This window comes from Dreissena polymorpha, chromosome 11 (assembly GCF_020536995.1).
Source record: "Dreissena polymorpha isolate Duluth1 chromosome 11, UMN_Dpol_1.0, whole genome shotgun sequence".
Taxonomy (NCBI): Eukaryota; Metazoa; Mollusca; class Bivalvia; order Myida; family Dreissenidae; genus Dreissena; species Dreissena polymorpha.
The window spans coordinates 46,967,616-47,089,511 of NC_068365.1; the positions used below are offsets into that span (position 1 = coordinate 46,967,616).

Here is a 121,896-nt window from a genome sequence, read left to right on the forward strand (position 1 = left end):
TCACAGTTGTGTAGTGTATATGCCAACCGGAATGTATATTTATATTGCCGTTTTACAGTTTTGGTTACAAATGTTTAAGTCACTTTAAAATGCATTCACACAGTACTCTCGCTATGGTCACACGTAACTGTTGTTGTTTTTTTTACTTAAGAGTGTACACATACACATCATAACACGCGATAATGAAACATCAGGATGAGAAACGAATACTGCACTGGTTGCAGTGAAACATAAATATTGAACATTACAACATATATAATTTACACAAAACAACGATTTCATCAACAATATTAACAAAGTAATGCAAGCATTATAAAACATTCATAAATTAAACCATTTTTCAGAAGATAATAATGAAATAGTAACATTTAATAAATACATGAACGCTTAAAATAATATGTTAGTGAAAAATCTGTAACGCAGTGCGTCCCATAAAAATGCATTTAAATTGGACACCCGTTATATGTTCAAGGCATAAAATGAAAGCGAGGCTTACTATACCCTGTTCAATGGCCGTGAACAACTACAAAACATTATAATTAAATTCTATATGAAATGCAGAACAAGTGTTTACAGCAAGAATTGCAAATAATGTTGTCAAGTTGAATATACATACACGGCGAATCATGCTACACGCAAACTTAATGTAAAACATTGATTATGTTATGGTCTCTAGTCTAATGACACCACATAAATTACTACGAAAGGTAATAACATGTTCTCCTGATTAATTATTGTCTGAATGATTTATGATAGGTTTTCATGCTTACTTGTAAGAAAATTAATTTATGGAATTAAAATGGATTTTTCCACTCACGCCCACACACTGTCACTCATGGGGGCTAATAAACTGACATGACGTATTTCATTCGATCTAAATACAACTCAAATGATCAACACCGAAAAATAAGATAGTATTATAAACGGAAAGGTTAAAATATTTTCACAACCGCCTACAATAAGTAAAGTAAGATACCGAAATACAGTATCGTGTTTTAAAGGGTTTTGTTTAAATCGTAACAACAACTCTTTCGTTCAACTACTTCACGTGTTGAGAAGCCTGGGTTATTTCCTTGGTGGGACGAGTTTAAGTTTGATTTGTGGACGAGCTTTTGGACGCAGCGAATGTGTTTTTGAAGAGCAAGCCGGCAACACGTTTGTTTATCACGAATGAGAACATAATCAAAACGCCTTGACTGGCGTTGAAAATTATGAAAAGAAATCCAAACAACTCTACGTCGGTTAGCTCATAAACGATCCCAAATATCCATGTCATGCCAGTGATTGTTGACAGTTTGATGAATATTGTTATATTATTTCTCTCGCGAGATTTTGTATCGTTCAATTGAGGGAGACGCATAAGTTTTACGATAACGGAAATGAACATGACCAAATTAATTACCATCACTACAGAAATAGGAATTGCAACAAAGAACAGGTTCATCCGCGGATTGGTGAGGTAACAAGGACGACCACCATAGCCAAATGTGTTATTTGTTATCATTGATACTATTACATGAGAAGCAGACAGAACTATCGCCAAAATCTCCGCGACAGCCACGTATCTTACGTATGTACTGTATGGAATTGGTGCATTCTTGCTATGGTTAGTCAAACTGGAGAACGTTCGCATTATATGAAACGTGCATATGAACATCCAACAGAATCCGGACAGCAAACTAAAATGAAGTAAAAACCCGAGTGTTTTACAGAGCCATTCAACATCAACAGTAACAAAATTATTAGCAAACAGCAGCGAACTGGAAATCAGTAACCATGTAGACAATGACATAATATTTAGGCCCGGAAGTGTTCGTAGATTTGGTAGTATTATATAAACGATAAGCGTGGCTATCAGCGATAATATGGATATGGATAAGCATATCAAGGAGATATAGCCAAATACCGCACTGGTTTTTGAAGGATTGGATGACACTTTGGTCAAATATTTCGAGCGTTTTTCCATGTACTCTTCCCAGCAAACTGATATATCACCACTTAACATGCGAATATACGACTCAAAAGTAAGAATAGCTTTACCAATGGTGAATTTAATATCATAGAGTATTGTTTCATCTGAAACCGATAAATGCTCAGAAACTACGTCTGGAGTGATTGTTACACGGGAACAAAATGGCGAAGGTGTCATAATTATTGTGCTAGAACAATCATGTGCAATTGTGGGATTAATGGGTAATATAGCATTTCCACTTGATGCATCATTAATAGAGAAATCGAACGCTTCTGTAAGTATGAGGCTGTGCAGTCTATTGTTAATCTCCATTAATGTCGATGTTGACAACTCTTTATTAATGCTAACTGCGAACCAGCGCGGATCAAAATAACTAAATTCCATTTGATAATGTCCAATGAACTGCTTTTTAAATACACTACCAATATTCTGCATTAGTTCGGTAAAATTTAAGACGTTTCCAACATAGAAATACATATCTAACAGAAACGCTTCAATGTGTTCATCAAATTTGCCACCTCTTAGAATATCTCCTACGGAATGCATTACTGGTAATTTCAACTTAATGAATGACCTGCTTCCGCAGAGTCCGATTCTATGATTTAACAAGCGCGCCTGTGCATGAATCAAGTTCGGAAAAAGCTTTTCAGCGAACAAAGTAATTTCATTTGACATCAGCCTCGTTGTTTTAATTGGAACCATTTGAAATTGTAAATTTAGTGTATGGACATTCTCCCGGTGGGAGGTCGTGTCGTTCATAACACATCGACTGTTATCCCTCTCTGACAAAACAAACCCTTTTGCACACGAGAGTTGGCGACACATTTTCTGAAAATATAAATTGATATTCATTAAATAGTTAGTACACATGAATGAATATTTATGAAAGCGTATAGGAAATTGAATTAATACCGCTAAAAATCAATCTATATATATATATATATATATATATATATATATATATATATATATATATATATAATAAATATAAACCCACGTTAAGCCTTATTACATTTTTGGGCAAGCTAATCCTACTCTGCCATGAGTCATAATAGTACATAAGACAAATACTTACAAAAATATGTGATTTTATTCTGATATTTTCCCATGTACTCGCAATGTTTACATGTCTGCTTGTTTTGCCGTTTAAATTGCCTTTATTACATTTTCTTCACGTTTTAAAAAAATGTATCCATTATAAAGGCCAGGGTTGCTAAAAACGGAACTTCATATTTCCATGTTTAATCATCTGATTCGGTAAATCGTAGTAGTTCTGAAGAGTGATTGTATTTGCGTTTACGTTAGTTGTTGTTGGGTTGAATAATGGATGGTGATAGCATGTCCTTGATTATAAGGTATTAATCGAGTATTTGTTAAATTGATTGGACAGATTAAATACACGAACCAACTTCCGCTCTGCAGATCTAGCCTTGAAACTGTACAGACGTTTTGAAAGCGTATGCAACGACCGTTTCAACATCTTAACTTTAACTGTTTGCAACCATCCAATGCTTAACTGTTTGCTTCGTAGAATTAAGATAACTTAAAGACAGAATAAGCTAATGTACAAAGCTATCAAATTAATTACCATAAATTGATCGTAAACGGATTTTGAAGAGCATCTAGCGTCGCCATCTGACGGAGCTTCATTGTTGTCTGAATAAGTTTCGCCGTTTGACGAAGTTTCACTATAGTCACCATTAGATTCGTCGTTTGACGGAGTTTCACTATAGTCTTTAGTCATTTCTTCTTTCGCCATGAAGAATAGCAGAGCGGTATAAGGTACAGGCTTTGATATCACCATCGAATCTGACCAATAACAGGTGTCATCTATTTCAGCCTTTTCATAACCATTGCACATAAAACAATGCACGTTTTTGTATTTTATGTTTGTATTGTATTTTCCGTTATACACAGACTCGTACGATAGACATGCTTCTTCGACGTAAGGGTCATAGTCTCGCCAATTGCCAGTCATGTTGCATTTGTCGATCCGTAATACGCACGACACAGGGTCTACATTATATTCTTTTGGAAATTCGAAGATGACATTACAGTCTGGATCTGACTCAACAAACCTAGATATGTCTTTTGGGTTATTAAATACAAAATCAGGCAATGGATTCAAACATGCAATCATGGTTCTCCAGAGAATAAAAGCGTGTGCCGCTCCGTGGCAAACTGCGCAGTGTCCGTTTTTATATGTTACAGTATAGTTAAAATATGAACCAGGCAGAATCTTCGAGTGCAAAGAGGATCTTGGCAGAAACATCTCAAAGCTGTCATTGAAGTCAAAGTCACGATAATCCCTCTCGCACTTCATTCGAGTTCCATTGACGTCTTGATATTCGTAAGGACATCGAGAAATCATGATATATGAAGATTCTGCATTAGACGATCGCCAGCGAAAATCACGGAACTGTGGATATACGCACCTTTCATGTTTTCTGCGAGCCAACTCGTCTTCGGATAGTCGGGCATTTAAGCGGTCAGGACAGCAAGCATTTCCGCACGAGTCGCTACAAAAACATTCTTCACAACATGATTTTGTAGCAAGACTGTATTGAGGCAAATCCATATGATTCGCCTCAAAGTAACACGTTTCTGTGTACGGACAAAGACTCCGATATTCCTCCACCAACGCACTAATGAAAGAGTCGTTTTCACCAGGATAAGTCCCGTTTAAAACTATTGAATGCACACATATAACTAATTGTAGAAAAATCAAGAAATGTCTGCGCATGGACATCATGATATCAGCGATTTTATCTTTCAGCTGGCGATTCCATTAAAAATGTAAAAGAAAACAAACAAATCCTTGTAGTTTAATAATTATATAAATAATTCCTACGTTAAAAGAGCACACGTTACATTATTCCATATGTTATCGCCATTAATGCAACATTAGGTAATAAACAATTCTCTGTTTCAAGATAATGCGCATATGGAATATCCAAATTGCAATATGTGTGTTTATATAGAAACATTACGGGAAGTTCTCGAAAATGGAATGTAGAACGTCCAATCGGTTCAGAGATTGCTTATAAGGGCGGTGTTAAAGGTGGGGTTATTTGACGACATTTCTTGATTATGATTGGTCCACAGTACGGGATTATGTGTTGTTGAAATAACCAGCAACTGTCAATATGCTTAATGCGACCTTCTATAATCACATTTTATAAAATTGCTGTCAATACATGAACATGAATCAAATTATATGAAAATAAATAAAATGCGCATTTAATATAAGAGGAAAGTTTGTATTCAAATAGGGTTTGAGGTATAATTTTTTAAATGCTTGTTGATACCAATACATTCATAATAATAAGCATGTTTTTGTTCAGTCCAGGTTAATCTCACAGACAAAGCGTGAGGTTCACTCATATATTGAGCAAATAGCTTATGATGTCGGTCGTCATCGTTACTTTGAAATTTTGCTACTACTTATCCCCGATTAGCCTGTGCGGACTGCAAAGGCTAATATGGGACGACAATTTTCGCTTTTAAGCATTAAGCCCTGTTTTCCGAGAGCGCAGCTCATGTTTGTTAACAATGTTAAGTCATTCATTTTAACGAGAAGCCGACTAGTTTCCTGATGTCCATACAAATGTAGTTGACATACATATAAGTAAATTGCAATAGTATTTGTGTGAAATTATTGTATAATTAAAAATCTAATATTTCCATTGGGGGTATTGGGTAAATGTAATGATTCAAATCCCATGGTACCACTCACTAACACGAAACTCATTTATAAGCGCATTATAATGCATATTTATGAATCCATTATGAATGAAAGGATTTTGTTTAAGTGCAGTTATCTTAATTTTATAAAGTCATCGAACAAAGACCAGAATAATTATTTTTTATAGCAGTGTTCTCAAACGTTTTAACTGGGAGGGAACGAGTGTTATCTAAAATGAATTTAGAATCATATGACTCTAAATAAGAGTAAAGGATGGACAATTATTAAAAATCATCCAATTTATTCTGTATCGACGATCATGCCCAGACATGATAGACAAGCTATATCGCAAAACATATATATATATATATAAAGCAGGTGTTCATTTTGTATTGTTATTTAACAACTATCGTTCACTGAAATCGATAAGATCAAAGACTTATGACTAATATCTGAACAATTCTTATCCACATATGTTCTTAATACATTAAAGGTTTTGGAACAGTATCATACATTTTGTTTTCATATTTCATGGTATTCTGCATCCAAGTTCTCAGACATTCACAATTCCAGCACTCGATATATGTTCCCATTTTACTTATAACTATTCAAATAACAAAATGCACTCTTATGAGCCTAAATATTGATAACGCAAGAATGTTTTGGTTTATTTGATATATACCTGTCTTAAATTTTAGTTAATGATGGCAAATGAGGTGTGACAATAGTGCACAGAAAATATCATCACATGAGTGTTTATATCTCCCCTTAGAAAATAGGGAAAACGACTAATCAATAGTCGTAATTCATTAAAAACATTATCTCTCAAAACAAATACTGACAGTAGAAAAATACAAAATGTGAGCATTCCAATTGTTTCCGATGAACCCTTGATCGGAAAATATTTTAGTTTTACCGCACAAAAGTTCCAGTTTCATTTCTAATGTTACACACGTGTATATATGCAAAAAAAAGGAGGATTTAGATGTTGCATAAATTTATTTAACACATTGTACTTATTGGCGTCGCACTGAAGTGCGGCGACTAGTAGTAATACGTTTTTTTCGCTTATGGGAGGAGAAGTTATTAAACGGATCAATGTATATATTTTTGTTGTCAGAATATCTTGCATAATGATGATTTTTTGGTAAATTAGTGTAAATAAGTACTGCATTTGTGCCTATAACATTTAATTTAACATTTATTGCCAATAATACAAAGCTAACTCTTTTAATTAATAACTGATCACAGGGACTTGGTAATAATAAAAGATCACAGGGACTGGGCAAATAAACGAACCGGTGAAACTTTCTGGTTTTGTATAAAAAAAAAACATAATCAAAATATATTTATTTTGTGTTTTTTCGAACAATAGCGCAGACTTTTGCTGTTCGAGTTTTGGTTAAAGGTACTGTCCAACAGATAAAAACGTCGTTCGACGCGAATCGATATTTTGGGAAGCTACGAGGATTGCTTATATAGCTAAAAAAAATACATCCGCATTTAACGTGAGCGTGGATGGTCGAGTGGTTAAGTCGCGAGACATTTTACTCCAAGCTTCCATGACTCTAGGGGTCAGAGGTTCGAGCTTTGTGGAGGTTAACGTTTTTTCTTCTTTTTTTTTTAAATTGTATTCTTATTTTTTACTGGAGATTTTTAGTTCAAATGTTTAAATTTATCAATATAAAGCATTTAAAGCAGTTTATGACAAGCTTTAATACATGCCAAAATCTGTTGGACGGCCTTTTAATGCGTATTTTCTTCAATTTTACAAGACGACAGCGATTACACGGTTTATTGCTTTATTGATAACCGTTACACTACAGTCACTTATTAATATCTTAGTTAGAAGATGATTTTTCAAGCGGTTCCGTAGTGTAGTGGTTACACGCTCGCTTCACATTTGAGAGGCCCAAGGTTCGAGCCCCAGTAGAATCAAATTATTTTATTAGTGTTCTATGTTAACTATTTGTTTTGATGTAGACACTTTAAAATCCATTTTACTACAATTGGTCATTTTTATTAAAATTAATGGATGCCGCGTGGTGACAACGTTAATTAAAATGTCTTACATCACTTTAATATCTTATAAAAATACACGTGTTTTTATATTAACAAATAAATGCAAACAGCATATCTGTTATCCATGTATTTTTATGGTTGTCTATCATAGGCCCTTAGTACTATCCCTACCACATATAGAGCGCGAAGCGCGATACGTATTATTGATTGTTACAATGAGTTGCGATAAAGGAAGCAGCCGCTTATCAAGGAGGAGCTGTGTCCCAGCAACCCGTTTCCCTAGAGTCAAGCACACCTCGGAGTTTTTTTTTAAAGAACCACATATAGAGCGCGAAGCGCGACACGTATTACTATCCAGGTGGTATGGACCCTTTAGAATTATCCGAACATTACGTATCTTCCTTAGAATTTGAGAAATTTTGAAATCCTTGTTCAAAGTCCAAATTTTTTATCCGATTCTTCCCAAACTTGCACAGGCTTTTTTTATCAATGAAGACCCTACCCAAACCCTATATGAGTAATATCGGACCATAAGTCCAGAATTATGTCTCTTTGAATTTAAAAATAAAAGTGAAAAACTGCTTGGTTAGGTGATTAAATATGTCAACATTTTTCATCAGATTCTTTCCAAACTTACAGTGTCTTCATATCAATGAGCATTTTTAACTCATTTAAAATGAGAAACATCGGGACAATAAGTCCAGAATATTTTTGTATTAAATTTGAAAAATATAAAGAATTTCCACTTGTTTAAAAGATTTCACAACTTTCGTCTGAATCTTTCGAAACTTGTTAAGTGTTTTTATAACAGTATTACTCGAACCCTATTGAAAATGATGAATATCGGAGCAATAAATCTATTATGATCTTTTACTGAATTTGAAAGTATTGTGAAATGCAGCTTCTTTAGGCAATTTACAGTTTTCATTCAAATTTTTTTTCTCAAACTTTTACAGTGTTTCAATCAGTACTCAACCCCTATCGTAAAAGAGCAACGTAAGAATAAGTTCAGAATCATCTCCCCTTGAAGTTGAGAAAAATATGAACATATGCTTACAAGATGAAGCAGATTTTTAAAACCTACACAGTTCTGTTCCATTAATGAAAACTGCACACGGATGCCAGTAAAAAAGTAAACGAATGTAAATGAAATGAACTATGAAATATTTGGGGGTTACAACACGCAATCATAGATAATGGTTATTTGGGGGTTATAACAAATCATAGATAATGGTTATTTGGGGGTATAACACAAAATCATAGATAATGGTTATACCATTATCTTTTTCTATTTTGTTAAAAATAATCGGAAAATAAATTAATATTTACAGTAAGAAAAAAATCGTTCCATGTAACTTCATTGAGTGCCTTTTACACTGAAATTCCCGACGCCCTTTGATGCTTTGCATCAATACTTATCTTGTGTAAAACTGCAGTAAATAATTTGTAAACGGATTCAACCGGGCCAAAAATAGTTCACCGTATTGATATACATGTAATTTATCAATCCAAATCAATCAATCAATCTCGAGACTGCTGAAATGCACTTCAACAACACAAAAGATGGTAAACTTAAACTTCATTTTGCAATTGCAAGTAAGAAATTTGAAACAGTGCGTGTGTTTTTTGTCGAAATCATGTTATGTTCAAATTGTGCAAACAGGCAATTAAACAGAAGATGAAATTTAAGAAACACGTGGTATTTATAAGTTATTTTAACTCTATGATGTAAACGTACCGTGGCTCACAAAATGTTTCAATTTTTACCTAATTTAATTTTTGAAAAGTCACCTCTCCCAAAATTGGAACATTAATAGACCCCTAATATTAACTCATCATCAATGTGTATGAACTTAAAAAATGAACAATATGATATCCTCATATTACTTGTATAATGAATGTATTGTACTATTTGAAAATTGCATTGCTTTAAACCTTTTTTACAAACACGTAATATAGAGAGCGTAATTAATCACATGCAATTTATTGGTGTCCAGGTAAAACAACCATTACTGGTTTCGCAATTTCATCAGCTTACATTTATTTACTGACCATTTAGTGTGGAATGACATCATTCAGTATTGATTTCAATTATTTATAAACAAGTTTAAGTACACACAAGGTTTTGTATTTTTTTTAAGCAAGCTTTAAATAAGACATGACATTGGTTCTTACGACATACCATTTTTTATGGAACAACTCAAGTTTGAAAGATTTACAAAGGTTCTCTTACCGAAAATTTTATTTAATAACATTTTGTACGAATAAAGTAATCGTGTTCACACTGCTTACTCACTTATATTAAATGTATTTTATATAATTTCCTGGTAACATAAAATTCAGTATATTTTGATTTAATCTTTTACAACAGCCTTCATTACTAAGTGTGAAAAAAATCCTTAATAATTATTCAGTTTATACTAGTACTTAAAGACACATTTCAAGCAATTTCAGTGACAAAGATTTTATAATCCTCATTTAGTGCAAACTGCTCGAGGGAACTCTTAAATGTGACATAATCCGATAACAGTTATAAATTGCACCATTACCAATTTGTGTTACCACTACAATCAGACATGTCAGCAAACTCAGTGCAAATGGGCTCCTGAATGACAAGCTCATGTGTCTGTGAAGGTCGTTCTAAATGCACGAGTGCCACTAATACCTGTCTCATGCGCGGTTTTGCAAGCATTTCATTCGAGCACTTGGAAATCAACATCAGTTAAAGGTGCAAACTCTGATTACCAAACTCATCCCTGTGGTGGAAAGGGAATAATACGGCCACCGAGAACACCTGGCGTTATTCATGTTCGTCAAGTCTCGCCCAATTTAATCCTGCGTACAGGCTAATAAGGGACGATGCTTTCGCCTGCACTGAGTTTTCTTTAAAAAGATACTAAAATTCTATAAATGCGGAACGTGTCCTCCCTGCTTAACCTGTGCGGAGTCACATGCTACATGCTAATCAGGGCGAACACTTCATGCACGTGCACCTGGTTTTCCCAGAGACCTGCTCATATGGTGTCTTTTCTGTGATAAGAAGGCTCTGAGTTCAATAAAGGAGTTAACTAACAGCTAGTGTAACCAGCAGAAAATATATTAAAGGGATCTTTTCAAGTTTTGGTAAATTCGCAAAATTGAAAAAAGTTGTTTTAGATTCGCAAGTTTTCGTTTTAGTTGTGATATTTGTGAGGAAACAGAAATACTGAACATTTACCATGGTCTAATATAGCCATTATATGCATTTTTTGACGATTTAAAAACCTGAAAATTATGAAGCGTTGCAACGCGAAACGATTGAATAATTTGGAGAGTTCTGTTGTTGTCGTTTAATTTTGTGAAACTACAAAGATTGCTTATATAAACTATAAAATACAATTAGTTTTTACTTCAGGACTCCGAGGGTCACTGGTTTGAGCCCTGCTGCGGGCTACTTTTTTTTTCTTTTTTAAATTTTATTCTTGATGTTTTACTGGATATTTTTTTATCCAATGTTTACATTTATAATATAAAGCATTCAAAGACAAACTTCAAAACATGGCAAAATCTGTGAAAAGGCCCCTTTAAATTTTCAGCCAAATAATTATTTGAAAAGAATGTTCATTTAACACTTCCAAACGTTTGACGTATATGTTTGGTTAATCCCCTGAAAGCATTTTTGCTTTTTTCAAACTTTTTACAAATAAACAAAATATTTTTTCAAGCCAAGAATGGCCCTTAACTAAAATCAAAGTCTTCAATATGTTAACTAAACAAGTTTGTGTGTAATTTTTTTATGTGCATATTTACAAGAAGAAAACATAAGTGTATTATTTACAAAAGAAAACATAAATTAATGAGTCGTGTTCTGAGAAAACTGGGCATTATGCAGTCCGCACAAGCTAATCAGGGACGACACTTTCCGCTTTTATGTCACTTTTCGTTTAAATAAAGTCTCTTCTTGGCAAACATGTAATTAAGGTGAAAAGTGTCGTCCTTGATTAGCCGGTTCGGACTGCACAGGCTAATCTGGGACTACACTTTACACACATGCTTTATGCCCAGTTTTCTCAGAACGCGACTCAAATGTGTCTATGGACGGACATATAGACGTTCTTTGAAATTCCACTATACCCCTATTTACTTTTTAGTGTGACAACCAAAATCTCTCAAGATCACTATAAGGTATATCAGCTGTTGAAGTTTATGTTGAATCAGCCAAACAGTAAAAGAGGTGTTTGGCATAAACTAATTTAAATAGGACTAATTTTAAACATTCTAGAGTACAAAACTTGCACAAAAACATAAGTCTGAAAACGTGTTTCTGAAGAATTCACTTCTTATATTCATTAACTAATAGGTAATTATGATATTCCTGCTATAAAAGTTTGACCTTTATCATTCCATGAGTGAAAGAGGAGTTGAGTAAACAAAATTTGGGACGTACATCGCATACACACATACATTTTGACGGACGAACAAGTGCAATACTAAATGCCTCCCACTTTGTGCGGTTATAATAATAACACGGCCATACCATTTCCCACAATGATGCTTACCCACACGTTGGGTGATAAGAAACACTTAAACTGCATGACAAAAACAACACACCAGCCAAAAACTACACAGGGGAAAATTCATCTATGCTTGTAAAATACATTAAGACCCAATCACGTTTGCTTTCAGTCCAAACGTCAAATAAACACATATCTAGCTTTTACTCACTCTCTATCTAACAATATTATCTGCGCCAAACATAATTAAATGTGTTTCACTAATGGGAAAACTGTGAGCATTTAATACATTAAGTGCGAATCCATATGAATCCTCCATGGACGCAATATTTTTATGTGAAGTAATCAAACACATACAGGTAAAAGCCTGCAATATGTACTCTTGATATTATGTGATAAAACGTCCATTTGTTTGGTCTAAATCAATCATTGATACCAGTGTTCGCATTTATGCTACTAAAGTATAAAATTACACAATCAAATGTCTTTGGACACAACATGTATTGAAATTAATTGTGTCCAATGGAAATAGCAAAAGATTATTTTAAAACAATGTTAATTGAACACTTCAAACAACATTGAATTATATCTTTGGTAAATCCACTTAAAGCATTTATTAAAATTTGCTTACATTTTGGACACTCACTTTCCAGGCTTAACAGTAACAAGATGGTTTTCGTTTATTTCGTATCGCTAAATAATAAATATGGATTGAAAGTGAGCGGCATTAAAAAAATAATTCAAGTTATAAAGGGTATAAACGGTGAAAAATACATGCACATGCAAGGACGTCACCATCTTGACTATCACGTGAATATACCCTCTTACGTTGTTTAAAAACTATGTGTTTTTGTACGCATAATTATGTTTTGTAACAAATGACAAGCTGCAAGTAAAAATATCGCTTAGACTGTTAATAGTGAAGCGTTATCATTACCAGAATAATTAACTATTTATATTGCTCTAATTAAATTTCAATTCAGTTGTGCATATACGATAATACGTCATCATCATCATGATCATCATCATCATCAGCAGCAGCAGCATCATCATCGTCAGTCATCATCATCACATCAATTATAATTAATAAGACCCTTATTGTTATCATCATATTTCTATTAACAATTGAAAACTCTTAATTAATGGAATATTGTTTTTGTAATAAAATATATGCACGAGTATCTGTTCATTTCCTGTTTATTTTTGTCCACGTCAATATACGATTGTTTTGTGGAGAAATAGAAAGAAAATGTAGCCAATTCGTGAAATCAAACTTTGAAAAAGCCTTTTCAGGCGAAATATAGCAGGAAAGAGTAAATACCACATAGTGTTAGAAAACCTTTTGCAGTCCACTCTCGTTATCTCGACATCGGATATCTCGATATTCTCGATATGTCGAAGTAAGTTCAATGTCCCAACATGTTTCCTACTTTATCTATATAAATAAACATCTCGATTTTCGTCATGTCGAATAATTCGATATCTCGATATAAAATTTTGTCCCGAGTCCCGAGTTTACATGTATTTACTGTGGTTTATCTCGAAGTGCGAATAACTGATCAAGTGTCGGCAAAAAGTGAGAAATTTTTTTCTTTAATACTTCACCGTCCCGCTTCGTCCGGCTGCTCCCGATACTGTGCGGTAGGAAATTGATCAGTTAATTGCATCAATTATCACACGTGTGTAGTGTCGTTAGCCCTTAACACTTGAGTAAAGCCTGTCACTTTAACTGTCACTTTAACATCAATTAACATGCAATTAATACACAGTCTGTATCTAGATCTGGGGATGTTGGGTAATAAAGATAATAAAGACAAGACTCAAAATTGCTTTTCATTTTCATTTGATACTGTACTAATACTCGATTAAACTTTGCATTTCAAACTACAAAATGTACATGTACAGTTCAGTATTCCGGAACGTGATTAACGCATGTTCAGATGGAAAACCCTCGTCTTGATTGGACGTCAATTACATCATAACTTTAAATAGCAACATTACCGGATGTTTACTCGACAGTTTTGAAAAATTATAACCGCATGTGTTCATGCAATTCTATAATACCTAAAACGTCATTTTAAGCATTTAAATAGCAAAATTAATCTTGCCTCGTAGAAACGCGTATATATCAGGTAGAGAGTATTATGCCACACGGTGACGGCTTTAGTTAGACCACTTAGCAGGTATTTAGATGTTAAAAACAAGGTTAATGTTCGTCGCATTTTTCTTTCAAAACGTCTAATCGGATATCTCGAACTCTCGTTATCTCGATATTTGTTCTTGTTCCCGCTGACTTCGAGATAACGAGAGTGGACTGTACTTTTATTTATATTATTCTTATCGCCGTTTAAAAAAATGGTCTTTATCTGGTCTGTGTAGAAAACAGTATATTATTTGGGTTTAATAGTTGTATAACTAAGTTTACACAGTTAAATATTTGTATAACTAACAGTTAACAATTAACAGTTTACACAGTCATTTTTTATTCTCTCATAATTTCTTATAAGTTGAGCCAAATGTGATTGATAAACACACATAATATTTTAACACTTTTAATTGTTAGGGCGACACAGACCACAACTTGTGTTATTTATAAGTTGAAAGATATTTGTCCTTTATATAGCTGTTGTGCTGATTCACCAGTCATTTCTTAAATATTAGCGAAATGTTCAAATATCGTGCTTTTGTTACCAAACAATTGATGCGTACATATTAATAAAAAATAGTGGCATTTAAAATTATGTGTATATGTGATCTACAAAAAGACATATATATTACAATAACGCGTTTCCGTGTTTGTATGAATATTATTACATTTAGAATATTGTGTCGCAATTTCTCAAAAATATTAAAGGGACTGTCAACCACGAAGAAAAGAAAATTTGTAAAATACCGTATTTTTTACAATTATTAGTTTATATTGATTAAAATATCACGACTGGTATATTACATTACTTGAAAAACGTCGTTTAGTTTTCCTATTTTCAGTATATTTGGTAATAAATTTTACTGGGTATGTCTACCAGGTAACTACCAGTCAAGTATAAATAAGACAGTAGATTGATCATCATCGACACGTGGTGAACACAGAAATGCAAATTGTGCATGTTTAGCGAATTGTATATATTTTTATAAAAATGATCAATCTTCTTGCGGTATTTATAGTGTGTAAATCGTTATGTCACCTATTTTTGCGATGTACTTTCGATATCACGTCGCAAAATTTTATTACCGAATATACTGATAATGTGAACATTTTTCAAGTAATGTCATATACCAGTCGTGATATTTTAATCAATATAAACTAACACTTGTAAAAACATACGGTATTTAAGAACTTTTCTTTTTTCCTCATTCGTGGTTAACGGTCCCTTAAAAAGCATTTTAAGTAATGAAATCCGTTGCGTGTAGTTGTAGTTGTCCGGACGTTCCATGCACCCGAAAGCAACAACACTGAACCATATCGAATTACAGAGGCGTATCCAAATGTTTTTCAGATGGAGGGGGGCTCAACTGAGGAGGTTGCGGGAGGGGTGTCCCCGGCCGTTGTCGATTATTTCTAAATGGCACCTTGAAATGATGCGATTTCCTGCTATCTAATCAGCATTTTGCATGATAAAAGTGCATGTTAAACAAACAAAAACTCGAGTTTAGACATCGAGTGTGACAGACACACAGACAGACAGACACACAGGGGTGAATCAAATGTCTCTCATATCACTAAAGTGGTGGGAGAAATAATCTTTATGACCAGAATTTTTTTAACAGTGTTAGATGGGTTGACCTTCTATTTAACCTTGTCGGATATCTAAGTTACAAGGTCACCCTGTTGGATGGGTGGATATTTATCAAACTTGGTTGTAATCATTTTATGTATACGTTGTTGAGTCTTGTGGTTAAAAAACTGTCAAATAAGTCATTGGTTAACCTTTTTACAAATGATATAAATAACATTTTAAGCAACACTCTTTATTTCAAGTTCTATCAAATGTTAGATCATTTTGTAACAAAAACAATACAAGAAAATCTATACACAGGTATGTTCTTACAACTATTCAACTAATGTTATGATCTTTGTACTTTCTCAGAAATGATCACTTAGATAATTCATATATCTCTTAGTACTGTAAGCACCAAGGGGTGTCTCTAGGTCGAGCGGGTCCTTGGTCGGGATGTTTTCATTAAACATGAAGAGCTTTAACGTTTCGTTGATTTTATTGCGTGAATGTCATTTCAATAATTAATAAATGTCGTAAAACTTATCTATGTTGCAAAGCAGTCGCGTATATGATGTTGTTCAAAGTTGTCAATTGGGCCAGTTGCATTGGTTGACTATACTTTTAAATACGTGTTGAAATTCAAATAAGCATACAAGAATATTATTGCTACTAAACAGATGAATTACCATTGACATTTCTGGTTGAGTTCGACATGTTGAAAGAGCGAAGAGTTTGGTACGTATTAATAATAATAAGAAATGAAACCTGTTGCTGGCAAACTAACTGACCCCGATTGACTGGTTTGAGCGCCTAATATAGGCATCAGAATGCTGGAACTAAATGCTGCAAGCATCAGGATGCTGGAACTGAATGCTGCATTGCTGGCAGCCAATCAGATTCCAGAATGCAAAGTGAGATGTTGGAAGTACCAAGGCGGTACTTCGGTTAAACTATTACAAGAACAATAATATTGTTAACAATACTGAATCACTAATTAACATATGCCGCAATATAAATCAGCGTTTCTCATAGATAACAAAAACGTTAAAATAACTACACAAAACATTTCCCAGATGTAAAGACTTTTAAAGGTTTGAGGTGTCTAAAGCTCTCCAGCATTTGTAAACAACTTGTAAAATAGTGCTGCATAGGTGTGATTTTAATGGACTTAAAAATGATTCGATTGACATGTTATGCTTAATTATTATAAGAATTCCAATATCGAGACACACATTACAAATATCATTATTTCAGCTATGACATATGCAAATGTCAATGTAAACAATATTTTCCTACGTCAGAGATAAAAAATGCAAATGGCGGTCAGATTCAAAATCTTAAGCGCAAGCCTAAGATGCTGGAACAATAAAATTCCCCTATTAAACAATGGATGGCTTCATTAAATATAAGCTGGATCCACATGAAATACCTCAACGAAATGGATAAGTAGAGGAAAGCTATGCTTAATATACTGTAAGTACTATTCAAGTATGACAAAAGCTATTGTATTATAATTCGGACATTACTAAGTTCGGACAGGTCCACCCATGCTATTACAGTAATATCACTGGTTTCAATCTACAACTCAGACATGATGTCAGTAAGATTCATCCGGCTAGAATTCTTCCGAGCAAACTCACTACAACATTGCAAATGTTAATGTCCATGTCCCTATAAAGTATTCAAAGATAATTAATGACTTCAAAGTTTTCAATAAATTGTCTGTTCATGATATAAATAGTACAATTTGAACACAATCATTTTTTTTTGGAAAGTACCTGATAGCAGCAACAGACTCATTTTCAGTTGGATCATTAGTTTTTTTAGCTAACCTGTCACAAAGTGACATGGTGAGCTTATGTGACCGTGTGATGTCCGGCTTACGTTGTGCGTGCGTGCGTGTGTCCGTCAACAGTTTGTTTGTGTAGACAGTAGAGGTCACAGTTTTCATCGAATCTTTATGAAATTTGGTCAGAATGTTTATCTTGATAAAATCTGGATTTGGATTGTATTTGGGTCATCTGGGGTCAAAAACTAGGTCACTAGATCAAATAATAGAAAAACCTTGTGTAGACAATATAGGTCACAGTTTTCATCGAATCTTTATGAAATTTTGTCAGAATGTTTATCTTGTTGAAATCTGTGTTGGCATTGACTTGTATTTGGATCATCTGGGATCATAAACTAGGTCACTAGGTCAAATTATAGAAAAACCCTGTGAAGACAGTAACGGTCAAAGTTTTCATCCAATCTTTATGAAATTTAGTCAGAATGTTAATCTTGATGAAATCTGGATTGGGATTGTATTTGGGTCATCTGGGGTCAAAAAATAGGTCACTAGGTCAGCGTTTTAAAAAACTTTTGTAGACAGTAGAGGGCACAGTTTTCATCCAATCTTTATGAAATCTGGGTTGAGATTTTATTTGGGTCATCTGGGGTCAAAAATTAGATCACTAGGTCAAATCATAGAAAAACCTTGTGTAGACAATAGAAGTCATCGTTTTCATCTGATTTTAATGAAATATGGTCAGTATGTTTATCTTTATAATATCTGATTTTGGTTCGTATATGGTCATTTGGGGTCAAAAATTAGGTCACTGGGCAAATTCTAGTAAAACCTTGTGTAGATGAAAGAGGTCACAGTTTTCATCCCGTCTTAATTAAATTTTGTCAGAATGTATTAATTAATGCAATCTGGCTTGGGATTGTCTATGGGTCTTATAGAATGTAAGTTGATGTAGCAAGGTTAGTAAGTTGAGCAATTCAGGGCCATCATGGTCCTCTTGTTGTTTCTTGTTCCAAATGGATTCAAGTGTTACCTGTTGGCGTTTCATTTTGAAAAATGATTTAGTTTCATACTAGCAAAGTAATTGATTTTTGAGTCTCTTTTATTTCAATAACTATGGATGAACATCAAAGCAGTTATCCCAATTTGTAAAAAAACAACAACAACAATTTAATTGCCATTTATTATGTGTGCTGTTGAATTTTACTGGCAATAACCTGTTACTCAAAAAGGTTATCGCTCTAAAGAGCTAATACCAATTAAATTGAACAAAGAAAAATAAATGACTGTCCATTGCATTCGTCTAATTTCTTTAATTGCTACAAATTGAAATATTGTTTTTCACAAGTCCCATTCGGCAGCCATTTGTAGACATTTACCTATAGCTAAATGTATCGATGAATTTCATTAGTTGAATGTATCTCCTTCAACCAATCACATAGTGCAGTTTATCACTTACAGTCAATGAAGCGTGCAGTTTAGCTGGCGAAGATAAGATCGTCTGTACACATGCCTGGGGGCTAAATGACACAAATCGACAGCTGGTTATGGCTTAATTGGGGGCATATGACAGGAAATACACACTTTAAGGGGCTCATTTAAAAAAAACGTATCTAGTTAATTAGTACGTTTGTAATGCAAAAAACTAATGTTAACAAACGCTTTAAATGAAACTTAACAAAAAATAAACAAAACAAGACTATTGCCAAGCAATATAGTCCCCTACCGGCTTCACCATTGTCAGAAATTCCACCGTTGTCAGAATTGTTGTTGTTGCCAAAGCAACCAGAATTTTTGACGTAGAAACAAAATGAAATTACGTGCATAATGTCCATATTGCCATCCATCCATGTTTTAAGTTTCATGAAAAAATATTTAGAACTTTAAAAATTATCGCAGGATCCAGAAAACCACCATTTTCAGCAGTATTTCTAGTCTATTTGTTGCCATAGCAACCAGAATTTTTGACGTAAGAACAAAATTAAATGACGTGCATAATGTCCATATTGTCATCTATCCATGTTTCAAATTTCATGAAAAAAGGACTTTTAAAGTTATCGCAGGATCCAGAAAAGTGTGACTGACTGACAGACTGACTGACAGACGGAGCGCAAACCATAAGTCCCCTCCGATGAAACCGGTAGGGGACAATAAAACGATATTGAATGTCAAATTTGACGTTGAGCGCGAAGTGTTCAAGCTCCGATCCGTAACAACAATTGACGAGTTGCCATGTCATGCGCGTTATGTAAAAATGACGTCACCACCAAAATAGGGGGCGGAATACCCGATCGGTTTTCGGAAAAGAAGATCATAGATTTTTAGTATCATAATAATATTTGCTATTGCTTTTTATGAATCCAGTCGTCTTAGAATATACATATTTATAAAATAGCATGTTTCGTTATAAAATCTGCATTTGACCTTTAATTATCTTATCACACATGTGTGACGTACACGGTCAGTATGCCTGGAAACCGTTCATAAAAGCCAAAATAGGCTACCGAAAGTTTGCGTTAATAACACAGTCTGTCTTCAATTTTATAATGAAAAGTATCGTGGTTATATGTTCCTTTCACAAGACGCCATAAGATTGTTAAAGACCGCGTCATGTGAAAATTGGTCTTATGCCATATGCGGCCAGCTTAGCTCGAGCCAAGCCTGCGAATACGCGTGCCGTTATGGTTGACAGTAATGTTTATAAATCTCCTCACGTGATATACATCAAGGTATGTTGCATGTACATGTAACAATCAACAAGAAAGTGTCATAATGTGGTAAACCATGTTTTGTCTGGTACTAGATTTTTCAGGAGCCCGTCTTACTTAATATCGTCCGACACTTGACACTTACGATACAAGCTTTGAAGGTTAGGTGTTTTTATGTAACAAAAGCCATGAGTATATTTCGGTTATTGTATTTATGTCAATGGTAACTGTAACATTAAAATGGAGTCGGAAATAAAGTTTCTGTTCAGATAGTTGATATTATGGGACCACGTAGTCCAAGTTCGTAAGGTTTAATAGTAGTGTTACTTATTGCTCGAGACCGGTTATTCTCAATATATAATCATAAGAACTCACACAATTTCATATAAAAAAACTATCGAAATCGACTTTGTTCATGCAATGAATTTATTGCCGTAAACAAAAATGTGAAAATGTGATTTCTTGAGTACAATACCATACATTAATGCTAACAAAATCAACGCTTTCTTATACAGCAGGTAAAGATGCGCAAGAACCTCTCAAGAAAACTGGGCTGCTGGCTTGACATATCCGTCCGTCGCTCATCGGTTAGTAGTCCGCAATTTTACTGAATAACTGTATCGGGCGCAGTGAAGTCTTGATGACGCACCGCTGCATTTCGGTTGATATCATTATCATTGATTAAGCTTTCAAATGACACATCGACACGGCCTATCGGGCAACAGTACCAAAGTCATCCCTGATACCTTGGGAAACAGTTTTGACTGTTCACCGCGCATCCATGAAATAAGTGTATACTGTTTAACTGTAAAATGACGTCATTTTTTCGATGAAATGACGTCATTATTCCAGCGGGCAACAGTATACACTTAATTCATGGATGCGCGGTGAACAGTCAAAACTGTTTCCCAAGGTATCAGGGATGACTTTGGTACTGTTGCCCGAGGCCGATAGGCCGAGGTCAACAGCTCCAAATGTCAGCCCTGATACCGAGGAACGACAGTTTTGACTGTTCACCAAGCATCCACGAAATAAGTGTTTTATTACCTGATACAATTTCCAACATAGAAATAACAGCAAACTAAATTTTTATTTACACACAACAGTAATCGATAAAATAAATAATGTTGACTGTTTAACTGTAAAATGACGTCATTTTTTTCGACGAAATGACGTCATTATTACAGCAGACAACAGTTCAAACTGTTGACCGGTCAACAGTTCGATATTCACCAGTTACAGTTCAAAACATTGCAAATGTTTTTTTCTGCGAGCAAATAGCAAAAAATAATTAATTAGCATTTATATAAGACATCAGGTAATAATTCAAACTGTTGACCGGTCTACAGTTCGATATTCACCGGTAACAGTTTAAAACATTGCAAATTTCTTTTTCGACGAGGAAATAGCAAAAAATAATTTATTATCTTTTATATAAGACATCAGGTAATAATCTAAACTGTGACCTCTCTTAACATGCTGACGGCACGCCGCGTGTTTGGCATTGGTTGGTCCACATACCATATTGGGCAAAGAAATAGAGCTGAAACTTCTATCTGCCGTGGGAAACCTTTGCCGAGACAGACATCTGTAATTGAGAAGGGTCACTTCTATGAATTCCCTCTGAAATGTATAATCATGTTCTACACTTGGAAACACTTCTAACGCATCACTTTTCAATCTTGAATATCTCAGTTACGAGTAAAGATATTGATTTAAAATTTTACAACCGATCATTTGACTACGTTCTATGCAAGCTCACGATAAAATCATTCATCCGTGACGATTGGACGCTTTAGCACGTGTGGTAGGTGTGGATCTATATTTTTGCATGTGAAAATGTTGAAACGCGATTTAATTCTAGTTTTATTTCAATTTAATTATTTAAGGTGGGTTCTTACATAAGGAAAACATATAATTAATTTACGAAACAATATAGCTCGTATGAATATTCAGGAGCGCAATCGCGCACTTTACATTTTACAGGCTACTTTTCCCACTTGCTTAATCGCCCGATCGTCACGGATGAATTATTTTATTGTTAGCTTGCACACACTGTAGTCAAATGATCACATGTGCAATTTTAAATAAAAATATTCACTCATTACTGAGATATGTAAGTTTTAAAAGTGTTGCGTTAGAAAAATCACCAAGTGTAGTAAAAGGCGATATACATTTTATTCCAATTTCATTTCAGTTTCATAATTCTAGGTAAGTTTTTACACAAGAACAACATAACATTAATTTAAGAAAAACATTATGGCTCGTATGAATATTCACGTGCGAAATTGCTCAATCGGCATGTTGCGAGCCGGTCAGTTATTAAGACGTGTAAGTTTATGCGTTTTATTTTCACATTGTTATTATTTAACGTTGTACGAGTCTGCGAATTTGACTTTTGAAGTGACGTTTTTAATTTGTTAAATTTTACATTTTGTTGGTTTTCAATTTCAAATAAATTTTCAGGTGTTATCAGGTATGTGTTAAATTATTCCTGGTCCAAATTTCAACACAATCCGATCAAAAATAAGGGAGCTATATTGATATGATTAAGTGATGCGTAAGAAGTGTCCCCAAGTGTACATCCACACATACGTCTGATGATGATGATGATAAGGCACTAAGTGACGCGCTGCACCAAATGTCGCAGCTAAATTTAGACGCCATGTGATCAATAGCGGTGGTGAAATCATCCCATATAGCGGCGCTCTTGCTACTGCTGTATAACTGAAAGGAATTCTTGCCTTTAAGCGGACTGTAGATTGTAACAATCATGCTGGCATTTTTGTACGTGACACCGAGCAGAACTACCGGAGTGAGAGAACACCGGATTGTAGTCGATATCCGGTCCGCGGGGGTGATGCCGGCGACGACTACGAACCTCTCACCAATCCCGATACTGAACAGACCATTGGCTTTCATTGTGCCGCATTGAGGGGCCGCAAATATGCATTCACATTTACCTAATAACGCAAACCTTTACTTATATCGGAATTGAACATCTGCATAAGCAGAAAAAAACGGTTTTTTAAAACGGCATTTTCAAAATCAGGACGGTCAATTGTTATCAATGATTGACCCATTAACTTTTCTATCAATAGCCACGCACTTGTAAAAAGTATGTCAGTTTTAATGCTGAACAAATGTTCTATAAATATGTGTTATTATTTTTACCTTAAATATATTAACAAACTTTCGGATAATAAAATGTATTTCAATAATTGTTTACGCTTAATAATAAACAATATTTCATTGTAATAATTTGTATTCGGACAAAATATTTCCAGATATGTTTAGCTTCAGTATTTTTTTTCAAAACTTGGTTTTATATCTGGACTTCATTTTCTTTATGTTATCAAGTAGACTATAGCGAGAATGTGACTGTAGTCAAACGTTTGTTGTAACGTTGTTTATAAATATTTGTGCTTGTATTTGCATCCATTTGGCAAATAGGATTCGATATGCTAGCATTTTGTTACGCTTCACTCATTATTTACACGATCAAACAATCGCTGTATTTCTTCAGTGTGTTGCACTCGATTGGATTGATGCATTCCCCTCTTCTGTGAAACTTTCGAATTATCTCCAAAACAAGAGCGAAGATGGACACTTATGTGAATGCAATTGAAAATAAAAATGAAAATCTTGTATATGTGCATATAATCGCGATAACGGCCAGCTCGTTTGGCTTATTAGCCACCATTAGTGATGGACATCTTTACTGCCGGGCTCTTGGCAGGAAGGCAAGCGGTACCGCTTGATTTTACTAACTGTTGGGTCGGTTAACGGCCTAGCAGCGGGTGCCTGGTGTGGCCCGTACCCTAATGTCAATTAGGTGAAGATAGTCTTGTCAGATTGTGTCTTGTGATGGGATCGAAACTTCGATTTCGCACTCCGAACGCCTAACTACTAGGCCATGGGGAGAGAGTATTGTTAGCGTTTTTATTGGGTAGTTTTTCAAAGATGCTTTTGCTAATTTCATAGAAAATACGCGCGTTTAATGCTACATTTTTTTGTTGTTGCAGATATGATATCCATGGAGGGGCGTTTGTCACAATACCAAGATGCAAGATTATAACTGAGGAGGTCGAATAAACGATGAGGCTCGTGCGCGTGGACGACGAGGTCAAAAACTGCTGAAGTGGAATTACTGAATAATTTAAATAAACAATATTTATGCTTCCACTAAATGATTGTACAGAACGAACCGTTGTGTGTCATGTACATCTTTAAAAGTAGGGCTTTCTTTTTCAAAGTAAGTCAATCTTTGATGGAATTAATTAGACTAGTCTAATTTAAAGGGAACTTTTCACGATTTGGTATTAAAACTTGACAAAATGAAACAACAACAAAATGCTTCAGATTCACACATTTTCGTTGCTGTTATGATATTTGTGAGGAAACCGTAATACTGAACATTTACCATGCTCTAAAATATCAATAATATGCATCTTTTGACGATTTAAAAACCCGAAAATTATAAAGCGTTGCAACACGAAGCGATTTAATAATTTGGACAGTTCTGTTATTTTTGTTCTATTTTGTGATACTACGCGGATTACTTAAATAAAGAATAAAATGCATCACTGTTTGTATGTGCATGGATGGCCGATTGGTCTAAGCGATAGACTTTAACTCCAGAGGTGACAGGTTCGAGCCCAGTTGATGTATTTAATTATTTTCTTACAGGAGCTTTTTAGACCAAAGGTTTACATTTATTTATATAAAGCATTTAATGACAAACTTCAATACATGCTAAAATCAGTGAAAATGCCCCTTTAATTTGAATATTTACATGAATGGAAACATTTAAATAAATTAACAGAACACGAATCAAAAGAGTGAGCCTAGTCGCTAGTTTTGGGTTCAGTTAATGTACCTGTTATTGTACAATAATAGGTGCTTGGTTATGAAAGCAGGGGATTTGATCCAGCTATGACCAGCAGCGTTTCTTACCGATTGATTAACAGAAAATATATTTTCATTTTTTTTTTACCGATAAAATACAAACCGCTTTTACAATTGTACGCACTTATGTAGACTGCATGGGACGCAATTAAACGCGTTTCTATTATAATTTAGAGGTAATTGCCTCCCTTTGTAAACAATACGACACACTTTTATAGTGATAAATTCGCACGGAAATAAATATTACGAATTTGCACGTTGCTGTACAAAATTTAGGGATAGGATTATGGCTATGAACAGCCAAAAGGCCTCATGTTAACTGACATGTTGACACATTTTCTTAAATGCTTAAAAAAATATGTCTTCCTCCGCAACTGCAAGTGTTCAGGTCCACAAGCTAACAGGAAATCCTTCAAAAGCATGGAAGGAGTTATCAGTAGAACAGAACGTTGCAAAGGTTAGTTGTGATAAGGCATTTTATATTATTATTTCAGTCGATGACAATGTTTTTTGTTTTACTTTACAGCACACTTAAATGTGCCATGTTAATTATTACTTTAATTTACTATCATTACTACTTCTAGACTGAAATTATTATATCGTACTGAAGAAATCATATTATATTAGTAACGTCTGACCTCAATACTTATCTAAATAAATCGGTTGTTTGGAACCTTGAGAATTTTATAAATATTGATTATGCCTGGCCTAAGTCCCCCAGGCATATGTACACAAAAAGTGAAGATAATGACGGCTTGGAAATTTCATTTCAAGAAGGATTTTAAGTAGATTTGCGCATTACATGATGTTTCACATATTTTTATGTCCCCCACTATAGTAGTGGGGGACATATTGTTTTTGCCCTGTCTGTTGGTTGGTTTCGCCAACTTTAACATTTTGCAATAACTTTTGCTATATGGAAGATAGCAACTTCATATTTGGCATGCATGTGTATCTCATGAAGTTGCACATTTTGGGTGTTGAAAGGCCAAGGTCAAGGTCATCCTTCAAGGTCAGAGGTCAAATATATGTGGCCAAAATCGCTCATTTTATGAATACTTTTGCAAAATTGAAGATAGCAACTTGATATTTAGCATGCATGTGTATCTCATGGAGCTGCACATTTTGAGTGGTGAAAGGTCAAGGTCATCCTTCAAGGTCAGAGGTCAAATATATGTGGCCCAAATCGCTTATTTTATAAATACTTTTGCAATATTGAAGATAGCAACTTGATAATTGGCATGCATGTGTATCTCATGGAGCTGCACATTTTGAGTGGTGAAAGGTCAAGGTCAAGGTCATCCTTCAAGGTCAAATATATGGGTCAATATTGCTCATGTAATGTCACTTCTGCAATATTTAAGCTAGCAATTTTATATTTGAAATACGTGTGTATCTCAAGGAGCTGCACATTTTGAGTGGTGAAGGGTCAAGGTCAAGGTCATCCTTCAAGGTCAAACGTCATATAGGGGGACATTGTGTTTCACAAACACATCTTGTTTTAATATAAATTATCAAGAATTTATTCTTACTGGCGCTTGACTGGTCATTGTTGGCTAGGGTACTACTAAAATGTGCCCCTGGTACTCTTACATATTCTTAAATGTACCCGGGGTATGGAAAATATAATAACACGTACCCAACCAATAAAGATTATACCCGAGTCCTATTCCCGCCCAAAAATTGATGTTGTAAAAAGGAAAACAGAAAACAAAACAAAATTTTCTGTGTAATAAACCTGCCATTACATGCTTTTTGAGTAGATGTTTAGAAAATATAGTGGCCATTTTAGTTTAATATTGCCATATATAAACATAATTAATGTGAAGAAAAAATGGCAATGACCAATTTAGCATTAGAATTTCTGGCTGTATTTCTGTATAATTTCCGTACCTGGGGTGCATTTAAGTAATGCCCAAGCAGACAATAACCAATTGAGCCTTATGAGCAGCAAACAATATTCAGTTGCAAATTTAACATGAAGGTCGCGCAGGTTTGTCTGTAAACAAAAGCCAGTCTTCCGGTCGTGATTTAACATATTTAGCCCCAGACCCTAATTTGATTGAAAGCTGCTACCAGACTTTGTCTGTTTCACACAAACACACACTTAAATTGAAACAATCCTGGTTAGGCATCTGTTATAATGTGGACAATTATAGTTACCTATATCACTCATCGGATGTCATAAAAAAATTAATTTGCCGGCTATCTGGTGATGTTTTTTAAAGATCAAAGAGCTCTCATTGAAAGGAAAATTTAATGGTCAGGTCGTCATGGAGCTCTCATTGATAGGGTATGGTCAGGATCGTCATGGAGCTCTCATTGATAGGGTTTGGTCAGGTCGTCATGGAGCTCTCATTGATAGGGTATGGTCAGGTCGTCATGGAGCTCTCATTGATAGGGTATGGCCAGGATGTCAGTGTTGCTGAATCCTGTTTATTATGTATCAGTTTCATGACCATTCACTTACATACCAGCTATATTTGGAACGATAATTTACATGGGTGCGCCTTCTATTCATTTCAGGTCAAGCCACTCCCCCATGACACCCCCATCTGTGCGGACATGCTGCGCGTGGTGTGTATATCAGACACCCATACAAGACGTGAGAGGTACCCTGAGAGGGTCCCAAGTGGAGATATACTCCTTCATGCAGGGGTTTTTACAAGACATGGACTCACAATTGAAGTGAAACAGTTCAACAACTTTTTAGGTACTAGAATATCACAATATCATTCACATGTATATGATTTTATAACAAACGTAAAATGTACAACCATTTAATATGTACTTGCAGTGATTCAAATTTATGGTCAGACTGAGATCAATTGTCTGACCATAAAATAGAAACAGTAAAGAAAGACAAATAAACTGTAAAAGTTTATCTTATGAAAGGGAAGTTTTAAATAACAAGTAACAGTTTTAAAATCAATTCAACCAATTGATATTAATAGTCTTGGGGTAAGTCACCAGGCTTTAGGTCAGGAAAACTAGTATCTTTCAATGTCTCTGGTTCAAATCTATTTAGCGTTCAATATTTTGAATGTTGTAAAATATTAATGGTATATAATGACTTTATATGCTTATTTTTAACATATTATAATGATTTAGTACTTTTTAAAGTAACAACATAATTGAACTCTATCAAAACACTGACACAGCAGATGAAATGATTTATTCGCAAAGGATTCAAACTCATGTATATTTATGTCACTCTTTTTTGTGTTCTTACTTTTGGCGTGCTTTTATGTTGGCAACCTTTAATATATAGAAAAAGCAAAACTTCACAGGAACATAATCAGGGCTGAAATTCTTGGCGGTCATGCTTTTTATTACAGACAAACCTTCCAACACAACAGAACTATATTGTAGAAATCAGCCACCATTGTAAGTAGAAGTGTCTGTCAGTCTGATAGTTTATTGCTTAGATCCATCAATAGTAGATCTTTTTTGCTTAGATCCATCAATAATAGATCTTTTTTTTACAAACATGTACTCTTTCTTTGTTCTTTTGTACTCTTTTTTTTTTAGCCAATCAGTCTATATTGTTTGTATTGTAATGAAATTCCTGATATGTATTATTATTAAGAAGCTTTGAAAGTTCGAATACATGTTTTAATCGTTGGTTTGATGAACGTCAGTATTATGGAGTGTCTCATGCATAACCAGGTCTATGTCTTAGTTCAAAGTCAACATTCAATGTAAAAGGTAACATTTGAGAAATCTATTGAGTTTTTGATAAAATCTTTATCTTAAAAAAATGGCTTGATGGGCATATGGTTGTGATAATGGTACTCTTGTTTACCATAAATTTCAGGTACCGGGTATTTGTTTGTGTTATATAGAATTGGTCGCTTTAAAGATGTTTAATTATATTTTAGGTATGACTACTTTTATTAATTTAAATAACAGTACATATTTATAATTAATTGTTTACAAGTGCAATGCCCCAAGTTATGCGTTCACAGGATCCATGCCTCATTGCGTGAAAGTTGTAATAGCCGGGAACCACGATCTCACTTTCGACAACGACTTGGTCAAAAACAGACGGGATTTCCTCGAACACAACTTCAGTATCAACGAGGATGGTATGCATCACTTAAACAAGATGGTACACTATCAAGTAAAAAAACATTATATTTCGTATTTGTTGTGCATTGTAAACAATTAACTTAGGAAAATTCTAGAGGCCACATTTATTTCCAACCTTCATGAAATTTGGTCTGTTCATTTTTCCATTGATTTCCTTTTCATTTTTGAAATTGGTTCACCTAGAAGACAAAAAAGTAGGTTACAAGGTCAAGTTTAAAAAGCTTGTAAACGCTTTAGAAGTCACATTTATAGAAGTCCATTCTTTATTAAACTTGTTTGATATCTCATCTGGGTTTGCAAATGCATTCATCTCAGTGATAAACATTGTTACAAGGGGGTTGGGTGGTTTTTATAGCAAGGCTGGAGTGAGACCTTTTTAACACTTAAGAAGTCAAGTTTTTAGTCTTATATCAATGAAACTTGGTTAGAACATGTGTCCTTATGATATCTCAGCTGGGTTCAAAACTGTCATGTAATTGTAAGGTTAAATTAACTTGGACAATAGGTCATGTATATTTATCAGATAGTTAAATAACTTTCATAGATTTACTATATTCTTAGTACATTAATAAGTTCAAAACATAGTTAGTTAAATATCTATCATAGATTTACTATATTCTTAGTACATTAATAAATTTAGACATAGTTAGTTAAATATCTTTCATAGATTTACTATATTCTTTGTACATTAATAACTTAAACACCTAGTTAGTTGAATATCTTTCATAGAGTTACTATATTCCTAGTACATTAATAACTTCAAAACCTATCCCCTAATCATTTTCATTGAATTCCCATAATTACAATACTAAACACATTTTTGGTTTATTATTAAGAGGTTTTCACAGCCGTACCTTTAATAAATTAAAACCCTTGCATTCACTGCATTTAACGCTCCAAGACAGTGATCCAAGTTTTATTAATGTAATGTTTATAGTTGTGGTTATTTTATAAAAATAGTTGATCAGAATAAGAATTTCATCTGATGATAGAGCCTAGAATAAGAATTTCATCTGATGATAGAGGTTGTGGAGTTTTATTGTTTGCTATGGTTAGGAAAACGGCTATCAAATATCGACCAGAAGCATGCTTTTATGTCTACCACATACTACTAACTAGGATTTGTGTTTGTTCATATATCCACTTGCATTGGCAAACAATGCAAAAACAAAATGTTCTTAAAATTCTGTTTACATGAAAAAAACTACATGTTAAACCCTTTCTCCCATAAGAAGCGAAGTGAAAATGGCTTTTGCAACTAACATAAAACCAGAACAACCTGCAGGTAACTCGCAGTCTGTTAAGGTTGTATGCTGTTTGCTGCTCATCAGTAACTAAGGGTCGGAAATGAAGCCTTTTAAACTTGAATCTTGTAAGAAAGGTATTTAAATAAATGTAACTTTCTAAGAGACTACAAATGTGTCAAAATACATTATCTAAAATAACCAAGGTACTTACAAATTTATGATTGTGTCTAATAAAAAAAAACACACACTAATTTGCACATATGGTACTGGTTGACCAATAGTTCGCAGTGACGTGGTGGTTATGGTTTCCGCCTATAGACCGGGAGGTCAAGATTAGATCCCAACTGCAGGAGCGTTCTTTATATATCCCTAAAACGACAGCAAGTACGGGTAATACCCAGGAAATGGACTAGTTACTGCTTCAATAAGCCTTAGGCTTTCAATGCAAGTGAGCTAAAATAAACAGATTAACACCAAAAAAAAGTGCAGGTTTTCTTATTTCAAGTGTTTGAAAGGAAACTGGCAGAGTTTGGTGTGAACACGTGCAAGGAGCTTCTCACCAACTGTGTTTACCTTGAGGATGCCTCAGTCAGTGTGTGCGGCCTTAACATATATGGGTCACCTTGGTAAGGATTTGCAATGCTTTTCATTGGTACAGAATTATATAAACGTTGGTACATTATGGCTGATTCTGATTTGATTTGAAGATTTTAAGAAACCTTGTGTTCGCTCGGTTCTCAATTATGTTTTATCCAACATGTTCAATTATATGTTACTGTTGGAAATCTATCAAATTCCCATATCAAGTACAGGAGCAAAGCCCTGCACACCATAGCAAAGCGACTTTCAAATATTTCTCGGGAACTTTTTATTATCAAAATTATGTTGGCATTATTGTTGTTTGTTTGCTTACACTTCAGTTCTAATTAATACAAAATGTAACTTCAAAATGTATTTTGAAAATAAAAGCTTCGAGGCAGAAGAGGTCGACAATCCATTAAGCCACAAAATCACCATGAAATGCATTAATTACAGTCAACATTCATTTTAAACAAAATACCCATACATTTAACAACTATCTTCTATAATTACAACATAGATCCTTTATTTGTAGGCAGCCTCCGTTCCCTAACTGGGGTTTCTACCTTCCTCGTGGTGAGGCTTGTCTGCAGAAGTGGAACCTCATACCAGACGATACAGACATACTGATCACACATGGGCCTCCTATAGGTAATGAACCTCATACCCTTCACTACAGACATACTGATCACACACAGGCCCACTATAGGTAATGAACCTCATACCCTACAATACAGACAAACTGATCACACATGGGCCCCCTAAAGGTAATGAACCTCATACCCTACAATACAGACAAACTGATCAAACATTGGGCCCCCTAAAGGTAATAAACCTCATACCCTACACTACAGACAAACTGTTCACACAGGGGCCACCTATAGTTAATGAACCTCGTACTGTACAATACAGACATACTGATCACACAGGGGCCACCTATAGTTAATGAACCTCTTACTCTACAATACAGACATACTGATCCCACACGGGAACCCTATAGGTAATGAACCTCATACTGTAGAATACAGACAAACTGATCACACAGGGCCCCCTATAGTTAATGAACCTCTTACTCTACAATACAGACATACTGATCACACACGGGCCCCCTATAAGTAATGAACCTCATACTGTACAATACAGACAAACTGATCACACAGGGGCCACCTATAGGTAATGAACCTAATATATGACGAAACAGACATACTGATTAAACACCGGCCCCCTATAGGTAATGAACCTCATACCCTACACTACAGACATACTAATCACACATGGGCCCCTTATAGGTAACAAACCTCATACCCTACAATACAGACAAACTGATCACACATGGCCCCCTATAGGTAATGAACCTCTTACTATACAATACAGACATACTGATCACACACGGGCCCCCTAAAGGAAATGAACCTCATACCCTACAATACAGCCATAGTGATCACACACGGGGCCCCTATAGGTAATGAACCATCTACCCTACAATACAGACATACTGATCACACACGGGCCCCCTATAGGTAATGAACCTCATACCCTACAATACAGCCATAGTGATCACACATGGCCTTATATAGGCAATGAACCTCATACCCTACACTACAGACACACTGATCACCCATGGGCCCCCTATAGGTAATGAACCTCTTAATCTACAATACTGACATACTGATCACACACGGGCCCTTATAGGTAATAAACCTCATACCCTACAATACAGCCATGTGCTCACACATGGCCCCCTATAGGTAAAGAACCTCATATTCTACAATACAGCCATACTGATCACACATGGGCCCCCTATAGGTAATGAACCTCATACCCTACAATACAGACATACTGAGCACACATGGCCCCCTATAGGTAATGAACCTCATACCCTACAATACAGACTTACTGATCATACATGGTCCCCTATAGGTAATGAACCTCATACCCTACAATACATACATACTGATCACTAACAGGCCCCCTATAGATAAAGAACCTCATACCGTACAATACAAACATACTGATAAAACACGGGCCCCCTATAGGTAATGAACCTCATACCCTACACTACAGACATACCGACCCCAAATGAGCCTTCTATAGGTAATGAACCTCATACCCTACACTACAGACATACTGACCACACACGGGCCCTCTATAGGTAATGAACCTCATACCCTACAATACAGACATACTGATCACACATGGCCCCCTATAGGTAATGAACCCCTTCCCTACAATACAGACATACTGATCACACATCAGCCACCTTTAAGTATAGAATTGTCTTACACACTGTTGACAATCACAGCAAGCATTACTTAGAGGTTTGAGTGTAAAACTGCTGTGTGAATATTTCTTATCAAATTTATTAGAATAGGACTAAGAGGTTAAGTGTTTGTGAAGCAAGTATTTTATTAGCTCGGCGTTTTCGGAGAAACCTGAGGTATTGTCATAGCCAGCTCGTCGTGTAGTCCGACGTCCGCGTCGTGCTAAAACCTTAACATTTTGTTAAGGTTTTGAACATTGGCTCTATTATCAAATTGTTTCCACCTACATCTTTGAAACTTCATATGTAGATGCACCTTGATGAGTTCTACACACCACACCCATTTTTGGGTCACAAGGTCAAAGGTAAAAAAATTCTGACAAGCTTTCATCTATTCAAAGCTGCACTCGTAGCCGATCGTGGCACCAGTTATGCGGTGCTCTTGTTTTATTAATAACCATTTTGTGTTAATGGGTTTATTCTTTATGAGGTCTTTATTAAGAAATTACTGTTTTGTTTGGTTGATGATTGTTTTTGTGTTTGATAAACAAGTATAGAGTTTGCTAACCTTTCTTTCACTGTAGACAAAAAAATCCATCAACAACAAAAATAAACTTCTTGAAACCAAGCAAAACTTCGTACAACATGCATGTTGTTTTCACTTCAATTGCAAAGCAACTATGATGTAGCAATCCAAATACTATTCTCAGTGTTATTGTTTAACACAAATGTTGGGCCATTATATGTTGAGTCCCAATTAATTTCAATTCTGAGCAATTATGTTATTGAACGGGTTAAACTATTTCTTGCAATTACAACATTTTTCCAACCGGACTTTTTTTTATTGGTAGGTCATGGCGACGCCTCTTTTTTTCTTCGAAATCGTGCAGGTTGTGTTGAATTGCTGTCCACGATTCAACAGCTTGTGCAACCCAAGTATCATGTGTTTGGACATATACACAGAGGTTTACTCCATGGACTGGGCCGCTTTAATTCTGTGCAATATCTAGGTTCTGTAATGAAATACCATATATACATATGTTACATTGTTCACCCTTGGTGTCCTTGGCTGTTAAGTTTATAAGTATTAGTGATAGGAAGTTAAACAATTAAATTTATACCTGGAAATGTCAATTAAAGTTTTTGCATTGCACTATTTAAATTCAATCCTAATTGACCTGCAATTGCTTAGAAAAAAAGACATTTCTGCTTATCACGTGCACTTTTCAAATATTGCTAAAATGTAGGATTTATTGACGAGTAGCAAATAATTCAGTAGATCAACAGTATATGTATGTCAAATGACGACATACTTCTAGTATATTACAGTCGAAGTAATGTGGACGCACCACGCTTTTTTCTTGACCATACCTGATTCTTTTGAAATCACATTATACAAGCTATTACCAAACATATATTCTTTATTTTTAGGTTATGTCATAACAACGGATGACGTCACAACGTTCATAAACGCGTCAACTTGTACGATGCTATTCAGGCCTAACAATCCGCCAATTGTGATCGACATTCCACTGCCCACTGGGCACAACAAGGGCGAACTGGCCTCTGTACAGCCCTGAAGGCTTATACGACCTTTGTAGCATTCATAAAGTAAAAACCTCCTGTTCTTAGAGTCACCTTCTTGGCATTGTCTCTATCCTTTTTGAATAAATGCAATATTATCTATTAGATCAGCAAAAATGCAATGTTTTGTGAATGCAAAAACTGTGTATGTTGAAAGCAATTGTTTGATGTTATTAGCGATTTAATTCTATGGACATTTGCTCGTCACACAGGCACACAGTCCTCATGTTTCCAAGTGGGTTGTGATTGTTATTTTCTAAGCATGAAGGAATAAATCTTTGCTGATTCAAATTACATAGCTGGATTTTCGAATGAATGCATAATAATTATGTTTTAAAAAATAACCTATAGAATTCACTGTGTATTTTAAATACTTTTGTTCTGTAGCCCCACCTTGGAAGTAGGATTGGCTCGTTTGTTAATGCATCTAAAAAAAGAAGGGGCACTCCTTTCATTACATGTAATTTTATTTGCATAAAATTTTATTTGCATAAAATTACCTGGGTGATTTCAAAAATAATGAAGCCTGATTATAAATGTTCACCAAATTTTAGATGACAAGTTAGCACAGTATTCTTGCTTGAATCTTTAAGCTAAAGGATTCAAATTTAATAAATAAGTAGGGCCGTATTAACAGGGTTAATGTAAAATCACGAAAAAGCTATTTTTTCAAAATTTTAATGAACTTTTTTTTACAGATATACCATTATTTGGCACTCAATCAAAACATAACTAAAATTTAAATCAGTGTTTTTGCAATATATTAACATAAACTATACATCTTATTAAGATTTTTACCCAAAATACATTTTTTTCCAAACTTAAAAAATACAAAGTGTTTTTCCTGTTTGTCTGAAGTATGTAAACTAGTTTAAACTTATGTTTTCTGAAATTTAAGATTGTCTGCTTATATCTGCAAAATTTCCATAGACAGCATAAAGAAATGCTGAAGATAATGTTGTTTGGAAAAGGTACACATGTTTAGCTCGACTATTATATATGAAATATATATAGTGGAGCTATCCTACTCACCCCGGCGTCGGCGTTGCCGTTCCCGTGTCCGTTTTGGTGCAAATGTTAAAGTTTGCGTACTACCACAAATATTTTCAATGTCCTTTGACATATTGCTTTCATATTTTGCATACTTGTTCACCATCATGACCGCAACATATAAACAAGAGCAGACAACTGTATCAAGCATTTTGACAGAATTATGGCCTCTTTTATACTTAGAATATGCATATTATTGATAAATCTATGTTAAAGTTTGTGCACTACCCCAACTATTTTCCTGTGTCCCTTGACATATTGCTTTCATATTTTGCATACATGTTAACAATCATGACCCCAACCTATAAACAAGAGCAGACAACTCTATCAAGCATTTTGACAGAATTATTGCCCCTTTTATACTTAGAATATGCATATTATTGATAAATCTATGTTAAAGTTTGCGTACTACCCAAAATATTTCCTGTGTCCCTTGACATATTGCTTTCATTTTTTGCATACTTGTTTATCAACACGACCCCATCCTATAAACAAGAGCAGACAACTGTATCAAGCATTTTGTCATTATTATGACCCCTTTTACACTTAGATAATTGAACATTTTGCCTCAATTGCCATAACTTCTTTATTTATGATCACATTTTATTATTACTTTGACAAAACAACACTTACCTGAATACCACAATGGATTCCACCCAAACAATACCCCACGCCCCTACCCAGAATCCCTCCCCCTTAACCTCCCTCCCACAAAAAATTGTTTAACATCATCTAATAAATTACCACAACCCACATTAAACCCCTAACCCCCCCCCCCTCCCCGAAAAAGTTTTTTATTTTCCTTTTTTTATTTTTGAAAGATCGTCTATTAAATGACCATACCCAACATTATACCCCCTCTCAACCCCCCCCCCCCAAAAAAAAATTTTTTTTTTTCCTTTTTTTATTTTTGAAAGATCGTCTAATAAATTATTGAATATGAACAATGTCCCCACAATGGCTTATGTTATACTGTCAAGCACTCGAATAGTCGAGCGCGCTGTCCTCTGACAGCTCTTGTTTAACTTGATTTAGCATTTAAAAATGTACTTTCAACAAACAACTCCAGAAAGAACAGTACTTGTAAATTGTTTTTATATGTCCAAGGTCTTGAAGTCAATTTTGTACACTTTGGACAAAAATCAAAAACTGTCACACTTTTGAATTTTGACACATCATTCTCAGAAAATTTAAGTTTAATTCCTCTTCCCTGGAGAAGCTGTGGCTGCTTCAATGTCATAAGTATATCTTAAGTCTGATCCCTGTCATGCCATGTGTTTAGCCCTGCCTTTGCCGTTTTCCTCATGAAGAGTATCTGTATCTCATCGGCATCAGTTTGCTGGATCTAGAATTTAAATAATGTAACACATTGTTAAATTTCAAATTTATAGATAAGCTTATTATTTAAATCTAGATTTATTCATTCAAATATAAAAAAAGACTATTATTTGTAAAAGATTACACAAAACACTAAAGTACCAATTGTGAAACAAAACTTCCAAAAGCAGATACAAAATGTAATAATTGATTTATTGTTTAGCTAAAATTTGAGTTACAATCTACTTTTGCAATACAGTTCTGTTTTATTCGACCAGTAGCAAGTTGTACCATAACAACGTCTTCTGCTTGAATCCTTTAGCAGCAACTATCATTTATTTTACATGTTATGATGTTATTAGATATAGACATTACGTGCCAAAAGCTAAATTAAAAAATATAATTATGGAAATATTAATCAATGAGATAACCTGTTTTGTGTATGCATTTGCATAATTGCATGACAATAAATTGTTTATTCTGGCAATGACTTACCTATCTAGACTAACATAGTTTTGTACATCTTCCATATACCCAACTGCCAAAACTGCACGATTCGCTGATTAAGCTGAACGTAAGAGCAAGCTCTCTTCTTTTTCCGCATGTACAATGTTTATGGCTGACCCTAACATAGACCTCATGGCTTGTATGACAAAATGATATGCGTAGGTACGATTGGTCTTCATAGCATCTACGTAATTATTAAACGGTGTAGTGAGGAATTCTAACATCTCATTCCTCTTCGCCTGAAAATTTTATAATATTGTAAGTAAAATTATTTCAGAAAAAAGTAAATTTTTAATAAAGTCACAAATATATATTGACATTGAAAATAAGTTTTCTGTATGTATATAATTATTATACTTTGTTTAAATGTTTAATTTTAAAAACCTGTTGTCATTAAGGCTGCAGGTCAGTTAGGCTACATGAAATTATCTGCAGCAAATAAAAATTACCTCAGGCAAATTGTTTATGTAGTTAACTACAGCATGTCGTAGCTCTTCACAGGACTGGTTTTCAATATCAAGATGCTCCAGCTGATCGGTTACTGCCCAGAAAAAGCAGTTGCCGTCCATCGGTGTGAAACCTCTAACTTTCCAACCCTGTTTCGAGATCTTAGAAGTACACTCTTGCAGAGCCTTTTCAGTTTGCTATGTGCAGTTCTTAACATTCAAATGAGAAAAAAAGAAACTGTACATACTTGCAAGTTGCTGTTGAAAAGAAATGTAAGATCGGGTTTAATTGAACCTTTTCAAAGCTTTATAAAGGAAATTTCATGTGGAATTTACTTTTTATACACCCGTTTTTAAAAACGGGACGTATTATAGTTTCACCCTTGGCGGGCGGGCGGGGGGCGTCCACAGCAGTGTCCGCTCTCTAATTCAAATAGTTTTCATCCGATCTTCACCAAACTTTGTCAGAAGTTGTGTCTAGACAATATCTAGGTAAAGTTTAAATATGGGTTATGCCGGGTCAAAAACTAGGTCACGGGGTCACTTATTGCATTTCAAGGATTAAGCATGGTGTCCGCTCTCTAATTGAAGTAGTTTTCATCTGATCTTCACCTAATTTGAAGTAGTTTTCACCCAATCTTCACCAAATTTGGTCAGAAGTTGTGTCTAGATGAAATGTAGGTCAAGTTCAAATATGTGTCATGCCGGGTCAAAAACTAGGTCTAGATGTTACTTAGTGCATTTCAAGCATTTAGCATGGTGTCCGCTCTCTAATTGAAGTAGTTTTCATCTGATCTTCACCTAATTTGGTCAGAAGTTGTGTCTAGATGATATGTAGGACAAGTTTGAATATGGGTCATGCCGGGTCAAAAACGAGGTCACATAGTGCATTTCAAGCATTTAGCATGGTGTCCGCTCTCTAATTGAAGTAGTTTTCATCTGATCTTTACCAAATTTAGTCAAATGTTACATCTAAATGATATCTAGGTCAAGTTCAAATATGGGTCATGCTGGTTCAATAACTAGGTCTCGAGGTCACTTAGTGCATTTCAAGCATTGAGCATGGTGTCCAAAACCTTCGAACGGGCGTATCTTGTGACAGTTTGGCACTCTTGTTCATTTTGGTATTTATCAATAATATTGCCTGAAAGGATACTGCTGTCAACAATATCTTCTTTCCTTGAAATATATCATGGTTAACTGGACTGTGGCGGTACTGGCTGTAAAAGCAAGGCCCCTCTTGATTCCGACACATATCTGACAGCCACAGCTCAAGTCACAGCATTTCAAGCCTCTTTAAGCGTTACAAGTTTCAACCATGTGGAACGACTGTGTGCCTTTTACAGTTCTACCCTCTCAGGCTACAGCCATATATTGAACAACAACGGACTCGGTATCATGCACCTGAATATTCAGAGTCTTAGACCAAAGCGTGACATCTTAGAAGTATAGGCACATCCATACGACGTACTCGTCCTTACGGAAACTTGGCTTAACTCATCGATTCATGACGATTATGTCGCTTTATTGCATTTTCAGCAACCATTTCGCTGTTATTGTATAAATCGTATTGGCGCCGGTGTAGTTATATACGTTCGTGAAGATATCAACGCTGCCAAGCGATCAGATCTCTCTTTAAATGACATAGAATCTCTTTCGGTCGAGTTATGAATAGGTAAACACAGATTATCGTTGGGAGGCATTTACCGTCCTCCAGACGCAAACAATGACCACTGGACCTCACTAGAAGATAACATCGATCAAGCTTTTTCCATGTCTTACGATATATCATCCTCACTGGAGACTTTAAAATGTACGTCCTCAGCCAATCCCCAAATACAAGCATAAACTTTATGACACCATACAACGCTGAACAACTTATCTCATCACCAACTCACATCACAGAACACTCTAGCTCACTTATCGATCTCATCTTTGTAAAAAAATCACATACTACCCAGCTTTGATGCAGATCTTTCACTCCAAACTTAACTCGTTTTCACTGTCCAGTAGTGGTTGTTCTTCAACTTCATATGCCCAGAACAGCTCCATTCAAACGACGTATATGGGTCTACGGCAGATGATTACAGAGCCGGCCTACGGACGACGGACTGGAACAGCCTTTTCGACAACGACGACCTAGATGTTATTACCGAGAAAAACAAACAGACACAATGCTATCAATAGCATCCAAAAATATCCCAAATAAGATAATCACAGTAAGACTTCATGAAATCCCATGGAAGTCAAACCTGCTTAGAACTCTTATAAACACAAGGCAAAAACTTCATAAAAAAGTCAAATACGCCAGAAGCATTGTCAAAGTTTAAACATGCACAAACTTGAGTCATTAAACATATACGTCAGATAAAACAAAACTATAAAAATAAATTAATTGAGAAATTAAATCAACCTAACACATATACTAAAACATGGTTTAAAACAGCTAAACAATTTACAAACAAAACACAATCGCAAACAATAGCAACAGTATGCGACCACAATAACGAGGCAACTACTAACGATGACAAAGTTGATCTTCTCAATAACTACTTTTCCTCTCAGTCAACTGTCGACGATCAAGATCACTATCCTCCACCAATAAATCGTGTTACGGAATCCTCGTTGAGAAGCATCACCATTACGCCCTAAGACGTTCGAGACGCTCTTTCTCTTCTTGACCCAAACAAGGCAAGTGACCCAGACATGGTCCGTCCTAGGCTTCTAAAAGAAGGCATACACGAACTTTCTATACCCTTTTTATCATGTTTCAATTAGCTCATGCAGAAGTCGTATTTCCCTGATTCTCGGAAGTTTGCAAACGTTGCGCCAATTTTCAAAAAATCAGATCCTTCTAAACCCCCCCCCCCCAAACTACCGCCCTATTTCCCTACTTAATTGCCTCGGTAATATAATGGAGCGCTGTATACATAAATGAATATATAATTACCTAACGACAAATAATTACCCCTTTCCAACCTGGCTTTATCAAAGGCGACTCGGCCGTTAATCAACTTAACTGTCTTTACAACGACATATGTCAGGCGATGGACGAGGGCAAGAAAATGCGTGCTGTATTATTCGATATTTCAAAAGCTTTCGATCGAGTTTGACATCGTGGTCTCATCACAAAACTTTCATCTTTTGGAATATGTGACTCTACTTAACTGGATATTGTCTGACATGTCAACTCGCAAACAACGCGTTGTGTATGCAAATTCTACATCATCCTGGCGCCATATACAAGCAGACGTCCCTCAAGGTTCCATCCTTGGCCCCTAATTCGTCCTCGCCTATATTAACGATATCGTTTCTTCTGTCAACTCAAACATCCGGCTCTTTGCCGACGACACCACTCTCTAAATTATTGTAGACGATGCGATAAGTGCATCAACCACGCTTAACAACGACCATGCATCCATACATTCGTGGTCCCAGTCTTTGCTTGTTTCGTTTAACCCTGACAAAACTAAATCTTTATTTTCAGCAGGAAAAGGCGTAAACCACAACATCCACCTTTAATAATGAATTCTCTAAATATCGCAGAAGTTGACACCCACAAGCTCCTGGGTCTTACCCCTTCCTCTGACGCAAAATGGAACGCACATATCTCAATGACTCTGACAAAAGCTAGGCGACTTATCGGTATTCTTAGGTCGCTCAATTTCTTCCTTAACCGCTCCTTTCTCGAAAAAAATGTATTTTTCACTCATCCGTCCTACACTTGAATACTTTGATGTTGTCTGGGACGACTGTAGCGAATACCTTAAGCAAGAACTTGAATCTGTTCAAGTGGAAGCTGCCAATATATGTACAGGAGCTACAAAATATTGCAACATCCAAAAGCTACTGAACGGCATCAAATGAGATACCCTCTCGTAAAGAATGAAACAACATCGCCTGCTTCTATTTTACAAAATGGCACATGGATTATCACCACCCTACATGTCAGATCTATTTCTACATATTAATCAAATGCAATCAGATGTATACAACTTAAGACACATGCGACATGCCAGAGCACGCACGCAAGCATATAGTTTATCTTTCTTACCGAAAACAATACGTGAGTGGATTTAACTGCATATAACAATACAAAATTCATTAGACGTACAATCATTCAAAAACGCCCAAAATAAAGCTAAAAAGAAATCCTCCCCTCTTTTTTTACACGAACTGGACAAATCCTACACACAAGTCTTCGACTCGACTGTAGCGATTTGAACCACGATCTATTCAGAAGGTCTCTAGTAAACTCCCCCTTATGTTCCTGTGGATCTTTAGAAACAATCGAACACTTTCTCTTAAGATGCCCACATTATACAAACCTCAGACCCCACTTCTTTGCCGATATACGGTGCCCTATTAATACAAATAATCTCTTAAATGGCTTTGATCGATTCTCTCTTGCAGAAAACGAACTTCTGTTCCGCGCTGTACAGCGATATATCATAGCAACGAAACGTTTTGCGACATATGTGTTAACTGCTCTCTCCTGCTCTACAACAGACCGTGTACCAAGTTTACATATAAAATAACGATTTCTTTCTTGTTTTTTTGTCTTCTCTTAGATGTCTTCTGACCACAATGATAACAGTCGCAACTCAACACAAACGGAGAGAACATTATGCTAGTGTTGGGCTTATATAAATATAGGATCTTGCATGAGTGGTCGTTTTGTATTGAATTTATTAAACAAGTCATCTAAACAAAGATAAAAACGAGGCTTGCCGAGTTTTTATCTGTATTTAGATGACGAGTTTTATAATCCAATACAAAATGACCACGAATCTAAGATTCTATTCATAACATGACCAACAAAGTTTCTTTTTATTTTATGCTCTTTTCCCGTTTCTTCACATTGTAAAAGAGTTTAACTGAAGAAATTCGCTAGAATAATGACGTCATTTCGTAAAAAATGACGTCATTTTACAGTTAAATAACTAGTGTAATAACACCCGTTAAATAAACAAAATTCAGCATTAAGTTATTTCACTCCTGGAGCGTAGGTCATGTTATGATCAAATTTGCGAGTCAATTAAAATACAGTCCGAATATTAATTCTGCTAAAAAATTGAAATGCTCGTCGCTATACTAATGATAGGGGCATTTTATCTGGACAATATGCAGCTGCATTATATCTGCATACATTTAAGATTTTAAAACTGTAAAACGACATTTTGATGTTGTATTCTCTCTTATTGCCATGGTCTGCATATGCTTATATAGATGGCACTTTCCGCATTTATTATCGCTTAAACATTGTTATGCCCCCGGTAGGGTGGCATATAGCAGTTGAACTGTCCGTCAGTCTGTAAGTATGTCAGTCTGTCCGTCCGAAAACTTGAATGGTCATATCTTTTTCAATTTTGAAGATAGCAACTTGGTATTTGACATGCATGTGCATCTCATAGAGCTGCACATTTTGAGTGGTGAAAGGTGAAGGTCAAGGTCATCCTTCAAGGTCAAATGTCTAATATATGGCGTCTGTCCGTCCTTCCGAAATCTTTAACATTGGCCATAGCTTTTCAATATTGAAGATAGCAACTTGCTATTTGGCATGCATGTGTATCTCATAGGGTTGCACATTTTGAGTGGTAAAAGATGAAGGTCAAGGTCATCCTTCAAGGTCAAATGTCAAATACATGGCGTCTGTCCGTCCGTCCGAAAACTTTATCAGTGGACATAACTTTTTCAATATTGAATATTGAAGATAGCAACATGATATTTGGCATGCATGTGTATCTCATAGAGCTGCACATTTTGAGTGGTGAAAGGTGACGGTCAAGGTCATCCTTCAAAGTCATATGTCAAATATATGGCGTCTGTCCGTCCGTCAAAAAACTTAAACATTGGCCATAACTTTTTCAATATTGAAGATAGCAACTTGAATTTGACATGTATGTGTATCTCATGGAGCTGCATATTATGAAAGGTGAAAGGTCAAGGTCATCCTTCAAGGTCAACGGTCAAATATATGGCATCCGTCCGTCCGTCCGAAAACTAACATTCGCCATAACTTTTGTTATGCCCCCGAAGGGTGGCATATAGTTTATGAACTGTCCGTCAGTTCGTCCGTCTGTCTGTTCGTCAGTCAGTCTGTCCGTCCGTCAGTCAGTGAGTCCGTCCGTCCGTCCGTCCGTCCGAAAACTTTAACATTGCCCATAAATTTAGCAATATTGAAGATAGCAACTTGATATTTGGCATGCATGTGTATCATATTAGGCTGCACATTTTGAGTGGTGAAAGGTCAAGTTCAAGGTCATCCTTCAAGTCAAGGTCAAAGGTCAAATATTGCAATATTGAAAATAGCAACTCAATATTTGGAATTCATTCATATCTCATGGAGCTGCACATTTTGAGTGGTGAAGGGTCAAGGTCATCCTTCAAGTTCAAGGTCAAAGGTTAAATTTTGCAATAGTGAAGATAGCAACTCGATATTTGGCATGCATGCGTATCTCATGGAGCTTCACATTTTGAGTGGTGAAAGGTTAAAGTCATCCTTCAAGGTCAAGGTCAAATTTTGCAATATTGAAGATAGCAAATCGATATTTGGAATGCATGTGTATCTCATGGAGCTGCACATTTTGAGTGGTTAGAGGTCAAGGTCTTCCTTCAGGGTCAAAGGTCAAATATATGGCTTCAAAGCGGCGCACTAGGGGACATTGTTGTTCACGAACACAGCTCTTGTTTTCAGACAAAAGTCATATCTTTATAATCATTTACTTATGAGTAATTATGGTACTTCTGCTGTGAAAGTTTGAGATAAATAAAACTGCTTAACGAGGAGTAAAGTAAACAAACTTTGGGACTTACATACCATACATACATACATTTGTACGGATGAACGCGTGCAAACTGTGTGCATCCCATTGTGTGATGTTAAATTTATTACACAGTCAAACATTAAACGAAACATGTTAGTATGTAAGTAAACAAGCATGTTGATCTAAACACGTTTACTGCGTGACAAAAACAGCACAATGACCAAAGTCCCATAAGTAAACATGCACTTTGTTCGTAAAAAGCATGATGTTTCAATCACATTTGCCTCAATGCAAACGTCAAAACAGTAAAGTTATATCAAGGCGTTAAGCACTCTCAATCTGACCAAACCCTTAGCAAAAATCATTTAAAAGCATTAGTAGAGGGATGCGATTAACATTTTTTAGTTGAAGCGCGTCCCGGTTGAATCCTCCATGGACGCGATATTTAAATGTACATTAATTAAATAAATACAAATAAAAGCCAGTAATTACCAACGATACTCTTGATATGATATGATACAAATGTCCATTATAGTGCTTTTATCCAATACTTGATAGCAGTGTTCGCGCTAATGCTATGCTATACAAGTATCTATTTACACAATGAATTTTTCACTGGCGCAACATTTCATTGCCTGTTGTCCTATGGGACGTATCAAGAACATCAGTAAAACTAAAATGTTAGTTATCTGTAGCACAGGTGGTTAGCGTGTGGCTATGATATTAATTAGTGAAAACATCATTTTGAATGATAAATAATCATATTATAACGAAAAATTAACTTTTCTGAAAAAAAATATTTCACTATCAAATATATATATAACAAGGTATGCAACTCAAAATCAGCCCAAAACGGGGTGCATCGCTTTGAACAGCCATATCTTCATCAATTTTGCAGCGATTTTCACGATCTCGGTCTTATTCAACGCAGAAATGAATTTCCTTTCTGGAAATGTATATGTCTTGCAATATTTTTACAAATGCTGGGTCAACTTTTAAGAAATAACACGATACACAACACGCATGACCCAGTTGACAGTGATCATGCTGTCTTTAAGACTGAAATCTTCACGGAGTAAAGGGCAACTTCCCTACAAAGTTCATGTAGTTCGATACCATAATTCAATAAAACGTATGAAAAAACATTATTACCGTTCTTGTCGTTACATTCTGCATCAAGACTAACTGTCCAGCGCCGTTTGAAACCTTTGTTTACATACATTTCAACTAACTGACATTTTAAACATACGAGTGATTTCATTGGTCCAATGCGGAGGTGTGTCTTTACAACTGGAGATTTCATTCATAAAGAATACATGATCACTGTCAACTGGGTCATGCGTGTTGTGTATCGTGTTATTTCTTAAAAGTTGACCCAGCATTTGTAAAAATATTGCAAGACATATACATTTCCAGAAAGGAAATTCATTTCTGCGTTGAATAAGACCGAGATCGTGAAAATCGCTGCACAATTGATGAAGATATGGCTGTTCAAAGCGATGCACCCCGTTATGGGGTGATTTTGAGTTGCATACCTTGTTATATATATATTTGATAGTGAAATATTTTTTTTCAGAAAAGTTAATTTTTCGTTATAATATGATTATTTATCATTCAAAATGATGTTTTCACTAATTAATATCATAGCCACACGCTAACCACCTGTGATCTGTAGGCGTAGATTAAAGTACTTCTTTCTCGGGCTTTGTAATTACCCTGATCTTACACCGTGATAACTCGTGATTATAGAAAAACAAACTGGCAATAAACTACGAAAAAAAAACACAAAAAAATGCACGGCAATACACCGAAAAAAAAAACACTGGAAGTAAGTAGTTTTTTTCCTTGTAGGCAGCAGTATGTATTTTGATAACAAAGATGTTGATTTGCATTAATAAGTGACCTATATCTTCGCTATATTCATATTACAACTGCAACTGATCATTTATCACTCTTTTAGCTAGCATGTACATTAGTACATGCATACTGTTTTGTGAATGTATTAATCAAACATAAATATGAGTGAAACAATTGTGAACAAGTCAGATTTCAGAAAATTAAACGGCTAAGATATTGCAGAGCGTAATTGTAACTTTTGCGCCCCCTCCCTATTTGTTATAAATAACTTACTACCTTTTTTGATAACGGAAATTATATAAATATAGTCGGGAGGTTCTTAATTAACTTAAAAACTTTACATTCAAAACTTGTAGAGCGCGAACTTTTTTTTATGAATGTATAAAACAAACCATTACGTACTTTAACCGAAAAATAATTGTGTTTATTGCCATATAAAAACGAATATGTTCATATGAAAACAACAATGAATAAAGCTTCCATATTTATTTTTCTTCTTGATGACAAGGATTCAGAATTACAAACCGAATCGGTCGGGGCCAGGAATAACACCGAGCACGGACTCCAATGCCAGTCTCCAGGGTGGATGCGAACATTTGGCTAATGGAGCTAATCCAGCGATCAAGATGGAAACAAAGGGAACGACCATAGAAACACGGAACGTAAGAACAATAAGATCCACGAACTGAATCACGAGCTGAGGCGCGAACGCTGGGACATCATCGGATTAACCGATGTCAGGTGGCTACACTTCAAAAATATTACAAAGGGCACAATATGTGGTTTAGTGGAGAGGATTCTAATAATCGCCACGTGGTTGCTTTCATCGTTCAGGTAGACAACAGTGTCATAAGTTGCAACCCAGTTTCCAACGGGCTCAACTCGATTTGTATTTTAGCAAGACCTCAAAACATCACCACCATCCAGGTTTACGCACCTACATCAGCCTTCAAAGATGAGGAGATCGACAACTTTTTATAAGAGATAGGGTGCATCATAGTGAAGGTCTCGAAGAAGTGGCCTAACGAGTGAACCAGTCTCTGGTCATCCCCATACCGAAAAAAGGCTAGCGCAGTTCCTTGCCCAATTGCTTCTCGCCTAGGCTACCCAGGTTCAATTCTAATTTCCAGTAGCTTGTGAGTTTGGTTGGTGGTAACAACACCGGACAGGTGGGGTTTCCTCCGGGTACTCCGCCCACCCCCCCCCCCCTCACACACACACACAATACCAGTACAAGACCACACTAAAATTGAAAATATTTCAGTAGCAACGGAATAGCTGGAAACTGCAGCTTCAATTAAAAGTTCGTCCCAAATTTCGAGAGTCTAGTAAGGTACATAGATAGGAGTACAGGGCACTTTCCAGGTCCACACGAATGTAGCCCTTTGCTCGGAAAGTACCTCATAAAAATTATTTACCCATGTACAGGCCCTCTTACAGCGAACTTACTGGGATATATATTTGCAATAGAAAGGTCTCTTGGGAAAAGTACCGTTCAAATAAAAAAGGTAAATTAACAGTATTAAAAACAAAATAATGTAATCACGTTTGTTGAATTCTAGTTTGAACTAGTTATTGCTAGTCGTTATGAATAAATCTAAAAGTGCAAAATCAGTTTTAAAATAATTTGATTTATGTATTGAAAGTTCTGTCGGATGAATCTTGTATTTAAATTTTTCAAAATAGGTGTTTTCTAAATGTGGTCCATCATCAATATATCTACGTGTTTTGATAAAGCTTTGAATTAATTGTATTTCTTCAGACATGCTCAGCATAAAATACTTCATAGCAGAAACAAATCAATCGGCTTAAAGTTGTGCACACTTACTATTCATATGAACCTCTTTATAATGTCTGAACAAAAAAATGAAGAGCAGAACGTAAATCAAGACCTTTTTTTAATTGTTTACCTCTGCAATGTGTCATTTGGTGACCAATAATGTCTTGTTGTATGGAGACTAAGTTAAAAAATATATTTGCTTTGAAAGAAATTTACTTTGTCTTGAATCTATTATGCGAAAGCGCGTAGTATAATGTTTAAAAGGCATATGTACTTAAGTTCGATGCTGTGTGATTATTATTTGCAACTGTCAAATGATTGTCGAGGAATTATTAATCGACAAAAATAAGTAAATAAAGGGTTCTTGGAACAAATAGTCTTTTGAATAAAATGAAAATTACTGATCATCCAGTATGTTCATTTCGCAAACAAAGTTAGGAAAATTTAAAACATTTGTTCTGGGAATGTCATATATCAAAAGCAATTATTGACGAACTTTTACCCATCCAATCTGTTCCTTTCATTAACATGACAATCATTTCATTTGGACATTAAATGACGTATGCTAGAGCCATAAAAAATGTTATTTTGTTTATTTAGCTATACAATTGTGTAACATGAATAAATGCATTTCAAGCATAATATGAGCAAAGAAATGCATTTAGTTTGCATACGATAACTTGAGAAAAATATCAACTATAAAAAATAATTTAAAATCCGTTGAGAGTGAATGGGAATTGTAAAATGCTATTATTTCATAAACTTAAAATTTAAATTTGATGAATAATTAAGATTCTTTTAGTTTTAGTACTTGTAACAAATACTAAATCTAAGTTGGAGAGAACAGATACACATTTTTGTTCATCTGACATAAAATCTTTATTAATTTTAATAGCTTTATCATTAAAAACAGTTCTTAATGCCTCATAGGCTGGACACCGTGTCAAAACATGTGTTTCAGTTTCAACGCCTGATTTACAAATAAGACATACTAGTATACGTTCATTTAATGTAACTTTCTCATGTACACATGCCTTGTTTTCTATACATGCTAGAAGATGTTGGGTTATTTTATCTTTTTCTAAGTTTTTCTTATAGTATTTGTTCAGCACACAATTACATGTTATTATAAATTTAACAAGATACTCTACTTACTTATATGCTATGTAAATCGTTATATATTTACTATACACTACTATTATATTTTTCCTTAGACATGTGTTGGACGCATTGCATGTTTTCTGTTGATGTTTTTCTGTGTCGGATTGCAAAAAATTATTGTAAAACAGTATTATAACAGTAAAAGCAACGTGATTACACAACTAACCGATCTCCTGTTCGGCTAATAACTTTAATATTCAATTATATTCGACTTTCTCGCTACATGTCTGTGTTTTGCTGTCATATTTTGTCGATCGAATGCTCGGTTCTAAAACGCCATATCATTGGCCAACACAATTAGACCAACCAACCAGATGACGCGTTATAAAATTAAAATGGTGTACATGTGTAGATGAAACACCGAGTGACATATAGGAGATTGACATATAGCCGAACAGGAGATCGGTTAGTTGTGTAATCACGTTGCTTTTACTGTCTTTTAACGAATCCAGTTGCATTTTGACGGTAACTGCATGGGAACATGTGTTTTTTCGATGAAAAAGGTCACGTCCAGTGTTCCACAATCTTTCAGCAATAGGCATATAGTGCGTTTCATACCTTGTGTATATATAATACCTATACGAGGGTTATTTTTTCAAACTATGTATTTTTGTCAATATTCGTTGTTGAAAAGTCAATCCATACACAATATGTGTACATTTAACAATTCGGAACCCCTGGGGTAAACTCGGGTGGGGGTAGGGTCCCCGGGGGCAATTTTATGATACTGCTGCCTTTTGATTTTAACAGATAAATTACAGTAGTGCCATGACTTATCTCTAACAAAAGCCTTTCAATAGGTGATATTGTCCCTGCCTTAACAGCACATTTAGACCGTTATATTTTAAACATCACAAACATAAATATTGTACAACATCCTTTTATTAATAAATAGTTAAATGTTTAAATCTTACTGAGTTATTATCTCATTGACAATACGTGTTGGAGAACAATATAGTTTGATGCTTATCATTTCAATCTCAATTCATGTATTAATGTTGACAGGAGCGTTGATACCATTATTATTGAAGCAGTCCGCACAGGCAAATCACGGACGACTCTTTCCCCTATAACAGATTTTTGTTTTAAAAAGGCTTCCTTTAAATGAAATCAGTATCAGCGGAAAGTGTTTTCCTTGATATGCCTGCGTGGACTACACAAGCTTATATGCAACGAATCTTTACGAATATACTTTAACTTTATTTTCAAGACAATTGCAGAGTTTTCAGCGAAATATTTGCACAGTTGTGTAGTGTATATGCCACCCGGAATGTATATTTATATTGCCGTTTTACAGTTTTGGTTACAAATGTTAAAGTCACTTTAAAATGCATTCACACAGTACTCTCGCTATGGTCACACGCAACTGTTGTTGTTTTTTTACTTACGAGTGTACACATACACATCATAACAAGCGATAATGAAACATCAGGATGAGAAAAGAATACTGCACTGGTTGCAGTGTAACATAAATATTGAACATTACAACATATATAATTTACATGAAACAGCAATTTCATCAACAATATTCGAAAAGAAATGCAAGCATTATAAAACATTCATAAATTAAACCATTTTTCAAAAGATAATAATGAAAAAGTAACATTTAATAAATACATGAACGCTTAAAATAATATGTTAGTGAAAAATCTGTAACGCAGTGCGTCCCATAAAAATGCATTTAGATTGGACACCCGTTATATGTTCAAGGCATAAAATGAAAGCAAAGCTTACTATACCCTGTTTAATGGCCGTGAACAACTACAAAACATTATAGTTAATTTCTATATGAAATGCAGAACAAGTGTTTACAGCAAGAATTGCAAATAATGTTGTCAAGTTGAATATACATACACGGCGAATCATGCTACACGCAAACTTAATGTAAAACATTGATTATGTTATGGTCTCTAGTCTAATGACACCACATAAATTACTACGAAAGGTAATAACATGTTCTCCTGATTAATTATTGTCTGAATGATTTATCATAGGGTTTCATGCGTACTTGTATAAAAAATTAATTTAAATGGATTTTTCCCCTCACGCCCACACACTGTCACTCATGGGAGCTCATAAACTGACATGACGTATTTCATTCACTCTAAATATAACTCAAATGATCAACACCGAAAAATAAGATTATAAACGGAATGGTTACAATATTTTCACATCCGCCTACAATAAGTAAAGTAGGATACCGAAAACAGTATCGTGTTTTAAAGGGTTTTGTTTCAATCGTAACAACAACTCTTTCGTTCAACTACGTCACGTGTTGAGAAGCCTGGACCATTTCCTTGGTGGGACGAGTTTAAGTTTGATTTGTGGACGAGCTTTTGGACGCAGCGAATGTGTTTTTGAAGAGCAAGCTGGCAACACGTTTGTTTATCACGAATGAGAACATAATCAAAACGCCTTGACTGGCGTTGAAAATTATGAAAAGAAATCCAAACAACTCTACGTCGGTTAGCTCATAAACGATCCCAAATATCCATGTCATGCCATTGAGTGTTGACAGTTTGATGAATATTGTAATATTATTTCTCTCGCGAGATTTTGTACCGTTCATTTGAGGGAGACGCATAAGTTTTACAATAACGGAAATGAACATGACCAAATTAGTTACCATCACTACAGAAATAGGAATTGCAACAAAGAACAGGTTCATCCGCGGATTGGTGAGGTAACAAGGATGACCACCATAGCCGAATGTGTTATTTGTTATCATTGATACTATTACATGAGAAGCAGACAGAACTATCGCCAAAATCTCCGCGACAGCCACGTATCTTATGTGTCTTGCTATGGTTAGTCAAACTGGTGAACGTTCGCATCATATGAAACGTGCATATGAACATCCAACAGAATCCGGACAGCAAACTAAAATGAAGTAAAAACCCGAGTGTTTTACAGAGCCATTCAACATCAACAGTAACAAAATTATTAGCAAACAGCAGCGAACTGGAAATCAGTAACCATGTAGACAATGACATAATATTTAGGACCGGCAGTGTTCGTAGATTTGGTAGTATTATATAAACGATAAGCGTGGCAATCAGCGATAATATGGATATGGATAAGCATATCAAGGAGATATAGCCAAATACCGCACTGGTTTCTGAAGGATTGGATGACACTTTGGTCAAAAGTTTCGAGCGTTTTTCCATGAACTCTTCCCAGCAAACTGAAATATTACCACTAAACATGCGAATATACGAGTCAAAAGTAAGAACAGTTTTACCAATGGTGAATTTAGTATCAGAGAGTAATGTTTCATCTGAAACCGGTAAATGCTCAGAAACGTCGTCTGGAGTGATTGTTACACGGGAACAAAATGGTGAAGGTGTCATACTTATAGTACTAGAACAATAATGTTCTAGTGAGTAGTATGTTGTGGGATCAACGGGCAATATAGCATTTCCACTTGATGCATCATTAATAGAGTATTCGAACGCTTCTGTAAGTATGACGTTGTGCAGTCTATTGTTAATCTCCATTAATGTCGATGTTGACAACTCTTTATTAATGCTAACTGCGAACCAGCGCGGATCAAAATAACTAAATTCCATTTGATAATGTCCAATGAACAGATTTTTAAATACACCGCCAATATTCTGCATTAGTTCGGTAAAATTTTCGACGTTTCCAACATGGAAATAAATATCAAACAGAAACGCTTCAATGTTTGCATCAAATTTGCCACCTCTTAGAATATCTCCTACGGAAGGCATTACTGGTAATTTCAACTTAATGAATGACCTGCTTCCGCATAGTTCGATTCTATGATTTAACAAGCGCGCCTGTGCTCGAATCAAGTGCGGGAAAAAATCAGCGATGAAGGTAATTTCATTTGACACCAGCCTCGATGTTTTAATTGGAACCATTTGAAATTGTAAATTCAGTGTATGGAAATTCTCTTGGTGGGAGGTTGTGTCGTTCATAACACATCGACTGATATCCCTCTCTGACAAAACAAACCCTTTTGCACACGAGAGTTGGCGACACATTTTCTGAAAATATAAATTGATTATCATTAAATAGTTAGTAAACATGAATGAATATTTATGAAAGTGAATAGGAAATTGAATTAATACCGCTAAAAAAACAATCTATATATATATATAACAAATATAAACCCACGTTAAGCTATGAATAAGAATGTGTCTATATATATATATATATATATATATATATATATATATATATATATATATATATATATAACAAATATAAACCCACGTTAAGCTATGAATAAGAATGTGTCTATCTGTTACAAATCAACATAAATTTACCGATTAATACTACAGTAAAAATAACTGTATACGCCTTCCAACTTTATTTGTGTGAGATTCAGTGAACTATTATGTAGTATTAAATATTATCACACTATTATTACATAATCACTGACCCCAGGTTATCATCGGGTAACCTTGTTACATTTTTGGGCAAGCAAATCCTACTCTGCTATGAGTCATTATAGTACATTAGACAAATATTTACAAAATATGTGATTATATTCTGATATTTTCCCATTTACTCGCAATGTTTACATGTCTGCTTGTTTTGCCGTTTAAATTGCCTTCATTACGTTTTCTTAACGTTTTGAAAAAATGTATCTATTATTAAGGTCAGGGTTGCTCAAAACGGAACTTCATATTTCCATGTTTAATCATGTGATTCGGTAAATCGTAATAGTTCTGAATAGTGATTGTATTTGCGTTTACGTTAGTTGTTGTAGGGTTGAATTATGGATGGTGATAGCATGTCCTTGATTATAAGGTATTAATCGAGTATTTGTTAAATTGATTGGACAGATTAAATACACGAACCAACTTCCGCTGTGCAGATCTAGTCTTAAAACTGTACAGACGTTTAGAAAGCGTATGCAACGACCGTTTCAACATCTTAACTTTGACTGTTTGCAACCATCCAATGCTTAACTGTTTGCTTCGTAGAATTAAGATAACTTAAAGACAGAATAAGCTTATGTACAAAGCTATCAAATTAATTACCATAAATTGATCGTAAACGGATTTTGAAGAGCATCTAGCGTCGCCATCTGACGGAACTATATTGTTGTCTGAATGAGTTTCGCCGTTTGACGAAGTTTCACTATAGTCTAAATTAGATTCGTCGTTTGACGGAGTTTCACAATAGTCTTTAGTCATTTCTTCTTTTGCCATGAAGAATAGCAGAGCGGTATAAGGTACAGGCTTTGATGGCACTATCGAATCTGGCCAAGAACAGTAGTAATCTATTTCAGCCTTTTCATAACCATTGCACATAAAACAATGCACGTTTTTGTATTCGCCTTTATACACAGACTCGTACGATAGGCATGCTTCTTCGACGTTAGGGTCATAGTCTCGCCAATTTCCAGTCATGTTGCATTTGTCGATCATTAATACGCACGACGCAGGGTCTACATTATATTCTTTCGGAAATTCAAAGATGACATTACAGTTTGGTTTTGACTTAACAAACCTAGATATGTCTTTTGGGTTATTAAATACAAAATCAAAATCGAATGGACTCAAACATGCCTGCATGGGTCTCCAGAGAATAAAAGCTTGTGCCGCTCCGTGGCAAACTGCGCAGTGTCCGTTTTTATATGTTACAGTATAGTTAAAATATGAACCAGACAGAATCTTCGAGTGCAAAGAGGATCTTGGCAGAAACATCTCAAAGCTGTCATTGAAGTCAAAGTCATGATAATCCCTCTCGCACTTCATTCGAGTTCCATTGACGTCTTGATATTCGGAAGGACATCGAGAAATCATGATATATGAAGATTCGGCATTAGACGCGGTCCAGTCTAATTGTCGGAACTGTGGATACACGCACTTATCATGTTTTATGCAAGCCAACTCGTCTTCGGATAGTCGGGCATTTAAGCGGTCAGGACAGCAAGCATTTCCGCACGAGTCGCTACAAAAACATTCTTCACAACATGATTTGGTAGCAAGACTGTATTGAGGCAAATCCATATGATTCGCCTCAAAGTAACAAGTGTCTGTGTACGGACAAAGACTCCGATATTCCTCCACCAACGCACTAATGAAAGAGTCGTTTTCACCAGGATAACTCCCGTATAAAACTATTGAATGCACACATATAACTACTTGTAGAAAAATCAGGAAATGTCTGCGCACGGACATCATGATATCAGCGATTTTATCTTTCAGCTGGCGATTCCATTAAAAATGTAAAAGAAAACAAACAAATCCTTGTAGTTTAATAATTATATAAATAATTCCTACGTTAAAAGAGCACTCGTTACATTATTCGATATGTTATCGCCATAAATGCCACATTAGGTAATAGACAATTCTCTGTTTCAAGATAATGCGCATATGGAATATCCAAATTGCAATATGTGTGTTTATACAGATACATTACGGGAAGTTCTCGAAAATGGAATGTAGAACGTCCAATCGGTTCAGAGATTGCTTATAAGGGCGGTGTTAAAGGTGGGGTTATTTGACGACAATTTTTGATTATGATTGGTCCACAGTACGGGATTATTTGTTGTTGAAATAACCAGCAACTGTCAATATGCTTAATGCGACCTTCTATAATCACATTTTATAAAATTGCTGTCAATACATGAGCATGAATCAAATTATATGAAAATAAATAAAATGCGCATTTAATATAAGGGGAAAGTTTGTATTCAAATAGGGTTTGATGTATAATTTTTTTAATGCTTGTTGATACCAATACATTCATAATAATAAGCATGTTTTTGTTCAGTCCTGGTTAGTCTCACACACAAAGCGTGAGGTTCACTCATATATTGAGTAAATAGCTTATGATGTCGGTCGTCATCGTTACTTTAAAATTTTGCTACTACTTATCCCCGATTAGCCTGTGCGGACTGCAAAGACTAGATTGGGACGACAATTTTCGCTTTTAAGCATTAAGCCCTGTTTTTCGAGAGCGCAGCTCATGTTTGTTAACAATGTTAAGTCATTGATTTCAACGAGAAGCCGACTAGTTTCCTGATGTCCATACAAATGTAGTTGACATACATATAAGTAAATTGCCATAGTATTCGTGTGAAATTATTGTATAATTAAAAATTTAATATTACCATTAGTGGTATCGGGTAAATGTAATGATTCAAATCCCATGGTACCACTCACTAACACGAAACTCATTTATAAGCGAATTATAATGCATATTTATAAATCCATTATGAATGAAAGGATTTTGTTTAAGTGCAGTTATCTAAATTTTATAATGTCATCGAACAAAGACCAGAATAATTATTGCTTATAGCAGTGTTCTCAAACGTTTTAACTGGGAGGGAACGAGTGTTATCTAAAATGAATTTAGAATCATATGCCTCTAAATAAGAGTAATGAACAATTATTAAAAATCATCCTATTTATTCTGTATCGACAATCATGCCCAGACATGATAGATAAGCAATATCGCAAAACATATATATATATATATATATATATATATATATATATATATATATATATATATATATATATATATATATATATATATATATATATATATATATATATATATATATATATGGAGCAGGTGTTCATTTTGTATTGTTATTTAACAACTATCGTTCACTAAAATCGATAAGATCAAAGACTTATGACTAATATCTGAACAATTCTTATCCACATTTGTTCTTAATACATTAAAGGTTTTGGAACAGTATTATACATTTTATTTTTTTATTTTATTTTCCTATTTCATAAGGTCATGGTATTCTGCATCCAAGTTCTCAGACATTCACAATTCCAGCACTCGATATATATTCCCATTTTACTTATAACTATTCAAATAACAAAATGCACTCTTATGAGCCTAAATATTGATAACGCAAGAATGTTTTGGTTTATTTGATATATACCTGTCTTATATTTTAGTTAATGATGGCAAATGAGGTGTGACAATAGTGTACAAAAAATATCATCACATTAGTGTTTATATCTCCCCTTAGAAAATAAAGAAAAATACTAATCAATAGTCGTAATTCATTAAAAACATCTCTCAAAACAAATACTGACAGTAGAAAAATACAAAATGTGAGCATTCCAATTGTTTCCGATGAACCCTTGATCGGAAAATATTTTAGTTTCACCGCACAAAAGTTCCAGTTTCATTTCCAATGTTACATACGTGTATATATGCAAAAAAACATTTAAAAAATGAGGATTTAGATGTTGCATACATTTATTTAACACATTGTACTTATTGGCGTCGCACTGAAGTGCGGCGACTAGTATGTAATACGTTTTTTTCGCTTATGGGAGGAGAAGTTATTATACGGATCAATGTATATATTTGTGTTGTCAGAATATCTTGCATAATGATGATTTTTTGGTAAATTAGTGTACATAAGTACTGCATTTGTGCCTATAACATTTACTACAACATTTATTGCCAATGATACAAAAGCTAATTCTTTTAATTAATAACTGATCACAGGGACTTGGTTATAATAAAAGATCACATGGACTGGGCAAATACGCGAACCGGTGAAACTTTCTGGTTTTGTAGAAAAACAAAATATAATCAGAATATATATATTTTGTGGTTTTTCTAACACTAGCGCAGACTTTTGCTGTTCGAGTTTTGGTTAAAGGTACTGTCCAACAGATTAAAACGTCGTTCGACGCGAATCGATATTTTGGGAAGCTACGAGGATTGTTTATATAGCTAAAAAATACCTCCGCGTTTAACGTGAGCGTGGATGGTCGAGTGGTTAAGTCGGGAGACATTTTCCTCCAAGCTTCCATGACTTTAGGGGTCATAGGTTCGAGCTTTGTGGAGGTTAAAGTTTTTTTTCCTTTTTTTTAAATTGTATTCTTATTTTTTACTGGAGATTTTTAGTTCAAATGTTTAAATTTATCAATATAAAGCATTTAAAGCAGTTTATGACAAGCTTTAATACATGCCTTTTAATGCGTATTTTCTTCAATTTTACAAGACGACAGCGATTACATGGTTTATTGATTTATTGATAACCGTTACACTACAGTCACTTATTAACATCTTAGTTAGAAGATGATTTTTCAAGCGGTTCCGTAGTGTAGTGGTTACACGCTCGCTTCATATGTGAGAGGCCCATGGTTCGAGCCCCAGTAGAATCAAATTATTTTATTAGTGTTTTATGTTAACTATTTGTTTTCATGTAGACATTTTAAAATCCATTTTACTACAATTGGGCATTTTTATTAAAATTAATGGATGCCGCGTGGTGACAACGTTAATTAAAATGTCTTACATCACTTAAATATCTTATAAAATATACACGTGTTTTATATTAACAAATAAATGCAAACAACATATCTGTTATCCATGTATTATTATGGGTGTCTATCATGGGCCCTAAGTACTATCCCCACCACATGTCGAGCGCGAAGCGCGATACGTATTATTGATTGTAACAATGAGTTGCGATAAAGGAAGCAGCCGCTTATCAAGGAGGAGCTGTGTCCCAGCAACTCGTTTCCCTAGAGTCAAGCACACCTCGGAGTTTTTTTTAAGAACCACATATAGAGCGCGAAGCGCGACACGTATTACTATCCAGGTGGTATGGACCCCTTAGCATTATCCGACCATTACGTCCATAGTTATCTTCCTTAGAATTTGAGAAATTTTGGAATCCTTGTTCAAAGTCTAAAATTTTTATCCGATTCTTCCCAAACTTGCACAGGTATTTTTATCAATGAAGACCCAACCCAAACCCGATTTGAGCAATATCGGACCATAAGTCCAGAATTATGTCTCTTTGAATTTAAAAATAAAAGTGAAAAACTGCTTGGTTAGGTGATTATATATGTCAACATTTTTCATCAGATTGTTTCCAAACTTACAAATTCTTCATATTAATGAGCATTTTTACCTCATTTAAAATGAGAAACATCGGGACAATAAGTCCAGAATATTTTTGTATTAAATTTGAGAAAATAAAGAATTTCCACTTGTTTAAAAGATTTCACAACTTTCGTCTGAATCTTCTAAACTTGTTAAGTGTTTTTATATCAGTATTACTCGAACCCTATTGAAAATAATGAATATCGGAGCAATAAATTTATAATGATGTTTTACTGAATTTGAAAGTATTGTGAAATGCAGCTTCTTTAGGCAATTTACAGTTTTCATTCAATTGTTTTTCTCAAACGTTTACAGTGTTTTCAATGAGTACCCAACCCCTATCGTAAATGAGCAACGTGAGAATAAGTTCAGAATCGTCTCCCCTTGAAGTTGAGAAAAATATGAAATTACGCTTACAAGATGAAGCAGATTTTTTAAAACCTACACAGTTCTGTTCCATTAATGAAAACTGCACACGGATGCCAGTAAAAAAAGGAAACCAATGCAAATAACATGAACTATGAAATATTTGGGGGTTACAACACAAAATCATAGATAATGGTTATTTGTGGGTTATAACACAACATCATGGATAATGGTTATTTGGGGGTTATAACACAAAATCATAGATAATGGTTATACCAGTATCTTTTTCTATTTTGTTTAAAATAATCGGCAAATATATTAATATTTACAGTAGAAAAAAATCGTTCCATGTAACTTCATTGAGTGCCTTTTACTCATATCGTCCGATATGGCGTGTGAAAAGGCTCGGCAAGCCTCGCCTTTTCCTACGACATATCAGACTCATCTTATATCACATGATATCAAAAGTCACCAACCATATATTCTCTATTTATCTGCGCCAAACATAATTAGATGTGTTCCACTAATGGGAAAACTGTGAACATTTAATACATTAAGTGCGAATCCGTATTAATCCTCCATGGACGCAATATTTTTATGTGAAGTAATCAAACACATACAGGTAAAAGCCTGCAATATGTATTCTTGATATTGTGTGATAAAACGTCCATTAGTTTGGTCTAAATCAATCATTGATACCAGTGTTCGCATTCATGCTACTAAAGTATAAAATCAAAGTACTGACAGTACTGGTGTGACGATGCTTTTGAGAGGATGGATTTAAAGCATCAAGTTAAGTTTATCTACATCACTACAATCACCACAATTGTGTATGTTGGTACGAAAAAAAATGGTACAAAAATTTTGCGAAAAAAAATTGGGTATGAAAACACATTTGGATACAAAAAAAATATTTGGGAACAAAAAAATTGGGACCGAAAAAAAATTGGGTACGAACAAAAAATTGGGGATGAAAAAAAAATTGGGTACAAAAAAAAATTGGGTACAAAAAAAAAATTGGGTACGAAAAATTTTAGGTACGGAAAAAAATTAGGGGAACGGGAAAGTAGTACCTGTGGGGAACTTGACCCACACTCGCACATTTTCGGCCCTTTCCGTCAAACATCAGATAAGTTCCTCGAAGGCAATAGTATGAATACACATTTCGGAAGCGGTAATGCGGTCCTACCTACGCGCGTCAAAATGTAAGCGAAATATTTACACAAGTCTATCAGGAATTAATGAATTATCGAAGAAAATCGTGTATTGATGTAAGATTTTTGAAGAAATGTGCAGAAAATATATTAAACAAGAGCTGTGTTTGTGAAACACAATGACCCATGCTGCGCAGCTTTGAACCCATCTATTTTACCTTTGACCTTGAAGGATGACCTTGACCTTTCACCACTCAAAATGTGCAGCTCCATGACATACACATGCATGCCGAATATGGAGTTGCTATCTTCAATATTGCAAAATTTGACCTTTGACCTTGACCTTGAAGGATGACCTTGACCTTTCACCAATCAATATGTGCAGCTCTATGAGATACGCATGCACGCCAATATTGAAAAAGTTATGGCCAATGTTAAAGTTTTCGGACAGACAGACAGACGATTTATATTTGACATTTGACCTTGAAGGATGACCTTCACCTTCACCTTTCACGACTGAAAATGTGCAGCTCCATGAGATGCACATGTATGCCAAATATCAAGTTGCTATGTTCAATATTAAAAAAGTTATGGCCATTAAAGTTTTCGGACGGACGGACAGACTGACACACTGACTGACTGACTTACAGTTCAACTGATATAGGCCACCCTACCGGGAGCATAAAAAGCAATGGCGATATTTTTCTCAGCCACATAATTGTTAATAGTTTGATATCACAAAATGAAAGTGAAAGTAGAACTGTCAAAAATGACAACCTGTCAACGTGTTGTTTTTGCTGGCACGAGAAGGCGATTACACTCAATGTGTTCACATTATGACCATAGGCTTTGTCAATGACCTTTATAGTATGGGTAGCTTAGATATTGTTTATTGCTATCATGTAACTGCATGATTGTGTATATGTTTACAATACACAAAGCATAAATAATGATATAAATATAATGATTGAGCTTATAATAATCTGAGAACTATAGCCAGGTCAATTAAGGACTTAAAATACAATTTTGTGTCCTGATTTCATGAAGAAATGACCATGCATGTCCTAGATTTCAAATTCAAGGCCCTGGTTTGACACATTGGTAGCATTACCGTTAAACTGTTACCAGGCTTATGAAATTAGTTTTTATTGAACTATCTAAGGAAATCTAAATCAGGCACTGATTTTTCTTGTTTTAATACTGTCATAGATCAATTGTGGCCTCTGGGTAATGACCAATTTTTGCTTACTTCTCACACCCTTAAAACTTTCCACACGTCTATAATAGCAATCTGGATTTAGGCGATCTTCAATGGTACATTTAAACTTTAGCTCTGTTACAAGAGTGCTGGTAAAGTCCAGTCACATATTTAAATCTAGGCCATGTCAAAATCAAAGTGTCAAAGACAAATAAAAGATGCGTTCATTAATTATTGTCCACTTGTTTACTACTGCTGTAAGTTTTTATATAATGACTGATGAACATCATGTGAGAGAAAATTCACATTATCATTGTATATCAGGTTTAGCAACCTTGTATATAACAAAGTATGCTAGTTTTCAATGTCGCTTCTGGGGATCAAACCCGTTAGGCTTTTAGGAAGATTCTGAAATTTTCGATCCCTCGAGAGCAAACAAACCAAAAATTAAGTCAAATATTGCCGACTCGGTTTTTTGAGTCGGTTCATGAGGGATAATGGAGCTTGATTGGTCATTGTCGGCTCTGGTACTACTTACATGTACCCCGGGTACTCTTAAGTATACGTACATGTACCCTGGGTACTCTAAGTATACTTACATGTACCCCAGGTACGGTAAATAAACGTACATGTAATTGTACTCGGTCCATATTAGACTGTACCCGAGTTGTATTCGCGCCCAAAATCCGATGTCGTAAAACGCGCAACCGATTATCTTAAACACACTTCTCTTCAAAACACACTGCATCAACATGCTTTTTGACGATGCTGGAACAGCGTCGTCCAAGGTATCATAATCGTAGAAAATTTCTCACAATGGCGACCTATGTAAAAGACCGAGCCAGTCCGATTGAGATAACTCGATTTTTCAGTTACTTCCCTTTTGCATTCGCCACTGCGTAGGAGATTGATCGTCATTGATTACATTCTCCTAGCAGAGTTGTCGTTCGTGTTTCAACATTCAACAATGGCCGCCCCCATGAGAGTCTCGAGTCAAAACTTTCTTACTGCATAAATTTGCTTGTTTCGCTATTTAGAAGCTGTCATTAATGATATATGAATTATTTATTCACTAAATCTCCGCTAATAACAACAAAGGATGGAATTCGAAGGATATATTCGATGTGAATGGATCACTTTCTATGGCTTCGCCCATGAATCATGATTGAGTGACTTGATAACACTCGTGTCAAACTTTCTTACAGCTTAAATCGGCTTGTTTCGCTATTTAGTAATGCAACAATTAATGGAATTCGAAGGATATATTCAATGTGAATGAAGCACTTTCTGGATCTCGACAGTTTGACAAGGCAAAACTGGCATACTGATGATACTGGTATTTTTAGTTATCAATTAAAGTCACATTTTGCTTTATAAATTTTGTTTAAGCATTTTGCGACTTATTGAATGGCTATGATACCCGATATCAACATGTCATATGGGATTTGCATATCACCAAGCTGTCCTGAAATACAACATTGAATACAAACTCTTTACTCAAATTACTGGTAAGTATGAATTCTTTCTTCTTTCTAGTTAAGTAGTTGATGTCATTACAGTCCAAATAATTAGACGTAATTTACCGTTTAGTCCATGTATATTGACCTCATATTTATAGGAGTAGATATTATGTTAAAAGGGGCCTTTTCACAGATTTTGACATGTTTTGAAGTAAGTCATTAAATGCTTTATATTGATAAATGTAAACATTGGATATTAAAAGCTCCAGTTAAAATCCAGAATAAAATTCTTTAAAAAAAAGTAGTCCGCAGCAGGGCTCGAACCAGTGACCCCCTTAGTCCTGGAGTAAAAACGCATTAGCCGGCTTGACTATTCTGCCAAGTATAAATGGTTGACGTATTTTATACCTAGTATAAGCAATCTTCGTAGTTTCACACAATTAAACAACAACAACATAACTCTCCAAATTATTCAATCGTTTCGCGTTGCAACGCTTTATAATTTTTAAATCGTTAAAAGATGCATATAATGGCTATATTAGACCATGGTAAATGTTCAGTAATACTGTTTCCTAAAAATAACATAACTAAAACGAAAATTTGCAAATCCGATACAACTATTTTCAATTTTTGTCAATTTACCAAAACGTGAAAAGATCCCTTTAAAGTTAAATGAACCATATCCCAGTAAAAGAGACATTGAGGCGATTGTGGCCAGTTTAGATCCAGTTCAGCCTGCAGTTGCTTGAAAGCTGTTTGCTTAAGAGCGGTTTTCTGACAATGACAAATAGTTTAATTGGATACATATTAGACTGCCCTTTTCCTGTGACCTGGCTAATTAAATTCAGAAGCCTGGTAACAGTTTAACGTTAATGTTACCAATGTGTCAGACCAGGGCCTGGATTTTGAAATCTAGGACATGCATGGTCAGAAGATGTCATTAAGGATTATACATTTATATTTTCAAACACATACAAATGCATACAAATATGAATAGTAAAATGCACTAAGTCAGAAGGCATTTGACTTCGGCTGGTGCCTTGGCACACCAGGTGTTTCGGTTGCAATAGTTTATTTGACTCACTACTTGGATGTGTAGTTACATTATTTACAGTATATCAAACATTGTTTAGCATGAACCAATGATTTTTTCAAACATAAATTATTGATGTAAAATGCTTGAAGGAATAATATTTAAGGTTTAAGAAGGCATTTTCTTTTTGTTTTAAAGGATATCTTTGAAAATTATATTTTTCATGATTTTTTTGGCAACAAGGGGTAATGCATTTTTAAAAAATGTGATTAATTTTCTGTCAAAAAACTGGTACCATGAGTAGCATGAAACAATAATTTTTTTAAACATTTGTAATTGATGAAATATGATTGCAAAAATAATATCTAAGGTCATATAAAGCATTTTTATGCACCCCTTCGAAGAAGAGGGGGTTTATTGCTTTGCACATGTCGGTCGGTCTGTCGGTCTGTCGCTCCGTCCACCAGGTGTTTTTCCAGATGATAACTCAAGATCGCTTGGGCCTAGGATCATGAAACTTCATAGGTACATTGATCATGACTCGCAGATGACCCCTATTGATTGTCAGGTCACTAGGTCAAAGGTCAAGGTCACATTGACAAAAAACATATTCACCTAATGGCTGTCACTACAACGGAGAGCCCATATGGGGGGCATGCATGTTTTACAAACAGCCCTTGTTTATTTTATTTTAATAGGTTACTCTGAAAATTCTATTTTTCATGATTTTTTTTGCAACAAGGTGTTATGAAATTTGAAAAATGTTACGGGATTTTTAGACCAAAACTGTACTATGATAATACTATGATGCACTTCGCCAAAACATTTATAATTATATTGTTTATTCTTGAAAATGTATTTCCCCTATTTACTAAAAATAACACTTTTGATCAGAAAATTCATATATAATGATGTTTATTTTTATTTTCAAGAATCATAATGCCTCTTTTTAGTTGTATTTAGCCACAAGTTCTTGTCAGCCACTTAAGGGTTATATGTTGCCTTTCTTTTACTAAATGCAAAATAATTCTACACTTTGAGACATTCATAAAATATTTTATGTCTTTACAACACCAGGCTAATAAATTTATATATCAAGTACTTCCATACTAACAGGACCATTCTAGGCGGGCAACCTAGCAACCTTGATTTGTTAATATCTTCCTATCAATCTGTTATATGTGTTATGAGGCATTTGTTCGGAGAACATTTAATGTTTGTTATAACTTTTAAATAATTCAATGTTCAAAGTGATATTGTTATTTACCGATAAACCAACATACTGATAAAAAGGGAATATTTTATTAATTATTTGCATTTTATCTTACATGAGAAATATTTGCCTAAATGTTTTTCAAACTATAGAGAAATTTATATACAATTAATAATTGACGACGTTTAACAAAAAAAAAGAAATAGTAAAATGGTTTCCGGATGATAACTCAAGAACGCTTATGCCTAAGATCATGAAACTTGATAGGTAGATTGATCATGACTCGCAGTTGACCACAATTGATTTTCAGGTCACTATATCAAAAGTCAAGGTCACGGTGACCTGAAATAGTAAAATCGTTTCCTGATAAAAACTCAAGAACACTTACGCCTAGGTTCATGAAACTTCATGTGTACATTGATCATGACTCGCAGATGACCACTATTGATTTTGAGGTCACTAGGTCATGGTTAAGGTCACGGTGACCCGAAATAGTAAAATGGTTTCCGGATGATAACTCAAGAACGCTTATGCCTAGGATCATGAAACTTCATAGGTTCATTGATCATGACTCGCAGATGAACCCTATTGATTTTCAGGTCACTAGGTCAAAGGTCAAGTTCACGGTGACCCGAAATAGTAAAATGGTTTCCGGATGATAACTCAGAACGCTTATGCCTAGGATCATGAAATTTCATACATACATTGATCATGACTCGCTTATGACCCCATTTGAGGTCACTAGGTCAAAAGTCAAGGTCACGGTGACCCGAAATAGTTAAATGGTTTCCGGATGATAACTCAAGAACGCTTATGCCTAGGATCATGAAACTTCATAAATAAATTAATCATGACTCGCAGATGATCCCTATTTAATTTCATGTCAAAGGTCAAGGTCACGGTGACCCGAAATAGTAAAATGGTTTCAGGATGATAACTCAAGAACGTTTATGCCTAGGATCATGAAACTATATAGGTACATTGATCATGACTCGCAGATGACCCCTAATGATTTTCAGGTCACTAGGTCAAAGGTCAAGGTCACAGTGACTCAACTTTGAAAAATGCTTTCCAAATGATAAGTCAATAATGCTTACGCCTATGATCATGAAACTTCTTAGGTACATTGATCATGACTCGCAGATGACCCCTTTTGACTTTCAGGTCACTGGGTCAAAGGTCAAGGTCACGGTGACTTGACATAGTAAAATGGTTTCCGGATGATTACACAAGAAAGCTTACGCCTGGGATCATGAAACTTCATAGGTACATTGATCATGACTCGCAGATGACCCCTATTGATGTTCAGGTCATTAGGTCAAAGGTCAAGGTCACAGTGAGTCAAAACAGTTTAATGATTTCCGGATGATAACTCAAGAATGCTAACGTCTAGGATCATGAAACTTCATAGGTACATTGATCATGACTTGCAGATTACCCCTATTGATGTTTAGGTCACTAGATCAAAGGTCAAGGTCAAAGTGACTCAAAGCAGTAAAATAGTATCCAGATGATATCTCAAAAATGCTTACGCCTAGGACCATTAAACTTTATAGGTACATTGATCATGACTGGTATATAACCCTTATTGATTTTCATATCAAAGGTCAAGGTCACAATGACTCATAACAGTAAAAAGGTTTCCTGATGATAACTCAAGAAAAGCAAGGCCTAGGATCATGAAACTTCATAGGTAAATTGATCATGACTGGCAGATAATCCCTATTGATTTTCAGGTCACTAGGTCAAATGTCAAGGTCACAGTTACAAAAAATGTATTCACACAATGGCTACCACTACAACTGACAGCCCATATGGGGGGCATGCATGTTTTACAAACAGCCCTTGTTTGTCTTATGTTGGTAAATGTTCATCTCTGTCAATTCTAGGTTAAGTTTGAAAGTAGGTCATATGTGGTCCAAACTAGGTCAACAAACCAAATCACAGAAAAGGTTAGTGAACACTCCAGAGGTCACATTTTCTTCCAGATCTTCATGAAAATTGGACAGAATTGAATGTTATCTCAATGAAATAAAGTTTCAGTTTGAAAGTTGATAGTTTGTCAAAAACTAGGTCATTAGGTTAAAATATAGAAAACTTCCTTTACCTTTCTACAGGTCACATTATCTTCCTGATTTTTATGAAAATTGCTTACAATGTCCATCTTAATCAAATCAAAAGCTGAATTTGCAAGTTGGTCCTGGCAGGTTAAAGCTAGGTTACAACTTAGTCATATCATACAAAAGTTTTTGACACTTTAGAAGGAGTTCTGGGTGAGCGATACAGGGCTATCTTGTTTTAGAACAGCCTGTAGTAAGAAAGGGAAGGTATTGTATTTGTTTCAAAAGTAACATTTATTGTTATTGGAAGTAACTGAGCAGTTATATGATGTCATAGTTTTGGTTATTTTGCTCACTTGTTATGATGTGACAAGGTGAGCTTTTGTTATCACTCTTTGTTGTATTTTATCCAAAGTTTTTTGTGAACACATAAGATATCATTTTACAATGTTTAAATTTGGGTGTCACCTCTTTGCCAGATTCTTATGAAACTAGTCACCTCTATGTCATTTTTGGTTTCATATTCTATCAAAAATTAGGGAACTAGGTCAAATATAAGAAAAGGTATGTTAATACTTTAGTGGTCACATTCTCTCTCTGATCCACTTGTATATTGGTTAGAACATTATTTTAAATGATTTCAAAGTCAAGCATGAAAGTAGTATATTTAACATTTAGGTCACAAGGTCTAGTCTCAGTGATTAACAGGTCACGTTACAAAGTGGGTCATGTGCTTCCAAGCAGTTGATCAATAACTAAAATCATTAAAATCCATGTTAAAACTTACATTTTTTACCTGATCTTCATGACAGTTGATCAGAATGTTCAAATAAATTAAAGTAGGATCTCGGTAACAAGACTCAACTAGATCGGATAGACGCAAATAGTTTGTTCATACTCACAATGCCTTTTTTTCTAGATCTTCATGAAAAATTAGTTAACACCACTAGGGAACAATCAGTTTTAGGTGAGCCACATTGTGCTGTTAAAGCTATCTATGTATAGTATAGATTGTTACAAAACCTTGTTTATCAATAAAAATAAATGAAAAAAATGGCTTTCTAAAACTTGTAGTCTTGGATGATATATTCATCAACTTGTCATCTACGACAATCTTTTGAGAAGAAAAACAAAGTTTGATTATTATTATACCCCAACATACTGTGATTGGGGGCTAGCACAGGAATTCTCAATTATGTTCCTCGAAAAATAATGGGTTAGCATATTGTTGCTGTTTTATCCAGTTGTCTGGACCATTTCTCCCAAAAGAATTTTAAGTTCAAATATGAGATATTTAGGTAAATAAATTTCATTGAAGGGATGCAGTGTCCAAGAACGAAAACGATTGCACCACAACCATTAACTATTGACCTGCGGATAAATGACAAGCAATAAAAATTACACAATAGCGGTGATGTAGATTAACTTAATTGGAACCTGCAAATTGATCATGCTGAAGCAGAAATGCAACGTCTTATACCACAAGTACTGAATACAATGTTTGAATGCGGCAAACTAGAGTCATATTTGAAATTTAATAGACTGATTTCCAGCGGTAACTTTCCCATGAATAACATATGTTTCTCCTATTTACAGATTTAATAGAATGGTTTTCTTGGCAAAACACGTGTTATATGAAATATCAGACCGAAACGATGCAGTTTTGGCAAATTGTGTATAGACTTTCTCGTGGGAAATTTTTGCGGTTTATGTGCCAAGCCCCACTAAAACTATTCGCCACCAGTTTAAAGGAGCGAATCGACGGTATTTCCCTATATAATGAAATATCAAAATTGCAAAATTGCAAAAAGTCCAAATTTTATAAAAATAAAATCGGAAGGAATAATACGTAATTGATGAAATCAGAAAAAATAGTTAAAAGTCCACAAATATTATTCCCACCAAGGTTTCAATAGGGTTCAAAGTCATTCCATATAGCAGTCGCAAGCTTTCTATGCTAAAATCCTGTTAAAAGTCGTTCATCGTCAGTGAGCATGCGCATAGCGGGGTACTGTACAATTCGCTCGTAAATAGTTTACTACTACTTGAATTTTGCCGCGCCGGCGAAAAGGGTCACGGGGAAAACGTTTTATTATTATTAAAATACATAATTAACAGAAGATTTTAAACATCTATGTCTGTGTAATAATTTAATATGTTCTTTTCAATGTGTAAATATATTTCGGAAAGGAAAATGCTATACTGTTTTGGGTTATAAATAGTTATTTTCAAAGAATAATATCCAACCTGTCTTTGGAAAACATGCTCAATACATCGCAGTTTGTGCATTATCCATTATGAGTTTGGTTATTATCCACAGAAATTTTCATATCAGTTTGGATTTATCCATAAACTTTCATACCCGTCCTGCAAACACGTGATTTTAACACAGAACTCACTAAGTGTTAAAAGTAAACCTTTAGTGGACATTCGTGATATAATTTGGCATAAAAAAATGTCTAAAAAAAATACTCTAAAAGAAGTCAATGAAGTAGATGCGTGGTTTCCCAACGTCATGGTTCGTTGCACGCATCATCTTTTTTTTAAGCTTTCCGTTAAGTTTCAACTAATTGTGGCCGGTAGTTTTGAATAATCTTGAATAATGTATAGCATAAATACGTACTATGATATCCCCAAAGTCACATAACTCTGAATAATCAATCAAGCGAAAGGTGATTTTTCAACCCATTGATGCCTAGTGGACTCTCCCATACTTCTAAATTGGATCAATTTATTTCCAAAGTAAGGGATGTCTAGTATATTAATTTCTGTTTCTATAATATTTCTTACAGAAATTCCTTCAAGCAAACAGCGCAGACCCTGATGAGACGCCGCATTAAATGGGTTAATCTACGCTTTCTGTTGGTTATGAATGTTCCCACAAAGTTTTATAAAAATATTTCCAGTATTCGTTGAGAGCATCGTCGAAATGAAAAAACTGAACGGAATGACTGGCGGAAGAACGGACGTAAGGACGACGGATGGCGACCTCAGTAATTAAACTCTCTAAAAATCAGGGAGAAGTGTAACAGAATCAACCCTGTACATTCCTATGAAAAAAATCTGATTCTGTTGTTTTCAGCGTTGAACTTCATGCGTGGGTATTTTCGCATAATTAATTAATTATGTTTGTCAGCAACAACTGAACAGTTTACCGGCTTTGTCATCTCTATAACAACGAGTACCTGGGGATTTAGGTTTACGATATTATCTCGATCTCATGTTTACATAAGGAACCTGTATTCTTGATTCTATTAAAAGGTATTTATAACATCTCTTGATGGGTAAACTGATTAAGCGACCTTTCAAAGGACAATATCATCCTCGCGGGAACTGTAAAGGATGTTCCGATATTCAAGACCACTTTAATCAATTAAGGAAAAACACTTTAGGCTATTTCTGAATGATTGGCCTTATCGTCGAGAAACCGTTGCTTTTGACCATGTAGGGAATACATCTGGATTAAATGACTCGATATTTAAGTTAAACTTTTGATTTTTGACGATGCTGCAAAGCATCGTCTAAGTTATCATATCATGCAAAAATTCTTCACAATGGCAACCTATGTAAAAGACCTAGCCAGTCCGATTGAGATAGCTCGATTTTTCTAAGCGGAATACCTCGATGATTATCATTCATAAAGGTTTAGGAAGCTCAGATATAAATAGGACAGCATATTCTGGGAAAAGATTTATTAATAGCTTGAAAACGTTAATTTTAAATCAGTTATATTCAATCCATTATATGATCAATGATCAATGAAACAACTATGCATTTTCTGTATTGTATTTGACATTTGTCGTGATTCAGTAAATAAATTGCGAATTAAAACGTGTATAATTAGCTTTCAACGCGATCATGAGTGTACAGAAAACGAATTATTTCAAACCTGCCATTTGTAAACGTTGTAGCGACTATGATATATAAACAGCATAATAGCCGTAGCATATCTGTTATACTCGCTCTTCTGCGTGCTTTCTCATTTTGCATATTTAATAGGGATGGCAAACCAAAGCTAATCAGTCACCGGTTAACCTGTTTCGATGTTGGAGCGGTTAACCGGTTAAGCGACTGTCTTTGTACCACAAAAAAAACTTTCGAAAAACGTATACGTTTACAAAGACCTATACAATATGTATTTTAAAGGTCTTTGACGTTTATAAACAATTATACGCATATGCAAATATACTCTGTCTTGTTGATTGTCTTGCAGCTTAATTACTTGTGCGATGTGAGAAATCCAGGCATATTCGTACAGTGTCGTCTAAGATTAGCCTGTGCAGTCCGTAAAGGCTAGTCAATGACGAAATTTCAACACACACTGGATTTTCGTTAAGCAGATACTTTTCTTTGATTTTCGTTTATAAATTGTGTCTTTGTTTTTATACCGGAGCTCTGTAGCACCGATGTTCAAATCTAGCTATTAAAGGCTTTTAATGATATACTTCAAATAATGTGAACATCTGCGAACACGTCCCTTTTTAAATTACACAATAGTATGATATTGATCGCAGGGGTATGATGCAATTGTGGTTATAATAATAATGAAATGCAGTGACATGCCACTGATGCTGGTACTGCTGCTGATGTTGGTACTGCTGCTAATGATGATGATACTAGTAATCATGACACTGCTGAAATTGTTGATAATAAGGAAAGAGAAAAGGTGAACTATCATGATGATATTGTCATGACCCGATGTTGACATTTTTATTAAATAGGTCACGAGAACATGTTTGTTTTTATGACCATGTTTTACATTTTAACTCTATGTCAAGTGTTATTTCTTATTGCATTCAAAACTAAACATCTTATTATCAACATCTACTATGCTTAATTTACCGTTTGTATGGTTCATATCCGTGTAAAATCCATTCTTGTTGGTCACTACAATCACATGTTTGGATAGACGCCATATTTAAAGGAAGTGACTTTTGACCTTTTGTTGAATTATGGGTAGTGTACATTGACGACCTCTGTCAAACTTGTCAGCAGACGGTTTACCTTTTCATTTTCGCAGTACATTTCTTCATCATGCGGAGGTTTGATTTTTATCAAATAATTACAGTCATGTGTATTTATATGTTCTAAACCTTATTATTATACTTAAAGAAACATTTCCAGTCATTTTAATAAAGTTTTTACTGTTTGAACTTTAGGCGGTAACTCTGTTTATTTTGAGGTGATCGGTTACGCTCGGAAGACGCGCGGATGGTGCGCGGTTGAGTTATTGCTCGGATTAATGTTATGACCGCGCAAGGCTCGGACCTGCTCGGAGCCCTAGTATATAAACCCTGGTAATTTCACAGTCAGGGACTATAATTTTTTTGGAATAAAAGTAACATTCTTATTACTAAATTTTTCTCTAATAAATATTATTTTTAGGCATTTTCATTAAAAGTAAGTTAGAAACATTATTCATATTTTTGCATATGATGGAGTTTTTGAATAAGATTTAAGACTAAGGTAGATCTATAGGGATATTTAATCCTACAGTTTTAAGATTGATTGAGCATTGTAAATGTGAGTTTGAGAATTGTATTATTTATGATAAATTGTTGAATGCACTGATGTACTATTGATGCAAGTTAGTTAAGAATAAAAATTTGTTGAATTTTATTTGGTTGTTTATTATAATTATTATTTGAGAGTCATTAAATGACTCAGGCTATTATCTTCAGTTTATTTTAACAGAGTCCATTTTATTTAAAATGTTTAAATACAACTTAATGAAAGAAAAGTTGGTTTAACACCAAGAGTAGGCCCGCTATCACATTGCGTTAAGGAAAAGAAAAAGAAGAACCGCTCGGCTCGTTACATAATTATGGTGGCAGCTGCGGGGATAAAGTAACATCTTTATTCCAGTGATCGAATTCACACCTCAAACAAAAATGTCAGATACTGACACAGATCAAGAAAATGAAGTTTTCTTCAGGGATGAATTACAGCAAAGGGAAAGAGCAACTAGTCGTCAAGATGAGAACCAAGTCCATGAAGAACAAGAACCTACTGAACAGGATGATCAATGGTTAAAGGCAGCGTTTGGAAAATTAGTACACATGCAAGGCCAGATGGTTGAAACACTAGAAGGAGTCAATAAGATGATATCAAACATTCAAAGGCAAAATGAAAGTACAGTTCTTGTACAGAATAGCAACATTCAGCAACAAAATGATCTCCCCTCTCTTCATAGAAACAATAATTTTGCAGGAGAACCCGCCATACGGCACAACATGTTACCTAGGTCAAGCATAAGCTACTCCAATCATAAATGTAATAACAGCACTAAAATTCCACCTTTCAATGGGAAGGATGAATGGAAAGTATGGTTCAACCGATTTGAAACTATCGCAAATAGACAAGGTTGGAATGATGAAGAAAAGCTAGACCATCTCCTACCAAACTTACAAGGATCAGCAGGGGAATTTGTTTTTATACAACTACACAGAGAGACCTTAGATAATTATGATGAACTAGTTAGGGAAATCAACAATAGATTCAGAATAATAGAAACTCCAAGAACGTTTGCAGCCAAATTTAGTCAAAGACACCAGAAACAAAATGAAACAGCAGAAGAATACGCCGCTGAACTCAAGAGGCTGTATGATCGAGCGCACAAGCGTCGGGATGGAGCAACAAGAAAAGAAGATTTGGTAAGAAGGTTTCTTGACGGACTGCGAGATGAAGATGTAAGGTGGGAGGTAGAGTATGTGAAAGAGCCCAGGGATATCGATGAGGCAGTTTATCACGTAGTTAACTACATTTAAACTAGGAAGCGTCATCAAGTAGGCTCTAATCGGAGACAACGCCCCGTGCGCAGGACAGGTGGCACAGAGACAGATGAAGCAGACAGTGAAAGTGAAAGCGATTCTGATACAGTTGAGTATGCATTCAGGGTGCCAAACAAGAGACAATTCAAGCGTAGTGAAAAGACTGAAACCAAGAGAAAAGAGTATCAAACAGTAAGGAAGACAAGGGTCAATCAGGATCAGACCAAAACAGAGGTCAAGGTAGATGTGCTACAAGCTTTGACACAGAAAATAGAAGAACTAAGCAAGAAGGTGGAGACGGTAAATAATAAATCGACAAAAGATGACAACCGCAGAAGCTTTGTGAGATGTTACAACTGCAACGGAGAGAACCACTTTGCAAGAGAGTGTCCAAATAAACATCAGCAAGTAAACGGACCATTATACCACAGTTTTGACCCTAACAACAGAAATAACCTCTACCCAAACCCAAAACAAAGTAATCAGCCATTGAACCCAAATGCGCAGACTTTTCAACAACCTTTAAACTACAAAGGACCCAACCAAACGGCCGGGGGGAGGTCACAATAGAAGAAAAGAGGTGAGAAGAAAGAAAAAAAAAGAAGAAAAAAAAAGAAAAATAGAAAAAGAAGAGGAAAGAAAAGAAGAAGAAAAAAAACTCAAGATGAATAAGGAATAATGTGATTTCATAACTTTTTGTTGTAAAGTCTTATATCAATTTGATGTTCAATTACTTGACATATTTGTACTGTATAAAGGTCATTGCTAAATATTGGTTCTACAAATTTCATGCGAGTCTACAGATGCGATGTAAAGTACAAGATTTGTTTTATATTGTTCAACTTGCCATTTCGTTGATGCCATTTACAATGAAGTTTCTCCATAATCACATGAAGATATCGATAAATGCCGGTTTGTGATGGAAACGTCATTTTCTATTCTGATGTGTACATCAGGAGATATGTGTTTGCTGCAATTAGATTGTGTTATTGCGCTATTGATTATGTTTTACTGCTGTAAACAATGCTCAATCAGATGTTAATACTTGCATATATGGGACTAGTACTTCAAAATAAAATTGAGGTGAAGCTGTTATGAAGGCACTTGTGAAAAGTAGAAAAACAAGAATCCTGTGATACAATGATGTTTGGCGAGAAAAATAGGGAAATTGTATATGTTTGGGGAAAAGAACAGTATGGCGGAGAGCAGTATGAGAGTAATACAGTTTGGGCATTAATATAATAAGGAGTAGTCGACAGGATGTTTGCTGGTGCAAACTGGGTGAGAAAAATGCAAGGAGTACAGAGAGAGAGAGAAGAGAAAGGACTTAAAGAGCGAACAACTATTCCGTCCAGATACTGCATATGTAACAGATTTAATGCAAAACGCTAGTACACGTTGGTAAAAGTAAATTAAATCTTCTGTTTTAGAATCATGGAAGAGCAGACAAAGTCGGGCCACGGTTGAAGCGACCGGAAACGCTACCAGTGCCTTCGATGCTATCATGTGAATGGTGTGGAGAAAGTTGGTCCTCGCTACAGAATCTTGGACCATTTCCGGCGGCAGCACCTTTCACTGGATCAGGCGCCATTCCATTGTAAGCTCTGCCTGTTCCGCTGTTTCCAGTTATGAGATTTGCAGCGACATGTTAAGAATTTTCCTCGCCATAGGATGTTGCTGCAAGAGAAGGGGGTAGAAGATAGCGAAAGCTATCTTGTAAGGAACCCCAATCCATACACCATTGGACCAAGAGATGTTGCACCAGTGGCTGAGGACACTCTATCCCAGGCAGTTGACATGGCGTTCCCAGATGGTTTAGATTTCCTTGATAATGTGATGGAGGCACCGCAGTACGTACCAAGACCTTACACCCCTGACATGTCGGCGGCAAGGCTTGACACCCCAAGGCCAAAGGAGCATACACCATCTCGGGTCAACAACGCGGCAACATCTCCAGCAATCATGGACAGCCTCCCAACTATTGAGGAGTGTAGACAACTCAAGGGGAATCAGTCCGTTTCCTCCTCATCATCATCATCTTCATCCTCTTCAGGCAAGACATCATGTGAAGGCTGTTGTGGTGTGTTGAAGGAACTGGAAGGCATAAAGGGCATGCTGCGAGGTATTAAAAGCCAACTTGAGATGCAGGGCAACACCAACCAGCAGTTGACCATGACTATGGTAAAAAAATCTCGCAGGAACTATCAGCTCTTTGCGTGCACAGCCTGTCCAGATGCCGCCTGCTGTCCCCATGACACAGCCCACTACGCTTACCGAGGCTCCACAGCGGAGAGTCGACAAGGGAGTGAGGGAGTACAATCGCCATCATGACCACAAGGAAAACAGACAGCCACAGTGGCGCAAGAAAAATGGCAACCACTACAACCGCCGGGATCGCAGTCCATTGTACCGGAAATAGAAGATGTTAATGAACATTTATCAAATAGTTTATAGTATTATCACAGTCAGTGTAAGGCACTATTTAATAGCTAAATAGTATCACAGTAATTTATTAATAATAATGAAACTTAACTTTGTAAATTTTATCACAGACATTGCTATATACTACACTAATATCTAATGTATTTGTATCCTGTGCAGTAATAAATGATCTCCTTTATATCTAGAAGATAATAAGTATTATAATTGTATTGTGAATTTAAAGATGCTTAAAGGAAAATCCAGTTTTTTTAAGTGCACAAAGCTGGTGCTGACATTTTGTAAATATTTTAAAGATGTTGAACTTTGTTGTTAAAGTTTAAAGATTGTTATACATGTATGTGTGTGTAACCATGAGTTTAAAAGTTTTTTAGGCATTAAAGAGGGACCTTTAATGTTAAGGAGGGGGTAATGTCATGACCCGATGTTGACATTTTTATTAAATAGGTCACGAGAACATGTTTGTTTTTATGACCATGTGTTACATTTTAACTCTATGTCAAATGTTATTTCTTATTGCATTCAAAACTAAACATCTTATTATCAACATCTACTATGCTTAATTTACCGTTTGTATGGTTCATATCCGTGTAAAATCCATTTTTGTTGGTCACTACAATCACATGTTTGGATAGACGCCATATTTAAAGGAAGTGACTTTTGACCTTTTGTTGAATTATGGGTAGTGTACATTGACGACCTCTGTCAAACTTGTCAGCAGACGGTTTACCTTTTCATTTTCGCAGTACATTTCTTCATCATGCGGAGGTTTGATTTTTATCAAATAATTACAGTCATGTGTATTTATATGTTCTAAACCTTATTATTATACTTAAAGAAACATTTCCAGTCATTTTAATAAAGTTTTTACTGTTTAAACTTTAGGCGGTAACTCTGTTTATTTTGAGGTGATCGGTTACGCTCGGAAGACGCGCGGATGGTGCGCGGTTGAGTTATTGCTCGGATTAATGTTATGACCGCGCAAGGCTCGGACCTGCTCGGAGCCCTAGTATATATACCCTGGTAATTTCACAGTCAGGGACTCTAATTTTTTTGGAATAAAAGTAACATTCTTATTACTAAATTTTTCTCTAATAAATATTATTTTTAGGCATTTTCATTAAAAGTAAGTTAGAAACATTATTCATATTTTTGCATATGATGGAGTTTTTGAATAAGATTTAAGACTAAGGTAGATCTATAGGGATATTTAATCCTACAGTTTTAAGATTGATTGAGCATTGTAAATGTGAGTTTGAGAATTGTATTATTTATGATAAATTGTTGAATGCACTGATGTACTATTGATGCAAGTTAGTTAAGAATAAAAATTTGTTGAATTTTATTTGGTTGTTTATTATAATTATTATTTGAGAGTCATTAAATGACTCAGGCTATTATCTTCAGTTTATTTTAACAGAGTCCATTTTATTTAAAATGTTTAAATACAACTTAATGAAAGAAAAGTTGGTTTAACACCAAGAGTAGGCCCGCTATCACATTGCGTTAAGGAAAAGAAAAAGAAGAACCGCTCGGCTCGTTACAATATATAAATGTAACTTATTTTTGTTTATTATAGTTGACTTCGAAGATGCGATAACACCAAAGCGCAGTGCTAAACTTAACTATGGCATTGGCTATATTCGAGTACACAAACGTACTGAGTATTACTTGATCCGCGTCGTGCGAAAATGGGTCTTATTCGACATATGTAGCTCCAGACAAATAAACGCCGATGAGACCACGAGACCTTGCGTGACTGCGCAGGCTGCTCTGGAGCAACGCTGGCCGCATATAGAACAGGGCCCATTTTCATATGACGCCGTTCAATTAGGATTGTTAGGGGAACGATAACTTTTGAATGCACGTATTGCCTTACATGAAAAGAGAATGAGTCGCGTTATGTCAACTCACATTACATTAAATATACGCATTATTTATTTTAAAATCACTGGCCCGAACATTTAAGTTTTCCCAACAGGGTTTCGTGTTTTGGAAACGCGTAAACATTCTTAAAAGCGTGGCATTTGAAATTCAGCATTAGTCCGTTTGCTAACGGCATACTACATTAAACGTGTTTTTTAATCAAGGGATAATACATAATAAATGAAGCGTGGTTATCTTAATGGGATAATATATGATGCTTGTTAAAAAAAAAACAACTTTATTTTATTACTTTCTCTCTCTCAAAATCTTTGTTCATGTAATAATAAATGAAGCGTTTTTACGCTTCGGGAATAATAAAACAAAGCGTGGTAATGTTAATGGGATACTAAGTGAACTTGTTTACTTGCGCGAGTTATTGAAATGGCTCTGCTTGACTAAGTTTTAAATATGTGGGTTATGATTAAGACTCCATCGAGCGCATTAACACTGGGGGTTGACGAGGTCAAAGCGTAGTCCGTTTCGCTACGACGTCGGGTATATGTTTTACTATGAAAACATTGTGTAAATAAACTACTTAATCAGGCGAGTTTCATCTTTTCTGGTTTTTTATGGATTAGAGAACGGAACATCCAGTAATGGTAGGTACTTATTTTCAATAACAAACTAATAACAAATGCGAGTAGTTGCAATCTTTAAGTTATTTTGAGCTAAAATCGAAATATTTTGATTTGAAGCAATGCATAAGGTGATTATTATGTTAAAATAACCAATTATGGTAACTTAAATTAAATAAAACTCCATGTTACTTTGATTGAGTGTACATTACACATTTTAAAGTACAAAACAGGTAACGAACATGTATTTTAATTATTCAAATGCCTTGTTTTGAAGAAAATTACAAGTCGCGTTGTGTATAGGTTTTGCACAGAGTATGTATTGGTTGCGCAACGAAGTACAAATATAATTTATAGGTTGCTCAACGACTTTCTGTATCCATTTCAGGACATATCACATGCAGTTTGCAGTTACTGCAGACTGCCATTTCCCAGTGCAAAAGATGCCGTGCTTAACTGTGCGCATGAACATCCATATGAAAAGGTTGAACCCGGTGAGTCCCGGCAGAGCCCCGGCACTCACCGGGGCTATACCGGCAGAGCTGCGGCAACGCCCCGGTTTAACCGGGAACAACCGGGGCTCCACCGGGAAAGTATTCAAATGTTTAATACCTCCGGGATGAACCAGGAGTTACCGGGAAGGACCGGCAATGACCGGCTTGGCACTGGAAACAATCGGGCCTGCACCGGGAACAACCGGGACGGCACCGTCAGAGCACCAGTTTACTAATGTAACGTAGCTATAAAGGGACTCTGCCGGCATTTACCAGGGCTCCACCGGGGCGTTACCGTAGCTCTGTCGGGGTGTGTTTGGGCCCCGGTGGAGCTACGGTGCCGTCGCGGTTGTTCCCGGTGTAATCCCGGTTGTTCCCGGTGCCACGCCGGTCGTTGCCGGTCCTACCCGGTGACTCCCGGTTCATCCCGGAGGTATTACACATTTTAATACTTTCCCGGTGAAGCCCCGGTTGTCCCCGGTCGTCCACGGTTCATCCTGTTGGAGCACCGGTTCATCCCGGTAGGGCACCGGTTCATCCCGTTAGATGCCTGATCACGCACTGGGGCTCCGCCGGCATCATAGTGAGACTGGGTATCAACCGCATTGTAACACGAGGTAAATTTACCGACCGTCATGTACGCAGTAAACAATAACCTGTGACAGAAACCCACTGACACACCTTTACAACAATACATTGATTAGGCAATTGCGGATTTATGCCATTGGGGTCCTTCTTTCCACACCTTACGGCTGTTACACGCCGGGTATGCGGATACTTTGATAACAGATGGCACTTCGATACCAGATAACAACAAAAGCCACGCGCGAAAGTTGAGTTCTTCAGCTTTTTTGCATTTATGTTCTGTTCATTTGGTTTTCAGACACGTAACATTGTTTGGTCGATTAATGGTATAGTACTTCGTATTGCGGAGCAAGAAAGTCGTGAAAAAAACAGTGGGTTATAAAAAAGAGATAAAATTTCATCGATAATTGTCATGAATTCGATGATCAGTACGTATTTCAACAAAATAAAAATACTTGGCAATAACTCAAGAACGTGCCAACTAATCGAAATAAAAGATCAATATGTCCATTAATGTAACAACATGTTAAATATTAGTTGAACAGCGTATTTGAGGAAATTCAAATGTTTTAAGAGCCGGATGCCAAATTTTCATGGACACTTCTTTTACCGATCATCTCAAAGACAATGATTCGATTCCAGATAACTCGACACTTTTTACCAGATATAACACACTCTATTTAGTGAATCAGAAATGCAGAATTCACTGTGGAATACTGCTATAGTAAATAATAGGCAATAAATAAAAATGTATGTACTGACGTAAATTAAAAAACAAATTACCGAAACATGTTCTTATCCCTTTGGAATATGATAATACAAGGGAAAAGGAAGTGTAAAGCTCAATATAAAGGGAGTTTTCCAATCTCTTTTAAATTTTGTGGCTACGCATTAGTATCGTCTTCATGATGCGAGTCTAATGAGCACCAATGACAAAGGATTTTATGAGGTGAATTGGCCGCTTTAAGACCCCTTGCTCCCCTTATCTAGAGTCCTGCAATAAGTTCAATTGAATACGGTCGTGTTGATCCACATGATCCGTTGTACTTTCAATTCTTTTAATCTCAATTTACCACTTAAAAACAAGTTTATTATATGGACAATTATTTTCGGTCGTCACTTGAAATATATTACCTCAGAAATAAGCATTTGAATCTTATTTAAAAATTGCTCTTATAATATTAATTACATAAATTATTAGTAATAAGATTTTTTTTTAAACAAACAACGCCATTGGTTTTATTTTACATGTGTATGTAATAACGTTATGCATAGATTCCCAATGAGTCGGGCTTCACAATGCAAAGTGATTCGTACTTCAAAATATTTGGTAAGAATAGCCATAATATACATAAATGCATTTCAGGTAGAAGATAAAACTCGGTTATCAGAGTGCCCAATTTGTTGAAAGTCTCTGTTATCCGAAGTGCCCTATATCGGGAATCAAAGTATTCGCAACTTCATGAATACCACCTATTAAAACATACTCTATCTTCGTTTATATTTCATTGAATAATATCAAAATTTCAGTATTTGAAGCACAGTGATTACTCTACATGCTGGAACATCAAACAATTTCTTAGAATATTTCTAAGTAGTTTTATTTTGTTGAAATGTTTACTGTGCATCCAGTTTATGCTGTTTTCCAACCGAATTTTCTATTTTTGGGGGGAAAATCTACCATTCTTTTGTGATGTTTTTCTTTGCAATAGAAAAGGACACACCATTTATAAACTCGACAATTCGCCTTGTCTAACAAACTAATCTTTATGATATAACTTAAAAAAACTGGTGCACTGTCGACTGTGCGCTTCGGATCATGTTGTGCCGTTGTTACTACCTCTTCCTCAAAGGAAACATCCAGCAACTCCATGACTCTGTATTAAAAAAAAACTTTTCTTTATTTTGCCTTTGAGAGATAACCAATACGTCTTCTGTGAGAAACGCATACACGCTAAAGCGTTGTCGTAGCGAGGCATATACGTATACTGTCAGAGACATGATCATGCTTAATAATAATATTTAGCCTTTATTTCTGATAACTGGTTCACCCTTCACATTTCTAAACACACCAGTGACTTAACGATACATAGATCAATATGGATAGTGTAAAATTGTGTCAATTAAACACAGATGTAAACCTTAATTGCATTTTTTTAAGTGAAACTTGACTTGACTTGACGGTTTGATAAATCAGCGGTGTATTTCATGTTTAACCGCATAAACCAGACACATCTTGGATTATAATTTGATGTAACCGACCTATGAAATGTCATTGTGCTTAAATTCAGAGTTTTATTAAAAAAGCATAATCTTAGCTGTTTTAAACACAATTTTCGACTAATCCGTTCTCGATGCCATGTGTATTTAAACAATGTTTTCGTAGTAAAACATATACCCGACGTCGTAGCGAAACGGACTACGCTTTGACCTCGTCAGCCCACAGTGATTGAAGGATGTCATTATTTTGTTGTACGGGGGTTTGGTTAGCTGCGTCAAGTTAATTATCTTAGCAACGCCGAGTTTAATATGACATCCTTACTACATAAACAACATTATATAACCAGACATAACAATATAACAAAACGTTTAAATAATTACTGATGAACTTCAATAGTTTCTATCATGAGTTCCAGTGCTCACATAAACATAAACAAACTGTGGGACGAACATATCCGAAAATAACTATTCAAGATTACTATCACTTTTAAGTCAATCACTACATTAATTCTGTTTTAGTCTATTTATGTTTCTCATACAGATGAAAACTATCACTGGTGTGTGCTGATTGAAAAGGAAAAGGTGCTTACGATTTGAGCATTTAATGCGTTCAACAAAAAATGCGTTTTCTGCAAGAGTAACCGAATATTATTTTTGTAATCGGTTAACCTCCTAAAGAAACGGATAACCGGTTAACCGATTAACTGCTGCCATCCCTAATATTTAATAAACTTTTCAAACATTAATTACAGAGCCACATCAGTGCACATACTATGTTTGACAATTCATTCGTTTGTTGGATATTGTTTGCTGTTTTAAACACATATTAGGTCATATCGCGGAGATTTAGTTAACCTTATCATGTGTTCATGGGCGAACTCACGTATTTAAGTGCTCTTACGACTATGTGTTCATTCCCACTTTCGATCGGGAATCATCATGAAATTATTGCCATACTTAACGAACAAACATGCCTAAGCTTATTGAATTACAGAAAAAGAACAATAATCAAAAGAGAAAAAGTATATGTTCAGGCACATGGGATTGTGAAATCACGTCCGTACACATAGCATCATTAACTTAGGAAAGGAAACAACGAAATATCAAGTTTGGTATGATATACATGTGAAATTGAAGCGCATGGTGTAATTAAAGAGCATGTAAAGTTTTGAATTTATATGCTGAAACGTAATGTTATAACCCACAAACGTTTGACCCTACATTTTTCGTACCCAATTTTTTTCGTGCCCATTTTTTTTCGTACCCAAATTTTTGCTCGTAACCAAATTTTTTTCGCACTCAATTTTTTTCCTACCCACATTTTTTTCGTAACCAAATCTTTTTACGTACTTAATTTTTTGGGCATAATTTTTGTACCCAAAATTTTCGTACCCATTTTTTTCCTACCCAAAATTTTCGTACCCACGTACACAATTGTGGTGATATAGACAACTTTAAATAGTCACACCAGTTCTTTCAGTACTTTGATTGATTATGTGTTCCGATAATATAGAGGCCAATCTACAGAAAATTGCCATAAATGTGTGTATATAATTATTACAAAAAATAGTCGACAACGACTGATTTAGGGTTAAATTTCCCGGGTACATTTCTGTATATTTACCGTACCCGGGATACATGTAAGTATACTTAAGAGTACCCGGGGTACATGTACGTAGTACCCGAGCCGACAATGAACAATCGAGCGATACTGGAAGGTGCAACATCTCTCACGGCCCCTAGCATCGCCTTTAGCAGTATTCAATTCTCAACAGAAAAGTGCTGGAGTCATTGATCCCGAGGGACAAGAAAAACAATTGATTAATGTTCGAAATAAATAATTTGATTAATGACAATTCTGTTATTTGAGCCAGGTCACAGGAAAAGCGTAGTCAAATCAGTATCCAATTAAATTATTTGTTATTGTCAGAAAAACGCTTTTAAGCAAACAGCTTTCAAGCGACTGCTGGCTGATCTAGATCCAAACTGGCCACAATCGCCTTAATGTCTCTTTTACTGTGACACAGTTCATTTAACTTTAAAATGATAAAAAGTACTAACACTAAGAAAGAGTCCTAACAAGTAAAGAGTCTGAAATCAATGTTGAATCTCAGGACAGCTTGGTGATCTGCAAATACCCGATGAAATGTTGATATCGGTTATCATAGTCATTCAATAAGTCGCAAAATGCTCGAATACAATTTATAAAGCACAATGTGACTTATATTGATAACTAAAAATACCAGTAATCAGTATGCCAGTTTTGCCGTGTCAAGCTGTTACGATCCAGAAAGTCCTTCATTCACATCGAGTATATATCCTTCGAATTCCAACTATTGTTGTCATAAGCGGAGATTTAGTGAATATATAATTCATATATCCTAAATGACAGCTTCTAAATAGCGAAACAAGCCAATGTATGCAGTAAGAAAGTTTTGAATCGAGACTCTCATTAAGGCGGCCATTGTTGAATGTTGAAACACGAACGACAACTCTGCTAGGAGAATGTTATCAATGCTCCTACGCAGTGGCGTATGCAAAAGGGAAGTAACTGAAAAATCGAGTTATCTCAATCGGACTGGCTCGGTCTTTTACATAGGCCGCCATTGTGAAAGTTTTTAGGATGGTTATCAAACCTTGGACGATGCTGTTCGCATCGTCAATTACACAATCAAATGTCTTTGGACACAATATGTATTGCAAATAATTGTGTCAAATGGAAATAGCAAAAGATTATTTTAAAACAATGTTAATTGAACACTTCAAACAACTTTGAATTATTTCTTTGGTAAATCCACTAAAAGCATTTATTAAAATTTGCTTACATTTTGGACACTCACTTTCCAGGCTTAACAGTAACAAGATGGTTATCGTTTATTTCGTATCGCTAAATAATAAATTTGGATTGAAAGTGAGCGGCATTAAAAAAATAATTCAAGTTATAAAGGGTATAAACGGTGAAAAATACACGCACATGCAATGACGTCACCATCTTGACTATCACGTGAATATACCCTCTTACATTGTTTAAAAACTATTTGTTTATGTACGCATTATTATGTTTTGTAACAAATGACAAGCTGCAAGTAAAAATATCGCTTAGAATTTTAATAGGGAAGCGCTATCATTACCAGAATATCTAACTATTTATATTGCTCTTATTAAATTTCAATTCAGTTGTGCATATACGATAATACGTCATCATCGTCATCATGATCATCATCATCAGCAGCAGCAGCATCATCATCATCATCATCATCATCATCGTCAGTCATCATCATCACATTAATTATAATTAATAAGACCCTTATAGTTATCATCATATTACTATTAACAATTGAAAACTCTTGATTTATGGAATATTGTTTTTGTAATAAAATATATGCACGAGTATCTGTTCATTTCCTGTTTATTTTTTTCCGCGTCAATATACGATTGTTTTGTGGAGAAATAGACAGAAAATGTAGCCAATTTGTGAAATCAAACTTTGAAAAAGCCTTTTCAGGCGAAATATAGCAGGAAAGAGTAAATACCACATAGTGTTAGAAAACCTTTTGCAGTCCACTCTCGTTATCTCGACATCGGATATCTCGATATTCTCGATATGTCGAAGTAAGTTCAATGTCATAACATTTTTCCTACTTTATCTATATAAATAAACATCGCATATCTCGATTTTCGTTATGTCGAATAATTCGATATCTCGATATTAAATTTTGTCCCGAGTCCCGAGTTTCCATGTATTTACTGTGGTTTATCTCGAAGTGCGAATAACTGTTCCAGTGTCGGCAAAAAGTGAGAAATTTTTTCTTTAATACTTCACCGTCCCGCTTCGTCCGGCTGCTCCCGATACTGTGCGGTAGGAAATTGATCAGTTAATTGCATCAATGATCACACGTGTGTAGTGTCGTTAGCCCTTAACACTTGAGTAAAGCCTGTCACTTTAACTGTCACTTTAACATCAATTAACTGCAATTAATACACAGTCTGTAACTAGATCTGGGGATGTTGGGTAATAAAGATAAGACTCAATATTGCTTTTCATTTTTATTTGATCCTGTACTAATACTCGATTGAACTTTGCATTTCAAACTACAAAATGTACATGTACAGTTCAGTATTCCGGAACGTGATTAACGCATGTTCAGATGGAAAACCCTCGTCTTGATTGGACGTCAATTACATCATAACTTTAAATAGCAACATTACCGGATGTTTACTCGACAGTTTTAAAAAATAATAACCGCATGTGTTCTTGCAATCTATAATACTTAAAACGTCATTATAAGCATTTAAATAGCAAAATTAATCTTGCCTCGTAGAAACGCGTATATATCAGGTAGAGAGTATTATGCCACACGGTGACGGCTTTAGTTAGACCACTTAGCAGGTATTTAGATGTTAAAAACAAGGTAAATGTTCGTCGCATTTTCTTTGAAAACGCCTAATCGGATATCTCGAACTCTCGTTATCTCGATATTTTTTCTTGTTCCCGCCGACTTCGAAATAACGAGAGTGGACTGTAATTTCATTAATATTATTCTTATCGCCGTTTAAAAAAATGGTCTTTATCTAGTCTCTGTAGAAAACAGTATATTATTTGGGTTAAATAGTTGTATAACTAAGTTTACACAGTTAAATTTATTACCTGATGCCTTATATAAATGATAATTAATTATTTTTTGCTATTTCCTCGTCGAAAAAGAAATTTGCAATGTTTTAAACTGTTTCCGGTGAATATCGAACTGTTGACTGGTCAACAGTTTGAACTGTTGCCCGCTGGAATAATGACGTCATTTCGTCGAAAAAATGACGTCAGTTTACAGTTAAACCGTCAACATTATTTATTTTATCGATTACTGTTGTGTGTAAATAAAAATTTAGTTTGCTGTTATTTCTATGTTGGAAATTTGATCAGGTAATAAAACACTTATTTCATGGATGCTTGGTGAACAGTCTAAACTGTTGTCCCTCGGTATCAGGGCTGACATTTGGAATTATTATACCTCATTTTTATTCACAATGCTTAACTACCATAGGCCATCGTGACATAGAAATACTGTCAGACCCAGCGGGAATAAATTTACTGTCCAAAATATACTGTATCCCGCTGCCATAGCAATCACGTGCCATCAGCGGGAAAAAAATTACTGACAAAAAATACTGTATCCCGCTGCCTTAGCAATCACGTGCGGAATGTTCGAAAATTATACTGTCCCATTCGCGCATGCGCAGTACACAGTTGTGCGTGTCCGTTGTATTTGGATAATTAAAATATCGATTGCAGCTGAAACTGTGCGGTAGAATAGATTAATGCCATTATTTAAGCTTTGACAGGAGTCAAAAAGAAAATCAATTTAGTATAAACGACACGCTAACCTCAAAGGCAACTTTAATCCAATGCTAATAACAATAAAGTTTCAACGATTTACACTTCCAGTGTGTGTTCTTAAGGTGTTATGCATGACAAACACACAATCCGAAATACGTTTTGGATTCGTTCGATGCTTTAAACAAATATTTTACTGTTAAAAAAACCACCACGTCCATATTGTTGTCCCAAAATGTTTCGTCACCGAAATGACGTCACACAAGTACGTCATAAATTTCGTAATCAAGTGATGAAAATAAAATACGGAAAGCTGGTTCGGTAATATATTTTCAAAGAAATAATTGACGAATTAACAAAATTAATGGGATAAATTGATTACTAGGTCGGTGCCCAATAAAGCGAAGTTCATTTTGCTCCGCCCGTAAATCTGAACCACTCAACATATTAATGGTTGTTCATTGCTGAAATTAAATTCAATTATTGAATATAAAAATTGTTCAGGGTTCATATAAATTGTTCATGTTTGAATAGTTTATTCGGTATAATAAAATAAATATTACATGTCTGACAGGGTGACAGTAAATTTGTCAACTTTCGGAAAAATACTGTCAACCTTGGCTTCGCCACGGTTGACAGTATTTCCTCAAATTGACAAATTTACTGTCACCCTGTCAGCCATGTAATATTTATATACTGTTGCCCTCGGCCTCGGGCAACAGTACCAAAGTCATCCCTGATACCTTGGGAAACAGTTTTGACTGTTCACCGCGCATCCATGAAATAAGTGTATACTGTTGCCTGCTGGAATAATGACGTCATTTCGTCGAAAAAAATGACGTCATTTTACAGTTAAACAGTCAAAATTATTTATTTTATCGATTACTGCTTGGTGAACAGTCAAAACTGTTGTCCCTCGGTATCAGGGCTGACATTTTCACCGCGCATCCATGAAATAAGTGTATAATGTGTATAACTAACAGTTAACAATTAACAGTTTACACAGTCATTTTTTATTCTCGCATAATTTCTTATAAGTTGAGCCAAATGTGATTGATAAACACACATAATATTTTAACACTTTTAATTGTTAGGGCGACACAGACCACAACTTGTGATATTTATAAGTTAAAAGGTATTTGTCCTTTTTTATAGCTGTTGTGCTGATTCACCAGTCATTTCTTAAATATTAGCGAAACGTTCAAATATCGTGCTTTTGTTACCAAACAATTGATGCGTACATATTGATAAAAAATAGTGGCATTTAAAATAATGTGTATATGTGATCTACAAAAATACATATATATTACAATAATGCGTTTCCGTGTTTCTAGGAATTTAGAATATTGTGTCGCAATTTCTCAAAAATATTGAAGGGACTGTCAACCACGAAGAAAAGAAAAGTTGTAAAATACCGTATTTTTTACAATTATTAGTTTATATTGATTAAAATATCACGACTGGTATATTACATTACTTGAAAAACGTTGTTTAGTTTTCATATTTTCAGTATATTTTGTAATTAATTTTACTGGGTATGTCTACCAGGTAACTACCAGTCAACTATAAATAAGACAGTAGATTGATCATCATCGACACGTGGTGAACCCAGAAATGCAAATTGTGCATGTTTAGCGAATTGTATATATTTTTATACAAAATGATCAATCTACTTGCGGTATTTATAGTGTGTAAATCGTTATGTCACCAATTTTCGCGATGTACTTTCGATATCACGTCGCAAAATTTTATTACCGAATATACTGAAAATGTGAACATTTTTCAGGTAATGTCATATACCAGTCGTGATATTTTAATCAATATAAACTAACACTTGTAAAAACATACGGTATTTAAGAACTTTTCTTTTTTCCTCATTCGTGGTTAACAGTCCCTTTAAAAGCATTTTAAGTAATGAATCCGTTGCGTGTAGTTGTAGTTGTCCGGACGTTCCATGCACCCGAAAGCAACAACACTGAACCATATCGAATTACAGAGGCGTATCCAAATGTTTTTCAGATGGAGGTGGGCTCAACTGAGGAGGTTGCGGGAGGGGTGTCCCCGGCCGTTGTCGATTTTTTCTAAATGGCACCTTGAAATGATGCAATTTCCTGCTATCTAATCAGCATTTTGCATGATAAAAGTGCATGTTCAACAAACAAAAACTCGAGTTTAGACATCAAGTGTGACAGACACACAGACAGACAGACACACAGGGGTAAATCAAGTGTCTCTCAAATCACTAAAGTGGTGGGAGAAATAATCTTTATGACCAGAAATTTTTTAACAGTGTTAGATGGGTGGACCTTCTATTTAACCTTGTTGGATATCTAAGTTACTAGGTCACCCTGTTGGATGGGTGGATATTTATCAAACTTGGTTGTAATCAATTTATGTATACGTTGTTGAGTCTTGTTATTAAAAAACTGTCAAATAAGTCATTGGTTAACCTTTTTACAAATGATATAAATAACATTTTAAGCAACACTCTTTATTTCAAGTTCTATCAAATGTTAGATCATTTTGTAACAAAAACAATACAATAAAATCTATACACAGGTATGTTCTTACAACTATTCAACTAATGTTATGATCTTTGTACTTTCTCAGAAATGATCACTTAGATAATTCATATATCTCTTAGTACTGTAAGCACCAAGGGGTGTCTCTAGGTCAAGCGGGTCCTTGGTCGGATGTTTTTAATAAACATGAAGAGCTTTAACGTTTCATTGATTTTATTGCGTGCATGTCATTTCAATAATTAATAAATGTCGTAAAACGTATCTATGTTGCAAAGCAGTCGCGTATATGATGTTGTTCAAAGTTGTCAATTGGGCCAGTTGCATTGGTTGACTATACTTTTAAATACGTGTTGAAATTCAAATGAGCATACAAGAATATTATTGCTACTAAACAGATGAATTACCATTGACATTTCTGGTTGAGTTCGACATGTTGAAAGAGCGAAGAGTTTGGCACGTATTAATAATAATAAGAAATAACACCTGTTGCGAGCTTATGTGACCGTGTGATGTCCGGCTTACGTTGTGCGTGCGTGCGTGTGTCCGTCAACACTTTGTTTGTGTAGACAGTAGAGGTCACAGTTTTCATCGAATCATTATGAAAATGGTCAGAATGTTTATCTTGATAAAATCTGGATTTGGATTGTATTTGGGTCATCTGGGGTCAAAAACTAGGTCACTAGATCAAATAATAGAAAAACCTTGTGTAGACAATATAGGTCACAGTTTTCATCGAATCTTTATGAAATTTGGTCAGAATGTTTATCTTGATGAAATCTGTGTTGGCATTGTATTTGGGTCATCTCGGTCATAAACTAGGTCACTAGGTCAAATAATAGAAAAAACCTGTGAAGACAATAACGGTCACAGTTTTCATCCAATCTTTATGAAATTTGGTCAGAATATTTATCTTAATGAAATCTGGATTGGGTTTGTATTTGGGTCATCTGGGGTCAAAAACTAGGTCACTAGGTCAACATTTAAAAAAACTTTTGTAGACAGTAGAGGTCACAGTTTTCATCCAATCTTTATGAAATCAGGTTGGGATTTTAATTGGGTCATCTGGGGTCAAAAACTAGGTCACTAGGTCAAATCATAGAAAAACCTTGTGTAGACAATAGAGGTCATCGTTTTCATCTGATCTTAATGAAATATAGTCAGTATGTTTATCTTTATAATATCTGATTTTGGTTCGTATATGGTCATTTGGGGTCAAAAATTAGGTCACTTGGCAAATTCTAGTAAAACCTTGTGTGATGAAAGAGGTCACAGTTTTCATCCCGTCTAAATGAAATTTTGTCAGAATGTATTAATTAATGCAATCTGGCTTGGGATTGTATATGGGTCTTATAGAATTTAAGTTGATGTAGCAAGGTTAGTCAGTTGAGCAATTCAGGGCCATCATGGCCCTCTTGTTGTTTCTTGTTCCAAATGGATTCAAGTGTTACCTGTTGGCGTTTCATTTTGAAAAATGATTTAGTTTCATACTAGCAAAGTAATTCTTCATTTTTGAGTCTTTATTATTTCAATTACTATGGATGAACATCAAACAGTTATCCCAATTTGTAAAAAAACAAATTAATTGCCATTTATTATGTGTGCTGTTGAATTTCACTGGCAATAACCTGTTTCTCAAAAGGATTATCGCTCTAAAGAGCTTATACCAATTAAATTGAACAAAGAAAAATAAATGACTGTCCATTGCATTCGTCTAATTTCTTTAATTGCTACAAATTAAGGTATTGTTTTTCACAAGTCCCATTCGGCAGCCATTTGTAGACATTTACCTATAGCCAAAGACCTATGTGTAATCTATAGGTCTTTGCTATAGCTAAATGTATCGATGAATTTCATTAGTTGAATGTATCTCCTTCAACCAATCCCATAGTGTAGTTTATTACTTAAAGTCAATGAAGCGTGCAGTTTAGCTGGCGAAGGTTAGATCGTCTGTGCACATGCCTGGGGGCTAAATCACACAAATCGAAAGCTGGTTATGGCTTAATTAGGGGCATACGACACGAAAAACACACTTTAAGGGGCTCATTAAAAAAAACGTATCTAGATAATTAGTACATTTGTCATGCAAAATACTAATGTTAACAAACGCTTTAAATAAAACTTAACAAAATATAAACAAAACAAGACTATTGCCAAGCAATATAGTCCACTACCGGCTCCACCATTGTCAGAAATTTCACCGTTGTCAGAATTGTTGTTGTTGCCATAGCAACCAGAATTTTTGACGTAGAAACAAAATGACGTTACGTGCATAATGTCCATATTGCCATCCATCCATGTCTTAAGTTTCATAAAAAAATATTAAGAACTTTAAAAGTTATCGCAGGATCCAGAAAACCACCATTTCCAGCAGTATTTCTAGTCTATTTGTTGCCATAGCAACCAGAATTTTTGACGTAGGAACAAAATTTAATGACGTGCATAATGTCCATATTGCCATCTATCCATGTTTCAAGTTTCATGAAAAAATATTAAGGACTTTTAAAGTTATCGCAGGATCCAGAAAAGTGTGACTGACTGACAGACTGACTGACAGACGGAGCGCAAACCATAAGTCCTCTCCGATGAAACCGGTAGGGGACAATAAAACGATATTGAATGTCAAATTTGACGTTGAGCGCGAAGTGTTCAAGCTCCGATCCGTAACAACAATTGACGAGTTTCCATGTCATGCGCGTTATGTAAAAATGACGTCACCACCAAAACAGGGGGCGGAATACCCGATCGGTTTTCGGAAAACAAGATCATAGTTTTTTAGTATCATAATAATATTTGCTATTGCTTTTTACGAATCCAGCCGTCTTAGAATATACATATTTATAAAATAGCATGTTTCGTTATAAAATCTGCATTTGACCTTTAATTATCTTATCACACATGTGTGACGTACACGGTCAGTATGCCTGGAAACCGTTCATAAAAGCCAAAATAGGCTACCGACAGTTTGCGTTAATAACACAGTCTGTCTTCAATTTTCTATTGAAAAGTATCGTGGTTATATGTTCCTTTCACAAGACGCCATAAGATTGTTAAAGACCGCGTCATGTGAAAATTGGTCTTATGCCATATGCGGCCAGCTTAGCTCGAGCCAAGCCTGCGAATACGCGTGCCGTTATGGTTGACAGTAATGTTAATAAATCTCCTCACGTGATATGCATCAAGTCATGTTGCATGTACATGTAACAAACAACAAGAAAGTGCCATAATGTGGTAAACCATGTTTTGTCTGGTACTAGATTTTTCAGGAGCCCGTCTTACTTAATATCGTCCGACACTTGACACGTACGATACAAGCTTTGAAGGTAAGTTGTTTTTATGTAACAAAAGCCATGAGTATATTTTGGTTATTGTATTTATGTCAATGGTAACTGTAACACTAAAATGGAGTCGGAAATAAAGTTTCTCTTCAGATAGTTGATATTATGGGGCCACGTAGTCCAAGTTCGTAAGGTTTAATAATAGTGTTACTAATTGCTCGAGACCGGTTATTCTCAATATATAATCATAAGATTTAACACAATTTCATTAAAAAAAACTAAAGAAATCGACTTTGTTCATGCAATGAATTTATTGCCGTAAACAAAAATGTGAAAATGTGATTGCTTGAGTACAATACAATATATTAATGCTAACAAAAACAACGCTTTCTTATACAGCAGGTAAAGATGCGCAAGAACCTCTCAAGTAACCTGGGCTGCTAGCTTGACATACCCGTCCGTCGCTCATCGGTTAGTTGCTCGCAATTTTACTGAATAACTGTATCGGGCGCAGTGAAGTCTTGATGACAAACTGCTGCATTTCGGTGGTTGATATCATTATCATTGATTAAGCTTTCAAATGACACATCGACACAGTCCAAACTGTGACCTCTCTTAACATGCTGACGGCACGCCACGTGTTTGACATTGGTTGGTTCACATACCATATCGGGCAAAGAAATAGAGCTGAAACTTCTATCTGCCATGGGAAACCTTTGCCGAGACAAACATCTGTAATTGAGAAGGGTCAGTTCTATGAATTCCCTCTGAAATGTATAATCATGTTCGACACTTGGAGACACTTCTAACGCATCACTTTTCAATCTTGAATATCTCAGTTATGAATAAAGATATTGATTTAAAATTTTACATACGATCATTTGACAACGTTCTATGCAAGCTCACGATAAAATCATTCATCCGTGACGATTGGACGCTTTAGCACGTGGGGTAGGTGTGGTTCTATATTTTTTCACGTGAAATTGTTGAAACGCGATTTAATTCTAGCTTTATTTCAATTTAATTATTCTGGGTTCATACATAAGGAAAACATAAAATTAATTTTACAAAACAATATAGCTCGTATGAATATTCAGGAGCGCAATCACGCACTTTACATTTTACAGGCTACTTTTCCCACTTGTCCTTTAAAAGCGCCCGATCGTCACGGATGAATTAATTTATTGTTAGCTTGCACACACTGTAGTCAACTGATTACATGTGCAATTTTAAATAAAAATATTCACTCATTACTGAGATATGTAAGTTTTAAAAGTGTTGCGTTAGAAAAATCACCAAGTGTAGTATAAGGCGATATACATGTTATTCCAATTTCATTTCAATTTCATAATTCTAGGTAAGTTTTTACACAAGAACAACATAACATTTATTTAAGAAAAACATTATGGCTCGTATGAATATTCACGAGCGAAATTTCTAAATCGGCATGTTGCAATCCGGTCAGTTATTAAGACGTGTAAGTTTATGCGTTTTATGTTCACATTGTTATTATTTAACGCTGTACGAGTCTGCGAATTTGACTTTTGAAGTGACATTTTTAATTTGTTAAGTTTTACATTTTGTTATTTTTCAATTTCAATTAAATTTTCAGGAGTTATCAGATATGTGTTAAATTATTCTTGGTCCAAATTTCAACACAATCCGATCAAAAATAAGGGAGCTATATTGATATGATTAAGTGTTGCGTTAGAAGTGTCTCCAAGTGAACATCCACACATACGTCTGATGATGATGATAAGGCACTAAGTGACGCGCTGCACCATATGTCGCAGCTAAATTTAGACGCCATGTGATCAATAGCGGTGGTGAAATCATCCCACATAGCGGCGGTCTTGGTACTGCTGCATGACTGAAAGGAATTCTTGCCTTAAAGCGGACTGTAGATTGTAACAATCATGCTGGCATTTTTGTACGTGACACCGAGCAGAATTACCGGAGTGAGAGACACCGGATTGTAGTCGATATCCGGTCCGCAGGGGTGATGCCGGCGACGACTACGAACCTCTCACCAATCCCGATACTGAACAGACCATTGGCTTTCATCGTGCCGCATTAAAGGGCCGCAAATATGCCCTCAGCATGAAGCTTTTCAGTGATGTTATACTTGCTGCGAAGTATGTTCTGTTATGTGTGTGCATCCACCTGACATACACACATTTATTATGAATTGACGTATTCACATTTACCTAATCACGCAAACCTTTACTTATATCGGAATTAAACATCTGCATAAGCAGAAAAAAAACTGCTTTTTAAAAAAGGCCTTTTCAAAATCAGGGCGGTCAATTGTTATCAATTATTGACCCATCAACTTTTCTATCAATAGCCACGCACTTGTAAAAAGTATGGTCAGTTTTAATGCTGAAACAAATGTTCTATAAATATATGTTATTATTTTTACCTTAAATATATTAACAAACTTTCGGATAATAAAATGTATTTCAATAATTGTTTACGCTTAATAATAAACAATATTTCATCGTAATAATTTGTATTCAGACAAAATATTTCCAGATATGTTTAGCTTCAGTATTTTTTTTTCAAACCTTGGTTTTATATCTGGACTTCATTTTCTTTATGTTATCAAGTAGAATATAGCGAGAATGTGACTGTAGTCAAACGTTTGTTGTAACGTTCATAAATATTTGTGCTTGTATTTTCATCCATTTGGCAAATAGGATACGATATGGTAGCATTTTGTTACGCTTCACTCATTATTTAAACGATCAAACAATCGCTGTATTTCTTCAGTGTGTTGCACTCGATTGGATTGATGCATTCCCCTCTTCTGCGAAACTTTCGATTCATCTCCAAAACAAGAGCGAAGATGGACACTTATGTGAATGCAATTGAAAATAAAAATGAAAATCTTGTATATGTGCATATCATCGCGATAACGGCCAGCTGGTTTGGCTTATTAGCCACCATTAGTGATGAACATCTTTACTGCCGGGCTCTTGGCAGGAAGGCAAGCGGTACCGCTTGATTTTACTAACTGTTGGGTCGGTTAACGGCCTAGCAGCGGGTGCCTAGAGTGGCCCGTACCCTAATGTCAATTACCGGTAGGTAAAGATAGTCTTGTCAGATTGTGTCTCGTGATGGGATCGAAACTTCGATTTCGCAGTCCGAACGCCTAACTACTAGGCCATGGGGAGAGAGTATTGTTTGCGTTTTTATTGGGTAGTTTTTCAAAGATGCTTTTGCTAATTTCATAGAAAATACGCGCTTTTAATGTTACATATTTTTTGTTGTTGCAGATATGATATCCATGGAGGGGCGTTTGTAACAATACCAAGATGCAAGATTATAACTGAGATGGTCGAATAAACGATGAGACTCGTGCGCGTGGAAGACGAGGTCAAAAACTGCTGAAGTGGAATTACTGAATAATTTAAATAAACAATATTTATTATTCCACTAAATGATTGTATAGAACGAATCGTTGTGTGTCATGTACAAGACAGGTAGGTTTATATGACAAAATCATGTACATCTTTAAAAGTAGGGCTTTCTTTTTCAAAGTAAGTCAATCTTTGATGGAATTAATTAGACTAGTCTAATTTAAAGGCACCTTTTCACGATTTGGTATTAAAAATTGACAAAAATGAAACAACAAAAAAATGCTTCAGATTCACAAATTTTCGTTGTTGTTATGATATTTGTGAGGAAACCGTAATACTGAACATTTACCATGCTCTAAAATATCAATAATATGCATCTTTTGACGATTTAAAAACCCGAAAATTATAAAGCGTTGCAACGCGAAGCGATTTAATAATTGGAGAGTTCTGTTATTTTTGTTATATTTTGTGATACTACGAGGATTGCTTAAATAAAGTATAAAATACATCACTGTTTGTATGTGCATGGATGGCCGAGTGGTCTAAGCGTTAGACTTTACTCCAGAGTTGACAGGTTCGAGCCCAGTTGAGGTATTTAATTATTTTTTTACAGGAGCTTTTTAGACCAAAGGTTTACATTTATCAATATAAAGCATTTAATGACAAACTTCAATACATGCTAAAATCAGGGAAAATGCCCCTCTAATTTGAATATTTGCATGAATGGAAACATTTAAATAAATTAACAGAACACGAATCAAAAGAGTGAGCCTAGTCGCTAGTTTTGGGTTCAGTTGATATACCTTTAATTGTACAATAATAGGTGCTTGGTTATGAAAGCAGGGGTTTGATCCAGCTATGACCAGCAGCGTTTCTTACCGATTGATAACAGAAAATATATTTTCATTTTTTGACCGATAAATTACAAACCGCTTTTACAATTGTACGCACTTATGTAGACTGCACGGGACGCAATTAAACGCGTTTCTATTATAATTTAGAGGTAGTTACCTCCCTTTGTAAGCAATACGACACAACTTAATGGTGATAAGTTCGCACAGAAATAAATATGACGAATGTGCACGTTGCTGTACAAAATTTAGGGATAGGATGATGGCTAAGCCAGCCAAAAGGCCTCATGTTAACTAACATGTTGACACATTTTCTTAAATTCTTTAAAAAATATGTCTTCCTCCGCAACTGCAAGTGTTCAGGTTCACAAGCTAACAGGAAATCCTTCAAAAGCATGGAAGGAGTTATCAGTAGAACAGAAAGTTGAAAAGGTTAGTTGTGATAAGGCATTTTATATTATTATTTCAGTCGATGACAATGTTTTTTGTTTTACTTTACAGCACACTTAAATGTGCCATGTTAATTATTACTTTAATTTACTATCATTACTACTATCACAGGGATTTCAATAGACGCAGAATCCTGCGTTTTGACGCGAGCAAATTAAAAATGACTCGTTTTTGACGCAACCCTTTTTTCTGCTGTGCGTCATTTTGACGCATCGAAAATTAGACCCGTGCGTCAGTCAGTTAACATATTGAGTTCCATGGTAATAAATCCCGCTGTGCTTCTCATTGAAAGTAATGTATCAGAATTTGAAACTCGTCTATAATCGAGAGAATACCCCGGGCGTTGTTTATCTTATCTCATCTCTTCCAATACACATGTCACCGTCTAAATAGTGCGTGCGCACTAACTGAGTAATTAGCAGCCGTGATTACGTGATAATTGATTGACCATCCGATAATTGCAGAGTTTTTTGCAGACTTTGCAGACGGCAAGGTTAAAGAAAGTCGGCAAAAATAAAGAAAAAACTAAATTGATCAAAGGTCTATTAATTACGTAGATCCACCATTCAGTCCAGCGAGTTTTGTCAGTTTGTTAATCTACCGATAATTACGAGTAACACCCATATATCTTATATAAACTGGAATACCAGTTAATTATTTTATAAAAACAAGTCATAATACTACACATAAACATTGAGAAAACACATTACTTCGATTATATATAAATTATCCGACTAGAATTAAATTTCTACGTCATGACTTTCGACATTGTAAATTAAATTATAACCCGCATTTAATTCAAAGCTGGCAATCCTAATTAAAATTAATGGTGATTCAATAATGGAGAAAGCATTAACTGGATTTAACAAACATTTGATAAGGTTTGTTAAACCAGAAAACAAGAATGAAAACTTGGATTATTAAATTTAAACTACTACAGGTAAGGCATTCTTTAGTGTACATTTCGGACATGTATAGTATTCGGATAAACAGTAATAGATATGCTAGATGTTCCATGCATTTAGATTGTGTTTTGTTACAAAAGCTATCCAGGGCTTTTTTTAAGCGGACGCCCGCTTGCCCGTGCCGGGTTAAAATCTTCGCGGGCAAGTGATTTTACAAAGTATATAGTCCGCCGGGCAAGTCCGTTTCGTATAAGTATAATTGCGGTATTTTTTCGACTTTTCCCCTTGTATCTATTTATTATCTTTGGGTCAATATATTTTTTATCGAGTACAAATAAAACGAGATTTGATTGGTCGCTTGCGTTGTATAAGCCAATCTAAACGCTCAAAACAAGTTCTACTCGGCAGACGTTTACACATGGCGGACGGTAGCGTCCAGCCGATTTTTTTCTATTTTTAATAAAAGTAACTCGAAACACTCAAAGGAACAAACCAAAACAACCGAAAAAGAAAGGAAGAGAAATATTAAAATGAATCACGAAAGCCTAACTTTCAAACATCGTGGCTTGATGAAATTCCATAATAACAAGCAAGATAAAATGTGTTGGTAGTAACTGTGCTATTCCAATTTTCTTGTGTAAAAGCACTCAAACTGAAACAATTTCAGAACAGTTACTAGAACTGGATGAAGAAGCGTATACTAGTGATAGTGATGTCTGTGAACATGAATATAATAACTGTGAAAAGGATTGTTCACAGTTTGAAAATCAAGTTGAATATGCAGACCGTTTCAAACTTGCTAAGAATGCATATGAAGAGTTTCTCACTATTTTAAACTGTGAATAACTTGTATGTTACATATTCAAAGTTTAAAATAGTGAGAAACTCTTCATCAACGATATCAACATGATTTTCAAACTCTGAAAAATCATTTGCACAGTACTATTTTAATCCCTCCCCCCTTTTAATCTTTGCCATAACTTGTATAGATATAGTGACAAGTATACCGTTTTAAAATTTTAATAGTAATAAACTCTTCATATGTATTGTATTCAATAGTGACTATTCAATGAAATAAAACTGTCCAGATTTTGTTTTGTTGACATCTTTATATTATAAAACGATTATTGTTTTATTCTTGATACATTGAATATAGCTGAAATTAAATCTAGCATAATAATGCATGTGAATCAATGCTTTAAAGATCAAATGACAATAAAAAATTGACTTCAAAATAGGGCAACCAGTTTTTAATGAGGGCAAGTAGATGTTCAAAGTAACTTGCCCCCCGGGCAAGTGAGTGTCAATTTCTTACGTTAACCCCTGCTATCATAGGAATGATGATAATATAATGACGATAAATATGTGATAAAAAGGTGCTACCATATATCTTAAATTACTTAAATGTGTTAAAAGACTTAAATGTGTTATGATGAAGTAGATTTTAATGAGCATTTATTGTTTTTACAAATAAACATAGTATAGTGATAGAAATAATAAAAGTTGTGAAATGAAAAACTTAATGTGGATATTTTTTCGCACAAATTATTTATGTTTTGTCATTATCTTTGTGTACCATTAAAAAATGTTGTGTTATGTATCATGGTATTGTTATTTAATAAAGCAGTATAACTTTTTAAGATATTGTCTTACTCTTAGAGCATATGGTTATCAAAAAAACATGTATAATACAGACAAAAACACAATAAACGCGCTTTGAAATTGACCCCAGCATTTTTCAATTTGACTCCTCAAAATTTCAGTCCAGGGGTCATTGACTCCTGGTTTTTAAAATCTATTGAAATCCCTGCTATCAGTTCTACTTCTAGACTGAAATTATTCAGGGACCTATAGCCTCTAAACCTATAAGTTCGTGCACCTTAAATTTCAATGGCATATCTTTCATGAAAAATCATTAGACAATGACTAAACTTGATATATACTTTATGATTTATCTTTTGTTTAACAAATAACGAGTGAAATATGTTGGTTGACAAATAATAATAATGGAATTACGTACCTTCAAACATTCATGTATATGGTAGTCTGCGTCACACAGAATTACCCTATAAGATCGTGCACCGATTTTGATGAAGTCACAGCGAGGCCCTGGGATGTGTTTATAATAGCCGATATATGTTTTTGTGAATATGTGTTATTTGTATTAAATATGTGTTGTTTTAGATGAATTACGTGAATAAACTGTATTGAAAATAATGGTTTAAACAAAACTGGTCTTCATAAAAACGAAAGATGAACTGTGATAACTGTATTCAGAGGTCTAGATAAAGTGTATTTTCTAATGGAAAATAGCTAGATAAAATTCTATTCACAATGGGGGCATAAAAGGCTGTCACCCCTTCTAATGACAGTTGTTTTGTGACAAAATCCCAAATTGACGCAGTGAGAACCTTTATCGCAATAGGCCGGACACGATCTTAACGTATGGTCTCGTGTCATCATTTGGGGGTAAAATTTTCCGCATATACAGCATACTTTAATCGTATTGTAATGCAAAGTACAGAGAGCAAAATACAAATTCGAGACGGGCCTCCAAGGGAAGCTACTCTTACAACATTTTACGATCAAAACATTGACAAACATAGCCGTCTGGTGAAGGAAATGTGCAGATTTTAAACATTGTTTACGCTATTTCTTTGGAACGAGGTCAGAAAAACGGACAATTTATATCATATTTATTGTTTTTTCTCATGATTGTTGTCTTATCGGCTGTGGAAATTCTCGCGTTACAAAAGTGAACAGTTTTCGGGCCCGTGCGTTCGAATGTTGCTTAGAAGTTTACGTCATAAAAAGTACACGATCTTATAGGGCTGCACGAAGTTATAGGAATAGAGAATATATTGTTTGTATAGGTCCCTGAATTATTATATCGTACTGAAGAAATCATATTATATTGGTAACGTCTGACCTTATTACTTATCTAAATAAATTGGTTGTTTGCAACCTTGAGAATTTTATAAATATTTATCATGCCTGGCCTAAGTTCCCCAGGCATATGTACACAAAAAGTGAAGATAATGACGGCTTGGAAATTTCATTTCAAGAAGGATTTTAAGTAGATTTGCGCATTACATGATGTTTCACATATTTTTTAAATATAAATTATCAAGAATTTATATTTACTGGCGCTTAATTGGTCATTGTTGGCTAGGGAACTACTTAAATGTACCCCGGGTACTCTTACATATTCTTAAATGTACCCGGGGTATGGAAAATATAATAACACGTACCCAACCAATAAAGACTATACCCGAGTCCTATTCCCGCCCAAAATTTGATGTTGTAAAAAGCACATCAGAATACAAAACAAAATTCTCTGTGTAATAAACCTGCCTTTACATGCTTTTTGAGTAGATGTTTCGAAAATATAGTGACCATTTTAGTTTAATATTGCCATAAATATAAACATAATTAATTTGGAAAAAAAATGGCAATGGCCAATTTAGCATTAGAATTTCTGGCTGTATTTCTGTATAATTTCCGTACCTGGGGTGCATTTAAGTAGTGCCCAAGCAGACAATAACCAATTGAGCCTTATGAGCAGCAAACAATATTCAGTTGCAAATTTAACATGAAGGTCGCGCAGGTTTGTCTGTTAACAAAAGCCAGTCTTCCGGTCGTGATTTAACAGATTTAGCCCCAGACCCTAATTTGATTGAAAGCTGCTACCAGACTTTGTCTGTTTCACACACTCACTTAAATTGAAACAATCCTGGTTAGGCATCTGTTATAATGTGACAATTATAGTTACCTATATCACTCATCGGATGTCATAAAAAATAAAGTTGCCGGCTATCTGGTGGTGTTTTTTAAAGATCATGGAGCTCTCATTGAAAGGAAATGGTCAGGTCGTCATGGAGCTCTCATTGATAGGGTATGGTCAGGTCGTCATGGAGCTCTCATTGATAGGGTATGGTCAGGTCTTCATGGAGCTCTCATTTATAGGGTATGGTCAGGTCGTCATGGAGCTCTCATTGATAGGGTATGGTTAGGTTGTCAGTGTTGCTGAATCCTGTTTATTATGTATCAGTTTCATTACCATTCACTCACATACCAGCTATATTTGGAACGATAATTTACATGGATGTGCCTTCTATTAATTTCAGGTTAAGCCACTCCCCCATGACACGCCCATCTGTGCGGGACAAGCTGCGCGTGGTGTGTATATCAGACACCCATACAAGACTTGAGAGGTACCCTGAGAGGGTCCCCAGTGGAGATATACTCCTTCATGCAGGGGACTTTACAAAACATGGACTCCCAATTGAAGTGAAACAGTTCAACGACTTTTTAGGTACTAGTATGTCACAATATCATACACATGTATATGATTTTTTAACAAACATAAAATGTACAACCATTTAATATGTAATTGCACTTGATTCAAATTTATGGTCAGTCTTAGATAAATTGTCTGACCATAAAATAGAAACAGTAAAGAAAGACAAATAAAGGAGTTTATCTTATGAAAGGGAAGTTTTAAATAACTAGTAACAGTTTTAAAATCAATTTAAGCAATTGATTTTTAATAGTCTTACAGTAAGTCACCAGGCTTTAGGTAAGAAAAACTACAAGTTGATCTTTCAAAGTCTCTGGTTCAAATCTATTTAGCGTACAATATTTTGAATGTTGTAAAATATTAATGGTATATAATGACTTTGTATGTTTATTTTTAACATATTATAATGATTTTAGTGCTTTTTAAAATAACAATATAATTGAACTCTATCAAAACAAAGACACAGCAGATGAAATGATTTCTTCACAAGGGATTCAAACTCATGTATATTTATATCGCTCTTTTTGGCGTTCTTACTTTTGGCATGCTTTTGTGTTGGCAACCTTTAATATATAGAAAAAGCAAAACTTCACAGGAACGTAATCAGGGCAGAAGTTCTTTGCGGCCATTCTTTTTATTTAAGACAAACCTTCCAACACAACAGAACAATAGTAGAAATCAGCCACCATTGTAAGTGGAAGTGTCTGATTGTTTATTGCTTAGATCCATCAATAGTACATGTAGATCTTTTTTGCTTAGATCCATCATGAATAGACCTTTTTACAAACATGTACTCTTTTTTCAGCCAGTCAATTGTTTGTGTGATAATGAAATTCCTGACAAGTATTATTATTAAGAAGCTTTGAAAGTTCGAAAACATTTGTTAATCGTTGGTTTGATGAACGTCAGTATTATAGGAAAACCGGAACAGAAAGGTGTGCAAGAGAGATATCCTTTACAGGAGTATGTATTGATTTTTAAATAACTAAGGAGATATGGAAGGCATGAAGTGACTAAATGTCCTTGTTAGAAGTAGCCCATATTTCCATGACTACCATTAAACGTAAATAGTCAAAAAACAAGAATTGCATCAAAAGTTTTTTCTGGATCATTAATATCCATTATGTATGGATTTTCATATAACTATTCTGAAGCGCTAATACTGTCATGGAGTGTCTCATGCACAACCAGGTCTATGTTGGAGGTCAAGGTCATCATTCAATGTGAAAGGTAAAATTTGAGAAATCTATTGAGTTTTTGATAAAATCTGTATCTTGAAAAAAAAGGCTTAATGGGCATATGGTTGTGATAATGGTACTATTGTTTACCATAAATTTCATCTACCAGGTATTTGTTTGTGTTATATAGAATAGGTCGCTTTAAAGATGTTCAATTATCTTTTAGGTGTGACTACTTTCATTAATTTAAATAACAGTTCATATTTATAATTAATTGTTCACAAGTACAATGCCCCAAGTTATGTGTTCACAGGATCCATGCCTCATCGCGTGAAAGTTGTAATAGCCGGGAACCATGATCTCACTTTCGACGACGACTTGGTCAAAAACAGACGGGATTTCCTCGAACACAACTTCAATATCAACGAGGATGGTATGCATCACTTTAACAAGATGATACACTATCAAGTAAAAGAGCATTCTATTGTGTATTTGTTGTGCAGCGTAAACACTTAACTAAAGAAAATTCTAGAGGCCACATTTCTTTCCAATCTTCATGAAATTTGGTCAGTTCACTTTTCCCATTGATTTCTTTTTCATTTTTGAAATTGGTTCACTAGAAGACAAAAAAGTGATTACTAGGTCAAGTTTAAAAAGCTTGTTAACACTTTAAAAGTCACATTTATAGAAGTCCATTCTTTATGAAACATGTTTAGAACATTCGTTCTAATGATATCTCATCTGGGTTTGCAAATGCATTCAGCTCAGTGATAAACATTGTTACAAGGGGGTTGGGTGGTTTTCATTATAAGGCTGGAGTGAAACCGTTTTAACACTTAAGAAGTCAAGTTTTTAGTCTTATCTAAATGAAACTTGGTTAGAACATGTGTTCTTATGATATCTCAACTGGGTTCGAAACTGTCATGTAAGGTTAAAATTAACTAGGTCAATAGGTCATGTATATTTATAAGATAGTTAAATATCTTTCATAGATTTACTATATTCTTAGCACATTAATAAGTTTAAAACATAGTTAGTTAAATATCTTTCATAGATTTACTATATTCTTAGTACATTAATAACTTTAAACCCTAGTTAGTTAACTATCTTTCATAGATTCACTATATTTTTAGTACATTAATAACTTAAAAACCTAGTTAGTTAAATATCTTTCATAGATTTACTATATTCCTAGTACATTAATAACTTCAAAATCTATTCCCTAATCATTTTCATAGAATTCCCATTATACGATACTAAACACATTTTTGGTTTATTATTAAGAGTTTTTCACAGCCGTACCTTTAATAGATTAAAACCCTTGCATGCATTGCATTTAACGCTCCAAAGCAGTGATCCAAGTTTTAATAATGTAATGTTTATAGTTGTGGTTATTTTATAAAAAATAGTTGATTAGAATAAGAATTTCATCTGATGATAGAGCCTAGAGGTTGTGGAGTTTTATTGTTTGCTATGGTTAGGAAAACGGCTATCAAATATCGACCAGAAGCATGCTTTTATGTCTACCACATACTAGGATTTGTGTTTGTTCATATATCGACTTGCATTGGCAAACAATGCAAAAAAAAATGTTCTTAAAATTCTGTTTACATGAAATTAACTACATGTTAAACCCTTTCCCCCATAAGAAGCTATGTGCAAATGGCTTTTGCAACTAACATCAAACCAGAACAGCCTGCAAGTAACTCGCAATCTGTTCAAGTTGTATGCTGTTTGCTGCTCATCAGTAACTAAGGGTCGGAAATGAATCTTTTTAAACTTGAATCTTGTAAGAAAGATATTCAAATAAATGTAACTTTCTAAGGGACTACAAATGTGTCAAAATACATTATCTAAAATAACCCAGAAACTTACAAATTCATGAGTTTGTCTAATAAAAAAAAAACACTGATTTGCACATATGGTACTGGTTGACCAATAGTTCGCAGTGATGTGGTGGTTATGGTTTCCGCCTATAGACCGGGAGGTCAAGGTTAGATCCCAACTGCAGGAGCGTTCTTATATATCCCTTAAACGACAGCAAGTACTGGTTATACCCAGGAAATGGACCCACCCCCACACCCATTATATGCTTAAATGCTTTATTGTTTACTGTTATACTTACGTGGAATGCAGTTTCCAAAGTTATACTACTAATGATTATGATGATGATGATGATAATTGCACTTACCTTGTTATTCGTGTAAGGCTTGCAATGTCCATTGTTTACATCCTTTTAACACAATAATCCATTTCATTTCCATGACTTATTCCGTAATACCACGAATTATTAACTGCACTAACAGAACTATTAGTATTATGTGTATTGTTTCCATTTCGATCCTGTTGTTTATTGACAAGCCATATTTATGCATTATTATGTAAATGTTATGCATAAATCTGACCTGTCATGGCCGCTATGACACAGAATTTGCCAGCATCATTGTGGATTCTGACAGCTCAGGCTGACGGATTCTGATTGGATGATTCCCGAGCTGTCAGAATCCTATTGGTTTATTGTTATTATGCTGGCAGGCTGTCATATGGTCATTGGTCAGTTAAGGTCACGTGGGCACTTTCCAGAAAGTATATAAGGGCGCTAGAATTTGAATTTGACAGCACAAATGCCATCTTGGTAGCTCCACTTGACTGGGCAGTAAAGTGAGTAAAACATCTTGGGTAACTATAAATAACTTTAAAAAGTACTTTCGAGAAAGTGTCCACCCAAACTTGTCTATATTTGAAATAACATTTTTAACCTTTTAAATAAATATATATATATATTTAAACTGCCGCCAGTCTTGTTGTAAGAATATAACTCACAAAGAAAACCAATAAACCCATCCTGACGGACACTACAATTGGTGTCAGAACTGGGGATCGTCAAGTGCCGAAGACGATTTACAACCCGCCTGAAGTTATAGTAAATTCCAATGTGATGACGTCATTTTGAATGAATATATGACGTAATATGTTACTCATCGAGTGCTGAAGTGATTTAAAGAGGCATATCCATCGATATTTTAAAATATTTCACCCGTGATTCACGAATCGCAATATAATATAAAAGATAATATTTGTGTGTGTTCTTTTTGCAATAACTTACACATTGTGTGTATTTAAAAGGCCTGTGTACAGGGAACATTTAATAAATATTATGTATAATAGATCTATAAATCTATAAATATTTCACTATTCCTATAAAATAAGTGACAATTTAAATATGGCTAACGACAGTTCAGATTCGGAGGTCGTGTTAAATTTTAGAAATTTAGAGAATAGCGAAATTGAAACAAGGAGCGAAGCTTCAGTCACTTATTCAATGTCAACTGGTCGCCATCGTCGACGTCAGCGAGCAACACCTGTTCCGACGTCGGAAAGTGATTCCGAGGCAGGGTCCAGTCCCGTGCCCCGACATGGCCGAGCGCAAAATCTTAATTTCAACAACGTAGGTGTTGACCGCGGCTACAACTGGAGGACATCCGAACATGTCCCCCATCTCAAGCCAGAGCCATACAGCGGCGAAGAGCCTTGGGAGAGTTATATTTCCCATTTTGAGGATTGCGCCGAGCTTGGTGTTTGGAGCCAGAGGAGCCGTGTTTTATTCCTAGCATCCAGTCTTCGAGGAAAGGCGAGGCAGTTTTATATGAGCCTGGACGAGTACGAGCGCCGCGATTATTGTACGTTGGTAAAACGTATGAAACAACGATTCGGCAGCAGTGTACATGAATCGAAGTACCTTGGGATGTTGGAGAATAGACAGCGCCGGTCCGGAGAAAGCATCATCTCTCTTTGTGACGACATAAGACAACTCACAAAGAAAGCGTACAGTCAATTGAACACACAATCACAGGACATTGTTGCTTTAAATCAACTGTATAAAATAATTTCACCCGAAATGAAGTGTCGCTGTATCGACAACAACTGTTCCAGTATTCACGAGGCCGCTGCAGTGATCGATAAGTATGAGTCGATCCTCGGGTATGATCAACAAAGATCCAGCCGTGTTCGAGCCGTAGACAACAACGGCATAGACCGGAAGTTGTCAGGTCTCATTAAGGGTCTCGACTCCCGCCTGGAGCGTCTTGAAAGCGTGTCTCTGGCAAGATCAACGCAACAGTCACCCAAAACAAAGAGCGAGTCGCGCAAGTGCTTCAAGTGCCGCTCGGAAGCGCATCTCTACCGGGACTGTCCTCAGCGTGAACGTCAATCGTTTGGCGAAGTTTCTCGAAACGTTCCTGCACATTTGTCTCAGGGAAACGGCTCACGGTCGACCCAGTAGGTCATGTGTCGACTGAATCCAATCAAAATCGGCCTGCTGGAAATGTAATTCGCACCGGTAGTTTTTCTGATAAAGTTTGGGACAATGGTTTTTACGTGTCAGGCAAACTTGATGTTCAAGAAGTAGAATTTTTAATTGATTCCGGTGCAACATGCTCCATTTTATCAAGTACCGTTTATCAAAATATGCCTAAGCTTTCAAAATACTTATTAACTCCATTTGCAACCCCTGTATTCGATGCCGGTTCAAATCAAATTAACTGTCATGGCCAAACTGCTTTAGAAGTTACATTAAATGGTTGTAATTTTAACATCGAGGTCTTAGTTTGTGACATTTCGCAAGATGGCATAATAGGCCAGGATTTTCTCTTGAAATATGTTGAAATTATTGATTACAAAAGCGGTAAACTTGTTACCCATTGTAATGAGATCCCGTGCTTTGTGGGCTCTGAAAAATCTTTTTCATGTCGCGTTATTGTGCGCAGGACAATTGTAATTCCTGCCAATTCCGCAGCTTTTGTATCCGTCGGCATTTCTAATAAAGATAAACTGACAAAGTAATCGCTGGCGGAACCTATCGGCTCTGCAAATCCTCACTGTCTTATGTTGCCTGGTGTGTTAACTACAAACGATAGTGACCTTAAAATTAATTATGTAAACTGTTCCGACAGCTCTGTAACTTTACACGAAAACCAATCAGTTGGCACTTGTGAACCATACATTGATCAAGAAATTTTTAATAAAGTTCAAGTACGATCAGTGACACCAACTAGTGAAAATAAAATTGTAAACCCCAGTAGAACTGATTTGCCTGAGCATTTAAAAGATCTTTATGATAGAAGCTCGAAATTTCTAGCTAAAGAAGAGTGTCATCAGTTAGCATTATTATTATTAAAATACAGTTCTGTTTTTGCAAAACATTCTAGTGACTTGGGAAAATGTAACCGGGTACAACATCGTATTAATACTGGTCAAGCGCTACCAATTAAACAACCGTTGCGTCGATTACCATTGGCAAAACAGGAAGCTGAGCGAAATGAAGTCAAGAAAATGCTCGAACAGGATGTCATTGAAGCCTCCAAAAGTCCTTGGGCCTCTCCTGTTGTCATTGTAACAAAGAAGGACTCTACCGTTAGGTGTTGCTGTGACTACAGGCAACTTAATGATGTTACCGTTAAGGACGCGTACCCTCTTCCTAGAACAGATGCCTGTTTGGATTCATTAGCCGGTGCGACCTGGTTCAGCCAAATGGACTTGTGTTCCGGTTTCTGGCAGATTGAAATGGCACCAGAGGACCGTGAAAAGACGGCCTTTGCCACATCACTGGGATTGTACCAGTGGGTATGTATGCCGTTCGGCCTCGCGAATTCTCCATCAACCTTTCAACGTTGCACGGAGGATGTTCTACGCGGTTTGCAGTGGGTAGAACTAGTCCTCTACATGGATGATATAACCTCGCCAGCAAACACCATCTCTGAAGGCCTGGAGCGTTTGTCCCGTATTTTTGACAGACTCGTTGATGCCAATCTAAAGTTAAAGCCTTCCAAATGTGCTTTCTTTCAAAAGAAAATAACTTTCTTAGGCCACATAGTGTCTGAGGAAGGAGTTTCCACTGACCCGGAAAAGATAAAAGCTGTCCATAGTTGGCCAGTGCCAACGTCAGTCAAAGAAATGCGAAGTTTTCTTGGTCTTGCCTCATATTATCGACGTTTTGTGGAAGGTTTTGCTAAAATAGCTCGACCTCTCCACAAGTTATGTGAAAAAGGTATTAAATTTTGTTGGAATGAGGACGCAAATAGTGCATTTGAAACATTAAAACAGGCGCTAACGTCAGCACCCATATTAGCTTATCCAATAACGGGATTATCATACATAATAGATTGTGATGCTAGTGACTTAGCAGTTGGGGGTGTATTATCCCAGGTGCAAAACGGTCATGAACGTGTAATTGCTTACATGAGCAAAGGTCTTAGTAAATGCGAGAAAAATTATTGTGCAACAAGAAAAGAACTTTTGGCCGCCGTAATGGCTTCAAGAACTTTTCACCCCTACATATATGGTCAGAAAACATTGCTTAGAACTGATAACGCAGCTGTAAGTTGGATCAAAAAGCTGAAAACCCCGTCAGGTCAAATGGCAAGATGGTTACAGGAACTAGAAACATATGACCTTGATGTTGTTCATCGGCCTGGGCTCAAACATACAAATGCTGACGCTTTAAGTAGACGACCATGTAAAGTTTGTGAAAGACAAGAGAATTTAAATAATGTAGATACTGACAGTGATTGTGATAATAATTTAATCATAAACCAAAATAACAGTGTAACTATACGAGCAATGCAACAAGACGCACAAATAGTTATAAATGGCTGGACCCCTGATGACCTTTTAGTTGCCCAATTAAATGACCCAAATATTAGTCCTATTCTTAATGCTAAGACAAACCAATTAGATAGGCCTTCATGGGATCAAATATCAGATGGTACTTCTTTTCTTAAAACACTTTGGCGCATGTGAGATAGACTTAAAGTAATTAACCAAATATTGTATTGTATTTTCATAGACACGGAAACTGGCTTCGAACAAAATTTACTTATTGTACCGTTAACGAAACGAGATGAAATTATTAAGTATTCGCATGACATTCCGTCTGCTGGACACTTGGGTTTAGAAAAGTCCTTACATAGGCTTAAACAATCGTTCTATTGGCCAGGTATGAAAGAGGATGTTTATAAGTATATCACTAAATGCGATAAATGTGCATGTCGTAAGTCTAATACAGCTCCTAAAGCCCCAATGAGAAATTATATCAATGGTGAACCAATGGAGAGAATTTCCATTGACGTGTTAGGTCCTTTAAGTACAACACTGAAAGGCAACAAATATATTTTAGTAGTAGTGGACAATTTTACAAAATTGACTGAGGCTTATCCCCTGCCTAACCAAGAAGCAAAAACTATTGCTGATGTTTTAGTAAATAATTTCATTTGTCGGTTTGGTTGTCCTCAACAAATTTTAAGTGATAAAGGGACAAATTTCACTTCACAGCTTTTTCAAGATATTTGTGATTTTCTTCACATCGACAAAGTAACAACAAGTTCGCTTCGACCCCAAAGTAATGGTTGTCCAGAACGATTCAACAGAACTCTTCAATCCATGTTGGCCATTTATTGTGAAGATGACCAACAGAGATGGGATGAGTACCTTCCACAGCTAACCATGGCTTATCGTGCTTCCGTGCACAGCAGTACTGGTGTAACTCCCAACAAAATGGTGTTTGGGCGTGATGTAACCCTACCAGTAGAGGCATTTATCGGGTCACCAAATTCTTCAATTGAGGCACGTGATCCAGAGTCATATTGTAGCCAGTTACAGACGGTCCTGGTGAGCTGTCATACAATTGCGAGGAAGTCTCTTCGTAAGAACACAGCATATCAGAAGCGTCATTATGACATCAAGGCGAAAAAGAGGTCTTTTTCGGTCGGCCAAGCTGTTTGGTTGTATAACCCGATTCGACGTATTGGAGTCTGTTCGAAATTGACCTGCACATGGAAAGGTCCATATGTAATAACAAGGAAATTAGACGACATAACCTATTTAGTAAAGAATGGACTAAAGTTAAAGCCAAAAGTGTATCACATAGACAGATTAATTCCCTACAAAGGAAACCATATTCCATCTTGGTTTGCTCAATTCTGCAATTAGTCAAGTGCAGATTTCGAATAAATAAATGAATTAAGTAAATATGACTTAATTTTTATATCACTATATTGTGTGTCGGTTTGATCCAAATATATAGTTTATGAGCTGCTGCAAAAGCTGGGGAGAATCAGCTAAGTTGCTTATGAAGTTGTGGTGACCGTGTTAAAGGCACCATAGTATGTGATATGGGCTATATATCACATGTTTTGATAATTGAATTGGCCTGCGCAACCATATTCGTTATCGGTTATTCTTTCATATTTAAATAAATATGATGTTTTATATATTTGGAGCAGACGTTTCAAAATAGTGCTATTAAAAGTAATTAGTCGATTTTAGAGTAATGTGTGATACCTTTGAGTACTTGTGTTGCCTTTTTATTAGGGTGGTGGACACTTTTCGTTGATACATGAAACAAATAAACTTGCTTTTTGCATATAACATTTTGATTTGGTGAACTATATCTATGTGTACAATAACATGCAATTTGAACAGAACATTATTGGCTTGCTGTTTAAACATTCAGACATTTGTAAAATTCTTAAAGTGTAAAACACATATATTTGAGTTAATGGAGTGTTATGTATAAATGACTCATATAACTTTTTTTTATGAAGATGAAAATAAGTAAGCGAGAACATATAAAGTAGCAAATTTCAAACTTATAAACTGTTATACCTTTTTGTAAATTTACAGAATGAATCACCAAAATTGTTGGTTGTGCCATGCCACATTGGCAACTCAACGTCAATTTGAGAGACATGTCGAGACTGTACATCAGCGCTTGGGAGTGGAGTGTCTATTTTGCCATGTAACCATTAAACGCGCAGCTGATATGAAACGCCACATCCTTACGGTTCACCCAGATACGAAGGTTCCGGAGACGGCCTTCCATGTCAGGGAGATGGCTTGTTTAGCCATTTTCCAGGAAGATTTCGTAAAGGTGTATGGACCATCGCGGTCTGCTGGGAGCAGCTTTTGGCGTGATATTCGTTCGGTATCAGTGGGAGCTGCAGGCGGTATATCGGTCTCGCATGTTGCGGTTTCTCATGGGTCCTCTACTGTAGAAGGAAAAATCGACAATGAATTGTTTTCGTTGACATTATCTGATGACATTTTTAAACACCCTCTAATTCTGAGACGTCTGGCTAAAAGGCTGGCTCAGCTGCCACTGTCACACAGTCCCTTTGACCAATTTCCAAATCCTGGGGATGTTGATAGGGACACCAAGGAGAAAGTCGCTCGACAGATTGGAGTTGGAGTTGAACATATAACTTTTATGAAAATCAATCGTGTCCCATCTTTCTTCCTGGAAACAGATTCATCAGGTGGCTCAACTCCACTTTTGGATGAAATGGAGATGTCAGCTCTCTCTTCTTTTGAAGACACCATGGGCTACCCTGGACAACTTCTTATCCAGGCCGACTATTCTGAAACCTCCTCTTCAAACAGTCCTCTCGCCAGCAACTCCATCGTCCCTATTGAAACTTCATCTTTGTCCATGTCTTCAGTGCCCCAGGTCTCCAGTGTAACTTCTCAACCTGCAGCCTGTGTCGAAGTATCTGTTACATCTTCATCTATATCTTCAATACCACATGTCTCGTGTGTGACTTCAGAGCCTGCAGCCTGTGTCGAAGTACCTGTTACATCTTCATCTATATCTTCAATACCACATGTTTTGTGTGTAACTTCACAACCAACAGCCTGTGTTGAAGTTTCAATGTCAATTGGGATCCCTGTCGCTCGTCGTTCGGGGCCAACCGAGATTATTTCTAGTGCAAACTCTGAATTTCTGGTGCCAAGGCTTCCCCCAACACCATCAAACCAAATGAGAGCCAAGAAACTGCTAGCCATGGGCGCGATGCCTTTGTTTCCTCCAGCCCGGCGAGAGTGGGACCAGGATGAGGCAGTTACCTTCCTGGAACCGAAATTCGAATGGCCTCCCCGTGGCTGGAAGGCAATGTCAGCAGATCTGCGATTAATGCTCACAGAGTTTCAGGCAATGTCAATCTTGCAGGCTAGGGGATGTAATTTCAAGTTTGAACGTGTGGAACTACTGAATGCCTTCAATTTTCTGGTTTTGCCTGGAAGTTTGAGCCCGAGGGCACCAGTCGATACAAATGTACATTCGTGTCATGCTATTTATGTGAGACTGAGGGAAATTGCCCTAGGGAAAGAGGACATGAAATGGTTGCGCATGATCGAATCTGCATCCATGATGCGTGACACTGCAAATGATAAATTAATAGCAGCGTGCAAGGAAATTCCATTACGTTTGAAAAAGAAATAACTGATGTCTTCTTCTTCGTGTATTGTTCTTTATCCATGATGTGCTCCCCTGATGTCGATCCATGATTGTCTCCCCTGATGTCGATCCATGACGTGCTCTCCTGATGTCGATCCATTACGTGCTCCCCTGATGTCTTCGTCGTATATTGTACTATATTCGACTGATGAAATTGGTCTTGATTTTACTCTTCAGACTTTGATGTCTCAAATCTGTAACAATATATGTGTAACTAAGTTATCAAGACAAATAATTGCTGAGCGTGTGAACGATTGCCAAGTTTATCTTGATCCAAACATTATTAACAATTCCTTTAATTTAAAACTAATAAATGTGTGAAGCATCAGCAAAGAAACTCGATAAATGATAGTTAAATAGACAGCTTGACAATAAAGGTATACTTTACCACGAACGGCGAGGTTCACTTGGATGACAAACTAACCCTCAAACATGTGGTTGTTATTTGCGAACAATCGTTTTCCATACATTGATTTCGTGACTCAATTTCCGGTGTTGAAGGCTACACCTAACTAACATGCAAACTATTTTACGGCGTCATTCAGTCTGGACATTGACTGATAATTTATTATTATTATTGTCGTTTTGATTCACACATGTGTTGCATTTGATTGTTTATTGACTGATGTATTGTATTGTCGTTTTGATTCACAAATATGTTGCATTTTATTGTTTATTGACTGAACTAAGTGTTTTTTTATTAAGTTCATTATGTCATTATTCTAAATTACACCTGAAACAGAGGGGTAACTTAAATTGTGTGATTACGCGTTAAGTTTAAAATTTGATAATAGTTACTGTATTATCGATAATTGGTAAACGTATTCACGAATTATAACGAATTTAAATTTATTATGTTCAGTATTGTTATCTGATATTGTTGTTGCTGTTCAAGTTAAAATCAATAGTTTGATTGTCTGTGCACACCAACCTTCTAGGGATTTGCGATATGAATGTACCGCTATTACGTTACTGTGTGGGTAATTATTTCATAATGATTGTGTAGTGTACAACCATTGAATGCAAAACAAGAACCTTTGTAAGATTGAAAATATCTTAGTGTGACTTATTACCCCGAGTGAATAAGTACGGCGTAATGGTATTTGGTGGAAGTTATATGCACTGGATAACAACTACTTACCAACTGTTTCTAATGTTCATGTTCGTTTGTTAATTAATGTTAGTCTTATAATAAGTTTGAATTGCAGTATATTTTATGTGATAACTACCACATGACGTTTGCTTTTGAGCTATCAAAATTCAGGAGAATTTTAATTTTAGAAAGGTGGGGCGATTGTAATGACCCACCCCCCACACCCATTATATGCTTAACTGCTTTATTGTTTACTGTTATACTTACGTGGAATGCAGTTTCCAAAGTTATACTACTAATGATTATGATGATGATGATGATAATTGCACTTACCTTGTTATTCGTGTAAGGCTTGCAATGTCCATTGTTTACATCCTTTTAACACAATAATCCATTTCATTTCCATGACTTATTCCGTAATACCACGAATTATTAACTGCACTAACAGAACTATTAGTATTATGTGTATTGTTTCCATTTCGATCCTCTTGTTTATTGACAAGCCATATTTATGCATTATTATGTAAATGTTATGCATAAATCTGACCTGTCATGGCCGCTATGACACAGAATTTGCCAGCATCATTGTGGATTCTGACAGCTCAGGCTGACGGATTCTGATTGGATGATTCCCGAGCTGTCAGAATCCTATTGGTTTATTGTTATTATGCTGGCAGGTTGTCATATGGTCATTGGTCAGTTAAGGTCACGTGGGCACTTTCCAGAAAGTATATAAGGGCGCTAGAATTTGAATTTGACAGCACAAATGCCATCTTGGTAGCTCCACTTGACTGGGCAGTAAAGTGAGTAAAACATCTTGGGTAACTATAAATAACTTTAAAAAGTACTTTCGAGAAAGTGTCCACCCAAACTTGTCTATACTTGAAATAACATTTTTAACCTTTTAAATAAATATATATATATATTTAAACTGCCGCCAGTCTTGTTGTAAGAATATAACTCACAAAGAAAACCAATAAACCCATCCTGACGGACACTACATTATATATCCCTTAAACGACAGCAAGTACTGGTTATACCCAGGAAATGGACTAGTTACTGTTTCAATAAGCCTTAGGCTTTCAATGCAAGTGAGCTAAAATAAATAGATTGAATTAATAAAAAAATAAAGTGCAGCTTTTCTTATCTCAAGTGTTTGAAAGGAAACTGGCAGAGTTTGGTGTGAACACGTGCAAGGAGCTTCTCACCAACTGTGTTTACCTTGAGGATGCCTCAGTCAGTGTGTGCGGCCTCAACATATATGGGTCACCTTGGTAAGGATTTGCAATGCTTTTCATTGGTACAGAATTATATAAACGTTGGTACATTATGGCTGATTCTGATTTGATTTGAAGATTTGAAGAAACATTGTGTTTGCTCGGTTCTAAATTATGTTTTATCCAACATGTTCAATTATATGTTACTGTTGGAAATCTATCAAATTCCCATATCAAGTACAGGAGCAAAGCCCTGCACACTATAGCAAAGCGAGTTTCAAATATTTCTCGGGAACTTTTTATTATCAAAATTATGTTGGCATTATTGTTGTTTGTTTGCTTACACTTCAGTTCTAATTAATACAAATTGTAACTTCAAAATGTATTTTGAAAATAAAAGCTTCGAGGCAGAAGAGGTCGACAATCCATTAGGCCACAAAATCACCATGAAATGCATTAATTACAGTCAACATTCAATTAAAACAAAACACCCATACATTTAACAACTACTGGTATCTTCTATAATTACAACATAGATCCTATATTTGTAGGCAGCCTCAGTTCCCTAACTGGGGTTTCTACCTTTCTCGTGGTGAGGCTTGTCTGCAGAAGTGGAACCTCATACCAGACGATACAGACATACTGATCACACATGGGCCCCCTATAGGTAATGAACCTCATACCCTACACTACAGACATACTGATCACACACGGGCCCCCTATAGGTAATGAACCTCATACCCTACAATACAGACAAACTGATCACACATGGGCCCCCTAAAGGTAATGAACCTCATACCCTACAATACAGACAAACTGATCACACATGGGCCCCCTAAAAGTAATGAACCTCATACCCTACAATACAGACAAACTGATCACACATGGGCCCCCTTTAGTTAATGAACCTCTTACTCTACAATACAGACATACTGATCACACAGGGGCCCCCTAAAAGTAATGAACCTCATACCCTACAATACAGACAAACTGATCACTCATGGGCCCCCTAAAAGTAATGAACCTCATACCCTACAGTACAGACAAACTTATCACACATGGGCCTCCTAAAAGTAATGAACCTCATACCCTACAATACAGACAAACTGATCACACATGGCCCCCTAAAAGTAATGAACCTCATACCCTACAATACAGACAAACTGATCACACAGGGGCCCCCTATAGGTAATGAACCTCATACCCTACAATACAAACATACTGATCAAACACGGGCCCCCTATAGGTAATGAACCTCATACCCTACACTACAGACATACCGATCACACATAAGCCTCCTATAGGTAACGAACCTCCAACCCTACACTACAGACATACTGATCACACACGGGCCCCCTATAGGTAATGAACCTCATACCCTACACTACAGACATACTGACCACATAGGGGCCCCCTATAGGTAATGAACCTCATACCCTACAATTCAGCAATAGTGATCACACATGGCCCCCTATAGGTGTAATGAACCCCTACCCTACAATACAGACATACTGATCACACATCGGCCACCTTTAAGTATAGAATTGTCTTACACACTGTTGACAATCACAGCAAGCATTACTTAGAGGTTTGAGTGTGCAACTGCTGTGTGAATATCTCTTATCAGATTTATTAGAATAGGACTAAGAGGTTAAGTGTTTGTGAAGCAAGTATTTTATTAGCTCGGCGTTTTCGGAGAAAACCTGAGGTATTGTCATAGCCAGCTCGTCGTGTAGTCCGACGTCCGCGTGGTGCTTAAACCTTAACATTTTGTTAAGGTTTTGAGCATTGGCTGTATTTTCAAATTGCCTCTACCTACAACTTTGAAACTTCATATGTAGATGCACCTTGATGAGTTCTACACACCTCACCCATTTTTGGGTCACTAGGTCAAAGGTAAAAAAATTAAAAAAATAAATGACAAGCTTTCATTTATTCAAAGCTGCACTCGTAGCCGAGCGTGGCACCAGTTATGCGGTGTTCTTGTTTTATTTATAACCATACCTTTTTATGACATATTTGTAATTCATAGTCGTTGGATTTTGTGTTAATGGGTTTATTCTTTATGAGGTCTAAGAAATTACTGTTTTGTTTGGTTGATGATTGTTTTTGTGTTTGATAAACTAATATAGAGTTTTGCTGACCTTTCTTTCACTGAAGACAAAAATCATCAACAACAGAAATAAACTTTCTGAAACCAAGCAAAACTTCATAGAACATGCATGTTGTTTTCACTTCAATTGCAAAGCAACTATGATGTAGCAATCCAAATAATATTCTCAGTGTTATTGTTTAACACAAATATTGGGCCATTATATGTTGAGTCCCAAATAAATTCAATCCTGAGCAATTATGTTGTTGAACAGGTTAAACTATTTCTTGCAATTACAACATTTTACCAACCGGACTTTTTTTTTATTGGTAGGTCATGGCGACGCCTCTTTTTTTCTCCGAAATCGTGCAGGTTGTGTTGAATTGCTGTCCACGATTCAACAGCGTGTGCAACCCAAGTATCATGTGTTTGGACATATACACAGAGGTATACTCCATGGACTGGGCCGCTTTAATTCTGTGCAATATCTAGGTTCTGTAATGAAATACCATATATATATATATATATATATATATATATATATATATATATATATATATATATATATATATATATATATATATATATATATATATAATATATATATATATATATATATATATATTTATATATATATGTTACATTGTTCATCCTTGGTGTCCTTGGCTGTTTAGTTTATAAGTATTAGTGATAGGAAGTTAAAAATTAAATTTATATCTGGAAATGTCAATTAAAGTTTTTGCATTGCACTATTTAAATCCAATCCTAATTGACCTGCAATTGCTTAGAAAAAAAAGACATTTCTGTTCATCATGTGCACTTTTCAAATATTGCTAAAATGTAGGATTTATTGACGAGTAGCAAATAATTCAGTAGATCAACATTATATGTATGTCAAATGACGACATACTTCTAGTATATTACAGTCGAAGTAATGTGGACGGACCACGCTTTTTCCTTGGCCATACCTGATTCTTTTGAAATCACATTATACAAGCTATTACCAAACATATATTCTTTATTTTTAGGTTATGGCATAACAACGGATGACGTCACAACGTTCATCAACGCGTCAACTTGTACAATGCTATTCAGGCCTAACAACCCGCCAATTGTGTTCGACATTCCACTGCCCACTGGACACACCAAGGACGAACTGGCCTCTGTACAGCCCTGTAGGCTTACACGGCCTTTGTAGCATTCATAAAGTTAACACCTCCTGTTCTTAGGGTCACCTTCTTAGGCATTGTCTCTATCCTTTTTGAATAAATGCAATATTATCTATTAGATCAGCAAAATACAATGTTTTGTGAATGCAAAAACTTTGTATGTTGAAAGCAATTGTTTGATGTTATAAGCGATTTAATTCTATGGACAATTGCTCGTCACACAGGCACACAGTCCTCATGTTTCCAAGTGGGTTGTGATTGTTATTTTCTGAACATGAATGAATAAATCTTTGCTGATTCAAATTACATAGCTGGATTTTCAAATGAATGCATAATAATTGTTTTAAAATATAACCTATATAATTCACTGTGTATTTTAAAAACTTTTGTTCTGTAGCCCCACCTTGGAAGTAGGATTGGCTCGTTTATTAATGCATCTAAAAAAGAAGGGGCACTCCTTTCAATACATGTAAATATATTTGCATTAAATTACCTGGGTGATTTCAAAAATAATGAAGCCTGATTGTAAATTTTCACCAAATTTTAGATGACAAGTTAGCACAGTATTCTTGCTTGA

At 35.5% G+C, this 121,896-nt stretch overlaps 1 protein-coding gene across 1 annotated transcript; it reads left to right on the forward strand.

Annotated features, from left to right (window-relative positions):
• The first annotated feature begins 25,496 nt into the window (after positions 1-25,496).
• LOC127850237 (metallophosphoesterase MPPED2-like) lies at positions 25,497-121,625 on the forward strand. The gene is given in 9 exon segments (XM_052383114.1): positions 25,497-25,681; positions 98,991-99,059; positions 104,110-104,145; positions 104,147-104,297; positions 105,774-105,893; positions 117,995-118,115; positions 118,610-118,725; positions 120,484-120,597; positions 121,179-121,625. Coding segments are annotated over 9 exon segments (927 nt in total). The 5' UTR covers positions 25,497-25,651; the 3' UTR covers positions 121,349-121,625.
• Positions 121,626-121,896: the final 271 nt, after the last annotated feature.